The sequence below is a fragment of the Trachypithecus francoisi genome, unplaced genomic scaffold (genome assembly GCF_009764315.1).
Source record: "Trachypithecus francoisi isolate TF-2019V2 unplaced genomic scaffold, Tfra_2.0 Lachesis_group13, whole genome shotgun sequence".
In the NCBI taxonomy this organism is placed as follows: domain Eukaryota; kingdom Metazoa; phylum Chordata; class Mammalia; order Primates; family Cercopithecidae; genus Trachypithecus; species Trachypithecus francoisi.
In genome coordinates, this window is record NW_022681458.1 from 41827718 (window position 1) to 41971896 (window position 144179).

Consider the following 144179-nt stretch of genomic DNA (forward strand, 5'->3'; position numbering starts at 1 on the left):
GCTGGACATACTTGAGGAGATCAAGTTATTCTGTAGAATACAGTCTTCCAGGCCAGGCACTGTGGCTCACGCCTGTAATCCCAGCACTTTGGAAGACTGATGCGGGCGGATCATAAGGTCAAGAGATCGAGACCATCCTGACCAACATGGTGAAACTCCATCTCTAATAAAAATACAAAAATTTGCTGGGCGTGGTAGTGAGCACCTGTAGCCCAGCAACTCTGGAGGCTGAGGCAGGAGAAGCACTTGAACAAGGGAGGTGGAAGTTGCAGTGAGCCAAGATCACGCCACTGCACTCCAGCCTGGTGACAGAGTAAGACTCTGTCTCAAAAAAAAAAAAAAAAAAAGAATACCGTCTTCCAGTTGGTTTATTACTACGTCAATTGAGGTTGCACCCAGGATAAATTTTAAAAATATTTTTCCCTCCAACTTCTCTACTCTTGTACTTTTATCAATAAATTTTAGACAGTCTAATTAGATACAACTAGTTTAACAAGTTTTATAGTTTGAAAAATTTCTTCAAAAGTATTAGTGTTTTATAGAAATAAAACTGTGGAGAGTCCTTTGTGTCTTACATTAACAAATAAAGAAAACCTGATATGAAAAGTTGTGTGGATTTTATTTGAGTAAAATCAGTACTAATAAAATGAATATTTGATATAATTTGATTCTGATTTACAAAATGTATTTTCATTACATATTTTTGATTATATGCTTTTATATTTATAATTTAAATTTGGCTTTAAAATATGAGTGGCTGAAGCCACTGCTGCAGACAGTTCTGTAGTCATTCAGAACTTAAGGTCACAGAATAGATCAAACGGAGTAACATGAGATATAAGTTAAAAAAAAGAAGGATGAGGGTGCAGAGAACAAAAATGGGCCCCATATCTAAGTAAAATACAGAAAACCCAGAAATCTCCTATAAGGAACACATCCATCCTTTTGCTTAAAATAGAAAAATGAAAATACTGATGTTTAAACTCACAGAGGTATTGGGAAGGGCAGGGTTGTATTACAGTCTTCAGAACTGGTTAATGATACAGTAACTGAGCCACTTTCATTCTTGCATGTTGTTTGAACTGTAATTACCTGCCCTATTTGATTGCATCTTTTGGAATCCTCCTTCCTCCTTCCCCCAAATCTTGATCGTTATGGTTTCTATACCACATTTCTTCCAGTATTAATTCAAGTCTTTGATGGAACATTTCAGATTTGAATATTCATATTTATTTCCTCTGCAGAAATTAAGACCCATCCAATAATTTACAAAGTAATGTGGATTTTCCACAGCACTTGCTTTTTTTTTTTTTTTTTTTCAGACAGGGTCTCACTCCTGGGCTCAAACTACCCTCCCACCTCACCTCCTGAGTAGCTGGGGACTACAGGTGAGCACAATCATGCTTGGCTAATTTTTGGACTTTTTTTTTTTTTTTTTTTGAGAGACGGGGATCTCCATATGTTGCCCAGGCTGGTCTTGAACTCCTGCCTTGGCCTTCCAAAGTGCTGGGGTTACAGGCGTGAGTCACCGTGCCCAGCAGTGCTTGCATTTTGAGACCACATAGTAGATCTCTTTTCAAGAGAGAGGGTTAATTTTCAAAAGATAAGAACATTGTATGATGTTATAAAAAAGGGGTTCAAGCCCAAGAAAAGTGTTTGAACTAGTTTGTGGTTTTGAAGGGACCTTAGGTTTCAGGCACAGGCTGTGGAAGAAGCAGATAAGGGCAGATGGGGGGTGAAAAGTGCAGGACTGTGGGACACCCAGCTCTCCACCCCAACCCCCTGCTTCCATCAGCCACTCTGCTTTCACCTCTACTGTCTTATTTCAGGTGAGGTGTAATTTTTTTTGAGGCAGGGTCTCGCTCTCCCGGGCTGGAGTGCAGTGGTGTGATCACAGCTCACTGCAACCTCGACCCCCTGTCCTCAAGCCATCCTCCTGCCTCAGCCTCTCCAAAGCACTGAGGTTACAGATGTAAGGCACTGCACCAGGCAGAGGCAGAATTTGAACAAAGGGTTATGAGGAGACGCCAGGTGATCTCTCAGGTCCCTTCTGCCCTATAGGGGCAGGGAATTTTTGCTTTCAAATCTTTGACATGAGCATTGACCTTTAAGCTAAAAGTGTTGAATAATAACTGAGAGACACAGGATAGGATAAAGAAAACATGCAGGCTGGGCATGGTGGCTTATTCCTGTAATCACAGCACTTTGGGAAGTGCTGTGGCAGGCCGACTCCTTGAGTTCTGGAGTTCAAGTCTAGCCTGGGCATCATAGCAAAACCCCATGTCTACAAAAAAGACAAAAATTAGCAAGGTGTGGGAGCACGTGCCTGTAGCTGCAGCTATTAGCCAGGTGTGATGGCACCTGCCTGTAGCCCCAGCTACTAAGGAGAATCACCTGAGCCTGGGAAGTAGCGGCTGCAGAGACCCATGGTCAGCCACTGCATTCCGTCCTGGGCAAGAGCGAGAGTCTGTCTCAAAACAAAAATAAAAACAAAAAAACCATGGTTAAAAAAAAGGCATCAAAATAAAATTTTTTAAAAAAGAAAAAGCACCAACAAATTAATCTTTATCCCTTCTTCCTAAGAAATTAAATATTTTTTATTTAAATGTAATGAAATGGTACATTCAAAAAAGTTAAATTCCTTCCAACACTGAGTTATATAGTAAAAACCAAACAAACTAGCAGGAAAACCTGAGTGTGAATGTCCTGTAGAGACACTCAGACTCAGGGCTTGGAGATCTACCCAAGAGCAGGAGAACTGGTTCTCTCCACAAGGGGCTCCTTTTCAAAACAAGGGGTGCCTCTGAACACCCACCTGAATTAGGACGTGGCAAACATGACACGCAGGCTTTCGTTCTGGGTCTCTTGATTTCTGTGCATATAGGACCTTCCCTTCTTGGTGTCAGTAAGAGTTGCCATTCATTTGCATATACATAGGGACATTAAACAACAACAGCCCTACAAAAGTGTGGAGAGCATGACTGGCCACTGCTGGACTGACACAAGATGTTGGCAGTTACCATTCACAGGTTGGCATTTTTAAGTAAATATTTATAGACAAAACTTCATAAAACAACAAAAATTCACATTACTTAGGGGAAAATATGTCTAAGCATTCCCAGCATTGTTTGAATATAATGATACATTTTGTGAATTTTAGTAGCTTTAGAAATAATCTTAAGGCCATCCCAAAAGTTAAAACAAATTTTCAGCAGAAATTCAAAGTCTATTTTAGGAATTGTTTTTCATCTGCAATATAACTAATAGTTATGAAAAAACAGCGTTGGAGAGAGGCTCTTGCAAACACTTCATTCCATCTGCATTATGCCCAGGTCCCTTAATAAAGGAAAGCATAACTGAATGACCACATGGAAGGTATAAAAAAGCAAATAATGAATTAAGGGGGGGGTGGATCATAGGCTTTTAACTTTTGGCTAGTTACATGAGATATTCCAGCTGTGAATGCATAGCAAGTGATTCCATTTTAAGCTAATAACTATGCTTACATTTTAGCCTATTGGTCTTTCTTGAAAGAGACATTGGCAGACTAAGGAGAAAGAACCCAATCCATACTGTGTAAAGGGAAAGTGATTTCAAAAATATTAAGGTGAAAAATAAATTGTTAATTTTCAAAATTCTATGGTTCCCCGCACCCCTCCTTCCTCCAGACAAAAATGGCTAGTGATCATTTTATGTAATTAATACACAGGTGTGTGGGGAGTGGAGGTGTTTCTGTTAGTTGTTGTCACTTTTTTCTGGACATCAAGCTTCTTTTCTTCACTTAAATTAATAGCACAGCTTCTGTCGCTTCAAACTAATGATGGTAGCAGTGAAACCTATTTGCTATTTTAAAAGAATGACTAGTAGAACACATATTTCATAATAGCACATGATAAAACAATTTAAAATATACAAGTAATTAAAAACACTACTGTCCTACAGAGACAACTAAGGTCACTTTTAAAAATCTCTTATTTATCAGACTACATTTATATAAAAGAAGAAATAAAATTTTTTTGTGTTCCATGAGGGAAGAAAATAGAATGAAGTCTGACATAGTGCAAAAATGTGATTAAAGTGAAATTTTCAAAGAAAAAAATTGCAATAAGAATTAGACTTCTGTCTTTCTAAGGATAATTCTCTACTCATGGTTTCCTAAACACAAACAAATGCTACACCAAAAAAAGAAAAAAAAAAACCAACAGAATATAGATAGTATTAATTAGGAGGTCCTTTAAAAACATTTCAAAATTCCACAGCACAACAGGAAACCTAATTTTCATACTCTGAAATATATTAGGTAAGTAGAGTGGATTCTTTTCCTTGTTCGAATAAGGTTTTGCCACCTTCTTTTTTTCTTTCTTTCTTTTTTTTTTTTTTTTGAGACAGAGTCTTGCTCTGTCCCCCAGGCTGGAGTGCAGTGGCATGATGTTGGCTCACTGCAACCTCCGCCTCCCAGGTTCAAGTGATTCTCGTGCCTCAGCCTCCTGAGTAGCTGGAATCACACGCATGCACCACCACACCTGGCCAAGTTTTGTATTTTTAGTAGAGACAGGGTTTCACCATGGTGGCCAGGCTTGTCTCAAACTCCTGACCTCAACTGATTTGCCTGCCTCGGCCTCCTTAAAGTGCTGGGATTACAGATGTGAGCCACTGCGCCTGGTTTGCCTTCTTTTGAAATAAATTGGATGTCTTCTATCTATGGAAGTCTAGAAACTCTTGAACAGAGTATGAATTATATGTCTCCACTGGCCTGGAAATTTCTACCCTTGACATTGTTGGTTTTGTTGCCCATGTCGGGGGCCAGAAGAGAGGATGCAGGCAGGACAGAGTGGCACGGTTTCCTCTCAGGCCTACAATCAGAAACAGGTTGGCGCAAGGGAACAATCCCAGGGCCAGGATCAGGGTGAGGTCAGTGAGGCTGAGTCGAGAGGCAAGTGCAGGGTCGGATCCTGTCTTTACTTAAGATTTTGATACTTTGTTCACCACATTTCTTTTCTGCATTAATTTTTATTTTTAAAAATGTTGCATCCCTGAGTTTTTTGGCATCTACTTACATTTGTGCCCAAGGTGAATGCCTCATTGACCTCACCCTTGTCCTGGCCCTGCTCAACCAGTACCTGGGCTGTGGGCTCAGGTAGATCCGTGAGGCCACAGCAAGCACAGCCTCTCCCTTTTACCCTCTTCAGCTCAGATGGCTCAGGAAAGTCTTCTACAAGAGCTAAGTTCTCCCTGCTTGCAAAAATGAAAACAAAGGGTAAAGAAAAGTGTCCTCTTTGTCTAACAGGAAGCCAATGGAAGTGTTACAGAACAGCAGTTGTAGATAGAACTGACCGGTGGGAGTTTCATTTTGTCTCTATTCCAGCGTTTATATCTTTCTGGACAGGAACAAAAGAACTAATGCCCACAAGGTGAATTTAGCAGAAGAATCAAGGAGTCAGAATAATACATTTATTCAAAAAGTAGGAAGACTCCCTCCAAAGAATGCTAAGTTAAATAAAAATGAGAGACTTGAGATGCACACACAAATGTCACATAAAGCTCTTTTATGTAGCAAAATGGGCAGGATTACATGCAGTACACCTAAAGTAACTGATGGTAACTTTCCATTCTTGAAGAGAACAAAATAATACTTTCAATCGTATCCCTAAACTTCTCATGAGACAGGTTGGTATGTGTCTCCTTGTATTTTCCAAAAATACATACTTACCGTCCTCAGGCAGGCGCCAGATGCTGCCCCCCACAAAGAACACTGGGGCCCTGCCTTCTCTCCATTTGTGTTTGAAGCGAGTAGAGTGGAGAAAGGGATGCTTTCAGAAATGTTATCTTACTTAATGTCCCCATAGCCTGTAGCTCTGTAAGGAACAGTCTCACGGGGAGAGAGAGAGGATTAGGAGCCATGGAGGAAAAAGCTTTCCTTCTGGCAGTTTCTACAGCTAGAACCATGAAGCCCCTAGGTGTCATACTGTTTTCTCTGGAGGAATATAAGACTAGATGTAATATTATTACACCGTCTCATTTAGCAAGTAGTATCATCATCCGATTGTTTGGAAAGGTGAAATACAGGGGATTCTGGTTCTTTGCCCTACCATGGAAGGAACATTTGACACCACAGTACTTTTTTTGGAAAACGGAAGCTAAAGCTAGAGGCCAAAAAAGCTCTCAAAAGGGAAGATGAAGAAAGTTAGGAATACTGGTCTAGTTAAAAAGCTCTCAAAATTATCTAGTGAATGCTGACATTAGATAGGTCTTGGTCTTTAGGTAATAACACGGATATGTATCTACTTTATGCATTTTTATGCAGATTTAGTAGGAAAAAAACCTACATATATATTTAATTCCATAGGATCCCAGTGCATTTTGAGGATTTAAACAGATAAGCCAACCTCAAAGGGACTGATTCTTGCAACTAAAACACAGACACCTCTGGGGTGAAATGTGGCAACAGTTTGACAGGCATAGCAGTAGCTTAGGCCAGAAAGGATTTATCCAATTAAAATTATGGGATGAATTTTGGCTGGCAGAATGTAATTACCAGCCTTGGAATGGATCCAGGATCCTGAGGTTAACACCCCTCCTCTTGCCAACAACCCTCCTACCTGCCAACACTCCGAGATGGAGAAGGCTGGATCTGACATAATCGCACATAATACTGTTGTGACATCTAAGTACAATGATGATGATGTGAGAAGCATCATGAACCTGATTTTTTTTAACACTCATTATGTTACTTATTTTTATGCCACATTAGGCTAGAAACCAAATGTCCACATAAATGTTAATTTCCTCAAATCTGTGTTTAAAAATTATAATTAGAAAATAAAAAATAGATTTAAAAATTAATTTATTCCGTCAAAGTAGTTATTTAGTGATTATTTCACTACAGGAACAAAATTGGATCAAAATGGTGACATTTAATCCTTGCTACACGAAAAAAAAAAAAAAGCAGGTCCTGATTTTTTGGAAGCGAAATGTGTTTTCAAGGTTGAGTGGCCTAGAAAAAAAGGAAATGCGGAAGCCTGTTTCATATTCGTTGTAACTTTGACTAAATGGGTATGCACAAGGACTGCTTTTGTCCTGGGGTGGGTCCAGTTCACAGTCACGGAGGACACTAATCCTTCAGGAGGGGATTTACCGGAAGGGTGTATGTGAGTGCGTGTGTCCCTTGCAAGGAAACCAGAGAAGAGCCCCCTGCTGGTGCATGATCAATAGGCAAAGACCTGATCATTAGATTCCAATGCCCCTTTAAAGTCATTAATTGACTAGAGAATTGCAGAGGGTTTGGCGATACAGAAGAGCAGACGAAGAGGCAACACTGAGAAGAAACTGAAGCGTTCAGGGACGCCAGGCACGTGGTGCCAGGTCAGGGAGGGAGAGGCAGAGCCAGCCCGGGCGGTGTGCGGCTGGGGTGGGGCGCGCTCCGGGCGCCCGGGAGGCGGAGTCGGCGGCGGAGGCTGCGCGCGGGCCACGCGCGGCGGCGACTCGGGCTAGGCAGCCGCGTTGCCCCACTGCCCTTCGGTGCGCGCAGGTCCGCTCCCCTTCCAAAAACTGCGGAGCGGGAGGCGCGGCCGCTAGTTCGAGAGCTCCGCCGGGGCAGCGCAGCCGCCGGCCGCCCCTCGCTCCCGGGCGCCACAATCCCGCGCCCTCGCCGCTGCTGCGTCCCGCGAGACCTGTGTGGAGGCCGGGAGTCACTTCGGGTTCCCTTTCAGCGCACGTGGTCCTGGGACACTCCACCCAGGAACCCAGGCGGCACCGCGCAGGGATTCCCAGCAGCGGGGTTCTGGCCCCAGCACGCGTTGCAGCAGCCTGGCGAGCCTCCTTGCGGCCTCCAAGTGCCGGTGGGGTGCGTGCGCAGGGGGCAGGTGAACTGCTGCACTTTGCACTTGCTGGGCTAGGTTCTCTGGGGTTGGGGAGGCGCGGGGGCGGGGGACGGTCGCGTGTTTGATCTATCACCAGAGGTCATCCAATGGTAATTGAAGGGATGGGCTAGGAGGACTAGGATCTCCCTGTCCCAAACACAGTGTTTTGGGGGGCTTGCGTTTGGGTCACTTTCTGAGCCTGGTACTGCCGCTCATTTCAGCTTCGCTGTGAAGGTGAATTTTTCTAACACCATCTTTGTGTGCTTTAGCTGGCCACAGGGAATCAAAATGTGGTATGAGAGGATGAAACTAATCCTTTCTTTTGCACTGTTAGGGGTTGCCATAAACACCATTTGTTAAAAAGCATAATTATGTTGGGAAAGTGCCTGATGAGACAATTAAGCTGCATAAACACACTGAAAACAAATGAAAACCAGAAGACGCCCACACCCCTTGTGTAAAGCAATTTTTTGTTTACATAGAAACGAGAGGTCTGGGCTGATTTATTACAACAATGTTATTAATATCTAGAAAAACCTAATGACAGACTTTTTATGAATTTTCAGTGATGAGACGATGAACATGATATGAAAACCTGCCAGCAAACCTGAGCTAGCTACGAAGCCTGAGCTCTCTCTAAGTTAAGATGATTAGGCCAACGAATGATCCTGGCGAAGAAGCCAGCGGATTTATTCAGGGAGAGCACCATTATTTGCACCAGAGCACTTTTAGCTTAAACTCTAAAGTTTAAAGCGTGTCTCAGAGTTAGACAACTGTGGTTGATATCCCTCACGCAGGGAACATTACCTGTCAGAAAACGACCCTCATCAAACATTTGTTGAATGAATTCATGAGGGCCTCATCCATTTTTAGTTATGATATTTAAAAGAGACCAACGTTATGAGGTCCTGAACTTAAAGAGGGAAATTATTTTCTTATTATTTTAAGATGTTTTAATTCCTTTAGATCGTGAATATCATTTGAGGTATGGAAAAATGAGTCAAAAATGCTATTCTAGAGTACTAAAAAGAAAGCAACCTCCAAAACCTGTGTAATTAATTATTTTCAACAAAAATCACATTTTTTGATATTATTGAGTAATATATGTCAGAATATGTGTCATCTTTCAAGTTACAGAATTTTGTAAAAAGACTTTAAACTGATTTAGAAACTTTGGTGGAACAAGGAGGAACTTAGACAATTGTCATGTAAACCATCCAAATGGCTTCCTTATTTATTTGTATAATGTCCATGGCGTGGCCTGTAGATACTTTTTCATTCTTGCCACAAGAATTTCTTTTATAAGAATCCACATATTAAATAATCTTCCTCGTTTCCTTTTTCTGCATTTCCCCAGTAAGTCTCGTTTAACAACAACAAAAAAATCATACCTATTTGTAAAATAGTACAGACCTTGAAAACAGGGATAAGGCTAAGGAAAACTATGCTTAAAATGGGATAACATACTTTAATGAAAAACTTTCACATACATGATGGAATTCATACTGAGGACCCTGCCAGGTATTTTCCAGTGTCGTTACAAGGTTCATATGTATGTGACCGTGTACACATTGTTTCTTATTTTAGTCAATCTGGGGATTTTATGCTTTAGAATTTTTCTAGGAATGAAATAGTAAAGTGCTCATCTTATGACTGCTTCATTTCCAAAAAGTTATGATTTTTTTATAGTTAAAACATGAAAATATGAATCAACTCTAGAGACACATAAAAATTTTTCTTCTATTCCAGAAAAATCATGTCTTCTTCCAGAGTGGGGCTCCGTTTGGCTGCCTGTTTACTAAACATTTCAGAAGCCAGAAGAAAATACATTGTTGAGAACATAGCAAAAGCAGCTCTTCTTGACAAAAATGGTAGGAAAAGCAGACAATTGAAGCTGAATGTTGTAGCGTTTTGATAACATAGTAATTTTTGTACTGTGTACACTGTATCTACAGAACACTTTCCTTTCTTTCTTCTTGAATTTTCCTCCTTGTTCTTGAGCTGTTGCAGCTCTGCACAACTCCAGGATACTGAGATAGCTCAGTTACTCAGATGTGCACATACGCTCTTTTCTAAATGTCTGCATACGCTCAGCAGCGCAGCTCTTAACATTTGCGTGTGAGTCTCTGGGATGCGTGTTGTTCAGGATATTGACAGGCTCCTGGGGAGGATGTATTTACATAAAAGTATAATGTTTCCCTCATGGGTCGTTTATTTGATCATTAATAGAATGAGCATAATCGTACCTTATGCTTTTTATTGAGCAGGTTAAATGAAAAATAAACTTGCCAAATACCAACTACTTTTCAAAGCACTCCTGCCAGCAAAGCCCATGCAATCATTACAGTATTATTATTTCTACCCTCTTTTCTCTGTATAGAGACTGTTAGGCAAGTGCGTTTAAATGATGTGCGTAAGATCACTCAGCAATTTGGTGACAGAAGACTGGAACTCATGCCTCCTTATTCCCTTGGCCAGTATTACTATGAAAGATACTGCTCTTTTTGTACGCTTCTTAAAATGTTCCTGTAATGACACATGGTTAGATATTATTTGTCTTTACTTTCACACACACACTAACACACACAACAGTGTATACAGTCGTTTAAATAGAATGCTTATTATTAAATCAGTAACTTTTTGGCACAAGTTAAACCACTCCTAAAGCGTTTCAGACAGTAAATTTTAATTTCCGATTGTCATTTTTAATGTGGTTACTGCTTTTCATATGAAAGAAGTGTTTTCCCCCAACCCGTCTTAACTGTGAGCATATTTAAGTTACTGTCTTGCAACTTTGCAGGAGCCAGAAATGTCTATGAAAATTCCTGATAATTACTGATAGGAAAACTCCTTTGGAGTTGGTATGCAGCTGTGATTTTGCATGCTTTTTGTGGAAAGAGCCAGCTCGGGCTCTTCATTGTCAGAAACAGTACACCTAATGGGATTGGGTTGCCTGTCTCTGTGATTAAGTAAATGTGCAGAGACATTTGTGGAAGACACACACTGATGGATGCCTGGGTCTCAACTCACAGTTTTTATCAGCTTATTAGTGGCAGCAGCTCAAATGGAATTATAGCTATTATACTCCATTACAAATACCAAACAATTTACTTCTGCTGAGATTCACACTGACAGCTCCTCTTGCCAGCAGTAATTTTTTTTTCTATATGCATGCTTAAGAAATTGCAGGAGAGAGTAGTGTTTTATTCTTTCAGCATTTGATTCAATTGAATCATATGAAACTGAGAATAAAAGCTTTTCAGGAGAAGATTTAGGATGAAAAAAAATTGAATCATATCTCTTTTCTTCCAGGAGTTAGAGTATGTTGAAAAACTACATAAAATAGGAGGTTGCATGATCTTGTTCTTACTTCATCTTTTATAGTTTTCAAAATGCAAGGAAGGTAGCACTAGTTAAGAAAATGAACCTTTTTTTTTAACAAATATTTTAAAGGCATTTTTTTAAGTGAGTGGAATAAAACTATATAAACTGTATTTTTTTTTTTTTCTAATTAAGCAATGTGAGCACATTTAAATGGCCTAGAAAGGTCTTAGGTAAAGGAATCTGAGTTATAAATTTTAGACCTACACCAGGGCAGGACTCTATAGATGCTCATTTGGCCATGAGTGAGTGACATATGTTTATCTTCTCACATTATTAAAATTAATAGTGTAGGGCTGTTGTAAGCTCTGTAGTTCCTGGGTGTAACTTGTTTTTCCTTTCCTCTGAAAAGATTAATTGTTAAGCTGCCAGGGGACAGGGAGACAAGGTATAATAACATAACCAAAGGTTTAATTACCGCCTGAAAACTTTTGTCCTTCACTTTGAATTTGCTTTTGTAGGCATAAGGGGTACTTTTAAGGAGCCTGGACCATGCTTGTAAACTTCAAAAATAACTCTAGGGCTATGTATGGCTGCCACACAAGGGAATGGCAGCTTTCTCCTCCAGGTTACACATATTCAAGAGAGTCACAAACCACCAAAAGCTGGAAGTTGTTAACATCTGAAGGCTGTTGGTGGCCTCCGAAAAGGAGATGGTGGACTCAGAACAGTTTCTAATGGACAGGTGCATGCATCTCAAAAACCTCTGCTCTGGCCACTAATTGGTCTATTCTAGTTTCACCAGATGTTAGATCTTGACCCAAACAGTTTAGTTTCTGGATTTGGGAAGGAAATATCGACAAGGCCTAGGTGATGAGATTGATACAGAACAGGATTTACAGCGATATGATTTGGCTGTTGTAGAAAGGGGCTACCATCTTAGACTGAGTTAAGGGAATTTTGGCAAATTCAGTAGCAAGTCCAAAAGAGGGTCTATTATAGACATCAAAAGCTTGTGTCTGGGCTGAGCCATCTGGTTATACAATAAGATGCTGTAAGAAAAGTGGACATTGCCTCTCATGAATTTCATGTTTATTCAATGTCACTTCCAAAAGTCACATCCCAGAATTTTTCAACTAAGCTAAATTTAATTATACCAGAAGAAATAAACTATTAAGGTTTTATCACAGAAAAAAAAATTCTTGCACTCCTGTCTTGTTTTCTTTACAGGAAAGAAACATCCTCAAGTGTCAGTGCTCAATATATTTTCTGATCAAGACTACAATAGATCAGTCATTACAATAGCAGCTTCTGTTGATAAGTTGGGTAAGATTTCAGTTGCTTTCTTCACATATTTGTCTTTATTTTGGTGAAGGGTAGGCCTTCGGGTAGACCTGAACATTCTCTAATCATTGATTTCCTGTGTAAATCTGAATACTCCCCTCTGTTAAGTAAAGAGTCTACCACAAAACTACAGTTAGTCATTTTTCTGAACATGTAAATCTCAAACATCCTCCATTTCCTCTTTGTTATGGTGAACTTTGGGGTCCAAGATTTCATAACTTTTTTTTTTTCTTTTTGCTGAAGATGATCACATATCCTTTGTGGTTAAGAAAAGACATCTTCAGGTTTTAGCCCATGAAGTAATAGTGTTGAAGTCAGCTTTCATTTCACTGCTAAGCTGGCATGGAATGAAACATGCTAAGCAGTGCATTCTGGGTTGGGAGCTTGAGATCTGGAGTTGGGCCATGAGTTGCCATGTCTCACAGGGACATTGTAAGGTTTAGTAGAGAGCTTACTGATAACTTCAGCAAGCATAGGACAGATTATCTTTTTTCTTTTTCTTTTTTTCAAGACGAGAGTCTCACTCCATCACCCAGACTGGAGTGCAGTGGCCCGATTTTGACTCACTGCAACCTCTGCCTCCCAGGTTCAAGCAATTCTTGTGCTTCAGCCTCCTGTGTAGCTGGAATTACAGGCGCACACCACCATGCCTGGCTAACTTTTTGTATTGTTTTCAGTAGAGATGGGGATTTGCCATGTTGGCCAGGCTGGTCTCAAACTCCTGACCTCAAGTGATTTGCCTGCCTCAGCCTCCTAAAGTGCTGGAATTGTAGGAGTGAGCCACCGAGCCCGGCCTGGACACATTATGTTGAATGTTAATCTTAATACAGGATAAAAATCTGCTTTTTCCTCTATTGCAAAAATGGTCATACTGTATTACTAATAAAAACTCAGAATAATATCATAAAACTCTTAGGTGTCTATAATATGCATTTAGCTATAATAATTCAATGAAAATATAATTAGTGGATAAGAGCAAAACGAAAATAAGTATGCTTTAAAAAATGTATGAGAAAAAGAATTTATGTGGTTGGGCACAGTGGCTCGTGCCTATAGTTTCTGCACTTTGGGAGGCCAAGGTGAGAGGATTGCCTGATGCCAGGAATTTGAGACCAACCTGGGCAACATAGCAAGACTCAGTCTCTAAAAAATAAAAAATAAAAAAATTATGTTTGTGTATCTATTTTAATATAATTATAAAGAATTCTGAAAATACGGAATTTGATTAGATTAATTGCAGAAAATTGAAAAACTTTAAAGTAACTAATTATAAAAAAAATCAAATAGTATAAGACCAATAAATCTTGTATAATTCTCCCACTTTGGGGAGGAAAAAGCTGGAAGAAATATGAAGTTTTATGACTGTTGGGAGGTGGGGTGAGGGGAGAGGTTGGATTTTGTGTTTTTCGTTATTTTGGACAAAAAAGAAGTCTTCTATACAGATTACAAAAGAAAAGCAACTAGTGGAGCAACAAAATCATAGCTTTTTCTTTAGATGCAGTTGAAAGCTTAATGATTGTTTTCCACAATTTTGCATTTTTAGGCAGTTCTGTTCTGGCTGCCTGCCTAGAGGCCTTCCAGGCTATCGATATGGAAGTTCAAGAGGGAATCCACCCTTGCCTGGGAGCAGTGGACCTGATTCCGATTTACCCTCTCTCTGGAGTCACAGTGGAAGAGTGTGGAGTGGTGGCCAGAAGTAAGAGAAAGTTTGGGGTTATATGTTCTTTCTTATTGGAAACCATTTTTGCAAACTGAAATAGCTTCTGAGACTCGAATCACTCCTCAACCCCCTGGGAAAAGTTGATCTTGAAGAACTGTGTCCACAATACACTGTGTGTTTGTGACATACCCCTCCACTTCCTATGCCATGACATTATGGAACACTAAATGTTGTGGGATATGGCAAAACAACAACAACAACAACAACAGCAACAACAAAAAACCTAATAATTTTATCCCTTACAAATTCACAATGGATCATGAGGAAGCAATAGTGGTTTCTAATAAGTCCTTTAGGCTCTTCAGGGCAGAACGATAGTGTGTTTTGCCTATCTGTGTCCTATTTTCTTTTTTTTTTTTTTTTTTTGTTGAGACAGAGTCTCGCTCTGTCGCCCAGGCTGGAGTGCAGTGGCCGGATCTCAGCTCACTGCAAGCTCCGCCTCCCGGGTTTACGCCATTCTCTCGCCTCAGCCTCCCGAGTAGCTGGGACTACAGGCGCCCGCCATCTCGCCCGGCTAATTTTTTGTATTTTTTTAGTAGAGACGGGGTTTCACCGTGTTAGCCAGGATGGTCTCGATCTCCTGACCTCGTGATCCGCCCGTCTCGGCCTCCCAAAGTGCTGGGATTACAGGCTTGAGCCACCGCGCCCGGCCCTGTGTCCTATTTTCTTGAGCAGGGGTAATGATGAGGTTGAAAATCTACTTAAATGTTAACTCTTACCCCTTTTTCCTCTGCCTTTTTTTTTTTTTTCCTTTTTTCCCTGTGCACAACTCTCACTAAGATTTTCTTTAGAGCTGAACTGTCACTTGAATGATTTCAGCCCCAGGGGTAAGGTTAATTTGGAAAATTTGAGCTATGCCACTTGAGGTGTTTTTGAATTAGGCAAATTGGGAGAAAAGAAAGAACTTTTGCCTGGACTGTCTAACTGTACCACGGTTAATTACAAGATGCAGAGGCTTATAATCTTCGGGGAAAAATCTGCCTTAGGATAATTGCATTCTTTTCTGTATGACCTCAGAAATCCCTCTATGATGTTGTCTCATTTTTAATTAATGGTGAATTGTCTAACATTTGGGATGTAGATTTGGACTTTAGTTGAGCTACATCAAGCACCAGAAATAGGAAATGAGACTTGCTTCCAAAGGAGTACCTCACTACTTATGCTGCATTTTAATGTGACCTGACAGTTGAAGGGTTACTTCCGAGGGAAATCTTGGCCCCAGGCTTGCTTTACGTTTTATCCAAGAAAGAGTTAAAATTCAGCATGGGGGGGAAAATGTGTTCCACACAAAAATGAAGAGTTCAGAATTGTCCAGACCAGAATAATGATTTTAATTGTTTTCAAAACAATGATGGACAATTACATTAAATCTCAAATTAGCTAGTACATGAAGTTCTTCATTACATCGGGACTGGTCCACCCCAGATGTTCATCCTGTGTAGGAGACAGTTAAGACTCAGTGAGTCTGGACACAGGATTTCTCCCTTCCCTTGCCCTTTGCTTCATTGGCAGCTACTGTACCTCATGATTTAAACATGGACATTTCTAATTAAATGAGAGCTCAGCTGCATTCTTGAACTAATTTATAACATTTGATTTGAAATGTAATAGCTTCAATCTTCATCTGATTAAAAACAGTCCTATACTGTACATGGTTACTATTTTGATGCTCCAACATGCAGTTTTTATTTTTACATTCCCTTTTCTACATAGCTGTTCATTTAATATCATCCAAATTTTTTTAAGTGTTTTTTTTTTTTTTTTGTAACAGCATGCTCAGGCATTCTTATGAGGCAGAAGTATTCACATTCTAGGATCCGGCTGTTCTCAGAACAGTGAAAGGATGTTTTTCCCTAGAATAAGGCTTTCCCAGAGAAACCAGCTTTAACATAATCAGCTAACTTTCTCTGGACTAAGGGCAATAAATAGCATCCCAGTGATATAAAAGAGTTGATACTGATATGTGCAATTTATGTATACTTTGTATGCAAAAATGCTGAATAACATATTTCACAACTTTTTAATATCAGCTGTAAGTTTGCTTTTATCTTTAGGAAGAGATTCTTAAGGTGGGTCCAAAGTTGGTATTCAGAGGATTTATAAATAACTGTCAACAATTTTTGCAAGTTTTTATGCATTTGCATTGTGTATATATACATAGAGGCATACACTCACATATACTTTTGCATACCATTTTAGTTTGAGGACTTTTAGAATAAAAGGAACAGTGATGCAGAGGCCCAGAGGTGAGGGCAGCCTGAACTCGAGCACCTGCAAAGGACTTCAGTTTGGCTGCATGGAATGTAGAGGTGGGGTGGGATGGGAAAGACATTCCTGGGAATGTTATGAAATGAGACTCAAGAGGTAATCAGAGGCCAAATTATGAAGTTTTAATTTTTTTAATTTTTTGAGATGGAGTCTCACTCTGTCACCCAGGCTGGAGTGCAGTGGTGCAATCTCGGCTCACTGCAACCTCCGCCTCCTAGACTCAAGTGATTCTCGTGCCTCAGCCTCCTGAGTAGCTGGGACTACAGGTGTGCACTGCCATACCCAGCTAATTTTTTTTTTTTTTTTGTATTTTTAGTAGAAATGGGGTTTTTCCTTGTTGGCCAGGCTGGTCTCAAACTCCTGACCTCAGGCAGTCTGCTGGCCTCTGCCTCCCGAAGTGCTGGGATTACAGGCATGAGCCACTGCACTTGGCTAGATTATGAAGTTTTAGATGTCTGGTTGAAGGGTTCAAATCTTGTGCTAAGGCAGTGGTAACCACTGAAGTGTTTTAAGCAAGAAAATTATATGATTGGCTTTCAGTTCTTAGAAAGAGCACTCTGCCTGCATGATAGAGAATGGACAGGAAGCGGGCTGACCAGTTTAGAAGGATGATATTGGCCTAAGAGAATAGAGAATGGACAGATTCCATGGGATCTTGCTGGTGAGGGACAGAGCAGTGGTGTGATAGTGTTATAACTTAAAATGACAGAAGAAAGGAGGTTTGGGGGAAATGAATACATTTTTTACATGCTGTCATTTGACAGCATGTAAAAGGTTGGCAGAGGTAAAATAATAATAATGTTCTAAATGATTCATTGTGAACAATGTTTACATAGGTATAATAATGTAACCACTAACTATTCACCCAAATTTTGATACAAATATATTGAGAGGATGGTTGATTATACAGTTTAGAGCTCAGGTGAGATGTAGATGTAGTCTATATTTATTTAAAACTTATAGGTTTTCTTCCCAATATTTTGGACGTTGGTATGTATGTATGTATTTATTTATTTACTGAGATGGAGTCTCACTGTATCACCCAGGCTGGAATGCAGTACATGATCTTGGCTCACTGCAACCCCCGCCTCCTGTGTTCAAGCGATTCTCCTGTCTCAGCCTCCCCGGTAGCTGGGATTTTAGGTGTGAGCCACTGTGCCCGGCTGGTTTTCATTTTCTGTAAAAACTCACAATTGATCTATTAGGCTCTGTCTCGTTTTTATCACTATTAGGTCTCTAAATTTTTTTTTTTTTAAAGACAGGATCTCGTTGTGTTGGCCAGGCTGGAGTGTAGTGGCATGATCCCGGCTCATTGCAACCTCTGCCTCTCTGGTTCAAGCAGTCCTCCCACCTCAGCCTCCTGAGTAGCTGTGATCACAGGTGCATGCCACCACACCTGGCTCATTTTTGTATTTTTCATAGAAACAGGGTCTTGTCATGTTGCACAGGTGGGTCTTGAATTCCTGGGCTCAAGTGATCCTCCCACCTCAGCCTCTCAAAGTGCTGGGATTACAGGCATGAGCCACTGCCCCTAGCCAGTTCTCTAAAATTTTTTCCTTTCCTCCTTCTCTCTCTTTCTTTTTTCTTCCTTCCTTCCCTCTCTTTCTTTCTGTTTTTATCAAAATGATACAGGCATGTCGCTAAAAATCACATACTGCACAGGGTTTATTCAAAAAATTCTAAGTACCTATCTAACCCCTTTTACCTCCCACCATACACACCCTTCAATTTCCTTCTCCTCAGAGCCAGCCAAGTACTTTCCACTTTTTTACCTTGTTTTAACTCTAGATATCGAAGTATCACACTTACACTGGCATGTCTTGGTCTTTCAGTTTTAGGCATTATCTATTGACTTCTCACTGTGGAAGATGAAAATTTAGCTTCCTCTTACCCCACCTCTCATCTCTAACACACACACACACACACACACACACACACCCCACTCACACATCCCAAACTTCCAAACTCTCAATATATTTATATCAAAATTTGGGTCAATAGTTAGTGGTTACATTATTATAACTATGTAAACATACGTATAACTATGTAAACATTGTTCACAATGAATCATTTAGAACATTATTATTGTTTGACCTTTTCTGCATAACTTTGTATTTTTGCTGGAGTTGGTCATTATCTTTTTGATAATTTGTTTGCTTAGTGTTTTATATACTTACCACTGGCTTAGCTCCAAATTCACTGTCAATAGTTACATCTCTCCATCCATCCAGATAGAACACTTCGTGCATTCATTGAGGGTTCTATCAATTCGATCTTCTTAAAGAAGTATCTTCTAGACTTCTCCGACCTGTTCCAGTTAGGACTAGCTGCCCTCAGTGTGCTTAGGATAACTGTCTTCATAGGATCTCCCTCAGCCATCATCATGACTTTCATCTTTCTCCATGTTGGACGCCCTGGTCCTCAACCTGAATCCCATGTCTTCTCTTTCTCTTTTTTTTACTTTCTTAGTTTAAGGTGTCATTTTGGTGGAACACATCCTTTAGTAGCATTCTGGAAAAAAAAATGAAGTACATTGTTGACCCTTTGCATGTCAGAAAGTGCCATTATTCTACCTTCAAACTGAATTGTTAGTTTGTCTTGCTATAGAATTCCAGGTTAGAAATAACTTTAATTTAAAGATGTTGTGTCATTGAGTTCTTGTTTCCACATTGCTATTGAGACTTCTGAAACCATTATGACTCCTTATTTTTTGTATGTGACCTTTCATTTCTCTCTGGAGGCTTGTGAGGTCTTTGCTTGGTTCTCAGTGTTCTGAAATTACTCTCAAGTGCTTTTGTATGGGTTTGTTTCCATCCATTATGCTGGATACTTGGTGAGTCCTTTTATTCTTTGAAACTATTGTCCATCAGTGCTGGACAATTCTTTTAAATTATTCCATTGATGATTTCTTCCATTTTCTCAGTTCTTTCTAAAAGCCTCATTATTTGGAGATTAGAACTCTTTTACTGGTCCTCTACATTTACTTTCTTTCTTATTTTCCATCACTCTATTTTTATAACACTTTTTGGCAAATTTCCTCTACTTTCTATCCTAGCCTTCCATAAGTTTTTTATGGCTTCCATGTTAATTTCCAAGTGCTTTCATTTACTCTGTAAATGTTCCTTTTATTTTACTTTTCAAGAGAACATCCTGTTTTTTTTCATGAACGTATCATTAATGGATCATTGTGGTTTCTTCTTCCTACATAGTCTCCCCTCACCTTACCCCCTTCACCCTGTTGCTTTTTCTGTTTTTTTTTTTTTTTTTAATTTTGTTTTGTTTTGTTTTTTAAAGGCTTTCCTAAGATGTTTGATGATGCCTGGTTGGCTGTTTATTCTGAGTGGATACTAGAAGGCTGAATGGACATTCCGAATATGCACATGGGGTTTGTCAGCTGTAGGCTGACATGGCTGAGTCGTTTCTTTGGGGAACTCATACTTCGGTATTTTTTTTGTCTTTCCTCTTGAGCTGTTCATGTTCCCCAGAGAAGGATCTTCCAGTGTCCAGCCTGGAGCGGAGACACCACTGCCAGTGTTTTAGAAGCTAAGTTGCACAAAAGGGCTGAAAAAATCTCAACGTTTAGATTGTCAGTATAAATGTTCTTTTAATTCCTCTCTTTTTGTTACTCACCCTAGCCCTCAGCTGTGTCCATATTCCCCAGCCCAGAGACCTTGTGTTTTACCTCTTGCATATTCTGCCAGGGTGTGGCAGGGCAGGTGCCTGTGTGGATCAGGGATGGGCTTTGACCGCTGCTGAAGCTGACTTCCCACCCATCTTCCATTTTGAGCTTCCCCTTTGCCTTCCCTCCCAAAGTGGGGCTGCCAGTTCTGCCCACTATCAGGTGTCTGTGGGATGCATCAGGCGCTTCTCTCCTGCTCCACTTGCTGCCTTGGGTCTGCCGAATCACCTCCCCCTCACATGTTTTCTCTGCAGCTTCCACTGCAATTGCCTCCTCTTTATTTCTGTTTGTTTGAGTTGATGCTTGGGAAAAAAATTTCTTTACCGTTTTTTTCCTTGGGGTTTTTGGAAGAAATGAAAGTAAACATATGCATCCACATTTTCGTGTTTTCCTGGAAGTTCCTACTTCTCTTGGTGATTTTAAATCATCTTGGATCTTTCAGGAACAATGCATTCACCTCACTTGGAATCATTGGTAAATTTTCAGGAGCATTCTTCTTTTGTCTGACTTCTACTCAGTATTGAAGATATTTAGTCTGATTTTCTGGACTTCTATCAAGTTTCTATAGACAATTTCTCTGCAGGATACTGTGGGCCTTGATGCTTCTGATATGTGTTCTACGTCTTCCTCACTCCGTGTTTTCACACGCTGGGCCCAGTGTCTCTGTAACATGTAAAAGTTTCTGTTTACACACAAACTTCCATGAGAAGGATTGAGTGATGATAGAGGGGAAGGGTCAGCGCCGAAGGTTCTTAGGCAAATTCTCCCAATGCCTTGACAGTGAAAATAGGCTTACCTAACATGTAGGCTCATAATATTCAGCTTTAAGAGTCTAGACCCTAGTTAATGGATTTTATAAATGATATGGAAACTTGCTTTTTGTTTCATGTCATTGATCAAATGAATATTTGTACAATGCCATATCAACTAAGGTCATTATTTAGAGAACTGGAAAGATAAATGCTAGCCATGTAAGTTACATGAATAAAGAAATAGCTCGGGCATGATTGATTCTTATTTTTTTGATTTTTAAAAAATATATAAAACATTAAGGAATTTGATCAGAATGATCAGCCTTGTAGATTTTTTTTTCAATTATTCTTATGACTTGGAGGGTGTGTGCCATGACACATTCACACAGCGTCAACACTCGCATGGTAGTCTTGAGACCCTTTGATTACCTTATTACAGATTGTCAAAACATGGGCTGATCTGGCAAATCAGGAACAACTTTTCACTTTAAGAATTTCTACTCTGATTCTCCAGTTGCTATGGAGATTGTCTCATAAAACAGTGTTGGATTTGGTTGAGATCAGTCAGTTTAGATGCTGGGTTCTGATAAAGTTCTTACCACCATCAACACTACCCTCATTGCCATAACATAAAAACAATAGTCGATTTTACAAATGTGTGTCAACGTATTTAGGGCATAGCATTTAGTTGGAGAATTACAGGAATACTGCCACAATAGAAAAATCTGAGAAAACAAGGGATTGTGCATTGGGAAAGTACTTAAAATATGAAGATTGATTTCCAGTGACTTTAGTACCTTTTAACTATGAAGGAGAGTTACCGGGTTGCTCATAAATGCATATTGCCTCAGGCTGAATAAATGCAAGAGGAGTCTACCAACCACTGTAAAACAGAGGTACTAATGAAGAAGGAAAGGCCAAATGGGAGAACTGGGATAAACAAACTTAATCTTCCATGACCAGCAGTTGTGGATGAACCCAGCCATACTTGAAAAAGCTGCACTCTTTTCTCTTACTGTGGCGCTGCTACAACCTGCAGTGTGAGTGAGCAAGCAAGTTAACCCCATCAGGCAACACTTGATCTGTTGGGGACCAGAGCTGGCGGATAAATGCTTGCCTCTTTTGTCCTGAGATGGACAATTCTGAGGCCCATCTCAGCAGGATTGAGTCCCAGTTGCTCACAGCTTCATAACATACCCTGGTATTGACTTTTACTCCTTCCCTGTATCACTCCTCCTTTTTTTATTTTCTTTTTGAAAACAGGGTTTGCTCTGTTGCCCAGGCTGAGTGCAGTGGCACGACTGGGGCTCACTGTAGCCTTGACCTTCCAGACTCAAGTGATCCTGCCACATCAGCCTCCCAAATAGCTGGGACTACAGGCATGTACCACCATGCCTGGTTAGTTTTTGTATTTTTTGTAGGATGGGGTCTCCCTGTGTTGCCTAGGCTGGTTTCAAACTCCTGGGCTCAAGGGATCTGCCCACCACAGCTGGCCACCATCTCACTCTTGATATAAAAGCAATAGGGTTTATTGAAATATTGACACGTGGCTGGGCGTGGTGGCTCATGCCTGTAGTCCCAGCACTTTGGGAGGTCAAAGCAGGAGGATTGCTTGAGCCCAGGAGTTCAAGACCAGCGTGGGCAACATAGGGAGACCTCGTCTCTACAAAGAATAAAAATAAAAAACATTAGCTGGGTATGGTAGTGCGTGCTGTAGTCTTAGTTACTTGGGAAGCTGAGATGGAAGATCCCTTGAGCCCAGGAGGCTGAGGTTGCAGTAAGCCATGATGTACTACTTGTACTCCAGCCTGGGCAGCAGAGCGAGACCCTGTCTCAAACACAAAACAAACAAACAAACAGAAAAAGAAATATCAACAAGAATAAATGTCTTATAAGAATCTCCTAATTGGAACAAATAGGTGGGGTACATGAAATCCATGCTGCCTGACTATATACTTCTTGTAATTGTTTCCCAATCTAGAAGCCACAGGTGAGATTTACAGTTAAAAATTAGGAGCCCCCTCCCCAGCCAACCACTTCACCTAGGTAAAAGATCTCTTAGGACACTCAGTGTTAAACCAGGAGTCATTGTGGGAGACATCAAACATTCACCCCTTACTAACAAAGGGAGCCCTGGGGGGCCTCAAAGTGGAGAGGTTTTAGGTTTTCTGATTTTCAGTAGATATCTGTAACACTCAGATATTGGTATTTTATATGATTGCTGATGGTGTTTTAGAGATTGTGGATCTAGTAGGGGTTTATTACTGGTGACTGAATACTAGGCTCTGGTATTTTTAAGCCCAGGCCCCATTACTGTGGAGATGTTTTTCCTGAATCCCTTTTCCTTTTATCTTTCCTTCTTAGTTTTTATAGTGGCTTCCAGTGTCAAGGCCACTAGGATTAGAAAACTCTGAAGCAATGATATAATGATGTTAGTGACGTTGATGGGCTTGTACATTAAGGGCAAGTCTCTCCACGCCGTCATGCACCCACCAGCCCATCCACCTGTTCTCTATTGGTAGAGTAAGTGTGCTTCTCAGGAGACTCACAGCCTGCAATAATAATGACAACAATGTATGGCTGTGGTATTATGATATTACAATAATTATAGCATAATTAATTAATTATCGTTATGTGACTATTAAAATTACATAAGTTGAATAATTCATTCTCCAATTTTAATTACCTAAAAATATGTAGTAAGATAATATTTTGAGATATTAATTGTTGTGCTTTTCTTTTCCCCATAGCCTGTGTGGGATTGTCTGAGTTACCTACCTTGAGGGGATTATAGGATTGTTATAGTGACAGTGCAGAAGTAACAGTTTTCATGTTCTATTTATTTATTTATTTATTTTAGAGACAGGAACTTGCCTGTTGCCCAGGCTGGAGTGCAGTGGCGCAATCCTAGCTCACCGCAGCCTTGACCTCCTGGGCTCAAGCGATTCTCCTGCTTCAGACTCCTGAATAGCTAGGACTACAGGCATGTATCACCATGTCCAGCTAATCTTTACATTTTTTTTTGTAGAGACAGGGTCTTGCTATGTTGCCCAGGCTGGTCTGGAACTCCTGGCCTCAAGTGATCCTCCTGCCTTGGCTTCCTAAAGCTCTGGGATTATAGGCCTGAGCCACCACACAGCCAGAATGTTTGACAATCAAAACCAGAGGCTTTGGTTTATAGCATAGCAACGAAATTAGAAAGAGTAGAGAAAGAAAGTCACTTCACTCCCCCCTCCAGGGAAATAAGAGTATTGGGGTGGGTTTAAGAGGAGAGCATGACAAATAGTACACGTCTTCCTTTCCCACATTTGGAACCAGTCCCACAGAAGAGAAAGGCGGGTGAGAAATGGCAATGCTGCAGTAACTTTATTACTGATAAAACTAGTATTGGGAGCTGGGCCTGCCCCACTAGAGAATTAGACTAACCCAGCCAGTCACAGGCAGTACCGGGCAGCCAAGGCCTGAGGCTAGACAGCTTTGTGGTGAGGAGGAGTAGCCTGGAATGTGTGTTTCCTGCTGACCACCAGTTCCTAAGAAGGAAGAGGGAGGCAGGGTGGGTCTGTGCACATCCAGTTTCTCTCCCAAACTCCCCATCAGAGAATGAAAGTTAGGAGGGAGGGAGGCTGGTGTTTTAGTTTACTAGGGCTGCAGTAACAAAGTACCACAGTCTAGGTGGCTTAAACCATAGAGATTTCTTGTCTCACAATCCTGGAGGCTAGAAGTCCGCGATCAGGGTGGCAGCAGGGCTGGTTCCTTCTGAGGGATGTGAGGGAGAACCTGTCCCATCTTGGCTTGCACTTGACCTTCTTCATGGTCACGTGGCATTCTGTCTGTGTATTGTCTGTGTCCCAATTTCCCTTTTTTATGAGGCCCCCAGTCATGTTGGATTAGGGACCCAACTACCGTAGTATGACCTCATCTTAACTCATTACATCTGCAATGACCCCATTCCAGAATAAGGTCATATTCTGAGGTACTGGGAGCCAGGACTTCAACATATGTACTTTTAGAGAACACAATTCAGCAATTCAGGGGAACAGACAGCAAGATGAGCAGAGCTCTCTCCATGAGGAAGAAAACATCAGTAATGGGTGGGAAGCATTTTTCTCCAAAACATAGTTGAAAGAGGTTGAGAAGGGTGTGTGGAGAAGGTCGTTATCTGAAAGGTGGGGATATGAAAAGGGGGAGGGCAGGACTTGACTCCTTTGGGGGACAAATGGTGAGAGGTAGTCCCAGCTTTGAGACCACTGAGAGATTATTGTGCGTTGTCTGTGGCCAGCAGCCAAGAAGAGGCTTGAGAGCTGAACACACACAAGGAAGGCAAAGTAACTCGTGCAAAGCATTTGTTTGCCCTTTTGAGGAGCACCAAATAGGTGCAAGAGCCAAGTTAACTGTTTGTTGCTGTGGGGAGTAGGCTTAATGCTGAAGGCTATTTATACACTGCTGATACGTTATCCAACAGAAGGATTCCTGGCCATTCCAAAGGCTTTGCCATGACCCATCTGCACTACTCTTTGGGGAACCTTTAGCATCTCTGTAGCCTCTCTGAAAGATAGTGAAAGGTCCTTAACAAGCAGGGAGCAGTATATGGAAGTGAAAGGCCAATACCAATTCCCCCTACTCAGGATGTATATGTGTAGGTCTGCCTGTCAGTCTCTGATCAGCATGAACTAACCAATAACATCACATTCCACTGTTCTTAGACAGGGAAGCAAGATGGGAAGTGGGCAGGATAAGAGTTTGAAACTGGACACACTGGCTCACACCTGTAATCCCAGCACTTTGGGAGGTTGAGGCAGGTGGATTACTTGAGCTCAGGAGTTCCAGACCAGCTTGGGCAACACTGTGAGACTTCATTTTTACAAAAAATTAAAAAAAAAAAAATTAGCCGGGTGTGGTGGTGTGTACCTCTAATCTCAGCTACTTGGGAGGCTGAGGTGGGAGGATCACTTGAGCCTGGGAGGCAAGGCTGCAGTGAGCTGTAATGGTGCCACTGGACTCCAGCCTGGGAAACAGAGCAAGACCCTGTCTTTAAAAAAAAAAAAAAAAATTGGGGAGCTGAACAATCTGAGTTCAAATCCCACATCTGCTACTTGTTTGCCAACTGGCTTGAGAAATTTTTTAATCTCTTCTTTTTCAGTCTCTGAGAGTTTTTATATCTGTAAAATGGGAGAATAATACCATCGTATCAGGATGGTTATGATAATTGATGACTGTGTAAAGTACCAGGTTCTCTGCCTCCTACTGTCTGTCATTATTTTTAGTGTTTCTCCATTGCCTTGTGGAGGGGATATTGAGCAGTTGGAGCCCAGGAGAGTCCCTTTCACCATAAAGAGAGTGGATCCCCCTTTTCTGTTTTATGTATCAAGATTCCAAATAAGGTAGCTTCTAAGAAAAGGGATTGCACAGCAAGATGTTAGAAAATCACTTGAGCAAGAGATGTCTGAAGTGCTTTCAGCTCTGAAATTTAAGTTCTATAGCAAACAGCTTCTCCTTTATCAGTTCTTCATTTGCAAAATGATATTCAGTACCTATTTCAGAGAAATATTATGAAAATAAACGGAGAGGTGTTTGTGAACATCCAGACAGTCTTGGAGTGCCTGTTATGTTTCCATTTCCTATAGTAAATGCTATTGTGACTTTTAGAGAAGTATGACAAAGTACCTTTCCCCAACGAAACTGAGGCCATGAAATCTGTGCGTGAAGCCATGAGAGAGCACCACAGGACACAATAAAATGAGTTACAGAGTACAATGTAAGTTAAATATGTTAGGCCACTCAGGAAAGTATAATCCTTTAAGTGAGTAATATCACATCTGCACAAAGTGGTAAATATATCAGCATATGCCCTACAAAGGAATAATAAGCTTCTGTAAACATATCTCTATGAAACTATGTGTTATATGCAAGGAAATAATAACCTTCTTGGATTATTGGTTATGAAATATATATGTAAAATATGCCCCAAACTCCTGATATACTATATACTTTCATGAGTACTTATATCTGTATCTCCATGAAATTGTATGGTATTTTAAGAGTTTGAGGGCACCTCGTTTTTCTGTTTATAGGGAGGAGAGTAGATAGGTCCAGTTTTTTCATTCCATAGCTGGAAAGCAGACCTAGACACATTAAGAAACTCACTTGTAGTTTTTTCTATCAAGACAGTAATAGAACAAAGAATGCTCACAACCATTTATTTATTAGACCTTGCTGATTTTTTAAAATTAATTCTCTGTTTCAAAATTTTGAGTGTACAGTTAAGGTTAAAATTCACCTCTGATCACTACTCTCATTCCTGGTTCTCTGAATGCCCCGCTGCCAAATTATGGTAAGAGTATAGCATGCCCCAAATCCAGAATTTTCTACATGCTTTACTTACATACATGTATAAAGCAATACATCCAATATAGTATTGCTTGGATATGTTTGTATTAGAAATGCTCTCATACTATAATTTTTTCATTCAGCAAGATAGCTTAGAAATATATCCATGGTATTACATATAGTTCTATTTCATTCTACCTGCTTTATAATTAACATAGTATGAATATAACACATTTTGTCCATTCTCCTGTTTGTGGACATTCAGATTGTTTCTTGTTTTTCCTAAATCAAATAATGCAATGATGAACATTCTTGAATAGTCTCTGTTGTCACAAATGCAAGGCTTTTCCTAGAGCAAATATAAAGGAGTGGAATTGTTAGGTTAAAACATTAAAAAAATTTTTTTCCAGATTAATTTAACATGAAATTCAATTAAGTGCTTATCCTGACCTCATTTCCATAATAGGTAAGTTTTTTCCTTTGCATTTTATTTTTTACCATCATGCCAATAATAAACTGACAACTCAGAGATGCAAGTGAAATTACTTTTTCTTAGCAAGGCCTGTTCATTTGGAAGCGTAGATGTTGTTATCAGCCTATCGTGGCTTTTAAGTTTGTCCTTTTGAAGTGAAACATGATGGAGTAAACAGTAGCACCCAGTGATGTGCAGTAGAGTTTCGTTTCTTCCCCTAAATTGTTTTCTGCTACCTCAAGAAAAAACAGGCAACAGAACGTGTCAGTCGAAATGCAATTTAGGAATTGCACTTGATCTCATTTTTCAGCCTGATGTTTCTGCTCTTTCATCATAAAGATCAGCTGCATTTTATTTTTTTCAGTCCCTTAGAATAACATCCAGTTCTAGTCAGCATGTTTAATGTGCTTCTCAATGATGTTCTAGCACAATAAATTTTTGTATCTCGTGCATGTGTACATATGGTAAAAATTTCTTCAGGTTCTAGCCATGTGGGGGAGGAATACTGCGGTCGCTTTGTTAATGCAGTGTTTGTGTTGGAGCAGTTAGGGCCCCGCGCTTTAACTCTCAGCACTGGGCGTAATGAGACGGCTTTGATGGTGGTGTAAGAGTCTAGTGGGATGGTCACAGCTTCACACTTCAAAGCAGAGCATATGGGACGAATACTGGTTAGCTTTGTACTCTTTGGGGATGGTTGGGAGACAATTCTTAACAGCTCTGTTTAATGAAGACATTGGAAAAGAAATGTTCTATCTTTAAAATAATTTTGAATTGCAAAGAGAGAAATTTCCACCACCCCCCTTTCATAGACTAAACTAAGAATAATTTTTCCTAGTCTGCACTTAATTAGAGGCAGTGCAGCATCACACTGCTATACTGTATTTTCAAATGCCACTCTTTTTAAACATACTGTAGCGAGATTAATCGGCCAGTTTTAGTTTATGTACATGAGTTTAGGCAAAAACTTTTAGGGCTATCTGTTTTATCATCTGAAATTTTTGTGACTTTTGGTCAAGAATTTTACCTTCTTCTCATTAAAAAATATGTAAGTAAAAAATCAACTAAATAAAAAAAATCTTGGCTGTATTAACAGCTATACTAAAACTAGAGGATGTTTGTAAGCTTCTAAGTCTAGCACCCAGTTTAATTTTTAGATTTTGTGGGTTTTTTTTTTTTTTTTTTTGTACTTGATTTGAGTCTCAGGTGATATGGGTTGGAAAATGTTCTTTTTGGTTGGTTTGTGCTTAGGGAAAGGTTTGATACTTTTTTGAGTATCATTTGAATCCAGGTTTAAGAATAATAATGAACCATGCATTTATGCAGTAGGTCACAGAAAAGAGAATTTAACTTTTCCTAGAGGAAAGGGAACAAAAGACTCTTGAGGTCTTTTTTCTAAGTTCTGCATTTTGGCTGGCATCAGAAATATAAGAAAACGAATGAGTTATATTCCTTGAGCTGCTGAAATGCAGTTCTGTTTAACAATTCAATTTCAAGTCCATTTATATCAGTAGTCCTAAATTGCTCCTGAAAGAAAGAAAAACAGAAGGGAAAATAATGATATTAAATACCACTGTAGACAGATAGATTTAATTAAGCAGATTCTTAAGTCCTGAATTAATGTACTACTTTTACTGTTGTATATTCTTAATAAAATACTACATTTAGCCACAATTATATCTGTTATAAGCTTAGAAAAGACATTTGTGTTATGAACATGAAGCTTAAACTTCTCATTGCACTGAGAAACATCTAATTACATCGATTCTCCTGCAAAGAGGAATATAACCAAACTCACAGAAGTCTCTAAAGTTAAGCCTGAAAAAGTGCTAGATATTCGTGTATAGGAATGACTAAAAATTATTTTTTAGCTAATAAGGTCAGCCAAACATGAAGGTTAAAAAATATATATTGTTAAAAAGCATTTCGGTATTTCCTTAAATCAACCCTTTTAGAATATGACCAGAGAAATTGGAAAGGGCAGAACCACTAACAATAGTGGTGAGAAAAGCTTCTTAAAATGGGGGGGGGTACCTAAAAAATTGGTCTTTTAATAAAGAGTGATTTAGGAAGCTGCAGTTTTGTTTTGCCTGTTTCAAAACTATATGATGGCATGATATTCTTTCTGAACAGGTGGTTCAGATATCTGCCCTGTCTAACAAAGCTGATCAGCGCGGATATCCCGCAGGTACATGTGGTTTTGACTGCTGTGGATATGACCACTACTCTAAGGACAGAGCATAAAATGTTAACACGACTGTGGAAAATTGATCCCATGGTTTCTCACTAGAAATACAGTATGTTCTCGCTGGTGTTGAACTCTCTTCTCGTTTTGTTAGCAGAGTGACTCCTTTTTTTTTTTTTTTTTTTTTTTGAGACGGAGTCTCGCTCTGTCGCCCAGGCTGGAGTGCTGTGGCCGGATCTCGGCTCACTGCAAGCTCCGCCTCCCGGGTTCACGCCATTCTCCTGCCTCAGCCTCCCGAGCAGCTGGGACTACAGGCGCCCACCACCTCGCCCGGCTCGTTTTTTGTATTTTTTAGTAGAGACGGGGTTTCACCGTGTTAGCCAGGATGGTCTCGATCTCCTGACCTCGTGATCCACCCGACTCGGCCTCCCAAAGTGCTGGGATTACAGGCTTGAGCCACCGCGCCCGGCCAGCAGAGTGACTCCTTACTCCCATTTGTTAATTTAGAATGGACAGTGATATTCCAGGTTCGCAGCGCCAACATCAGCAACGTGCTTAGGAAGCAAAGTCAGTTCATTCAATTTGATAAACCTTTATTGAGTAACTAGAAGGCACTGCCTTCTGGGATTTTGAAACTCAGAATGGAAAACAAAAGCTCAAGATTAACTATTTAATACAAGTCTATTAGATTTGATGCTATCAATAAAAACAAACAAGCTGTAGAATATTCTAACACAAGAATGGGAGAAATGAATTCCAGGAGAGGGAGAGCACAAATACGAAGCAGGGGTTAATTCAGGAGTTTGGGTTTCCTGGGACTCTTTCACAAGGCTACAAGTTTGGTTCCACTGTAGAGGGAAGTGGAACAAACAGCTTAGAGAGCTACAGTGAGCAGTGGCTTTACAGCAAATCTGAACAAAACTGTTGCTTTAAACGATAATGCCACTTACTTGAAAACTGATGAGACAGTTTTCCACAGGCTTGAGCTTGAAGTATTCATAATTATTATCTTCTTTAAGAGGCCTGTATGATTCACTTGATGTGGACATTTGAAGTTACAGGGGATGATTTTTATGCAGATTAATTGAGAAAACCATAAAATCAAAATTAGCCCTTTTGAATATATAATTCATATAACAAATAAAATAGCTTGGTTGTAAGTAATTCTCTGACTAAATATGAGACTTTTTTTGAAACACAGGCTGTCTAAATTGTTTTCCAACAAAATTACAAATACCTACTTACCATAGGCCCTTGGGTTGCAGTCATTGGAAACACAAACGTTATTTCTTTGAGTATGAAGAGGGTATTGTACTGTCTTTATTGCTAAATATTATTTTGGCCTTGGTTGTCTCTTCATTGTAACAAGAATAATGTAATATTTCATTTTCTTGCTTCATTAGAGAACAAAAATCAAGCTTGATTTCTTCCATGATGAATTTATGTAGATGACATAATGGAAGAGGAATTGTTAAAATATAGGAGCATTTCTAGTAAGTAGGAACATGCCAGCCTAGAGGGTATCCAGAACTCAGAATTCAAAACAGTGGCTTAGGCTTGCAAAAAGGAAAGGGAGCTATTTATTGAGTTATTCTCTGTACCAGACATTGGGCTACATGGTTTTCTTAATTTATCCAATCTCTATCCATCTTATGGGGAAGTTTCTTTTTCTTTTTTTTCCTTTACTTTCTGTTATTTTTCTCTCTTGCATCTCCTTCATTTTCCTTTTGTTTTTAGTAAACAATTTTAAAGCAAATTCCAAAGATCATGTTATTTCACTCCTTCATAATTAATATACATCTCTAAGCAATTTAAATATTTTCTTATATAGTTGTAATGCCACCATCACAACCAACAAAATGATAATTTGATGATACCGTCTAACACCCAGTGTATAAACCAGGCAAATATCTCTTTATAGGGCCTGTTCGAATCTAGATCTAACATGGCTCACACATCATACTGATTGTTGTATCTCTGAGTCTGTTTGATCAAGACCAGTCTCCCTGTCCCCCTCAATCCTCAGTTTTTCCCTTGCCATTTACTTGTTGCAGAATCTGGGTCAGTTATCCTATAGAATTTCTACATTCTGGATCTGTTTGCTTCCTTATGGTGCCATTTAATTTGTGTCTTTATCCCTCACATTTCCTGTAAACTCTGTTAGCTCCAGAGGCCTGATGAGTTTGACGTTTAATTTTTTGGCAGGAATTCTTAAAGGTGGGCTGTGTGTTTCACACTACATCACACCAGGAGGCTGCAGTGCCTGAGTGCCTCACTTCTGGTGATACAAACATCAGCTGCCTTTGTCTGATATTGTGAAGTTCCTAATTGATTTTTCAGGAGGATTTCATTTATTCATAATCTTGCCTAAAACAATCATATTTTTAGGTGCTGCAAATTGTGATTTTCTAATTGTATCATCACTTCCACATTTATTAGCTGGATTTTTTTCTATTAAAAATTTTTTTTCTCATCAGTTTGGACTATCTAGCTACCCTAAAATATTGTTCATGCAGGAAGGACAGAATAAATTCTTATTATTATTTATTGTTTTTTGAGACAGAGTCTTGCTGTGTCACCCAGGCTGAAGTGCAATGGCACAATCTTGGCTCACTGCAACCTCCGCCTCCTGTGTTCAAGTGATTCTCCTGCCTCAGCCTCCAAGTAGCTGGGATTACAGGCGCCCGCCACCATACCCAGCTAATTTTTGTATTTTTAGTAGAAATGGGGTTTCACCATATTGGCCAGGCTGGTCTTGAACTCTCAACCTCAAGTGATCCACCTGCTTCAGCCTCCCAAAGTGTTGGGATTATGGGCGTAAGCCACCGTGCCCAACCCATTCTTTTTTTTTTGACTGAGAAATTTCTAGATAAGGAATTGGGGATTTAGAGAAAGTTGTTTTTTTTTTCTTTTTTCTTTTTTTTCCATTTTACAGATAGAGAAGTTAAGACTCAGAAATGTAAAGTAAATTGTTCAAGATCTCCCAAATAGCTATTAAGGAGCAGAAATGGTATTCAATCCTATACTTTCTGGACTTAAAAGTGTGTGTTGTTTCCACGAAACTAAAATGCACCCCTGTCCTTGAATCTCCAATTGCAGTCGGCTGGGGGTTGCTACCACAGATATCTCCCAATGCTTTGCCCTTTAGGAACCAGATTAAAGAATCTCCTTTATAGGCATTCTGCCTATATAAACAGGCAGTGCTTCAGAACTGTAGCTCCAAATGGAGGTGCTGGCCTGTGTAGGCAAAGAGCTGGGCAGGGCCAGGAAACATGTCATAACATTTGGTAGGACAGGCTTTTGGGTATCACAGTTTGTGATTTTAGGCTACTGCAGCAGCCCAAATGTGAGTTACACTAAGTTATGGGTGGAGCACATATATTTGACCAGAACAATTTGGAGAGTTGTCAGAATTTAGTTAACCTTTCCTAAATATTCTCCCATTTCTCATGCCGCCTCCTCAACCACTGTAAATTTGAAGGGAGAATTTAGCTCACTGCCTGTGTTAGTCCATTTGCATTGCTATGAATGAATACTCGAGACCTGGTAATCTACAACGAAAAGAGGTTTATTTGGCTCATGGTTCTGCAGGCTGTACAAGCATGACACCAGCATCTGCTGGTCTTCTTGTTAAGGCTTAGGAAGCTCTTAATCATAGCTGTAAGGCAAAGGGGGAACAGGTGTGTCACATGGTGAGCTAGGGAGCAAGAGAGATGCTGGCTCCTTAAACAACCAGCTCTTGTGTGAACTCATAAAGGAAGAACTCACTCATTGCCATGGGAAGGCACCAAGCCACTCATGGAGGATCTGCCACCATGACTTAAACTCCTCCCATTAGGCCCCACCTCCAACACTGGGGATCATATTTCAACATGAGATTCGGAGGGGACAAACATCCCAACTAAATCACTACCTAAACATTATGTTGCAATTCCTAAACTTTGGTTGACTGTATCCCTGGCATCTAGCCCCACCCCACTCCAGGAGCTGGGGCCCTTTGGTACTGGCTTACTTTGCTCATTATGACTTTAAGTATCGCTTTTTTTTTTTTTTTTTTTTTTTTACAAATTAAAGATTTGTAGCAACCCTGCATCAAGTGAGTCCATTGGTGCCATGTTTCCAACAGTGTGTGTTCACTTCATGTCTCTGTCATATTTTAGTAATTTTCGCAATAGTTCAAATCTTTTCATTACTATTATGTCTTTCTTTCTTTTTTTTCTTTCTTTCTTTTTTTTTTTTTTTTTTGAGACAGGGCCTTGCTCTGTCACCCAGGCTGGAATGCAGTGGTGTGATCATGGCTCACTGCAGCCTTGGTCTCCCAGACTGAAGCAGACTTCTGATCTCAGCCTCCTGAGTAGCTGGCACCACAGGTGTGTGCCAACAAGCCAGGTTAATTTTTGTAGTTCTTGTAAAGACGGAATTTCACCTTGATGCCAAGGCTGGTCTCTAACTCCTGAGCTCGGGCAATCTGCCTGCCTCAGCCTCCCAAAGTGCTGGGATTACAGGCATGAACCATCATGCCCAGCCACTATTGTATCTGTTATGGTGACCTACGATCACTGATCTTTGATGTTTGGGGTGCCATGAACCACAACCACATAAGACAGATAACTGAACTGATAAATGTGTGTTCCAGCTGCTTCATCAACTGGCTGTTCCCCCATCTCTCTTCCTTTCCTTGGGTTTCCCTATGTACTGAGACACAATAGTATTGAAATTAGGCCAATTGATAACCCAACAATGGCCTTTAAGTGTTCAAGTAAAAGAAAGAGTCTCACATCTTGTATTTTAAATAAAAAGCTAGAAATGATTAAATTTAAGGAAGAAGACATGTTGAAAGCTGAGACAGGTCAATAGCTAGGCCTCTTCTGCCAGTTGGCCAAGTTGTGAATGCAAAGGATAAGTTCTTGAAGGAAAATAAAAGTGCTACTACAGTGAACACATGAATGACATGAAAGCAACACAGCTTTATTGCTGATATGAAGAAAGTTTTAGTGGTCTGGATAGAATATCAAACCAGCCACAACATTTCCTTAAGCCAAAGGCTAAGCCAAAGAAAGGCTGTAACTCTTCCTCTATTCTGTGAAGGGTGAGAGAGCTGATGAGCTACAGAAGAAAAGTTGGAATCTAGCAGAGGTTGGTTCATGAGGGTGAAGGAAAGAAGCTCCCTCCATAACATAAAAGTTCAAGGTAAAGCAGCAAGTGCTGATGTAGAAGCTGCAGCAAGTTATCCAGGAGACTGGTATCTAGCTAAGATCAAGGATGAAGGTAGGCTGGCCATGGCGGTGGCTCATGCCTGTAATTCCAGCACTTTGGGAGACCGAGGTGGGAGGATTACTTGAACCCAGGAGTTGGAAACCAGCCTGGGCAATATAGTGAGACTCTGTCTCTACAAAATTTTAGAAAAAGGATGAAGGTGGCTACACTAAACAGATTTTCAGTATTGATGAAACAGCATTCTGTTGGAAGAAGAGGCCATCTAGGACTTTCACAGCTAGAGAGAAGTCCATGCCTGGCTTCAAGGAGCAGGCTGATGCTCTTGTTAGGGGCGAATGCAACTGATGACCTTAAGTTGAAGCCAATGCTTATTTACCATTAAGAAAATCCAACGGCCTTTAGGAATTATACTCAGTTTACTCTGTCTGTGCTCTATAAATGCAACAACAAAGCCTGGATGACAGCAAATTTATTTACAGCCTGGTTTACTGAATATCTGAAGCCCACTGTTGATACCTACTGGGCTCAGGAAAAAATATTCCTTTCAAAATATTCCCGCCTATTGACAATGCACCTTGTCACCCAAGAGCTCTGATGGAGATGTACAAGGAGGTTAATGTTGTTTTCATGCCTGCTAACACAACATCCATTCTGCAGCCCATGGATCAAGGAGTAATTTTGACTTTCACATCTTATTATTTAAGAAATACATTTTGTAAGGCTATAGCTGCCATAGATAATGATTCCTTTGAAGGATCTGGAAAAAGTAAATTGGAGACCTCCTGGAGAGGGTTTGCCATTCTAGATGCCTTTGAGAACATTCATGATTCTTGGCGGGAAGTCAAAGTATCAACATTAACAGGAGTTTGGAAGAAGTTGATTCCAACCCTCATGGGTGACGTTAAGACTTTAGTGGAGGAAGTCACTGCAGATGTGGTGGAAATAGCAAGAAAACTAAAATTAGAAGTGGAACCTGAAGATGTGACTGAATTGCTGAAATCTCGTGATAAAACTTGAATGGAGCCCAGCATGGTGGCTCACGCCTGTAATCCCAGCACTTTGGGAGGCTGCAGCTGGTGGATCACTTGAGGCCAGGAGTTCAAGACCAACTTGGCCAACATAGTGAAAGCCATCTCTGATAAAAATACAAAAACTAGCCAGGAGCAGAGGCACACACCTGTAATTCCAGCTACTTGGGAGGCTGAGGCATGAGAATCACTTGAACCCAGGAGGCAGGTGTTGCAGTGAGCCTACATCACGCCAGGGCACTCCAGCCTGGGTGACAGAGCAAGACGCTGTCTCCAAAACAAACAAACAAACAAACAAAAACCCCAACAACTAAAATGGATGAGGAGAGAAAGAAGTTTCTTGATATGGAATCTACTCCTGGTGATGATGCTGTGGACGTTGTTGAAATGACAACACAAGATTTAGAATATTACATAAACTGAATTGATAAAGCAGCATCAGGGTTTGAGAATATTGTTTCCAATATTGAAAGACGTCTTACTGCGGGTAAAATACCATCAAACAGCATCACATGCTACAGAGAAATTTTAGTGAAAGGAAAAGCCAATTGATGCAGTAAACTTCACTGTGGTCTTATTTTAACACGTTAACCACAGCCACTCCAGCCTTCAGCAGCCATCAGGCTGATCAGTCAGCAACCACCAAGATCAAGGCAAGAATGTCCACCAGCAAAAAGATGAGGACTTGCTGAAGCCTTAGCATTTTTTAGCAATAAAGTTTTTTTTTTTTTTTTTTTTTTTTTTTTTGAGACAGGATCTGGCTCTATCACCAAGGTTGGAGTACAGTGGCATGATCTCAGCTCACTGCAGCCTTGACCTTCCAGGCTCAAGTGATTGTCCCACGTCAGCCTCTTAAGTATCTGGGACTACAGGCATATGCTTGCCACATCCAGGTAGTTTTGTTTATTTTTTGTAGAGATGGTGTCTCACTCTGTTGCCCAGTCTGGTCTCAAACTCCTAATCTCAAGCAATCCTCCCTCCTCAGCCTTCCTAAGTGTTAGGATTACAGGCATGAGCCACTGCACCTGGCCAATAAAGTATTTTTAAATTAAGGTGTATATATTGGTTTCTGGAGACATAATGCTATTAAACACTTAAGAGATTACAGTATAATATAACCATAATTTTTATATGCACTGGGAAACCAAAAAATTTATGTGACTTGCTTTATTGTGATATTTGCCAGTGATATTTGCTTTATTGCTATGATCTGGAATCAAACCCACAATATCTCTGAAGTATGCCTGTACCTTAAAGTAGTGTTAATGAAGCAGAAATCACTTAGGGCTAAAATAAACTTAGGAGATTTTCTTGGCTTTATGGTATCTACAATACCAGGGACTCCTAATGCTGGAGTTGCTACCTGATTCAGAGAAAGAACATTTCCCAGGCTGAGCGTGGTGACTCACACCTCTAATCCTAGCAGTTTGGGAGGCTGAGGCAGGCAGATCACTTGAGGTCAGAAGTTCGAGACCAACCTGGCCAATATGGTGAAACTCTGTTTACTAAAAATACAAAAATTAACCAGGTGTGGTAGCAGTTTCCTATAATCCCAGCTACTCTGGAGGCTGAGGCAGGAGAATCCTTTGAACTCGGGAGGCTGAGGTTGCAGTGAGCCAAGATCATGCCACTGCACTGCAGCCTGGGCGACAGTATGCAACTCCATCTCAAAAAACAAACAAACAAACAAAAAACCAGGCTGGGCATGGTAGCTTATGCCTGTAATCCCAGCACTTTGGGAAGCTGAGGCAGGTGGATCACGAGGTCAGGAGTTCAAGACTAGCCTGGCCAGCATGGTGAAACCCTGTCTCTACTAAAAATACAAAAAAAAAAAAAAAAAAATTAGCCGGGCATGGTGGCACGTGCTTGTAATCCAAGCTACTTGGGGGGGCTGAGGCAAGAGAATTGCTTGAACCCAGGAAGCAGAGTTTGCGGTGAGTCAAGATTGCACCACTAAACTCCAGCCTGGGCGACAGAGCGAGACTCCATCTCAAAAAACAAACAAACAAACCACCAAAACCAAAACATTTCCCAAGACTTTTTTTTTTTTTTTTTTTGAGACGGAGTCTCGCTCTGTCGCCCAGGCTGGAGTGCAGCGGCCGATCTCAGCTCACTGCAAGCTCCGCCTCCCGGGTTCACGCCATTCTCCTGCCTCAGCCTCCCGAGTAGCTGGGGCTACAGGCGCCCGCCACCTCGCCCGGCTAGTTTTTTTTGTATTTTTTAGTAGAGACGGGGTTTCACCGTATTAGCCAGGATGGTCTCGATCTCCTGACCTCGTGATCCGCCCGTCTCGGCCTCCCAAAGTGCTGGGATTACAGGCTTGAGCCACCGCGCCCGGCCCCCAAGACTTTTTATACCCCAGTGGTACCAAATGTTTTTTCGGTGTCTTCCACATTTCACTTCTTCCATTAACATGGCAGCCTGCATTAGAATTAAACAAATAATAAACCCTGAAATTGCAGTTAGAATGGTCTCCTATGCTTGTTGTGGCCAGAAGTCTCATCTCAGCCCTTATTTTGATGATCCATGATATGTAACAAATAAAGAAGGCCTGCACTCCTGCTATCCCAGGCCAGCACCAGAATTCCCTTAGCACCTATATTCTGTATATCAGACAAAATGTATGCCATCTCTGTGCTTGCTTACAGGGGACTATAATTAGCTCCTAGAAAACAAGCAGAGGTCCTGTGAAGGAGTAATCTAGAAAAGCCCAGCAATTCTGTATTTTGCCTTGAGAAGATAAAATCATATCCAGAGAATCCAGATATGAAGAATGGCAGAGGAAGATAAAAAATGTTCTGTCATTTGGAGTAATCTTCAATTTTGTGTAAATATTAGGCTTCCTTATAGAGCATCTGGCTCAGAGCTGTCCAATAGAACTTTCTGTGGTGATGGAAATGTTCTTTATCTGTGCTGTCCAGTATGGAGACTACTAGCCATGTATGGTTGTTAAGTACTTGAAATGTGACAAGTGCAACTAAAAAACTTCATTTTTCATTTTTTTCTTTTCTTTTTTTAGTTTTTGTAGAGATAGGGGTCTAACTATGTTGTCCAGGCTGTTCTTGAACTCCTGGCTTCATGCTATCCTCCTGCATCAGCCTCCCAAAGTACTGGAATTATAGGCATGAGCCACTTCCCTGGCCCATTTTATTTAATTTTAATCGATTAAAACTTTAGTTCTAGAGATAAATCCTAACGAAAATTTTAATTGATTAGAATTAATTTTTAATAGCACACATAGCTAGGGGCTGCTATATTAGACAGTGTGGTTACTGGCCCTTGACCTCCTAACTTTTTATACCTTCTGACAATATTTACAAGTTGGGACTATTATAACATTGTTCAAAAGTTGAAGGCACTAATTTCATTAATCCTACATATACATTTCCACTGTGAAATTAGTTTTGCGACGGGTTAGAAATTCAAGTCTCCTTGTATCAAGGCAAGCTTTTATTGTGAGATTAACTTCAATGGAACATTTATTATGTTTAAGCTTTGATGTTTAAAATTTATATAAATCATGTGCTTTAGTGGTGATGCTTGCGCAACAGTGTGCAACTTCATGCCACTGGTCTGGACACTTAGAAATGACTAAAATGATGAGTTCTATGTTAAATATGTTTTACCACAGCAAAAAAACTATGTGCTTTGGTTTTTAAGATTTGGGTTGATTGTGATTTTCTTTGGTTAAAATTCCCTCTGCCACAGGCCTTGCTGAGGATCTGGTGCGGCATGTTCCTGGCTGTAGCGTGTTTCTCTTTGGCGAAGCTGACCTGCCTGAGAAGCGTAGTCTTGTCCAGAGAAGGAAGCAGCTGGGTTGGTTCACGAGGAGGGATTTCAGTGCTCTTCAGCCTGACCTGGGAGCTGCCCCTGCCCGAAGATGTGGTTTAACAGGTTCTGAGCATGGTTTTTGCTTTGCTCTGTATTTTTTTTTTTTTTAAACTTGAGATCCCCTTTCTGAGTCACACCCTCTTAATGCAGGAAGAGTTATAGGAGTGGCTACTTCTTAAATGGGTGAGGCTCTCCTTTCTGCTGTTACTCTCACTTGGGCCCTGTTAAGCTAACCTGTGAGCCTAGAAGCTCCTGTCAGGTATTTGATGAGGGCCCCCAGAAGTGATATTCAAGATATATCATTAGCCCTGCAATGTGATCACTGATGAAAAGAATGTTCATAGCTCCTGGCACTGGGGCAGGGTCCTGGAGGCCCCTATCTGTGAATGGTGTGGGGTGTGCCCTGGGGTGTGATGGAGACACCTGGGGAGGGAGGACTTAGGGAGAGATCACTTCTAGCTGGTAGGAAGGTCTTTCAATACTTAAATATCAGTGTAGCCAAGTTGGTGCTTACAGCTGGAAATCAGTTCTAGAGGAACCCTGGAAAAAATCTTTTCTAGATAACGGACTTCTAGAATACAGAGACCAAAGACTGGGAAAAGAAACTATTCCTTCCCCTGGCTCTCATCAACTTTTGTCTCTCTCTGCCACTCCTGCCCTCTCTCCCTGCCCCACCCCTAAGGGGTGTATCAGGAAAAGGTGGAACTCCTCCTTGTTGCCTGCATTTCCAGCATCCTAGTGTCACTTATTTGAGTCTCAATTGTTTCATTCTCAAACATCTGTTGGGGCCACAAATTAAACCATGTAAGGTCACATTCTGATGGTCAATCAATAACTTAAGCAGTTATCAAAATACTAGATATCCAAGGAGTGAGAGGTGGGTAAGCATAAGAAACACATTTCTCATGGCACAGCTCTGCCAAAGCCCTGCAGAATCATTTACACATAAGTCTTTGGTTACTAGCCCCTGGCACAGAATTCTGATCTTAAACAAATAATATCTATAATCAAGTAGAGCAATGCAATTAAAAAAAAAAAAAAAGCACAGGTTTTGGGGCTATGCTGAAATCCCAGCCTTGCTATTTGCTGGCTGCATGACCGTGGTTCCTTGGTCTCGTTATGCTTTGGTTCCCATATCTATAAAATGGACGTAATAATGTCTCCCTCTCATTACTGTGAAGTCGAAATGATGTCTGTAAAGGGCCTGACACAGTACTAAAGGGCCATTTTTTTCTTCCCTATGAAGAGGAGATTTAATAAAAGTGATATTATAAATGTATTTCATTCAACATTTTGTTATAGAAAAAAAGAAGAGACTGATTGCTCTCTGCCAATTTGAACCTCACATATTTTCCCATGATTTGTCTCACAAATGGAGAAGTGTAAAGTTTTATGACTAAATTTTCAGAAATCTATTTCCTGGTTTCTAATTTGAGCCTCCCTAAAGACTGAAGAGATTATACCACAGATGTAGTCGCTTCAGTGCCAGGTGGACTGGTATTGCAGTCAGGTGGACAGGAATTAGACATAGGTATACTGCTATCAGAGCATTAGGTTAAGCAAACACTTGAATAACTTAATTCTCATTTTTGCAATGCTGTTAGAATAAATGGGTTGATATATGGGAAAAACTTTAACCTGATATAAAAGGCATAAGACCGAATGCCAATATTATCGCTAATTATGTTTAGTTTCCTAAGAACAAACTCGATATGTAGTTGTTTAAACTAAAGGGAGGATTGCCTCCCAGTCTGATCTATCACCTGCCTGTGGTTGGATAATCTGTGCCTCTGCCTCATCATGATCTATTTTATATTGTTTGATTTGAAATGGTCAACACATTGGGATTTCTGATTTTTTCTTTTTCTTTTCTTTCTTTCTTTTTTTTTTTTTTTTTTTGAAACAGGGTCTCATGGCATTTGCCTAGGCTGGAGTGCAGTGGTGCAATCTCTGCTCACTGCAGCCACAAACTCCTGGGCTCAGGCAATTCATCCTTCCAAGTATATTTTGTAGAGACAGGGATTCACCATATTGCCCAGGCTGGTCTCAGAACTCCTGGACTCAGGCAATCTACCCACCTCGGCCTCCCAAAGTCCTGGGATTATAGGCGCGAGCCACTGTGCCTGGCCCATGATTTTACTCTCTGTTTTTACTCACATGGAGATCTGTAATTTACGTAAAAATTTTCATAAAAATCTGCAAATCCCAAGTTAAAACATTAAGATGCCAAAATTGGCACAACGAATGTTTAAAGATGATATTTTAAAGGTAATATTTAATACCGGGGAAGATGTAGTTAGAGACATTTACACTGTTCATGATAGTATAAATTGGCATAAACTTTTTAGAAGTGAGCTTGTGATACGTATGAAGAGCTCTAAAAATGTATATAACTGCCTTTCGGGAATTCTAGATCTAGAGATAAATCCTAAGGAAATAGTAAAAGGGACATGTACAAGGATGTTTATCAAAGCATTATTTATAATAGCAAATACTGAAAATAATGGAAATGTTTGCTATTTGGGAATGTTTATATAAACTATGGCATACTCAAGCATGATGTTTTAGAAGAACTTTCAGAGACATAGAAAATGCAGTTTAATGTAGAGAGAATTTGCAGTTAAATTAGTTAACAAAACAGATATTAAGTACCTACTGTGTGCTAAGCAGTATCACCAGCAGGCAAAATAGAATTTATGTTTCCTCAAAGAACTTACATTGTAGTTGGGGAGGGGCAAAGAGACAGACCATAAATAAAAACCTTAATAAACAAATGAATTATGTAGTACATTAGAAAATAACAAGTGCTACAGCCAAAATAAATATTGAACAGGACAAGGGCATTAAGAGTTCTAGAATGGGGCCGTATTGTGATTATAGGTGGAATAATCCAAATTAGGCCTCTTTGTAAAGGCAATATTAGAGCAAAGACTTGAAGGATTGAGACCACTAGCCACGTGGAGATGTGGAGGAGAGTTTTAGGCAGAGGGAATAGCCAGTGCAAGGGATACCAAGTAGTATAGGCAGCGTGATCTCAATATTGTAAAATATATATGTACATATTTTGTTTGTATTATATATAAGAAAAACATTTTCGAATTCTTAAAGCTTCCAACATTTTCACAATATCTCTAAATCAATCCTGTGATTATTTCCATCATCTTCCCTGCAGAGTAATTAGTAAGATTTATTAGTGGTAAATTTTATAAAAGCTAAGTTTCTGTGCCTGTATTTAGATTATATTTGATGGCATATTCATGATAAGAAGGGAAAAGGAGCACAGCTCTTCCCCATATGCCTTTTTTCACTGGTACCCATGACCAAGGGTAGAAACTTTAGCTTGTGGAAGAAACAAGAAAATTACAATTTGCCAAGTTTGGGCAGTCTGTTTGTCCATCATTTAGTAGGCTCAATGCAGATGCTAATAGCAGAAAAGTAAAGTATTTCAAGGAGGATCAGTGAATAAGGGATGTGAATAAACAATTAGTTTCTAATATTCCTCACACTAGATGGTAGAGTTTAAGACTTTCTACTAAAATATTAGGTTACCTTAATTGCACATATTCTTCCTTAAACAACAATCCAGAAAGAAGTAAATTGTTTTCTTTTTTTTTTTTTTTTTTTTTTTTGAGATGGAATCTCACTCTGTCACCCAGGCTGGAGTGCAGTGGTGCAATCTCAACTCACTGCAAGTTCTACCTCCCAGGTTCAAGAGATTCCTCTGCCTCAGCTTCCCGAGTAGCTGGGGCTACAGGCGCGCACCACCATTTTTTGTGTTTTAGTAGAGACGGGGTTTCACCATGTTGGCCAGGATGGTCTCGATCTCCTGACCTCGTGATCCGCCCACCTCGGCCTCCCAAAGTCCTGAGATTACAGGCATGAGCCACTGTGCCTGGCTGTAAATCGCTTTCATTTTTTGAAGTAATATCTACTGAAGTATAATTTATAACACCTCTTTCTTTAGGGTAGAAATGTTATTCATCTAATTTTTCAATGAATTTGGTTCCCAACAAGAGCGATTTTGCACTTGCTTAAATTTAATTGGCTTTATATATTTTTCTAACTTTTTTTTTGGTTGTGTCAGTGTTTCCCAACATATTTTTCCCTCCCACCAAAACAGAAAAACCTCAACACATTGTTGCTATGTTTATGTTTTTTCCTACAAAAATTAAATAGAAATGATTGGCGCTATCAACTGTACAGTATAGTCACAATCCAGGACAAATTAATTTACACAGTACCGCAGAGGAAGCAGAATCTATAAGGAAACAGGTTTCTGTTTTGAAGTTCCCAAAGAATATTATAAACAGAAGAGAAAAAGAAGTGAGCTCAGAAATGATTAACACCCGTAGTCAGTGCCAAACACACAAAATCTTTTAAGCCAAATTCCTTTTAAAAGTTTGTAGTTGGCCAGCTTGTGGGGAACATAAATAAGGGCAAAGCAGTAATAGTTGATACTTTTAGATCTATAAATAAATACTTCATACATATATATTTAAAACCCTAAACATTTATGGGGTAATTTAAACACTGCTGTCTGATATGTTGTATGAATGGCTTGCATGTATGCATCATTGTTTAAAAATGCGGGGAAAATTCTTTGAACTGTAGTTTCATATGATGCCCTAGGAGTCAGAGATGGAGGTAATTGGTACATCTTGGAATCAGGGGCTTCTGTTTAGTTATTTAAATGGGTTACTGAGCACTTTCCTGCTTACTTCTTTCTACTATAAATAAGAAATGCATCATCAGGCACTTTTCTTGACATTGAATTACTCCAATTTACTCCACGCCAAAACTTTATCTGGTATTTGAAAAATAATTTCCAGTTTTAGAATGAGTCTCATTTTAAGGAGCCTATTTTTAAAAATTATTTACTGATGCTGGGCTAGGAAGCCTAGTTGGGATGATGAAAAATGGAAGTCTCAATGTGTCACTAAGCATGTAACCTACAATTGGAACATGAAGGACTTAGACTTTGCCTGAACTCAGGGAGGGCACTGTTCTATTTTTGAAAAACCTGAGAGTAGCAAGTCACTTGAGTTTCCCTCTTATCTGGACTGGCTTCGTTATGGGAGGTTAATTTACACTTATGTTTGTAATCTCTTCTGAATTATTTCTACTCTGAAAGATTCAAAGGCAATAGAATGAGGTTCACAGTGCCTCACTGAGCAAGGAAACGTCATAGCCATTTTACAGAAAGACAGCTGAGCAGAGGCAATGTCCCGTTGAGGTGGAACTTGAATTTGGACCCACGGGAGTACTTCCTAGCCCTGTGGCACACAGTTCTCACTTAGCTTTCTTTTCTGTGAATTCAGCCACATGCACACAAGTCCTGCATTCTTCCCGCCATGGGAGCATTGGACTTAGCAATTATGTTTGAGTTTTATGGCTTTAGTCATCAAATGTCCTGTTTCAGCTGTGGTTTCTCTTTAGTGCATGGTCTAAAAAATTTAAAATACCAATATATAATGATAACTAATTGTTTTTGGTATAATAACTGTTTATATTTTTGAACCTGAGTTCTGAGTCTGGTGACCTTGCTCTGTTTGTTACTCTGAAGCAAAGTCCACATTTAGGCTAGGGTTTTACCTTATTTTAACCTTCTTCCTGTTTTTATACTCAGGAACCTGCATGGTTCCTGGCACTCACCAGGTTTTCAGTAACAAAGTTTTTTTTTTGTTTTTGAGACAGAGTCTCGCTCTGTCACCAGGCTGGAGTGCAGTGGCGCGATCTCGGCTCACTGCAACGTCCACCTCCTGGGTTCAAGTGATTCTTCTGCCTCAGCCTCCTGAGTAGCGGGGACTACAGGCGTGTGCCACCATGCCCAGCTAATTTTTGTATTTTTAGTAGAGACGGGGTTTCACGATATTGGCCAGGCTGGTCTCGATCTCCTTACCTTGTGATCCGCCCACCTCGACCTCCCAAAGTGCTGGGATTATAGGCATGAGCCACCGCGCCCAATCCAGTAACAAAGTATTTAATGAGGGAGTTGAATTGGTTGAAAAGAATCTATTTATTCAAACTGTAATGCAGTCCACAAATTTGAAGTTTTCTCTTTAGATATAAAAGTACCAAATATCCTAAAACACCATCCCAGCTCTCTCCTCATGCATGCTTTAACACTGGCCACCAAAGAGGAGTATAATATAATGAATGGAACTTCTGAAGACACCCCTAAACAACTTTGGACCTCCTAAAGTGAAACTCTTTTCTGTAGAGTTAAAATATGTAGAATCCTTTCACCTTTAATTGATTGAAAATGATGGTGCCTGGAACTATTTTTGAGAATAATTTTGATCTAAAGGGAAAAAAATACATGTGTTTCTTCTGAGTGCTGCTTTCCCATTTTCCTAATGGGCTCTTCACTATTGTTTTGTCTGAATGCAGTTTTTTATTTGTGTTATTCCAGACATGGTCCTACCACAAGCATCTTTAAACCAGACATTAATAGCATAGTTCACAGTCATTACTGCCAGTGCTCAAACACAAATATTGCATTTGTGTTTGCGAAAGCTACACATCAGATGTTAATTAAGTGCATTTGGTTTTTTTCTGCTTAAACAATCTGGCATAAAGAGTTTACATCCATATCAGTTCACCATAAGGTCTCAACAATATCTAAATCACCAGCCGTACAGTATATGATAAATACAGTGTTTCTACACAAGAAAATAACAGAATTGTCAGGAAAACATCAGGCCTGTTATATTTCTCTGTGAAATAATAGCAACTGAATCTCAGTTTCTTTTTCTTTTTGATAAAAAAGTATTTAACTAGGAGTAAACACCAATATTTAGAATGATAAATTTTTCATTAAAGCACACATGGAAAGCGAAATCATACCAAAGATTTTTTTCCTTGTTTTTAGCTTGCTTCAGGGCGTTGTGACAGTTGTGTTGGAAGAAAATTGGAATTTCAGCCTTGCAGTGAGGGGATTCGTGCTGCCGCCAGAGCAGCCGAGTGCCAATCTGCGGGAGGTGGGAGCGGAGCGAAACCGCAAACTGAGAAACAAACTTTCACATCAGGTTTCTAATTTTAGAGCAAAAAGTGGAATTACTTTAATTATATGACATTTAACTAGAAATACGATTTGCTGGGATTAATTATCTCTCTCATTTAAAATACCTTCTTAGTAAGTTTAAATTAACATAAAAAATCAAATTCAGCATTTAAATAAGGTCAATGGGACTGCTGGATTTAAACACAGAATTGGATTCAGTATAATTGGATCACCGTATTGGTTTTGACTTGGAAGGATTAAATGAAGGAAATTGGAAAAGCGTGAATTTGGGCAGAAAGAGAAATTTTCTCTTCTTTCTTTCTTTCTTCTTTCACCCTCTAAGGGAGAGAAGTTTCCCCACCTTGGAGAGGAAACTACTACCCTGATTAAGTCAGAAACATCTCAGATTCGTTAACTGTCTCTGTTTTTTCACTACTTGAATAAGAACTAGTAATAAAACAAAAATATTGTGTAACTAAAGCTTACTAGAAGAATTTAAAATACATATGACAAGGGCCTGTTTGAAAAATGATTATTCTGTATTAAGTGATTACCTCTTATTTTATCTAAAATCATATGAAAGTTATTTCTGATGTTTTATTTTGCTAGAAAAAAATGAACTTTATGCTTTTGAAGGAATTTTAAAAATAAGAGTTTCATTTTAATCAAGAAAGTCAGTGTTGGTTCACTGAACAGTGTGCATTTCTTTATTGAACTCTTGTCCTTAGGGCTTACATCTAAATTTACTTTATCTTTAATAATTTATGTTAGGCAATGAGTTCATTTATAGCAAGAATGATCAACTTTGGAATTTCTGCTAACAAGGGGAAGTTATTAGACATGTGATGGTAGAGGATGTCTTGGAATTTGCTGGGTGAGGGATTCAGCAAAAGTCCCAGGGCCACAGGGATGGAATGACCCATGTCATGGGGAAAGCCCCAGGTCCATGTGCAGGAACTTCCTTTGAAAGTGACTTGCTCCCCAAGGCTGATGAATTGCATATGAATATCTGAATGTGACTGGGCATCTCAAAGGTATGGGACAGCAAAGCGTAATGGTGAAGCACTACAGGCCTGGTAAGGATTTTGAATAGTTGTGCTGATGTAACCCTCAGTGTTATATACTCTTCAGCAAAACCTGAGTGTGATCCAACTATTTGTTGGAACGATGGTAAAGTTATTACCATTCCTTGAGTCAAAATAGGATATGTACACTAGATTTTAGGACATAAGACTATTTGTAACATTACTTGTTGGGGGGTAGATGAGAGAAAAATGTTTGGATGTTTTCTGTTAATGAGTGGCAACGTTAACATTGACAAAAATTCCAGTTATACTCTGTGCAATGTTAAAACTGATATAATTCTTAAAGATATTTAGGGTAAGTGATTGGGACATGAGATGATGAGAGAGAGATGTACTGACTGTTAGGAAATTTAATTTTTATGAAATCAGCATTATGGGGAAATACTGTAATCTGATTCATTCCTGCAGAATTCCCAGGAGGAAGAGGCCTAGCCTCGGGAGTTGAAATGTTTCATTATGTACATGTGTGGGAAAAAGACGAAATGTGGTTTCCGTGTGCTGATTTTCTGTAAAACATCTATTAGTATGAGAGTAGCCAGGCTAGGCAACAGAGCCCCCAAACCATCACAGTCTAGGGAAAAGTGAACCCAGAAGGCACTTCTCTGATGGATACTGACATCAGGAGCAATAAGTTTGAAAGTAGCAAGAAAAAGGAATGACAGTAAAATAATGTTGAAATAGTAGCTAAGAAATGATCACATGTTGAAGATGAGGTCAGCCCTTGATCCCTCATCAATCCCTGCTTAACTTTGCTTTTAGAAATGTAAGGTTCTCCAAAATGAGGAAACTGCAAATGTAAGCTTTTTATACCAATGCTAATTTAACCAAGTTGTCCATCTTATAGTGTAAACTATAATTAGAGCCACACTATTTATGTAACATGAGCCGCACCATCCCTGAGACAGGGAAAAGCGGGACATTTGCCCCTGAGCTCTAGAGTAACAGGGGTCTAGAGTGGCAATGGCCATCTCAGTCTCTTGTGAAGCTGGGGATGGAAGAAAGAGGTACCTCCAACAGGTTGTACAAAGAGAAAGGCACAAGGTTTATAAGTCTGTGTGAGGGGATTCTTGTGTTTTGTTTGGCTCCAAACCCTGCCAAACTCACATCATCACAAAACACGTGAGTCCCTTTGCTCTTCCCAGTTTCAAGGCTGTTTGTTAGTTTTTAGTGACCTCTTTCCCTAGTTAAGACTGGTTTTGAGATTCATTTTAATCTGATATTAACCTAATTCAATAATGACAAGTGTTTGTTTCAGGGAGAAGGAGTGGTGGGTACAGAGGTGTGATTTACTCCTGTCTCTGAGACTCGTAGGCCTGTCATTGAATTCCAAACCCCATGGAGATGGCCTTGGAAATGAATGAAGTTCCAAGGCCTGTTGCTGCTGATGGACTTAGCTCTTAACCGTGCTTTTCTTTCTCTGTTGGTATTTTGGAAAGTTTGAGCTCTTTTAGGAAAAAAAAAATCCTTCAGATACTTTTATAGTACATAAAGTTACCTGATTATATCCTAAATACTTTTGTTATGGAAAAAAATATTATCTTTAGAAAATTCTGGAGTTGACATGAGGAATATTTGTACTGTTTTTAAATAAAACCGAGTAAAGGAAACGCCTCTGATTAAAACTGGCTGACGAATAGAATCTTCAAAACGAGGCTGTTGTTCTGCCTGATTAACATGCTTTTCTAATGATTTAGGTGTTGGTGCCAGCCCGTATGTGATGAACTGCAACATTACCATAGATTCTCAAGACATGTCTGCAGGAAGAGAGATCGCTAGTGCCATTCGGGGCTCAAATGCAAATGGATTGAAGGGTGTCCAAGCGATGGCTTTTCCCCACGAGGGAAAAATTGAAATAGCCTGCAACGTGGAGAGTTTTGATGACCAAGAAGCTACAGAAATCTCAGAAGACTTCCAGTATGTGTCTTACAGTGTCCTTTGTGATCAGTTTTCTTACGTGTCTCCTCATTACATAGAAGCTCAAGTTAAAAAGTTGGCAAGTGATTGGGGAATTGGTACTAAAGGGAGAGCATTAGTTGGATTTACACCCCAAGAGTGCAAGAACTGTGCTGAATATGCTGTAAAGGAAAATATTGGGGAATTCTGGAAGATTCGGGGAGGTGTTTTCATGTGATCCAATCTAAGGCCTCACTGAAATTTTAAGGAAAAGTATTAGTCGTTACAAAATTTTCTTTTGGGCAGTGAAGATGTGGAGAAACTACAAAGAGCTTAGTTGCAACCATGTATTGGAAAATTGAAAGCATTCTTTGTTCAACAACAAGTGTTCATAGATTATTCTTAATTACCTTATATTTCTAGTCATTGTTACAATTTCGAGAGAATCTACTTTGTATCATGTGCTAGTAATTTGTGAGCATTAGAAGCTCTTCTGAATCAACTGAGTAAAATGGCCAAGGTTTCTGAACCATCTTTCATTATTATGAGAAAAAAAGATAAAATGGACTTGATTGGATTTTCGTGAATGAACTCTCAAGTTCCATATTCAGCTCTCATTTTTTGAGTAATTACTACTTTATTTATTTATTTTTTTGAGACAGGGTCTCATTCTGTCACCCAGGTTGGTGTACAGTAGTGTACTCATGGATCATTGCAGCCTCTCCCTCCTGGGCTTAGGCAGCCCTCCCACCTCAGCTTCCCTAGTAGAGGGGACTACAGGCACCAGCCACCACACCAAGCTCATTTTTGTATTTTTTGTAGAGACAGAATCTGATTGTGTTGCTCAAGCTAGTCTCAAACTCCTGGCTAATTATTCGTGTGGGCATTTAAAAAAGTCAAGACTGGGTACAGTGGTTCATGCCTGTAATCCCAACACTTTGGGAGGCCAAGGCGGGTGATTCACTTGAGCCTAGCAGTTTGAGACCAAACTCAAACTGGGCAACATGACAAAACCACATCTTTACAAAAACTACAAAAATTAGCCAGGCATGGCAGTGCACACCTGTAGTGGCTACTTGGAAGGCTAAGGTGGGAGGATGACCTGAGCACAGGAGGTCGAGGCAAGATCATGCAGTGAGCCATGATTGTGCTACTGCACTCCAGCCTAGGCAACAGAATGGGACCTTGTCTCAAAAAAAAAAAAAAAAAAATCAAGTACTAAATGACTAAAAAATGGGAGGGTAACAAAATATAATCTCCCTTTCAAAGCATGATAGTTCATTCTTGCCTTACTACTTTTAGGATGCTCTGCTGTTCATAAACCAGATATAGAATTTTGAAATGTTTATATAGGGAGATGGCATGATGGTGTTGGGCATGACTTCAAGGAAGTACTTACTCTTTTGGAATTTAGATGGAAAGTCTAAAGGTTTAGAGAACATATTGTTTTTGAGCAAAGAGAAGGGTATTGGCAGAAGAAATTTTTTTTTGAAAGAAATTAAAATTTGTAGGTTTTTTGTGATCTAAAAGAAGCTATTTGTCAATGATGGCAATTTTAATTAAATCCTTAGTATTTATATTGTTCTAGTACCAGATGCTTCCCGTAAAGCACAGAGAAATGAATTTTTCCACAAATTGAGTTTAGCAAGAAAGACTGTGATCTTCTTTAATAAAAGCACAAAGTGTGAATTTATTTTAAGGAATTAAAAATAAAGAGGTTGGCTAGGTGTGGTGGCTCATACCTATAATCCCAGCACTTTGGGAGGCCGAGGTAGGAGGATCACTTGAACCCAGGAGTTTGAGACCAGCTTGGTCAATGTAGTGAGACTATCTCTATTAGAAAAAAAAAGTTTAAAAAAAGGTTGAACTCAGTCTTTTTATAGGATCCAGTGATCTAATTTTTTTTTTTTTTTTTTACTTACATTTGATTCTTGAATCTGATTGCATTTATATCATTCTGGAATTCCAATTCTGTGTGTGTTTTCTCTGTCAATATGATTATAACGAAGATGGAAAAGATGATGGACTAGGTATGGTTTTTAGCGTGAGGAATTTTAGTTGCTCTGGTGAAGAGACAAAATGCTGTCTAGCTAGACCTGATAGGTCTGTCTCTTAGTCTCTGAGAGCTGAGAAGCAGCAGTGCCCAGATCTTGCCTTGCTTTGGCAGAGGCTGTGTGGCCCAATAGAAAGAACAGTAGACAGTGGATTGGAGGGCTTGAGTTCAGTCCTTGCTGTTATTTTTCATGTAGCCATAATTTCATTAGCTACAAAATAGGAAAAATAATTCCCATCCTGACTAGGGGAATAAATGTCTATAAGCTGTAATGTAAAAATGAAATGTATTATTAATGGTTTTTCTAGATCTATTCTAGAGCTTTGCTTTAGTTTTAAGCATCAGTATTAAACAGATAAGAGGAGATAAAAGCCCATGGTGTCGCTGATTCATATTAGGTTGTAGAAGGGGTTGATTCATTTGCCAGTTACCTGAATTAACCTTTCCAGGTTCCTGTCACAACATTAAAGGCTGCTGGCTTTGAGCAAGGCCTATTGAAAACAAAACATGCTTTTAAAGGTTACCGTGTGTCAGTTTGGGAAGATGAAAAATGTTCTGGAGATGGATGATGGTGCTTGGTTGCACAACAGTGTGAATGTACTTAATTCCACTGAATTATACACTTAAAAAAGACTACAGTGGTAAATTGTATGTTCTGCACATTGTGTTTTATAATTAAAAAAGAACAAAAAGTATGTATTTATCCCACAAAAGTTAAGAAAAAAATTTAAAAATCACCTCATATCTGAATAAGATAACTTTACTAAGTCTATTGTATTAGTCCATTCTCATATTGCTGTAAAGAAATACCTGAGACTGGGTAATTGATAAAGAAAAGAGAGGTAATTGACTCATGGTTCTGCAGGATGTACAGGAACAATGATGCTGACATCTGCTTGGCTTCTGGGGAGGCCTCAGAAAGCTTACAGTCATGGTGGAAGGGGAAAGGGGAGCAGTTAGGTCACATGGCCAGAGAAGGAGCAAGAGAGCTGGTGGGCAGGTGCTACATACTTTAAACGACCACATCTCATGAGAACTCACTCACTATCATGAGGAGAGTAGCAAGAGGATGGTACTAAACCATTCATGAGAAATGCACCCCCGATGATTCAATCACCTTTCACCAGGCCCACCTCCAACACTGGGTATTATGATTGAACATGAGATTTGGGTGGAGACATTGATCCAAACCAGATCATCCATATGTTCTAAATAAAATGTTGGCAAATTTCTAATATCTATTAATAGATACAACTATGCAGGACCTATTTTTCCCTTTTAAAATCTATTATGATGGACTCTAGTGCTCCAGATGAGGTTTAGTTAATGGTTTAAAATAAAGTTGATTAAATGTCGCCTTTGATCCAGCTATCCATTAAAAAACAAAAATTTACTATTTTTATTATAAATAAATAATTTTCTTTTTCTGAGATAGAACCTCATTCTGTCACCCAGGTTGGAATGCAGTGGCACAATCTTGGCTCACTTCAACCTCCACCTCCCAGGTTCAAGGGATTCTCCTGCCTCAGCCTCCTGAGTAGCTGGGATTACCGGTGGGCATCATCACACTCAGCTATTTTTTTTTTTTCAGTAGAAACAGGGTTTCACCATCTTGCCCAGGCTGGTCTTGAGCCCCTGAGCTCAGGTGATCTGCCGACCTCAGGCTCCCAAAGTGCTGGGATTACAGGTGCAAGCCACCACGCCTGGCCAATAATTTTTAAAACAAGCACAGACACACCTCTTACGTCTCATTCATATTTGAATTTGTCTTTTCTTTCTCTGTTTCCCTTCTGCCTTTTAGAAAATCTGAACCAGCTGTAAATTGCTGAAGGTGTTCTGGTGGATGGGTAGAGTATCACCAGCTCTTCCTCTGCAGGAACTGGCAGAAGTCACTGGGATGCATCTATGATAACTAAGAAGGGCGATCCCATTGGCTTGAGAAAACCTGACAAAATGAACTAACAAATACCTCGACTCATACGCAGCTTTTCTTGGGTCAGCCTCTTAGAAGCAGCCCCACAGTTTGTGCCAATGTTTCATCAGTATTTGTTTTTTAAATCTTACTACAAGGTAGACATTGTACGGAATATGTGCTTCATAGCTCATATTTGCCCTCCCTCCTTTTACCAACTGTGAAGAGGCCAACACTGATGTGAACAAATAGACTTTACTTTCTATCAACCCCTTTGTGTTTTTATTCTACCCAGCTTTAAACTTTAACTTTTAGCTTCTTAAAAGAGGGATAAGGAAAGCAACAAGCTAGGCTATGAGGTGATAAGGTTTTGTGTGTGGGGTGAGGGGGAGAGGGGGAGTTGTCGTTGGTTTCCAGCCTAAATTGGGACTTAACTCATGATAAATTAAAACTATTTAAACATTGGGAGAAGGGAGTAAGTAAAATATAACTGAAATAAAACAAAAGGGGGTAATATTTTCATTTCTTGACATAATGAAAAGCCTTGCTGTGTAATTGGTTTGTACTGTCTTGGAAGTGGCGTCCGTGGTCAACAAAGGACCACTCTGTGAGAGATCTGCAAGGAATTTATCATCCCCCCTGGCTGAGCCAAAGCAGGCTTGATATACAGTTTTGTTTCATATAAATATTCTCATGTTACTGTTTACTCTGTGGGAATATGAGGATCTCACTGACAGGGTACGTGCTCCACTGCCTTGCTTTTAAAGGCATTTCTTTGACTCTGTTGTTTGTACTTGCCCAGAAACTTCAGAGAATAGCCCAGGAACTTGTTTGATAAGCATCCAGACCATGCTCCCGGAGTATGTTGTGCTTGGGGGCTTAGGAAAGCTTATTGTTTTAAGTGAGCCTGCACATGGTCTCCAAGGAGCCCATTTTTCATAGATAAAACAGTTGGGACACCCTCAGCAATGTCTTAGAATGCTTCTCCAATGTGTAATAAAATGTCCTGGTGAGCAGGGCTCTGGTTGAACTCAGACTGCCTTTGGATAACTGCCACTTATTTTGTTCCTATTTGCAGTGTTGTGAGGCAAATTAGTGTATTGTGAATTAAGATGTGAGATACAGACCTAAACATGGGACTAATTTCTTTCTACGTTTTTAGTGTGGGTGTTAACCTATTATCTCTCAGCTCCGCATTCACCCTTCCATATACTTTTTTTTTTTTAAGACAAGGTCTTGCTTTGTTACTCAGGCTGGAGTGCAGTGGCATGATCATGGCTCTCCACAGCCTTGACGTCCCAGGCTGAAGTGATCCTCTCATCTCAGCCACCCAAGTAGCTGGGACTGCAGGTGCACACCACTACACCTGGCTTATTATTTTTTATTTTATTTTATTTTATTTTTTGAGATGGAGTCTCACTCTGTCACCCAGGATGGAGTGCAGCGGCATGATCTCAGCCTGCTGCAACCTTCGTCTCTTGGGTTCAAGTGATTCTCCTGCCTCAGCCTCTGGAGTAACTGGGATTACAGGTGCATGCCGCCATACCTGGCTAATTTTTTGTATTTTTAGTAGAGAGTGGGTTTCACCATGTTGGTCAGGAGTTCGAGACCAGCCTGATCTACCCGCCTCGGCCTCCCAAAGTGCTGGCATTACAGGTATGAGCCACTGTGCCCAGCCATTTTTTTTTTTTTTTTTTATGTTTAGTAGACACAGGGCCTTGCTATGTTGCCCAGGCTGGTCTTAAACTGAGCTCAAGCAGTCCTCCTGCCTTGGCCTCCCAAAGTTCTGGGATTACAGGCATCAGTCACTGCACCTGGCCCCATACTCTACTTTCTGATACTGGGACTCTGCAAACCACATTTCTTCTTTGCCAGCCAGTTCCCTATTAGGCTCTGCCAATATGGGATGCTGGACTGGGGATGCTGCAGGGGTGGAAGATGGTGAGGGATTGCTGCTTCCTTTTGACCTCCTGTTTCTAGAAGCCCACTTCAGCAGTGACTCTTCACCTTGACGGTGGCTCTTAGTTCCAGGCTCCAGCTGTTCTTTTCCCCCACCCCCCAACACTTTTCAGAGCTTGCTTCATTGCACTCAGAAGCCCCAGCATCAGCTGGGCAGTGCCACCTCCCCAGACACCCGAGCCCCAGCTCTGCAGGGCCTCTCCTTTCAGCTTCTAGGCTCTGAGGACCCCTGCCTTAGTGAGTGGTGCTGCCTGCAGTTACAGCTCTGTGATCCCATGTTCTCTGTTTTGCTTTTCAAGTTCAACAACTATTGACAATTTTTTTGTGTGATCTCTTTTGAAATACTTAGTGTGATTTCTATTTTCCTGATTGGGTTTGGACTGGATTCTGTCAGAAGCAAACCAATCAGCAGACCAAATGGGACTGGGAGAAATGGAGAGGGAAAGGAGAAGGCAGAAAATATTCATTGTGAACGTAGCTCCCATCACAAACAGCCCACGCATGGTTACTCTCCTTTTCTTCTCATTCGCACATTATTCTCTTATCTCACTGTCTTCCTATTGTCAAATTCACAGTTCCCTTTGGCATTCGTGCTATTTTTTCCACCAGTAGGGAGTCTGAGTGTTGACTTGAGGTGAAGATGGGAAATGCCATGGAAAGCCATTGGGCCAGGTTTTCCAAAGCATGTCTTTTGCATAGTAGTGTATTCCATCATTTAAAATGTAAACTAATGTAATTATATAATTTTAAAAAGTAAAGTCTTTTGAATCTTATAATAGTTACTTGTCTTTCCTTGTATAGCCATCTTTACCTGCCATGTAGATAATGCTTTTTATCTGGCGGTAGACCCCCAGCCAAACGCCTTTCCCAAACCTCTGGGTACCACGCTATCAACTTTTTCTCAGGAAGCCCCAACTGCAGCCAGTCAGATTCCTAACTTCTTAGGTACCTGTATCTCCATGAAGACCAACTGCTTTGAAAAAAGTAATAATATGGATGTAGTTTAGCTAGGACCCATTGTTACAAAACTATATTGTTTCTGATACGTATAAAGGATTTTTGGTAACTGATTAATATTAATCTGTGTGTATCCCAAAATTCTTTTTAGTAGTTCATCTTCATGATATCCACTCTGTTATTTCACAAAGATAAAAGGAAGGTAAAATAGCAAGATATAGGAAAAGAGTGAACCCTTTTGGCATCATTATTTGTAGCTATCTTTTACTGAGTACCAACTAAGTATTAGTTATTACATGATCTTCACAACAACCCTCTGGAGCAGGTGACTAAAGTAATAAAATTCCCTAAGTTCTCTTAGTCTATTGGGTCAACCAGGAACCTCCTCCTACCATATCCCATACCTGTAGGTTTGTACCACTGCCCTAACCCTAAACAATACCCCTTGATTTGGGCATGGTGGCTCATGCCTGTAATCCCAGCAATTCAGGAGGTCCAGGCGGGAAGATCACTTGAGCTCGGGAGTTCAAGACCAGCCTGGGCAACATAGTGAGCCTTGTCTCTACTAAAAATAAAAAAATTAGCCAGACGTGGTGATAATGCGCTTGTAGTCCCAGCTATTCCAGAGGCTGAGAAGTGACGATCGCTTAAGCCTGAGAGATCAAGGCTGCAGTGAGACATAATTTTGCCATTCTAGCCTCGGTGACAGAGTGAGACCCTGCCTCAACAAACAAACAAAACAAAACAACAATAACCTTGGACCCACATTCTCAGGTCTCCAGGCCTCTCTTCCTAGGCCTGATGGGCCTTCACCTCTAGTTAGTTGTGTTCCAGTTAGAAATTATACATCCAGTTAGTTGACTTACCCCTCTATGGCAGTTTTATAGGATAGTCCACTCAGTATCCTGAGACTTCTTCCAGATCTTAGGCCTCTCTCCAATACTTCTGTACTCTTTCCTCATTTAAAATTTCTTCCAGATCTTTTTTTTTTTTTTTTTGAGATGGTCTTCCTCCGTCACCCAGGCTGGAGTACAGTGGCGTGATCATAGCTCACTGCAGCCTCAATCTCCCAGACTCAAATGATCCTTGCACCTCAGCCTCCCAAGTAGCTGGGGTTACAGGTGCACACCACCACAGCTGGCTAATTTTTTATTTCTTTTTATTTTTAGTAGGGATGAATTCTCACTCTGTTGCCCAGGCTGGTCTTGAATTCCTGAGCTCAAGCGATCCTCCTACCTCAGCCTCCCAAACCCTGTCTTTTACTCTGTTATCATATTCTGAGTTCTTGCCCATTTATTCCTTTTTGTACCTGAAAGACCTATTAGCTTCTAGTTTTGTGACTTCCTCCCGTGGACTGTCAGCGCCTCCTCTGTAGTATTGTGCATTTTGTGCTGCTAGGCACAACTCTCTCTCATCAGGTGGGGAAGTGGAGGATGAACTGCACATCCCGATTTCTCCCGGATGAATTTCTCTGAGTTGGGCCACAAACTTGCTCCAACTCATTAGGAGATGCCTGAAATCACTCCCACTATCTTGAAGTAGCCAAGTCAGTCATAGGACCCAGACTAGTCTCCATCAGTATTTAAATCAGGGAGGAAAATTGCCGCCAGGTGAGGCCAACACTGCTGCTAGAACCAGGATGGATATAGATTGTGCAGCCAGTGATCCAGAACTCCTGGCTGGCTAGCCATGCAGAGTCATCTGGTCATTTATTTTACTTTTAATTCATATCCCTACATTTTAGGCAATTTTAATTTATGGACTTGACACATTGACTTGTTACAGAGTTTTACTGATGTTGTTTGTTTTGATGGCTAGACTGTAAAGTCCCTGAGGATGAAGCTTCATTCACAGAGATTTGTTGAGCTCCTACTGCATTTCAGCAGGAGCAGATTTATCATTATCCTAGTGATACATAAGATGTAGGTACCCTCACTTGTATGGAGCCCTAGTAAGCCCTGGGTAATATGTTCACAGGCCCTAGTAATATGCTTACATGGTTGTATGATTTTGAAAAATGTACACAAGTTAGATATTTTAGGCACAATCTGTTGAAAATGCTGTGTCTTCTCACCTCTATTTCTTTGTTATATGTCCTTTCATGATGAGTGGTAGCGGAGCAGCTACTATTGGCTTCATGAGCTTGCAACCTGTGCAATAGCACAGGGTCCTATGCTTGGTTCAATGTTCTGCTGTTACTGTCAGGAAATTCTGAATACTTTTTTTCTTATTCCTTTTTTTTTTGAAATGGAGGCTCGCTGTTTGGCACAGGTTGGAATGTAGTGGCACGATCTAGGCTCACTGCAAGCTCCACCTCCCGGGTTCACGCCATTCTCCTGCCTCAGCCTCCTGAGTAGCTGGGACTACAGGCACCCGCCACCACGCTTGGCTAATTTTTTATATTTTTAGTAGAGATGGGGTTTTATCATGGTCTCGATCTCTTGACCTTGTGATCTGCCTGCCTCAGCCTCCCAAAGTACTGGGATTACAGGCGTAAGCCACCGCGCCTGGCCTATTCCTTTTTTTTTTAAGAGACACATTCTCACTCTGTTATCCATGCTGGAGTGCAGTGGTGTGATCTTGGCTCACTGCAACCTCCTTTCCCAGGCTCAAGTGATCCTCCCACCTCAGCCTCCAGAGTAGCTGAGACCACAGGCGAGTATCACCACACGCCTGGCTTTTTTTGTGTGTGTGTGTGTTTTTGATAGAGATGGAGTCTCACCATGTTGCCCAGGCTGGTCTTGAACTCCTGAGCTCGAGAAATCTGCCCGCTTGGGTCTCCCAAAGTGACATTAGAGGCATGAGCCACTGAGCCCGGCAGGGACCCGTATTTTCATTTTGCACTGGGCCCCATGAGCTATATGGGTGGTTCTGGGAGTGGCTCTGGACATTTTTGGACCCAGATAAAGGGGAGGTTGAATTGGGAATATTTGTGTGATTCATAGTCACATCCGTGTGTAGTGAAGTCATTACCAGCTCTTCCAGTGTAGGAATGGTTCCCAGGAGTACTCCTCTTGTCCTCTGTGATGGCTCACTCAGTGCTGTGACTCACAAAGCAGGGCCAGGGGGACAACACAGATGAGTGTGTCCTCTGGTGCCCAGCATCAGAAGTATGTAAGAAGCGGAGGAGAAACGAGGGTCAAAAGCTATGGAGCCAGAAGCTAATCTGTGCAAAATCTTTCTAGTTATTGGCAGCACAAGGTTGTAAGCAAAGGATGTGGTTTTTAATAATGTCCATCCAATATAGAAGCTGTAGCTGCATTTATGTGTATGTTGGCGTAGTATATACAATTATAAGAACACCACATTATCTCATTTTTTATGATAATCATAGGAAACAATTGATCAGAATTTCTGTTTCTAGAGGAACAAATCTGTGGTATAACTATCAAGAACAAGTATGTTCCATGGGAATTTGCCTGTTGGGAAAGTTGTATCCCAAACATTAATGATTAAAAACACATTTCTAGGCCGGGCGCGGTGGCTCAAGCCTGTAATCCCAGCACTTTGGGAGGCCGAGACGGGCGGATCACGAGGTCGGGAGATCGAGACCATCCTGGCTAACACAGTGAAACCCCGTCTCTACTAAAAATACAAAAACTAGCCGGGCGAGGTGGCGGCGCCTGTAGTCCCAGCTACTTGGGAGGCTGAGGCAGGAGAATGGCGGGAACCCGGGAGGCGGAGCTTGCAGTGAGCTGAGATCCGGCCACTGCACTCCAGTCAGGGCGACAGAGCGAGACTCCGCCTCAAAAACAAAACAAAACAAAACAAAAAACACATTTCTATCAACCATTCTAAAAAAAAAAAGAATGAATTAGTTTTATATTCTGTTTATATAAAATGACAGGTTACTATCATTTGCATAGGTGACAAAGAGTGTCCATAAAAATGTGGAAAACATGTACAGCACTATACAGATAATAAGAGTATGTTATTTTTCTGGAATTTACAATAATTATAGTATTTCTCTGCTTTAAAAAATGTATAGTGTGTTGTAATTTATTTTCTCATTCTAAATTCACTTACAAACCTATTTTTGGGTTATTTTTTAATGATGGTACTCAAAATGGTGTAAGTTTCCAGCTTCACAGAACCTGGACCTGGCCATGTGCTGAATACATGCCGAGCACTTGGCACATCTGTTTATTTAATTCTCACAACATCCCTCTGAGAGCAATATTATTCCCACTCTACAGGTATAGAAACGGAGGCTCAGAGAAGTTAAGTAACTTCCTTGAGGTCATACATCTCGTAAGTTGCAGGACCAGGTTTCTGTATAGGTTTGTCCTTTCTGAAGTCTACTCTTTTACCCTTTGCTCTCCAGTTCCTAGAGTGACAGTGTCATTTCCTCAGAAAAGTCTCCTAAGATACCAGGGCAGGCTATATGTTCTGTTATGCCTGTCCTTTCTTTCCTAGCTCACGTCACAATTACCTAATTACTAAAGTGATTATACTGTGATTATTATATAATCACAGCATATTATTATACTGTGATTAGAAAGTGATTATCCTGTAACCTCCATGGAGGAAGCTGTCTGTTTTACCTACAGTGTGGAGACTCTGGGTATTCAGTGAATAATGCATTTAGATCTACTAATTTTCGGAGGCACCTTAGAGCAACTTCTTGCTTCAAGCACTTTCTTTCTCACCTTTTCTTCTACTCAGCAAAGGAAGGGTCTGGGAATGGCAAAACATTCAGGCTCAGAATTAACACCCAAGAGTATTAGGGTTGTGCAGCTGATAATGTAGAGATGTTATCATTTATACATTCACACCTTTATATGGATTGTCTGGTACCAATTTCAGGTACCAGATATCTATGGCGGCAGGATATTCGTGCCAAAAGGGTATCTGTTACATAGTTTTATATTTTTGTAAACTGAGTCATCTTAAAATGGGGAGCACCTGTATTCAATTTTCCCTGGAATGAGCTGCTAAATTCTCTTGTACTCTTCACTTCAGATGAGGTTTTCTGGATGACACCATCTGGGAAATGTCACTTTGATTAAAGTAAATATGCAGCATAGTTAACACTGGGAGCCTATTTGAATTTCTCTAAGTAGCCACATCTACAGAAGCAGAAGGCAGCCGGCTCTTTGGGCTGGGAGAACTTGAGAGAGATGCGTTCCATGGTTTGGTGTCAGTCGAGTGGCAGTGTGTGGCCAACTAAGCTCTGAAGGATTCTGTGTATTTTCCTTTTCTTACCATTGGGCTATTTTTTTTTTTCTTTTCCAGTTTATTTTGACACGAAGAAGAAAATATATAAAAATAAAAAACTCAGCTTTACGATTGCCAAGTTTTTCTTTCAAACTAAGAAAAGAAACCAGTTGTTGAAAAATATGATGAATGGCATCCTTTGTTTTATTTTCAGCGTAGCACATGAGGGCACTGCCATTGGAAAGGGGCCAAATTCCCCAGGCAGGAGGGAACCCTGGGCTGAAAGGCGGCCTAGTGATTTTGGAGACTGGTGTGTCAGGATTTCCTCTCAGCTGTTACAAATATCTCTCTTCTTTCCGCAAGATTTCCTCACAGACTCACCCCCCTCCCATCCTTCAGGCATTCCTTGTGTTTTCAACACTTGCTACTGATGAGGATGTCATCTATTTGTAAGAAAACGCCATTGGTACAATGTGGGACTTTCAGCATTTACATTGTGGTTTTCCCAACTTCCACAGCTACTGACTTCTTTGGCTGTGGGATCATGTATGGTTGAGGGCAACAGTCGGTAGTTGATGTGTAAGCAATCCGTAAGATTGTTAGCATGATGCCTCCTCATTGTTGTCTTGTCACCAAGTGGTTTGGGAGAACCAAGGGGAGAGACAGTCTAACTTTCTTGTTCTGAAAGTCAACCTCAGGGCAGTTCCCTTCTGATCTCTCTCTGCCGCTCATATGGTGGAATGAAGAGGAAGGGATGGATGAGAAGAAGGGTCGTGCTTCTCTTTCAAGGAAGTGAGGGAAATGTCTCAGATGCCTTGAGCTCATCCTCATGTGTCCCATGAAGTGAAATCTAAAATTGCTCTGAGGACATATGTGAACTGTACCCCCACAGAACCCGTAGCACTTTCCCAGTTTGGAAGCTCCTTCTGAAAACTTTATGTACTTTGGCTGGGGTATTTAACTCATTTATTATAAATTTTGTTTGCAAGGGTGTTTTTCTCACTAGACTGAAATCTTTGAGAACAGGGCTCTTTTATTCCACCTGGTAATTCCAATACCTGGTCTCAGAAAATCTTTGCTAAATAAATTAATGTACCAATAGCTGAATTCCAAGCCCTGGTGTTGAGTCAGAACTAGACAACTCTCTAGGTATAGATGGTTTAATCATTTATCAACTGACTTCAGGTTTTGTTGCATGAAGTTGAGTTACATTTGTAAGGGACAGTTAAAGGAAAGAGCTGTCCGGAACTTCTAGGGAACAGAAAGTCTGTCTCAACTTACGTGTGAGACTGGGGAAAGAGGGTAGAGACACCAGAATTCCTAATAAAGACAGACATAAAATGACTCGAGAATGCAAACACCTGACTTACTTCCTGCAGAAACGCCAGCGGGAAAGAGTGTGAGTTGGAGCTTCTCATGCCTCTTCCTGTTGTCTTTACTCTTAAATTTAGGCTGTCTTTTAAATGCCCCATGATCTACTTGTAAACTCTTTAAGCAAAAACGATGCCAGGTTCTGTTCTGTGGCTACCAGATTGGAGCTTTTCTCTCCCGGCTTCATTCAGTTAATTGAGCTGTGCTGGAAGGTTCAGTAATTTATTCTATGGAGTCTTTCTGTGCAAACAATTCCAGGCTGAGGGAAAGAGACTTAGCTGAATCTCTTAAACACTTGAAATGCAGAATTTATGTTTTGGAAAACACCAGTGAGTCAGTGTCCTCAAATGTAATCAATAAAAGACAGTCTCCATCATCAGCTTTTCATTAACTGAGCTTAGAGTCGCCTCCTTTTATTGCTTTTTACATGTTTACAGTATCTCATTCTTTCCTTGATTCTGGATTTTCACACCATATGGCCACATCTTTAAGTCATTTTTCAGCTGCTCTATTAAATAGTAAAATGAGATTCAGAACAGATTTCTTTGATTTTAAAATAGCATTTTGGGTGTGTGACTTTTTTGTAAATAAAAAAAGAATTAAGGCACTCAAAAGCATGAAATTTCAGGTATTTCTACCCAGACAGTGTAATATGTAGCTTTCTGCTTACTTAGAATAAATATATGTTTATCTCATGGAATTTCACCTGCTGTGTAAATGGATTCATTCATTCTGCATATTGAAATTCATTTCTACTTAAATAAGATTTAGCCTCCACTGTTGCTAATGAGCATAGATTGAAAATGAAATTGAAAGTATGTCTTTATAACTATTCAATATTATACTGTATTTCTCATTAGAAATGATTGCTATCGCTTATAAACATCCATACTGCATGTCAATAATGCTCTACTGCTGTAATTGTGGTGGTGATTCTATATTTGATCATATAAAAGGTGGGATTCTTTTATGTTTTACTTTTTTTCCTGGATTATTTAGTGGTCAGCTTGAGAAGCTGCAAAGGAGAGATTGTGACTGCCAACATTTGGATCTCACAGTTTAGAGTTGGTCAATGAGGGCTTAAGGCATATAGTCCTACAACTTAACACAGTTTACTTTGTAAAGGGTTACACATATTTCAAAGATGATTAAATATTTGCTACTTGTTTTCTGAGTCAGAAAGGACATTTTGGTGTAGATTGAATGGGAATTTTTTTTTTTTTTTTAAGGGATACTACTTAACAAAAGGAAACCATTGCATGAGCAAATTTTGTAATATGAGTACATTTGCCATTGATCCAGACTTTAGCAGTAGGGACTGTGTCAGTCACAATTAATCAGCTTATGAGTATGGGATTCAGAATGTTCAATTATCCTTTAAAATCTGGACATTGAGTTGAAGAAACGATTGGCCTACAGTTGGTTGTTTAACGTTAAAACCAAGTGCACTCAACATCCAAAAGGTCGATAGTCTCTTAATTGTAATTCAATAAAGTCCATTGAAAATTGTGTACAATTTGTGAGTGTTATAAATACAGTTCACATATTTTTTACTTCAGTGACGGTACTGTTTGCTAGAGAAATATGCTTCAGTTGAGGATAAGTCCATTGAATGTGTGTATTTTGATAACTATCAATATTTTAAAGTTCATTACTTAATATGTACATAGGAAGATAGCAATTTGGAGTAACTATTCTAAATAACTCAGGTAAAATTCTGCTTTTTCTTGAACTATTCTGGCATTATTCATTGTTTTATTATCACCATGATGAACTTGCACAAAATTTTTAAGCAATAGTAACAATAAAGCAAAACCTTGTTTTTAATTCTTTTTAAAATTTTAAAATCAGAGTCACTTCTGCATGTTCTATTGTATTTTTTCAATAACATATATCTCTAGAAGACACAGTTGATATCTCCCAATCTGTTGTATATCATTTCTAGAATGTAAAGATTGTCTCTGAGGCCAAAATTAAGAGTCTGCTATCCTTTCCACATAGCAAAAATCATCACCTGTCAGCATGTACTAAGTATCAAAACTTAGTGGTGGCAGAAAATGTTATAGACATGGTGCTTTTACCTAAGAGCTTGAAATTAAGAGAGATAATAGCACTTACTGAAACAAGAAAAGCAAATATGGATGACAATGAGATATAGACAGTACATTGACAGATGAGAAAGACAAACATTTCTCAAAATATCCATTGTCATTTTCAGCTTGGAGGTCAGCACAGAGGGTCCCCCTGCTTGTTGAATGAGATCCACTAGGAGTTTTGGAAGAAGTGCCAGCCTTCTGGTGTTTCCAGATCACTGCCTGGCAGGAAACAGTTTATTATTTTGAGAAAATTCTTTATTTAATAAATATTTGTTGATCTACTGTGTGCCAGTCAGGGTTATAAGAAACAGAGCTGTGAATAAGACAAAGTCCCTGTCCTTAGGGAGCTTGCTTTCTAGTGGCAGGAGACAGGCAGTTTACAAATAAAAAGAAATGAAAAAATGTTCATGTGATGTAAGTACCATGTCAAAATATAAAGAAGAATAAGGAGGACATTTTTGTAAGGTGTTGAGGAAAGCCCTCGTTAATAAGATGCCCTCTGAGCAGAAAGATAGAAAGAACCACATGTTTGTATTGGGAGGACAGTGAGGTATCGAGGCTCAGCTGAAGAAACCTGCGATAACTCCTCTCTCTAGCAACCCTGTATTCAACCAGCATGTCTGATCTAGCCTAACAAGTGAATAAAAGACAAATTACAAGATAACTCAGGTCAAAGAGTCTCTTATTCTCCAGTCAGTGCCATACTAGAAAAGTAATTTTATCAGCTACCACTTATTAAGTGCCTTGTACGTCAGGCATTGGGTTGGGCATTTTGCGGCAGTTCATGTCAAATTTTTATTATTTCCTTTTCTCTAATAGGGAAACTGATGCTTAACTGAAGTTAAATGACTTTCTCAGGCCCACATGGCTTTGAATGATGGAGCCAGAATCTGACCTTGGGTCAGTCTGACTCCAAAGTCAGACTGTCAACCTCTTTGAAGAGGTTGTCACCTCTTCAAGAGGGTAAGGTGTCTGGGAGGACAACAACATGAATGCACTGTTATTATTAGTAGTAGTAGTAGTATTTGAGACAAGGTCTCACTCTGTCACCCAGGCTGGAGTGTAGTGGCGTAATCTTGGGTCACTGCAACCTCTGCCTCACTGGCTCAAGCAATTCTCCCATCTCAGCCTCCCAAGTAGCTGGGACTATAGTAGCATGCCACCATGCCCAGCAAATTTTTTGTAGACACGAGGTTTCACTGTGTTGCCCAGGCTGGTCTCGAACTCCTGGACTCAAGTGATCCACTTGCCTTAGTCTCCCAAAGTGTTAGGATTACAGGCATGAGCCACTGCACCTGGCCATGAATGCATTATTATTAAAATATCCTCAGAAAGTGACAAATGTTAATGTTCTTAATTTAATGAGAATAGCTGAGTTGTTCTCCCGGAAAAGTCAAAATAACAAATGGCTACCAGCCTCTGATTGGATTCACTGAAAGCTGCAAGGTTTTGTACCATAGAGAAGTAGAAACGTGGTTATTATCTAGTACATTCGGAATCTTTGGGCCACTGATCTACATAATCCATCACTCCTTTATTCCTTCAAGTGAGAAATATTTGCTTTGGCCACAATGCTTTCTTATTTTTAAACTTTTGTGTAGGAATGCTGGTTCTTCTATGCAAATATTGCCAGCCCACTATTATGAATAAAAACCACCCAGTTCCTTTCAGGAGCATTGGAAATATATTAAAAATTTTCTGGCTCTTAAATTTTCCACCAGTCTGTACTCAGATAGTATTAATAAGATTAATATGCATTACTATTCATCCAGAATTATAAAATTTCAGGGTATCTGTATTTTCAGTGATGAAATTTAGAGTATTTCTATCCATCTAAGACACATCAGAGTCCACTAGGGTGCTGACTCATTTGAACATCAACATATGGAAAAGTGATCTTCAGCTGGGATAATTAGAAATGCAGCTTTTACTCTTTATGCCACCTCTTTCTACAACGTTTTGGTCCCACACTTTGAACTAACCTTGTGGAGAAAAAAATGATAATGAAGTGAAGTACACATATAATGAGTATCTGTTAAAATAATAGCTCTGGAAAGAAACTAAAGTTTAATGCAACACAGGAATTTTCCCTACTTTTTAGCGGATTCACATTACCTCTGGTCTTAGGTCGTGGCCTGGGTGGTTTTGAGTTCTTGATGTCAATGCCATATGTTTAAGGCGGAATATCAGTCCGATAGCCATTTTCTTTACTCATGTGTACTATGCATTTATTGTTACACTGGGACTCAGCTTTTTTAAAAAATGAAAATGTCTATATCAAAAAATAGTCTTAGACTTTTCATTGTCTTGATCAAATCACGGTTAGTGTTGAAGAATGGATGATTTTGTGGTGAAAATTCATAAGGGAAAAATGTTTATATAAATGGACTGCACCAAACTTCAAAATATTTTTATTCCTTTTTTGTTCTCCAGTTCGGTTTTGGTAGCCTTATTATGACACTTTATTGATGATGGGTAGTTATATATATTTTATGTTTCTTTTACTTGTTTCTTAAGTCTATTCTCAGGAAATATGAAACTAACTCTCAGAGGGTTTCTGTTGAGGACTAGACAAGAATTATGCCTTGGATTATTTATCCTTTATTCACATCTCACCTACTTTATTATTTTTCTGATCTCATGTATTATTTCCATTTCCACTCATCTCATTATGTTTCTAAGGGAACTTTGGGTATAAAGATACTTGCAGGCAGTTAGAGATGTTAATTCCATATGTATAAGAGCAGCAATTAGCATCAAGAGCTGTTTCTAGTAGGAGGAAGGAACTTGGGTCCTTGTGGGGAGATGAAGAGAGACTCATTTCACCACTTTCCCAGAAGTATTTTGAGGCCGTTGTTTTTGTGTATATGCTCCCTAATCTATCCATTAAATAGAAATCAGAAAATTATACATTTAATAACATATTTGACAATACAATGAGAATCTAGAGGGGAAAAAGATATGTTCCTTAATTTAACCAGTATTGATGGTTAAATTACTTATGTTTGGTACTAGCATATTTGGAAATTTAAAAAATTGCACCTATGGTTTCTGTTCAGGATCTTGCTTTGGATACAAAGGTTGCACATATGGAGTCATTAGAAAGCAATTGGAAGCAGTGCAGAGACACAAGGAGAGAAATCTCTATGCCGGGCATAAGTGGACTGTAGAGATAAGAAGTTATCAGAGGGAAATACAGTCAGTTTTGCAGGAAACACAGATTAGCGAGACGGGTGAGAATACTAAAGACTGAGGTAACATGGGCAAGGGCACAGAATGGGAAATGAGTGATGCGTGAAGGGGTAGTTGGTGGGCATGTATGTAGTCAGGCACGAAAGGTACAGAAATGACTGGACTTTGGTTTGGCCCTGTTTGCTCACAACCAAGCAGGGAGAAGAATATACAACCCCCTAAGTATAGTACCAATGGTAAGGACAGAAGGGAAGAGCAAACAGTCCTCTGCTGGACAGAGTCCGGGAAGGATCATCAAAGGAGGATGTAATATTTGCAGATGAGGCAGGGACTTTGGAAGGGTATAGCAGATTTGGTTGGATAGAAGTGAGATCTCTGGTGAGAAATTACCTTCAATGTACTTTAAAATCTAGTATCAATTATTTCTAAATTTACCAAAACACCTACTACTTTAGGAGACTTGATTGCATAATTGCTTTGGGGCTTCATATTTCAAATATTTGTGAAATTTGAATCATTCAGGGTGATAGAAAAATTATAATTTTTCCAAAATTTCATCTTTTTTTGCAAATAAAATTGAATGGGAAAGGCAAAATTGAGGAAAAGGCAAAATTCATAGTGGAAAATACTCCATATTATTTATTTACATATTATTTTCTTCTAAAGGGGGTAACATAGCTAATTATTTTAGTACTGTTGTGGAAATTAGCTCATATAAGTGATGTAATTTATGAAAGGTGATATTGTATATAAATGTAGTATATACTATAGTGGTAGTATATACAAATAGGTATATACACATATGCATACATATATTTGAATGGGGCACATTGTATTTGCTTGTAGTCTCTCTTATGACTTTGTACTGCACCATCAAAAATTTTTCTTTATACTATTAGTCCTTTGGAAACACGGTTATCAAAGTAAACAAAAATACATGGCCTTGACTGCATAACATTATATGGATTTAACATAAATTTTTTATTATGTACAATGACACTATTAAATGTGTTAATACAACACATAAAATGACCAATTCTCTTTAAATTTTAGTGTTTAGCATATTTGTTTTGATTGTCCGTGTGGGAGCTGTGAGAACAGCTCTGCAAAAATACTTTGCAAGTTACCATAGTGACTAAATTGTAGTGCTTTATGATGTTGCCTTTCCCCTGGGTCTTAATTCAGTTGCATGCTTTTTAAATCATAATCTAATAGTTGACGTTTAAATTTTTCTATTTTTAAAAAACTGTATACACAATATAGGTTTATAACTTTACTTAAATGTATACTTTGATTATATTACACATTCTTCAAGTAAAATATTACTTTTTCCTTTCTCTTTCTGCTGAGTTCCCATATCTCCTTTTTCTCCTTTTACTTCCCCCTCTCAGTGACCCATGTTGACAAATGGTATCTTTTATTTTTTCCTCTATTTTAATACAATTATATACAGACCTACATATGCATGTACAAAAATAAAGGAGGATTTTTGTAAGCAGGATTTCATGGAAATAGTTCTGAATTAATTGATATGTAATAGTTCCTATTTATTCCTTTTAATGGCTTCTTAATGTTTCATGTTGTAAATGGATCATAATTTATTTAATTACTTTGCTTCCATTTTTGTTCTATGAATAATGCTTTAATAAACATCATGATACCTATGTCCACACTTGCCAGTGGTGTTTTTATGTCTGTGGGATAGGTTTGAAAAAGTTGAAAAGGGTCAAAGAGTATATTATATATTTTAAATTTTTGTAGAAATTGAAATTACCTTTTGAAAGAGCTGTAACACATCAAATTTATACCTGTATTTGTATCTTTATCACATGTGTCTGCCAGCAGTAGGAATTAAATATGATTCTCTTTAATTTTTGCCACTCAATTAAGTGTAAAGTAAAATTTCATTGTTACTATAATTTGCAGTTTCCCAACTATTAGTGAATTTGTTGGTTAACAGTTTGGATATGTTTAAAGAATATGTTTGTTGAAAAAATGTATTTATTTAAGAATTGCCTATTCATATCCTTGTCCATTTATTTGATTTTTATCCTTTTCTTATCAAATTGTGAGATCTGTTTGTATATTACAAAGATACCTGTTTGTATATCAACTCTAACGCTTTTTTTTTTTTTTTTGAGATGGAGTCTTGCTCTGTTGCCCAAGCTGGAGTACAGTGGCGTGATCTTGGCTCACTGCAACCTCCGCCTCCCGGATTCAAGCAATTCTTCTGCCTCAGCCTCCCTGGTAGCTGGGACTACAGGCGCACGCCACTATGCCCAGCTAATTTTTGTATTTTCAGTAGACATGGGATTTCACCATGTTGGCCAGGCTGGTCTCGAACTCCCAACCTCAGGTGATCTGCCCACCTCGGCTTCCCAAAGTGCTGGGATTACAGGCGTGAGCCACTGCATCCAGCTGCATTTTTTTTTATAGCCACTGTGTCTCTTTTGCCTTTCAAGTGTCTTATGCTATACAGAAATTTTAATTTTTTACATAGTCTTTCAAAAGTGTTTTAGTATAAAATTATCTAATTCTTTCTTTTCCCACCCTCATAAAAGCAAAACCTTGTCAAAATTCTAATCAAAATGACATTACATTTATATAACTGTCATTTTTAAATAAAATTAAGTATTCCAACCAAGAACCTGGTATATCCTTCCTCTTGCCAGACCTTATTTTATGTCTTCAGTAGAGTTATGATCCTCTTTATGCAGGTCCTGTATCTTTCTTGGAAAATTTATTCCAAGTAAATATAATATTTTCCTGTTTTCCATCTCTAAGTACTTCTATGGAGAAAATATATTGATATTTAGATATTTATCTTATATCCAGCTACCTTGTCAATTTTATTTATTCTAAAGGTTTTTGTTTTTATTGTTTAAACTTGAATTTCTTGTGGGCTTCCTGGGCATGGATTCATGTTACCAATGAAAAGAGGTAATTTTATATCTTCATTTCCAATTCTTATGCAAGCTATTTAATTTTCTCCAAAAATCAGAGATAATATTAAATAATAATAAAGATACTGGGCTACTTGCTAAGTTCCTAATTTTAATTAAGGTGGTTGTGATGGTTTACCATTTAGGAAATATATGTGCTTGCTTTTTCATAAATATTCTGTGTTATAAGTTGTGTTCTTCTATTACTATTATTTTTAATGTTTTTAAAATAGAGATGACTACTGAGTTATATCAAATAACATCTTGGCACTTATTAACATTTTCAATAATTATTCTCCCTTAATGTTTTGATGTAAGGGATTATGTTGATGTATTTGTTACTATTAAACCATCTTGCATTCCTGAAATAAACTACTCTTGGTTATATCATATTACTCCTTTGGGATTTTGCTGATGTTTTGCTTTAGTATTTGTAGTATATTCACTGTAAGATTAATCTGTGGCTTGTTTTTTCGATTTTTGTGTTACCATCTTTCAAATGTTTTGGTGTAATTGTGGTAATATAAAGTAAATTCAAGAACTTTCACTTTTTTTCTAGAGTCTGGAATAATTTAAATAAGTTTACAACTATAACAGTTTGAAGATTGGATAAAATTACCCTAGTGACTTCTTTTATTTTGAAAATGATAGCTTTCTCCTGTGGTAATTTCTATTCAAGTTTTCATTTGGGTAATTTTGGTGACTTATATTCAGCTATGAAATTATCCATTTATTCTAGATTTTCAGATTTGTTTTCTGTAGAGTTACACATATAATTCTCATAATTTTTAATCTCTTCTGTATCTGCATCTGCTATACATCTTATTGCTCTTATTTTTAGGATCTCTCCTTTATCCTTAATCAGTTTTCTGAGTCTTTTATTTTTTAAACATAATTTTATAATCTTTTCAAAGAAGGAAATTTTTATAATTTATTTATTCTTTCAGATTTGAGAGTCTATTTTATTAATTTCACCTTTTATTATTATTAATTCTTACTTCCTAGTTTCTTTAAGTTTATTTTGTGTTTATTATCCTAATTTTAAAGAGGGGATATTTAATTCTTTAATTTTTAGCCCTTTTTCTGTAATAGCAAACAATAAATTTTTCTCTGCAAAGACCTTGCTATATCTTATAGGATTTATTATCCAAACAGTTCCTAATTTCTCCTTTTATTTTACCCTCAGGATTTACTTCAGGCTTATTTAAGAGAGTGCTTTTAAATTTCCAAGTTGTTAAGATCATTTTGGTGACTCTTTTATTATTTACTTTTAATTTTATTCTGCTGTGATCATAGAATATGCTGTGCTAAAATATCTACTTAAAAAAATATTTCCCTAGAATATTCTTCTTCTCTCTCTTTCAGCTAGAATGCAGATATGCCAGCCCCTGCTTCATGCCAAGGGCACAGATGCCTTTGGGGAGGGCAGAGGAACAAGATAGAAAGGACCTGGTCCCTGAATAGCCATATGGAAAAAATGGCATCTTTATCAGGACTGCTCACTTAAGCACTATTTTGTGAGAGAAAAATAAGCAACCTGGACTAAGTGACACCCCCTTTTAAGATTCTGAAGTCCCCATTGTATGTATAAACAGGGCTAAGTGACACCGCTTTCTAAAGTTCTGAAGTCCTATATATATGTATACACAGGGCTGGAGGTAGCCCAGACAGCGTTCATGCTTATGGTCACTACACGACTCCACAATCAGGGGTGAACCCAAAGTTGTTTAGGACGGGGGTCCTCAACTGCCAGGCCACAGACAGGTACTGGTCCACGGCCTGTTAGGAACAGGGCCGCACCGCAGGAGGTGAGCAGCAGGCGGGCAAGCCGAGCATTACTGCCTGAGCTCCACTTTCTGTCAGAGCGGCAGCAGCATTATATTCTAATAGGAGCACAAACTTTGTTGTGAACTGCACATGTAGGGGGTATAGGTTGTGTGCTCCTATGAGAATCTAGCTAATAGTTTCATCCTGAAACCATCCCCCCTGCCATCTGCCATCCATGGAAGACTTGTCTTCCACAAAACTGGTCCCTGGGGCCAAAAAGTTTGGGGACCACTGGTTTAGGACATCATCGTTCTGTTGGTGACTAAACAACATTAAATTCAATCAAGTGAAACAGGCATGGTGGTGCACACCTGTAGTCTCAGGGAGGACCTGTACTTGGGAGGCTGAGGTGAGAGGATCACTTGAGCTCTGGAGTTTAAGACTAACTTGGGCAACAGTGAGACCCTGTTTCTAAAAGACAAAAAAATTCAATCATGTGAATTGCTGCCAATAATAACTAAAACTTAATAAAAACGTATTTTGAAATAATATCTACACGTTACAAGTAAAAAGGACTACAACTTAAGAATTTGGAAGAGTTTAGAGACCTTGACAGAAAGAAAGGTGTGTGATGATATATGACATTTCATATCCCCCATGTATGAGATCATGAAAACACTCAAGAATATGTCCAACCAAACAGTGAATAGAACAGAACAGATAACTCAAGTTAGGGAAGATGAAAGAGCAAACAGCTGAGCAACAAACCTTGTCACTTCATTACATAGCTGGGAAATCCTAATTTTTAGTTTCAGGGGAATAGGATTAAATACTCTTACTGTTTTTGTAAATGAATCTCAAACTTCCCCAGCAATTTGAGTTAAGTGGGCATGTGTTCTGTGTGTTTTAAGTGTTCTCAGGCTACAACTCCCACTTTGATAGAGTCATGAATGCTGTGGGGTACCCTTAGGCCCCTTTTCTAGAAGACCCTGTTTCCCCAACTCTTGGAAGAGTTACTTGCTGATAACTCACAGATGAGTTTCTCCCCAGGAACTGTACCCAGTCAGAGAGCTGCCTTACCCAGGCCACACCTCCTTCCTGGGGAGAGCCCACATCAATGACTGGCTGATGTATGGTACAAAGTCCTGCCTGCAAGTCTGAGGGAGCGTCCCAGCTCCGACAGCTCCCAGTGAGACTGAGTGAGGCCTTCATAGCAAATACATGGCACTGAAACTTCTCCCTCTGCCCAATATTGCTTCCCTCACCCCTGACAGGTTTGTTTTTGAGAGTCCTCCCCAATAAACCTCTAGCACACAAATCTCAGAGCCTCAGAGTCTGTTTTCCAAGGAACACAGTCTACAACAGGGATTTTAAAGCTGAATCCCATGGCATAGGTTGGCAGCAAGGACGCCCATCATTGTTGTGAGATAGAGCACTGATAGCCCCTGGCATACAGTCTTAGCACAATTCCTAATCTTTACCTGGTGCTGAGGAGGGGTTACACGTAGGTAGACCAGAATGCCCTGCTGGAGGAGTATCTCAGGCATTTGAGAGTAGTAATTACAAGGACTTTGGAATCAGATTGCTGTTGCTTGGAGCCAGACAAGCTTGGGGATAATCACCAAGAAGTCCTACTTGGTAGCATATAAAGACTCTTTCATCTCCTGTAAATGGAGGGTAGAAAAAGCTGAGGTTCAGGTTCCAAACTTAATTGTAAGGGTAGTGAGCCATCGAGGAAGATTAAATTTTCAACCCTAAGTGGTTGGCTACCCTGAGGTTAGGGCCTCAATTCAGAATGGGAACCTGAGAATTGAAATAGGGACATGTGGAATGATGCACTTGTCATCCTGAATCTTGAATCCCCAAATTCTTCTGAACTCTCCAGGTTCACTCCTCCCCATCAAAAGCTGGCATTGTAGCATGGCTGAACATGATACAAAATCCTCCCTTTTTTCAGCACAGAAAGACCACACTCAGAAGGTACCACACCTGGCTGCATGGCTTTAGACCAGTAACTCACATGATGAACGATGTAAGGTGTCTAGAGAATTGCTGGGCCTGGTGAAGGAGGAGGAGAATTGTGTCCTGAAGGTGCTGCTAGACCCACCTAACATGGCTAGGCAGGAGCCAGGAGAGGCCGTATAGGACAGGAGCCTGAAAGTGCTGGTGTGATGACGGTGGAACATAAATCTGGATAAGGGAGAATTTATTGATACGAGCACTCTTCTGATATATAGGATTTAAAACCCTGACAGGGTCCCAGAAGATGGTGCTAATACCTAAGCTCTAGGAAGCTTGGAGATAATGATGGCTCATACCATGTAACATTGAAATATTAGAATTATGATGGCCAATGATTGAAGGGTGGATCAAAAGATCCAAAGATGTATATCAGAACTTATTAATATTGGTGTCATTAAAGTTGGTATACAACCCCCCACTGCTAAATTTGACTGACTTAAAAAAAAAAGAAAAGAAAAGACCCAGCGATGTAGTCATACTAAAGTAGATATTCTACATAGGGCCAGAAAACTCACCAGCCAACTATGTTATGTGGGCTTGGAGAATACTTGATTATTGTATAATGAGAAAAGTACTAGTAACAGAGGCCATGGCCTTGCAGTAAAGCTTAGTGGCATCTTCTATTGTCTAAGGCTGACAGTAGGCAATGCTGCTTCAGAACCAGGCTCCCTGATGGCCCTGTATGATAGAACGCAGAGCAGGCACAATTATCATCATGTGTAGCAAGTCAAAGTGATATCCAAGAGTGCGAAACCTACAGAAATCTGTAGAGATGGGCAGTCAGCAAGAGGGTTGCTTATTCTATACAATCAAAAGAACTCAAGAATGCATGACAGTATGTTAAGGATGACCACCCAAAAAAGTCATAGTCCTTTGTCTAATTTATAGAACCGAGTTTTTAGACATGGAAGCCACTGACTGAAGGAGAGGTTGGATCTGAAGGATGAAGGACCCTGCAAAATCATGAATGACTATAGTATACAGTTATGAAACAACGACGGAAGAGGAAGCCCCAGACATTTTGAGGACTATTGAATAGAAGTCATGGGCTGGAAACCGAGATAGAAACTTGCTGTCTTAATACGGCCCCCTCTTAGGAGGATATATGGAGACCAGGTGAGAAATGGAAGAGTTCTGGTTCAGGTCCACCAGTCCCACAAACCTCCAGTGAGCATCTCTCTAGTCCCTCAGTGTATTATTGGAGTGAACATAACTGCCAATTGGTAGAACCCCACATTGAATCTCAGGACTATAGTTTAAGGACCTTCACATAAGAGAAGCTACATGGAATCCTTTGAAACTTTCCCCTCAATCAAAATAGTAAATTGAAAAGAGTCACAAAAGAACATAGTGGGGTGATGGAAATGTTCTATATTTTGATTGCGGTGGTACTGATTACATTGATTCATACATTTGTCAAAAAGTCATCAAACTATGCACTCAAAATGAATGCATTTTATTGTATATAAATTATTCCTCAATAAAGTTTATTAAAAATATCATTTTGCCTGAGCGTGACAGACATTGAAGAAGTAAAGAAATCATATCTCTATTTAATTCAATAGTCAGCCTCCTGAAAAATCCAAATGGATCCTGGAGCATGAGAGTGAACTATCACAAATTCACAAATAGGGGTCCCAGTTGTAGCTCTTCTGCCAGTTGTGCTGTCTTTGACAGAGCAAGTTAACAATACCTCACAAAGGCCGGGCACGGTGGCTGATGCCTGTAATCCCAGCACTTTGGGAGGCCGAGGCGGCAGGATCACAATGTCAGGAGATCAAGAACATCCTGGCTAACACGGTGAAATCTCGTCTCTACTAAAAATACAAAAAAGAAATTAGCCGGGTGTGGTGGCGGCTGCCTGTAGTCTCAGCTACTCGGGAGACTGAGGCAGGAGAATGGCATGAACCCAGGAGGCGGAGCTTGCAGTGAACCGAGATGGCACCACTGCATGCCAGCTTGGGCGACAGAGCGAGACTCCATCTTAAAAAAAAAAAAAAGAAAAAGAAAAAAACTTTTTTTTTTAAATACCACAAACATGGTATGTGACCTTTTGTCTGATAAATATGTATTCTATCTCCTTCCACAGGAAAGAGAATCAGATATAGCTCACAAGTTTTGGCGTGAACAACAGAATGTATGGTTTTTCTCTAGGGCTATATTAACCTTCCCACCCTCTGCCATTCTGTAGTTCTGAAGAGATATGAACTGCCTAGATATTCTACAGAATATCTTACTAGTCTATTGTATCAATCTATTGTGACATTGTGCTAATTGGATTGGATGAAAGAGAAGCACCAAGTAGGTTCAAGGCTCCAGAAAGTGGAAATAATGCCTATAGATGATTCAGGAGCCTATTAAATTAGTAAGTTTTATAGGGCTTCTCTGGTTTGGGGGATGACCTCCAAGGTAAGGGAAATGTTATTACATCATATAGTTCTGTCAGTAGGAAGGAAGAACAGTGCCTGAGGAGCTGCTTCAGATTTTGGTGGTAGCATATTCCACACTTGAGAATATCGCTCTTAGAGAAGAATAAATATGTACATATAGGTAATGGTTTATATCCCAACTGTTTGGTCAAATGCCTGGAGGGAGAAATACTGGCTAACCAAAGACAAGGAGGTCTGAGCAAGAGATATGATGGACCCATGGGAGTGAACGTGAAGTAAGAGAACCTTGAATATCATGTGAATATCTATGTGGAAGGAGAAAGTCATCAGCCAGCCTCTGATACCAGTCACTCGGTGCTGGCACAATGGGCATGTGAATGGAGTATGCTGTGGCAAAGATTGTGTGCTTCCTGTCTCTATAATTCTAGACTTTATGGGGTAGACATCTTGGTTCCTTAGAGGAAGAGCACTTCCACGAAGGGACACAAGAGACCAGCAGGCCCAGAGAGAAGTGACTCTTCTGGCAGGGACATTTGATCCTGGTCACACCAGGAAAGGGCAGAGGAGCTGATACTTAATGGTGACAGTGGAGAATGTATTTGGTACCAAGGCAATTTGCTGTGGCATCTCTTGGTATTCCCCTGCCCACTTGTGATATCAAATAGACAAGTGCCTCAACCATGCCCTAAGCTAGGGCTCAGAACCTCCAAAAATGAGGGTGTGTGCTACTTTGCAAAGCTGTCTAGATCAGCAGAAGTGCTACCTAGGAACAAAGGGAACCTGGATTAGGCAATAGAGGAAGAGATGGGCTGGTTTTGAGACCAGATGCCGAGGCAGGAAGAGAAGCGTGGCAATAGTTTTCATCTTTACTTTTTTTTCAGGAAGAGATGAGTAAGAATCCTGGAGAGACTGATCCCAGAACTTGTTACATGAAGTCCATGGGGTGAATGGCCTAAGGGTGGACTGAGGTATGGGGCGCTGCCAGATTCCCATCAGCAGGAGGGACTCATTCCACAGTCCGCTAGGAGTGCTGGCAGAACACAGCTCTAAACAGAGTCCCTCCCTAGGATTTGCCCTTGGTCAATTTCTTCTGTGAGGCAGGCAGCATCTAATGGGGGACTCAGGGATATAAGGGCCCAGCAGTCCCTTGCCCCATCCTAGCGAGGTGGGCCATCCGGGTTCCAGAGGTCCCTGTAGAGTTGGATAAGGTCTTTGCTATTGGCTGCATCCTAGTTCAGTTTCTCTGTCCAGTCCTGCTTCCTTCACCCCACAGGCACTCCTGAGAGCACCTTCTGCACACCAATCTTAACCACAGTCTGTTCTCCAGGCAACTCCATGGATTGCTATTTTTCTTGCTTTTTATTTCATCAGGGCTAGCTGTTGGCACATGATAATAGGTGGTACTTTTGCAGGTAGTCTCACTTTTGCAGGCTGTGGTCCTCTGCTGAGGCCCCTGGAAGAAGCCCTCAGTTGTCTTGCCTGTTTGTTCTTTCAGAGTCAAGGAGGATACAGTCTGGCTGTTGAACTCCTCTTAGGAGTGAGGACAACCCAGTACACTTAGGACTGATGTCACCATCTCCATCTCAAGCACACTTGCTGGAGGCTGATGTCGCCCTTCTCACTACAGTTCCCTGCCCCTACCTGGGGTACACAAACCACACGGGGCCATGGGTTTTCAGGTTTGATTGTCCTTGTGCTCCAGAACCCCTGACATTGTTCTCCAAGATTGGTGCAATCCCTGGAGACACATTGCTTTTTTGCAAGGGTTCTCTCCTCTAAGAGTGCAAGGGAGCCCTTTGGTTCAAGAGAGGCAAATGGATTGAAATAATGAGTGCACATGTGGAAGGTGGAGGGGGAGCTGCGTTCAGGTTACGGTGTTCCCAGAATCCTCTCTTATTTTCAGTCTTCCATTTTGCTTTCTGTTTCCCCATTCGCTCTTGAGATGACTTGTTTGTGTGCTGATTAGTTTGTGTGCTGATCTTCTATATGAAATAATTGTCAGGTCTAGGTAACTGGCAAGGACACTTAAACAATTGGTCCAGTAAATTTGGGAAGTTTAGCTTCCTTGGTACGGTGAATAACTCTTCTAGAATATGTTTCGCTTCAACTTTATAGTTCTAGTTAAAATTTTATTTGAGCAAATATCAATAAAGTCTTTTGCCCAGCCAATAGAGCCAATTTATAAGACATATTGTCTATGTATAGTTTGAATATAGTAGTGGATATTTCATTTGGATTTTTCTTTACTTACATAATAAGGAAAACAGGACTTTTAAGTCTTTATTTTACCTCCAATTTTTGCATTTCAGAACTTGGAGAGGTATATTTTAAGACTGAGCAAATCTATCAATTATAATCTGATGGAAAAAGATATGACTGAGTGTTCCGCCTTAGCAAGAAAGTTCTTGTGATTACTTATTTGGTACTCATGTCCACTGAGAAAGCCTTTCCTGGGCTATTTATTACTCATGTGCTTTATAGAGCATTACAGTCAGTAAATATCCTTTGCCTGTCACAAGAATTTGCAATTATACTAGAATGTCATCATTTCAGGAAACTATAAAGCAATGAACATGTTTATTTTCAGCCACAAAGGGAAAAAATATCCTGAGAACCACATTCTCTTGGCAGTTTGAGGCATTTATTAGAAAATCTGTAATTTCTTTTTGTAATCCCACACTCAGTGGCCATATCCTTTAATGGAGGTATGTCAAGTCAGCAGAATTATATGGTACATTCTAAACTTGCTTTGCTGGGAAAATAGGACCCATGGCTTAATTTATAGTCTTGTTGAGCTCACCACCCTGCTGGCTCCCTAGAAGGAGGAGTTAAAGTCTCCTAGTGGCTTAAAGGGGCCGAAAGTGCTCTCAGGTGCCCTCAGACCCTTGGAATGGTGGGCACCGAATTTCGACATTTTCATTTTACCTTAAGGAATGTGTTCTCTGCAAAATTAGATGACTTCAGGGATTTCTGTGTAATTCCACTGAGTAGAGATTGTCACTATTTTTTCCGTGTTTCTACCATGTTCCCAGTTTTTTATTCCACAGTACCTAGAAATATTCTGGCTTTTAGGTGTTTGCTCCTTCAAATGTGCTTTCAGGATGGAGAGAACAAAAATCATCGAGGTGTTAGCGAGATAATTCCTAGTTCTGCTCTAGACCTAAATATGTATCAGCTGGCCACATTTTGCTTGCTGGCTGTGATCTCCTGAATTATTCTTCTTTGTGTATGGTGATAGCTTCAACTGGGACCAGACTTCCTGTTTTGGATTCCAGATTGAATGTTTTGGACCTCCTGTTTAAGTGGCAGGTGTCTGTGGTCAAACATGCTTTGGTGAATGTTTCTTCCTCTTGGTTCTCTACTTCTATCACTATATTTTTTAATTCATTAAATGGAGTGAAATCCACATTTTCTTTTGAAACAGAGCCTGATTGTATTTTTTGATATCCTTTAAGCTGCACCCCTTCTTCTTGCCCTTGTGCCCACATTTAGACGTGCAGGATAAGAAAGCCTGCATGCTCCCTCCTTTGGTGCTGGAGGGAGGTTCAGGCCACATGAACCTCTGCCATGAGTGGGAACGTTCCACCCCCTTGTCAGCCAAATATCCCTAAGCAGCCTCTTTCCCAAGCTCTCTCAAACCATTTTTGGGTGTGCTTTAGAGTCCCCCTTTTCCCCACAGAAAGCCTCATTATGTGAATGTGATGGTTAATTTTATGTGTCAGCTTGGCCATAATATCCAAATATTGGTCAAACATTCTTCTAGTTGTTTCTGTGAAGGTATTTTTATGATGAGATTAATATTTACACCAGCCAACTTTAAGTAAAGCAGATGACCCTCCATAGTTTGGGTGGGCCTCATCCAGTCAGTTGAAGACTTTAACAGAAAAAGACTGACTTCCCTTAGAGAAAAGAAAATCCTGCTAACAAACCACCTTCAGATGTGAGCTGCAGCATCGACTGTTCCCTGGGTCTCCAGCCTACTGGGTGACTCTGCAGAGTTTGGATTTTCTAGCTTCCACAATTCTCCTAGCGAATTTCTTTTCTTTTTTCTTTTCTTTTCTTTTCCTTTCTTTCATTCTTTCTTTCGAAATGGAGTCTTGCTCTGTCACCCAGGCTGGAGTGCAGCAACATGATCTCGGCTTGCTGCAACCTCCGCCTCCCGGGTTCAAAAGATTCTCCTGCCTCAGCCTCCCAAGTGACTGGGATTACAGGTGCATGCCACTGCACCTGGCTACTTTTTGTATTTTTAGTAGAGATGGGGTTTCACCATGTTGGCCAGGCTAGTCTCGAACTCCTGACCTCTGGTGATCCACCTGCCTCGACCTCCCAAAGTGCTGGGATTACAGGGGTGAGCCACTATACCTGGCCTCAATACACACACACACACACACACATATACACATCTGTGTGTGTATATATATACACACACACACATATATTACACATGTATATGTGTGTATGTATACATATGTGTATATATACACATATATGTGTGTGTATATATAGGGAATATGTAATCATAACACACATCTTATTCATTCTGTTTCTCTGGAGTATACTAATACAGTGATTAACAAACTTTTTGTACCTTTTTAGTGTTGTTTGTGGAATCATCAATCTTAATATCTGAACCCCAGTTTGGGTGGGGTCACAGAGTGTCTACCACACCTTCAGTTTTAGCATATTTTGCTTTCACCTGCCAACCATCCCTTGCACAGTTGACTTAGGGGTTGTGTGCAGTTTTGGTAATGTGAGATGCAGAGGAGGACCCAAGTTGTACCTTTGATGCCAAGATGTTTAGTTAAATCCCATACTTGTGCAGGCCACTTTCAGTGTTGGACTAGATATGTTATTGGATAAAACACAGCATCCCTGCCATTTGTCATGGGACATAGGCTGTTAGAATGATGAATTGGCAACACGAGTGCAGTAGAGTAGTGTGATTAAAACTGAGATGGATGTTGTGAGGTGTTTTTTGGGGGATGTATGTGAGCCTTAGCTGAATTGTTGGAGCTAGATGTCAGACATCTGTTCCCTTGTTCTCATTATATGACAGATATGGCCCTGAAACCTAAGATTCTTTGGGCAACATCAGTTTCTGGCTTTCCTATCTTAGGATTCCAAGAGGCCATGGCCACTTAAAAGGAGATTCTGGCCAAGGCAGGCAGATCATGAGGTCAGGAGTTCGAGACCAGCCTGGCCAATATCGTGAAACCCTGTCTCAACTAAAATTACAAAAATTAGCCAGGCGTGGTGGTGAGCACCTGTAGTCCCAGCTACTTGGGAGGTTGAGGCGGGAGAATGGTGTGAACCTGGGAAACACAACTTGCAGTGAGCCAAGATCGTGCCACTGCACTCCAGCCTGAGCAACAGAGTGAGACTCTGTCTCAGAACAAAAAGGAGATCCTGCTACTGTACCAGCCTGCTCTGAGCTCCGGTTTCTTTATAAACTGGAAATGATCCTTATTTCGTTTAGTGGTTGTGAGGGACAAATGAAGAAACATATGCAAGAGATTAGTACCGAGCCTGGTACCTATAAGGTCCTCAAGAGGTACTCATTTCATTCGCTTTCTTTTTCTTTTTTCCTTCTTAAGTTCCTTTCTTTATGTTCTAAACTAGGTTGCAGGAAGAGGGGGAACAGTGGAGAATGAGTAGATATTACTCGGTGCTACCATTATTAGCAGCAGCTGGGAACATGAGCATGGATATCTGGAGAAGAAAAAGGAAGAATGGAGTCACTGACTCAAATCTAAGCCAGCCACTGATTTCCCGAGCTGCAGGAATGTTGGTGACTGAAACTGTGCAGCTGAGTCCCCCACAGGAAATTGCTCCTGGCCTTAACTGAGTTGATTCCCTCAAGTTTTCATCAACTCCCAGGGAAATGACTGGTCAGTGTAAGGAAACAAAGGCCAGCCTCCTTGCCTCAATTTGGGCCAACTCTGATGGGCCCTTACATTTGAAGACCATCTCAAGAAGTCCGTGGGGGATTGGCTGAGTCTGCTACAATAACATTGTTTTCAACTTTTCCTTCTGCTTAATATGCCTGGCTTCACTCCCTCACACATATCACTCCTGAGCATTCTCGAATAAACGTTCTCCAAAACGGGGTTGCAGGCTCAGAATCTAATCGCCAAAACATTTGGTGTCAGGAGTGGTTGGAGAACGCAGACAATCAATGTGATTTTGGAGCCGCATTGCTTGCTGGCCAGCTGGCAATATGGAAACTATTGCTGGTGCCAGGTGAAACATGGAAGATCCCTAGCATTCTATAGCACTGAAACTATTATAACTTTATCAGTGGTGAACAGGGATGGGATAGCAGTAGAAGGAATGCACTGAAATATTTCAGGGTTTGTTAGATTCTGAAGGGACGGGTACTGATGAGGATGGCGGAATTGAATGGCTGTTGTGGACTGCAATCTCATGCCCTGGAGAAAGACAGTGAATGCCTTTGAGTCAGTAATCAGTAATTTAAGAGATACTGTGAATGTCAGAGGAACTCTTTAGGAACATATAAAGAGATTCTTTTTTTTTTTTTTTGAGACGGAGTCTCGCTCTGTAGCCCAGGCTGGAGTGCAGTGGCGCGATCTTGGCTCACTGCAAGCTCCGCCTCCCGGGTTCCCGCCATTCTCCTGCCTCAGCCTCCCGAGTAGCTGGGACTACAGGCGCCCGCCATCTCGACCGGCTAGTTTTTTGTATTTTTTAGTAGAGGCGGGGTTTCACCGTGTAGACCAGGATGGTAAGAGATTCTTATCTCTATGATCAAGGACAGAAAAACCCGAGGGTCAGTTCTAGGCCATAATTTTCAGGATGGCAAAGCTCCATAGAAGGTTGAAGTCTCAGCTCCAAAAAGTCTATCATGTCAAGGCCATGCCCTGGTTGGGAGTCTTAGAAAGGGGATACCTGAGTGGGTGCACTAAAAAAACCCTTAAAATCCCTTTTGCCTGGAACCCTCTGAGCAGGTAAATGTTCAAGGCTAGCATGCCCACCCCATAAGGCCTCCACCATTAAGATCTGTGGACGCGGATGCTTTTTAAGACAACATGTACCCCTCAGGAATTACCTCCACCACCCCTCCTGGCCTAGTATGAGACAGAGTCAATTCCAACATAATCTGTCCAGGAAAGAGGGAGCCTGCTAAGGGAGGAAAGGCACAATTTTATAAATGAGCTGTGAGACCTGGCCACATAATCCATATGGGACTGGAGCCTGAAGATGATGAATTTGTAGGGCAGAGCATGAGATTGGGTAAGGGAGAGCATATTGATAGTGGACCACTGTCCTAGTCTACAGTATTTAATGCCCTGACAAAAACGCTGGTTGCATTTGCACCTTCTAACGCATGGCTAGGATGGCTCTTGGATGACTGGAGAAGGTTATGAACCACGCTAAATAGAAAAGCCAAAACTTGTGTGTGGAAGATGGGAGAAAAGGACCAAAAGGCCCCAAGGATGAGTACATTCAAGAATGGATGTATTACAAAACATTGCAAATGCTCCCAGCTGACTACATTCCAGGGATAGGACAGAAGGCACTCTATTGACTAAAGTGATATGAAATTCATCACTCAGAGAGGGACCAGCATCACTGAGAACTTCAGTGGTGGCTTTCCTCTATAAGCCAGGGACCTGCTGCTAGAGAACTGGGCTCCCTCACTACAATGGGGATGATGGGATCCTGAAATCATAGAGGCCAGATGGTGGTGCTTAACATCAGAAGCGAGATGCAATGTAATTATCATAATGAGCGGCAATGTCATAATAGTACTTGGGGGGATGTGACCCACAAAGAGTCATGGAGATGGTTTATTGGACATAGCAAGATAGATGGACAGTCATCAAGGGAATCACTCAATCTATACAATTAAAAGAAGTCAAGGAGGCTAAGTGCAGGCATCCTTCTAAAGAATCACAGTCCGTTATCAGTGTCTGGACATGAGCCACTTCTCAGAGTGGATGCCATTGACTGAGGGAGAGGCCAGATCTCCAGAAGGAAGGACCTGCAAAATTATGGCAAATATATATAACAATGACTCCTACAGATTTTCCCCAGAGGGACCTATGGCCATTTATTCAGGTAACATTACAATGGGGAAAGAGTAGTACTCAGACACTCGTGAGTACTTCTGGATACTGATACCTAAGGAGCTAAAGGTTTATTGTGACCCTCTCAATAAGAGTAGGGGTAGATGGGGACTGGTAATAAAATGGAGTCCAAGCCCAGGCCTGACTCTTAGTGTATATTTGTGTATATGCATATATATGTATAGTTGGGATATATATGCCAATAGCTAGTGAAACTCTCAACATTGATCCTTTGGCTTGAGAGTAAAGAGTTATCATAATGGGAAGGCATTTGAAACTGTCCCCACCCCTATTACAACAAGATACTAAATAAAAGGCAATGTTTTGTTTAGGGGAAATGGCAGCAATTAATACCAGCCTTACAGGGGTAGTGAGCCTCATCATATCCCCATTAAATTAATAAGTTTCTGGCCGAACAAAAAAGACAAAAAAACCACAAACAAAACAGGTTAACAGTGGACTTCTGCCAACTCAAGCAGGTAGTAGCTCCACTTGCAATTACTGCACCAGAGGAGTATCTTACCCAGCCAATGAACACAGCTAATTATTAATACAAGGTGTGTGGCTACAGATCTGGCAAATGTGCTCTTTCCCATCTTTCTCAGAAAGGAGGAGCGGAAGTGGTTTACATTCACATAGAACAGACAACACAATACGTTTAATGTCTTATCTTGAGGCTATGTTAACTCTTCCTTTTCTGTGATAATATAATCTGAAGGGACCCGAATCATCTTAATGTCCTGAACATCATTACATTGATCCATTATATTGATGGCATTGTGTTCATTAGACTGGATGACCTAGAAGGGGCAGATGTACTGGAGGCCTTGGTAAGACACATGTGCTTCAGAGGGTGGGAGATAAACCCCCCGATGATTCAGAGTGTGGGGTCATGGGGAGGATTAGGGCTACTGTGTAGATATAGAGCATACTGACATTTACTTAACCCCTACTATATGTCATACCTTGGAAATGTGTCCCCTGCTTTTTGGGACCCTGACAGAGAAAAGAAGAGTTAAGTGCTCAGAAAGAGGAAGCCCAACGTGTCACAAGATGATTTCAATTAAGGCAGTTTTCTCCCTTATCTGCAGTTTTGTTTTCCAAAGTTTTGGTTACCGTTAGTCAATGGTGGTGCAAGAACATTAGATGGAAAGTTCCAGAGATAAACAATTTGTAAGTTTTAAGTTGCATGCTACTCTAAGTAGTGTGATAAAATCTCCTGCTATCCTGCTTTGTCCTGCTCCAGATGTGATTCATCCCTTTGTCCAGCACATCCACACTGTCTATGCCACACGCTCATTAGTCACTTAGAAGACACGTTGGTTATCAGATTGACTCTCACAGTATCACAGTGTTTGTGTTTAAAAACCCTTATTCTGCTTAATAATGGCCCCAAAGTGTAAGAGTAGTGATGCTGGCATATTGTTATAATTGTTCTGTTTTATTATTAGTTACTGCTGTTGGTCTCTCACTGTATCTAATTTATAAATTAAACTTTATCATGGGTATGTATATATAGGATAAAACATAGTGTATACAGAGCTTGGTACTATTAGAAGATTCAGGCATCCACTGGAGTCTTGGAACATATCTCCCATGGATAAGAGGGGAACTAGTATATTCTAATTCTACTGCTTTAATTGTAGGTAGTATTCTCTTAAAATCTAAATGACATACAGTGCCAGTTCTCTACAAGAAAATCAGAACGTTGCTTGCTGTCATTGGGTGGTATGGAAATGATCTTTTTCCTAGAGTTTATAAAGAATCTTTTACTTAATGAGCTAAATGACCATGCATAATACATTTAAATTATGACATACTTTTCCCATTTACCATTTGTTTTTGTTCTTTTATACTATAAGAAATTAATGAGGCTGAGAATCTTAAACTGTGTTTTATGTATTTAAAATAATTATGATTAAGGGTCTTATACACATGTGTATTTATCATGAATTCTTGTTCAAAGAACTATTTTTTATGGTTCAAGAAGCAAAATTAATTTAAATTGGCAGCTAATGCACAGTTCTCAATTCCATGAGTCAACTGGATACTGCTGACATTTTTGTATGGAGTCTTCTTTTTTTTTTTTTTTTTTTTTTTTTTTTTTTTTTTTTTTTTTGTTGAGACGGAGTCTTGCTCTGTCGCCCAGGCTGGAGTGCAGTGGCCGGATCTCAGCTCACTGCAAGCTCCGCCTCCCGGGTTTACGCCATTCTCCTGCCTCAGCCTCCCGAGTAGCTGGGACTACAGGCGCCCGCCACCTCGCCCGGCTAGTTTTTTGTATTTTTAGTAGAGACGGGGTTTCACTGTGTTCGCCAGGATGGTCTCGATCTCCTGACCTCGTGATCCGCCCGTCTCGGCCTCCCAAAGTGCTGGGATTACAGGCTTGAGCCACCGCGCCCGGCCTGGAGTCTTCTTTAATGTAATAAAAAGTACGCCACTGAATGGTGTCTGGTATGAGAAGAGGTAGAACACTCATTGCCTGAAACCCACATGGTGATGTTCTGGGTCATATCATGAGCCATAGGTAGCACTCCATTGGCTTCATGTTCTCTGTTGTCTTACAGTTGACTCATAGTGATAATGGAATGGTGTAATCAGTTGCTAATTTTTACATTCATATGTTGCAAAACTAAGGTGGCTAATCCATGAATGCACATGCTTGTCATTCTCTGTAAGAGTAGGAAATAAAATTCATTATTGCATGCTCAGAATCCCTAACATAAGCCAGTAAAAGCATTACAAGGAAGTTGCCTTCAGTGCCGTATACATGTACTGTGAGCTTGCATTTGGTCTGAGTATTCAGGACTGCAGGGCTCAGCATATAACAGGGCTGGATTCCTCAGCAGAGTAAGAGCTTACGGCTCTGTGCAGCTCTCTCTGTGCATCTGCTGGCAGCCAGGTGCTCCTTGTAGGACAGAGTATGTAATTATGAATATTTTAAATGTGGGTAGTTGATCCCTTTTCTATTCAGCATGTAGCTATGAGTGAAGTGGCAGACAATGACCAGAATACTCTTTGTGTTCGCCTGAATTTATCGGAGAATATTGAAGTAAAGAGCCAAAGGGCTCTATTCTCCCTTCCCAGATATACAGGGAAGAACAGAATTCAGTCTTTGTCTGGGTGGTTAATTTTTAAAATGATATGTGAAGGATAATGCATGAATGACTAATAGCCCTGGGGGGCTCAAGAAAATTGTATTTCACCAGGAGGAACAAATATATGCTGTTTTGAAGTGGAAGGGCTATACCAAGAATTCAGATATGAAGAAGTATATTTTTGATAAGAAGATACTGAGACACAAAAAACCTGTATCAGAGGCAGCAAGGAATGTAATAAAAATATTCTGGCTTTGAGCCCCAGATGTGCCACTCGCTGACTATGCGATGTTGGACTTTAAGTCATCTCTCCAAGCCTCATTTTTCTTATCACCACAATTGGGAGATTAGGCCAGATTATCTCCCTAATTCCTTCTTAGTTGACTTATCTGTGATCCTGTGACACACTCTCTTAAGGTAAATGTGCACTCACACCTCTTTTCAAGGTGTGATCACTAGGGATTGACTGCTCCAGCTTAAGAATGACTTTTGTTGAGTGCCTAATGCTGAGCCAACACAGGATCAAGCAATAAGGGTATAAGCAAAAAAAAATTATCAACTGTACTGGTGGTGCTGAGATGAAGAAAAGGCCTGAAACAGGGGACAAATTGGGAGTTGTGGAGTACGAACTTAGAGAACATTAGACAGGAGATGTCAATGTAGATGCACAAGCATGAGGGTGAGTTTGAACACAACTGTGAGCTGAGCTTTAGAGGATAGATAGGATTTGGGTAGGTTAAAAAAAAAAAAAAGACAGAATGGATCATTCCTGTTGGAGGGTGAATCAGTCAGGTTCCTTGTAGGAAACAGATGATTCAATCAAACTGGGTACTGAGAAGAGTTTAGTAAAGAGATCACTGAAACAGGTGTCGCCAGGGCTGAAGGAAACCAACGCAGATGGTGCTGTGCCCTGGGCTAGTGACAGTGGTGAGCCACGACCACCCTGAAATAGCAAGGGGTAGGCGTGGGGACCACAACCAGACCTGTCTGGAGGGAGGAGAAACCTTCAGTAGAAGGATTGATGGAGACCAACAGATTGCAAACTGGCAGCAGGAATCAGGGAAAAAATACCCAAATCTCTTTCTTCTCTCTCCTTGTATTAGTCTGTTCTCACATTGCTACTAAAGACACACCTGAGACCGAGTAATTTATCAAGGAAAGAGGTTTAACTGACTCACAGTTCTACATGGCTGGGGAGGCCTCACAATCATGGTGGAAGGCAAAGGAGGAGCAAAGTCATGTCTTACATGGTGGCAGGCAAGAGGACTTGTGCAGGGGAACTCCCGTTTATCAGACTATCATAGCTCATGAGACTGATTGACTAAAAGGAGTAAGGAGGAAACTGCCCCTATGATTCCGTTATCTCCACCTGGCCTCACCCATGACATGTGGGGATAATTACAATTCAAGGTGAGATTTGGGTGGGAACACAGCCAAACCACATCACTCCTTCAATTATTTTCTGGTAGATAGTGAAGGTCTTCACTTGTGGGAAAGGATGAAAAATGGATCTGAAGAAGCAAATGGAAGAACTCAGCAGAGCAGGAGATGTGAACACTCACAGAGATACAGCTAGAGACCAACATGAAAGGTGGAAGTCTCTTGGTAGAGTCTTGCAAGTTGGGAAGAGGAATCACACACAGTCCGCCACTGAGCAGGGTCCTCTTGATTGCAGGACCACATTAGATTGCTGCAGGAGTGTGGGTGTGTGTGAAAGAGCTTGCAGAACACCCCTTAACATTCCTGGCCATGGTGAGGGTGCCCACGATGCCCACCCATCCAAACTTTTCCTTTGTGGAGAGACAAACTTAAATAGCTCCTCTCTTCTCATTCTTAACTCCAATCTCAGCAGCCAAGTACGTGCTAAAGAGAGAGGGAATACTGGAGCCTAGGCAAATAATGATACAAGTAGAACTCTTGCTTTTCCCATGAGAACTCACCCTGGTAGTCTTCCAATGCTCCATGGCACACCTTGCTGTCATCCATCTAGACCTTGCCTTCTCTTGGCTTGTCCTGGCACACCAGGTACCTGCTATTACTCTTTAATTGGTCCGCCTTTCCTTCCTTATTCTTCTTTCTGATTTCCAAATTAAAAAAAAAAAAAACTAGGCCAGGCACGGTGGCTCACGCCTGTAATCCCTGCATTTTGGGAGGCCAAGGTGGATGGATCATGAGGTCAGGAGATCGAGACCATCCTGGCTGACACGGTGAAACCCTGTCTCTACTGAAAAGTACAAAAAATTAGCCAGGTGTGGTGGTGGACGCCTGTAGTCCCAGCTACCTGGGAGGCTGAGGCAGGAGAATGGCATGAACCCAGGAGGCGGAGCTTGCAGTGAGCCGAGACCATGCCACTGCACTCCAGCCCAGGTGACAGAGTGAGATTCCGTGTCAAAAAAAAAATTATAACAAAATAAAAATAAATAAATAAATAAATAAACTAATCTCAACTGTGGGAAAAGGGGAAATGTCAAATACAAAGTTTACCTTCTTCATGATTTTGCTCTGGACCATTAAAACTAAGTGGGGTTGTAGATCCTTTCTTCAGAAAGGCATTGATTGAGATGACTGTAAAATGGGTCATTTGTCTGGAAAGTAGTAAATGTAATAGTATATAAAAACACAAAATGATGTAGAAGACTTCTTTACTCCTCGTTGTCCGTTTAATCTAGTAATAACTCATGGTGGAATATGTGGTGTTCTTATGAATAGAAGAACCTCGTATTAAGCATAAGAACCTCGTATTAAGAATTTTTCTGCATGCAAATTTAAGAACCAAATAACAATGCAAATGCAATCTTTGACACAGGATTGATTTTTGTTTTTGTTAAGAATTTACAACTTCCACAATATATACTGCAATCAGTATAATTAATTCCCATGTCTTACATCTCTTTCCATATTTCTAAAAGTCTATACTTTCTTGACAATATGTATAATGAGGCACAATACTCTTCACTGTCTGTATCATAGCCTACTTATCAAGCCTAGAAAATGGGCTAAATGTTAAATATGTATGTTTCGGGTTATACAGAACTCAATAATGTCAGGTAATTGAGAAATTTCTTACTTTGTCCTTTTAATTCATTGAAATAAAACTTGTGCTGTGCTTATCTGGAGGTTTTAAAAGTTAGATTGTGCAAAACTCATTGTCTTAGTCTATTCCTGTTGCTATTGCAAAATACCTGAGACTGGGTGATAGATAAATAATAGAAACCTGCTTCTCAGTTTTTGAGGCTGGGAAGTCCAAGATTAAGGTGCTGGCAGGTTTGGTGTCTGGTGAGGGCTTGCTCTCTGCTTCCAAGATCATGTCTTGTTGCTGCTTCTTCTGGAGGAGACAGATGCTATGTTCTCATATGGTAGAAGAGAAAGAAGGGGTGCATGGACCCCTTCTTTTTTCTGCTTGCGTGGACCAAGCAGCTCTCTGAAGCCTGTTTTACAAGGATATTTATCCCATTCATGAATGCAGATCCCCTATGGCCTAATCACCTCCTGGAGTCCCTGCCTCTTAATACCATCACCTTGGGGTTTACATTCCAATATATGAACCTTGGGAGGGATGCATATATTTAAACCACAGCATTCATTAATGCAGTTCTTTAATTGTCCTAAAAGATTGAGTTAATACCAATAGATGAAAGTTAATTCAAACCAAGCTGTCTCAAATAAAGTAAGGTGATAACTGGAGGGATTCAAGTAGAAGCTGACTGTTCTTGGCTGTTGTGAAATGAGAGGATTCAGCTATTTAAGAAAAGAGTTGCCTTCAAGGGCTTCTAAGCCCTGAGTTCTCAGACTACCTGAAAACTGAAACTGATAAGCTCACTCACAAATACTCATGGGAAACATGGTACCTGGTATGGAAAAGAATCTGTTTTTTCAAGAATATTTTTGTTTTCTAAAAGATTATTTGGCACTTAGAAATTTTTATAGAAAATCATTTTGATTTTATAAACTTCTTACTTCTCACCCTGGCATTGTCATCTTGATCGAATGTAACTTTTTTATATTGGGATCTTTTTATTATTAAATCCTATTTGTATCAGAATGGCTTGATCTTGATATTTAGTACTAATCAAAAATATTGCTTTGTTTTTTCTTACTTCCCCTACCTCGATAACTAGAAATATTGTATATTTTTAAGGCCTTTTTGTATGTTGCTCCCCACACATTTCAGTAAATCATTATTGTCTAGACACCAAGAGGAAGTCAGAAAACATTGCTGGAAGTGAAAATTCTTTCGGGATTCTCATTCAATACTAGAGCAATTAAATAGGACCTATTATTGATCAATAGAGAGTACTTTCTTTACTATCTGCATACTTAGCAGTCACATCATTAACCGTCAAGCCAGCGTTTAAGTTCAAGGTCACATAAACCAAAAAAGCACTGTTTGGTACATGGTTACATGAGCTGTCTTTGGAAGATACTTAACACGTTACGGAGAAAATGAAATATTACATTCTATATTAAAGCCACAATTAATATAGTATGTTGTGATTATCTACATATTTCTGATTCCTAAATTATATGGCAGAAACAAAATTATCAAAGTATAACTACTCTGCTCATTTAATCAGAAGATATAGGCCTAAAAATGTGTTCCTTATGGAATTCAAATCTTCTATAGCTTAAAGCAAACCATGCGGAAGGACAGTGGATGTCTGTTCAAAGGCCAATATGGTAAGGCTATGATGATGTCTAAGTTCAGTTTACAATTTATGTATCCTGTCAGCTTTAAGTTAGATAATCTTTAAAAGTGTTTATTTGTGGAAGCTACACATTATTTCAAAATTTGTGCCTAATGGGAAGCTGTGTTAATGTTATTAAAATTGCACTGTTCTCAAACCACACAATTTAATACTGTGTGCAATTCAAATTTACATTTGCACTTATAATGCCACTTTATTGCATTGACAGCACTTCCAGCGATTTGACATTGTAAGGAGGGTTTCACACTGGCCTGCCCAGGTTGTCTGTACATTGTTGAGTTGATGGGGGTGAGGGGAATGAGGAAAGCAGCAAAGATAGTGAACCTCAACTGACTTATTTAAGAAAAGATGTATTGCCACTAGGAATGAGGTGTGCCTATGTGTGTGGACCTGTAGTTAGAACAAACAGGGACAGAGGGACAGAGAAGGAGAAAGAGACCCAGAGAGAAAGCAGGGTGTCAAGGCAGAAGAACCACAACCACAGCAGGTGGGCTGGAGTCAAAAAAGAATGAAGGCCAGATGCAGTGGCTCACACCTCTCACACCTGTAATCCCAGTGTTTTGGGAAAGTGAGGCAGGTTTATTGCCTGAGCTCAGGAGGTTGAGACCAGCCTGGGCAACGTGGTGAAACCCTGCCTCTACCAAAAATACAAAAAGTAAGCCAGCTATGGTGGTGTACACCTGTGGTCCCACCTATTTGGGAGGCTGAGGTGGGAGGATTGCTTGAACCTGGGACGTTGCTGTGAGCTGACAGCATGCCCCTGCACTCCAACCTAGGTGACAGAGTGGGACCTTGTCTCAAAAAAAAAAAAAAAAAAAAAGAAGACAAAAAAGAGATGCCACATGGTAGTGGTTTCAGGCTAGGATTTCCTTTTTGCCTCCTTTTACAAGGCTGAAGTAAAGGTCCATATTATTACTACTATTTTGTAACAGACTTTATTTTTTAGAGCAGTTGTAGGTTTGCAGCAAAATTGAGCACTAAGTACAGAGTTCCCATATACTTCTTGCTCCCCTCTCCCAGCCTACCCCACTGTCAACATTCCCCCCACCGAGTGGTACATTTGTTACAATTGATGGACCTACATTGACACATCATCATGTCAAGTTCATCGTTAACATTCGGGTTCACTCTTGGTGTTGTACAGTCCATGGGTTTTGACAAATGCATAATGGTATGCAGCCACCAATACAGTATCTTACATAATAGTTTCACTGACCTAAAAATCCTGTGTGCACTGCCTGTTCATCCCTCCTCATGTTATTTTTTACGTTGACTATTTCGGGACTGAATTCCCCCTTGCTGATCTTGAGACGGGAGAAAGAAGGCCCACATGCTCAGGTCCTAGGTGTGGGCTGTTTACCCATGAGTGACACTGATGTCTACTATGAGGCACTCAGACCACTAAGTCTGTAATTAGATGACTTGAGAAAGCTTCAGAATGGCTGTGTGCGAAGGTCAGGGAAGTCTTTGGGGCTGGGCCTAGGTAGGTCTGAATGCCTGGGTCAGGGGGAGTAGGGAAGCCGGTGCAGGACGAGAGCTGGGACGCATGACACAGGGTCTTGAAAGGTCCTATTTGTGCAGAGTAGTCACAACAGAAAGCTCATCTGGATTCCAGGTTTCACATGCCTAGGGGCACTGTGGACATTTTCTTTACAGAATTCTAGTAATTCTCTCCAGTAAATGGCCAGAGTCCTCCGATTTCGCTGGACTCGGGGAAGAGGCAGCTTTTAATACCTTTCCAGGCGCTTCACAGGAGAGTCCCGAGTCCTGCACTTAGTCAGAAAGTGACTTATAAGGTAGGAAGTAGAGAGAATCTGACCAAATAAACCACTGTACTTTATGAGTATTCATGTTCCAGTGTGACCAAAATGAAGGCTTTTGGGGAGCTGAATCACGAATGTTAGCACAGCATATGACTTTGGTGATAGTCTAAGTGGCAGCATGGTACAAAGACTAACAGATGGCCCCAGAGCCAGGCTTCCTGGGTCCAGACTCCAGCCCTGCTGCTTTGTCATCTGCATGATTTTGGGCAAGTTACTTCACTTTTCTGTGCCTCAATTTTTTTCATCGGCAGAATGGGGATAATAATAGTGCTTGCCTTGTGAGTATTAAACAAAGTAATGTTTTAGTAATTTGGTAGTGTTTTAGTAACTTAGCCATGTTTTAGCAATGTGTATCCCTTTGGAGAGTGTCTAGTGCACAGTACGTGCCACGACAATATTTGTTAAATAAATATTCCAGGCCGGGTGCGGTGGCTCACGCCTGTAATCCCAATACTTTGGGAGGCCGAAGCAGGTGGATCACTTGAGGTCAGGAGTTCGAGAGCAGCCTGGACAACATGGTGAAACGCCGTATCTACTAAAAATATAAAAATTAGCCAGGCGTTGTGGCAGGTGTCTGTGATCCCAGCTACTTAGCAGGCTGAAGCAGGAGAATTGATAGAATCTGGGAGGCGGAAGTTGCAGTGAGCCAAGATCGTGCCACTTCACTCCAGCCTGGGGGACAGAGTGAGACTCCATCTCAAATAAATAAATAAATAAATAAATAAATAAATAAATAAAATATTCCAACATTGTCATTTGACAGATGAGGAAACTTCTCTTAGACATAATTTACTTCAAAATTTCACAGGGATTTCACCAGTCTGACTGTAAATCCTTACAGTTTATAAAGCCGCTGCTGCCAGAAATTTTGAGATTTTTCTTCTTGGCATTGAATAGAGGCAGAGGTTCTTTCCTATGAAACGGTCTCTGCATTCAAATCCCCAAGTTATCTCATCCCTGGACAAGGCTAGCAGAAACAAGTGAGAACTCCGGCAGATCCAGGCAGGAAACACAGGTGGGTAAGTGGGAGCTTGGGGAAAGGTGAGTAGGGAGCCGGGAGGAGGCTGAGAAAGGCTTCATTATTTCTTCGATGAAGATCCCCAGTGAACCTCCAGATGGTGGGGGCTACATAAAAATATTTCAGACAGGGAGCCCCCTGTCACCTCCCACCCTTGTAATACTATATCAGATGTGTTTTGGGAGAATGCAAATCACCCACATTGTAAGATGCTCTGCAAAACTTGGTGCACACTGCAAGTAACGCTGCGGGAGAGGACAGGGTGAATGCTCAGAGGTCCTGGAGCCTCCAGCAGGGAGCCTGGTTTTCCTGCATGGTCTGTGGAATCTACCTCATTAGTAAGGGTGAAACCCTGAAAATCACTGGAGCATTGTCATCTCTGCATGACGTCTCTGTAATTGTAGTGACTTAGAACTGGATGGGCCCTGAGCACTGCTTTTCGGTCAGAAGACAGTAAAGCGTTGTTACTTAGAACTAGATGTATTGAGAAATGTCTCTTTCACTCCTTCACTTTTTTATAATTCCCTGTTTAATTGACTGCATTGAACATGCATCTCATGACAATTATGTGATTTCTCTAAGTGATATTACAAAGCAAAAATGTTAAGATTGACCCTAAATGTGTACTTTTATGTTAACACTGAAACTTGCATTTTACAGGAATGATGTTGTCCTTGCAGTTTTCAGGATAGTATTACCTTATCTTATCTGATTGTTATAGATAACCTATAAGGCAAAATATGCTATTATACATAAATGTGCAATTATATGATAGATATAACTGTATATGTGATATAATATATATGACACAGGCAGATTAGTTTCTTATTGCCATTGTACAGATGAGGCACCCGAAAGAGTGTATACTGTCACACAATGAAGGGTAACATTGCAAAAACTCATTCATTTATTTACTTATTCATTTACTTGTTAAATATCCATTTATGCTGTTTTACTGGGCCAACACCATCTAAGTTCTGGAGAGATAGCAGAGAATAAGACAGAAGAGAACCCAGTTTTCCTGGAACTTATTTTTCAGCAGGGGAAAGATAAGCATTAAAGTGAGTTTGTCCAGCCCGTGGCCTGTGGGATACACGCGGCCCAGAATTGCTTCGAATGCAGCCCAATATAAATTTGTAAACTTTCTTTCTTTTTTTTTTTTTTTGAGATGGAGTTTTACTCTTGTTGCCCAGGCTGGAGTGCAATGGCAAGGTCTCGGCTCACTGCAACCTCCACCTCCCAGGTTCAAGTGATTCTCCTGCCTCAGCCTCCCGAGTAGCTAGGACTACAGGCACCCACCACAATGCTTGGCTAATTTTTGTATTTTAAGTAGAGATGGGGTTTCAAGATATTGGCCATGCTGGTCTCAAACTCCTGACCTCGTTATCTACCCACCTCGGCCTCCCAAAGTGCAGGGATTATAGTCATGAGCCACCCCGTCTGGCCACAAATTTGTAAACTTTCTGAAAACGTTACAAGTTTTTTTTTTTTTTTTCTCATTGGCTATCATTAGTGTTAATGTATTTTATGTGTGCCCCAAGACAATTCTTCTTCTTTCAATGTGGCCCAGGGAAGCCAAAAGATTGGACACCCCTGCATTAAACAAACAACTGAAAGATAATGTGAGATAGTAAACAATGTTAAGAAGAAAATAAAATAGAACAACTTTTGATCAGGTGGTGAGGGTGGCTTCTGAGGAGGTAATTGACCTGAGACTTGAGAAAAGTCAGAACAGACATGTGAAGACTTGGGACAGAGCATCCCACATGAAAGTCACAGAAAGTGCAAAATCCTGAAGACAGGACCCAGGACAGGAAGCCAGCATGGCTGGGGTGTAGTGGATGAAGATGTTGGGGTATGAGATTTTACCCTATTTACAGGCTCATAAATTAGCCTGTTACTATTTCATGGATACCAGAAGATGACATGAGCCTCCTGGGTTAGGCTCTTAGCGCAGCCAGCAATATTTAGCATCAGGTTTTCCTCAGTTTCCTTTGTCTCCAAAGTCCCAGGAGGGCAACACAGACAGGCCAGGTGGGTGGCATGTACTCAGTGAGATGTGTCCACCTGAGAAACATCGAGATCAGGAACCCACTGCTCTATTTATGGCAAGTGGTAAGCAAGACTGCTCTTTTTGTCCTGGAGAGAGACGTAATCTCATCCAACCAGCCTGGGTCAAGGGCGGCCGGAGTCTTGCATTTTCAACGTACACAGTGAGAAGAGGCAGCACGCTCAGGTCCATGGTAGATTGCCTCTGCCAACAGGGGCAGAGCATGCAGAAAGGCAGACCTGGGTTGTGTAGGACCTGATGTGGCCCTGGCTGGGATTTATTCAGGGGTGGCATGAGCCTTCATTTACTAGTTGCTGTCATTACACCAGTATATTCATGGATACCTGCAGGCTTCTTACTCTGTGCAGGGAGCAGTCAGGGTCCTGGCAAGAAACTACTGGAATATTCAAAGGATTAACTGAAAAACAGAGTAGTGAAGGGACTACTTACAGAGGCGTGGGCTGGGTCAAAGGCATCAATAAGTGAGAGCGCGTGACTTAGGGACCACTGTCACCAGAAGCCAGAGAACCTGAAGCCTTAGAAGAGAGCTGCCAGGTACCTACTGTCAGCCAGACAGTGAAGCAGGGAGAGGAATGGGGGTTGAGTGGAGAGGGGTAATGCCTCAGCAACTCTTTCTCTTCCAAACACTAATCTCTCCTTCCCTTATTCCCAGTGGACAAATGCAACCAAGCCTAAAGGCAAGTGCTATTGCGAGGTCAACATCCAGGAACCAGAGCAGGGCAGAGCAATCCACAGAATGGATCTGGGGTGACTCATGGAGGAAAACCAACACACAGTATCATTTAATTCTTTTAAAAAAGATAGAAAATTATACCATACCCAGAATTACTAAATTCTAAATAGAGGGTATATTGCATTTGCATTTTTAAAAGAATGTTTCCCCATATATCTTTTAAAAATTCATTTTAAAGATATACAATAAAAAGTGTTTAACTCTGTTTTTCAAACTAATTTGTTTATAAAATTGGACTGACTCACCCACTTATATACAAGGTGTTAAAGGCATTTGTGTTTGTTTGTTTTACACTCTGGAAGGAGCCCTGGCCTAAGGGACAGGAAAAGTAGATTCCAGTCCCAAATTTATCATTAACTGGTTGTAAATGACAGGGTTGCCAATAGTCTCTGAACCTCTTTCCAATTAACTGCTATGTTTGAATACTGCATATGATCAAGAAAGCAGAACTTTCTCTCTGTTATGGGAAACAGTTGGGTTGCCTGAACTTTGTAATTAGCTTTGCCTTACTGTTTGTTTTTTAGTAGAGTTTTTTTTTTCTCTTTAGTTCTGATTTAATCAAGGTTCTTTCTTATGACTCCCCCACTCCACCCCCAGAATTCTGGTTTATTCAGATTTCTCTATATCTTGGTCAAAACAAATCCAGATTCATACATGAAACAAGTTACTAATCCTTTTCAGTTTTCAAAGGTGATATGTAATATTGAAGATAAACAGAGTGATCAACATAAATCCCTACTTTTCCTGTTAGAATCAAAGCATGATGCTGTCATTAGAGCTCTTTGGCCTGACACCATCTATATGCCCAACACAATGACAAGCTGTCCGCATGCATGACTATTGTCTGGACTCGTGCATTCGGCTAGGATGGGGTGGCCATGTTGTTTATGTTCACATACTGATGCTACTGAAACTAGGGACCTAAAGATTCATTTAAATTCAAATCCCTAGAAAACTTTGAGAAACAATTCCTTTTATCAGATTTCTAAATGTTTACTTTAAAAATAAAGAGCTTCTCTTAGCCACAGCAATATTTAAAGGCAGGGTATCTCATGCAAGTCATTTGTCCTATGGTGACATGTGGAAGTATTATCATTGTTAACTATTTCTTCAAAGGACTGATACAGATGTAGATTTAGATATACACGTACATGTTTCTGTTTATTGCTTTGGTTAGGTTTGTTAAGTGATCTGATTTTCACACCAAGACTCTTGGAAGAATCATAGCATGATACAGCTGAATAAAAGGACTTTGGGGTTAACTGGCCTAATTCCTCTGTTTGGCAGGTTAGGAATCTGAAGCCATGGAGGCTGGGACTCCCCAGGTAACACAGCTGGGTGGTCTAGAATCCAAATCTCCTAACTCACAAGGAGTGCTCTTTCTTAAAATAAAAAAAAAAGGAAGACAAATGTTTTCACAAATAATACCCATATGAATTTTTTACTAAAAATCAAATGATAAGGAAAAAGCCATAGTTTTCCTTGACCACCATCCTAATCCCAGCATTTTCACCAGGATTAAGCACATTTATCAACTGGTATATCTACTCTGGACTTTTTGATGAATGCTGCACACACACATACGTGTGTGTGTATATATATTACACACACATACACAGATTTACATGTAGAAATGTGGGTTTAGAAAGGTGTGGCTTTGTTTTGTAGTTTTTTTAAAAAAACAAATATTATACTGTAGATTTTGTTCTTCAGTGTTTTTCTGGATCCACACATATCTACCCCATTCTTTTAAACTCTTGGTTAATTTTTTGTAATATGGTAAGCAGTGGTAGATGATGGACAGTTAGCTTGTTTTCATTTTCCCTCCAGTACGAACAGTGTTTTGACACAATGTTTCTCAAAGTTTTGTGAGCATCAGAATCCCCTAAGGGGCTTTTTAAAATAGATTTTTGGGACTCATCTCCACATACTCTGATTAATTCATTCTGAAGTGAAACCCCCACTCCATTTCCTACAAGCTTTCAGGGGATGTATATTCTAGAACAAGAACCTTACTTTGAGTTGTACAGCTGTTATGGATGTGAATACATAGACTTCTTGTATACTTGTGAATGGTTTTGCATGGGTAGTCAGTGGGCGGGAAGGATTTACTGGGTCATGGGGTGTGTGCATTTTAAATTTACGGACACTAAGAAATTATCCTCCGAAGTGGCTATACTGATTACAATCACCCTAGCAGTATATGAAGTATGAACATCCTTGTTTCCCCAATTCTTTTTTTTTTTTGGTGGGAATGGCCTCTTGCTTTTCCCTGACTACTAATGAGTTTTATCATCATTTCCAACTATACAGAACATCTGAATCTCCAATTCTGTGAATTGCATATTCATACCCTGAGTGTGTTTTTAAAATAAGTTATTTGTTTTTCTCATTTATTTATAGCATTTTAAAATAAATATTTCATATATTAAACCCTTGCCTGTTTTATATGTCTGAAAATGTTTGTTTTTTCCAGTTCTCTTTCCTCAACAACATAATTATTACTTCCCTCCTAATTTTATAATGTTACCTGAATGGTACAGGTCCCTCTGAGGATCATAAAAATTCCAGAATAAAACATTATTTTCCTTTTGGACCCTCAGCTCACACCCTGTGCCTGTATTGCTGAATGTTGGCTAGTGATCAACAAATTGTGGAGAACCCAAGAAAGGGAATAGGTTGGAGACTTCCCCAACCCCCTTTAGCCAAGGATATTCCACTGTGGGGGAGCACCCCAAATTAACTAAGGAATAAGACTCACATATGGAATTGAAATAAAGCAACCTCCATTTTGTCAAAAAGGAATTTCTGTAAGCTCCTGAGTAAAAGTTCTTCTAAGCCACTTTGACATAGGATTATTCTCTTTTGACATATTATAAACATTAAAGAAAATTTAATGCCCATCTGGACAGTTAGTTTTTGCCAATTGCTACCACCACCAGCTGCAAAACTACACTGACTACAAGCCATCCAGCTGCCATGCATACTCCGTGCCAAGAGAGAGCAAGCTGCCAACACTGCTTCAAGTGGCTGGGCTGGTTTGCGGCCAGGATTTGAGGGAGGATGTGCAGCGAAACACAGTAGTCAGGACTCGGATTTTCAACGAGTGTTATTTGTGTTTGCTTTTTTTCTGGTCATCTACTGTGGGAGGCTGCTGCGGACACCATCCCTTTCCTGGAAATGGCAGCAAAACATGTTGATCCTTCTTCCTCTGCCTTTTAGGTACTTTCTGGCATCCTTTGCATTCACATTCTGCTTACACGCCATCATTAGCTGGAACGGCCTGGAGCTGCAGAAAATGGTGTCATCTCTCCAAGACTGGGTTTCCCCAAGCTCCTAACTCTCTCCCCATCTCTAGCAGCACCCCTCTCCTTGGATTTTTTTTTTTCCTATTTGTTTGGCATTTCTCACAAAATAGCAAAGAGAAACTGCTTCCCCAGCTCATGTTTTCCTAGAAGGGTTCTTATATTTGTGTACTTGGGTCCAAGCACTCCTGTGTTATGGACTTTTCCCCTCAACAAAGAGGAGGTTCTTCTTCCTTCTTTTTAGGCACAATTCATTTTCCAGTTTAGGAGATAAATTCTCCATTGACCTCTGTAGTAGACTGCATTAATGTTTGCCAATTATTCTATTTTCTCTCCTTGTCATGTTCTTCGTGGGAGGTTAGATTATTCATGCCCTGCTTGTTGAAGTCAGGAGAAACCATGTGATTCACTTTGGCCAATATAATGTGGGCAGAAGTGGTGTGTGTGACTTTCATGCAGTAGTTTCGAGAGACAGCTTCTGGTTTGAAATTCCTCTTTCCCTCTGCCAGAAGAATAGCCATGTCCAGATGGAGACTGCTCCATCAGTCTGGGCTTTGGAATGACGAGGACATGGAACAGGGCCACAGCTGACCCTGGATGCATGTGCAACATGGGTAAAAATAAAACTGAGTTGTTGAAAGTCATGGAGATATTTGGAATTATTTGTTACTGCAGCATAACCTAACCCATTGTGACAGATACAGCCTCCTTTCCTTTGCAGATCTACAATAAAATATTCTAATCAACATATTGAGGCTACATAGTAGAACATGAAATGGGAGATTTAGGAAAGTTATCCTTAAAACTAGGCAGTGCTGCTTGCCTGCTAATGTGTATTTGGCCAGGTTAACATAGAACTTTAGAGAGTGAAAAATTGTAGGGCTCTTAGAGCTCTTCTAATTAAGTCACTGTGTTTTGCAGTTGAGGAAATTGAGGCTCAAAATGTAAAGTGAAACTCTTCAGTCATCCCTCTGGCTGGTGGAAGAACATGGCCCAGAGAGGAGGATGCCAGGCTCCCATCCCCACGCCCTTTCACCCACACCTTCTCCTGAAGTGTTAGCTTAGTTAGCATTGAAGAAAATATTTGTAAATAAGTTGAGAAGATTCTTAAATAAAATTGTTCTATCATTTTATTTAAAGTATGTCTGACAAGCTTAATCACATTTTCACCTATCCCCTTTAAATCCAGATTGTCTCCCATTACCTGTACTACTGTTCATGTTGAGGACGCCTCATATGACCACAATGAAATGCATATTTAGAGAAGTAAATTTATTATAAAAGACAAGTATAAGACTTTTCTTTTAGTCACTTTTCCCATATACCCATATTCACAATCCTCTTCGTTTTACTATACAGTTGAGAGTTGACTCTGTGTAATTATTTTTCCAAATCAGTTAAGCCAAATTTTTTTTAGAACATGTAAAGTGGTCAGCTCACTTCCCAGAGAGCCCTCTTATTCTGTATATTATTACTGCTTCATAATAACAGAAGCTAATATTTATATCATACTTACCATTAGCAAAGTGCTGTTCAAATGCTTTACATCTCTTTAAATGCTTAATCCTCACAGTAAACATGTATTATCATCCCTTATTTACAGATGAGGAAATGGTGGCACAGAAAAGTTCAGTAATTTACCCAAGTTCACACCATTAGGGAGTGGCAAAGCTGGGATTTGAACCTGGGCAGCATAGTTATGCTGTTCCTGGAATGACTGTAACGATGATAATGATAAAAGTAACAATAACAGCAGCAACCACCTTGCAAGTATTAAGATACTGCCATGTGTAGGGACTATGTACCGTTTTGTGTTCATCATTTGTAATCCCTAAACTGTGTGTTTTATTAATTTAGAAAATTGAGGCTTAAAGACATGAAGTGACTTGCCCAAGATAACATAAATGGCTAGATGCACCTGCCCTGCAAATCTGACCTTCCCTTACCTTGCCATTCTGCCTTTCATGTCTTCTCCACAAGATGCAGTGAGACAGACTGAAGGAGCTGCTTTTAACTGAGAAAATTTGTATTGCTTTATGTGTCAAGTACACTGGGTAGCTTAATAGTGAGGTCCCTGTCAATGAAAATGTAGACTCTAGACAGAACAGATAGAAATCTACTTATCAAGCCAGTGATGAATGGGGATACAGGCATCAGATGGGCGTATGAACCGAGTACCCAGTAATGTTCACTCTTGCCTTAAGCTTCCATGAGGCTAGAATCCTTACTGCCTTTCTCTGGAAGAGTTGTAACCATTTCTCCTCTTTTGGAGATGTGAAATTGAGGTTCAGGGCAGCAGAGCGCTTCAGGCTGCTTAACTCACAAGTTACTTGTGGGGCTGGTAGTAAAACTTGGGTCCTTTAACTCAGAGATTACACTCTACATGATGGATTTCACAGTTTTGACCATCTGGTAAAGTCGTTTGCAGAGATTTCCAAAGCTTGACTGGAATTTTCTACCGCTAAAAGTGTTTAAACTGTTATTCAAAAGAAATGTTAGAAACATATATATAGTTTAAAATTATGTGTGTGTTTTACTATTTAATTAACGGCAACTAAGGAAGCAGCTACAGAAGGATAAGGACTCACTTTGTAAATCACTGCGTAACTGAACTGCAAGGCGCGGTCGGTCATGAGGCTCCAAAGTCCCCAATCTGTGAACAAGGTTCACAGGGTTCACTCTTGTGGGAAGAGTCTGCCCTTGTTTTGACCCCCACACCTCTAGGATGGGAGTGGGCAGAAAAAGTTTAAAGCCCTGGAGACTCTCTAGGAAACAACTTGTATCAGTTAAGATACAGCTTAAAATAACAACTTAAATAAGATGGAAGTTCTCCCTTTCTTGCATGCTAGTCCAGGCATCAGTGTTCCTGGTCTGGTGTGGTGGCCTCCTAGTGTTAAAGACAAGACTCCTCCCATCTACAGGGCCACCAGCCCTGATATGCTGCCTCTAACCCATCCTCCAAAGTTCTTACCATCACTTTCACAGTTCAGCCTCTGGACATGGAAAAAGGTGCTAGGAGGGGGCGTGCCACTTCCCTCTGGGGCATGATCTGGAAGCTTCACACTTTCCTTCCGTTCCTCCCATGACCCACAACTTGGCCCCATGGCCACACTCAACTCCAAAAGAGGCTGGAAAATAGAGGTCGTGTTCTGGGTGTCCGAGTGCCCAGCTACAAACTGTATTATTTACAGAGGAAGGGAAGGATGAATTGTGGGGGACAATTTTCAGGCTGTGCCACACTTCTGCTGTCTCTGATGCTTTCTCTCTCCATGTCCATGAGAAGACCCCGAGGCCCTGCTCTATCATAGCCTGGCCAAGTCACTGGCATGCCTGCCTGTAGGACTGCTTTTACATCCTCTAGATAAAGGCCCAGGGAGTCTTGGAGGGGCAATATCTCCAGGGAAACACAATATTCATTAACAAATAACTCATTAATGTAGTTTTATTGATAACTATAGAAAGATTCCATCATAATCCACAATAAGAGTGTTAAATTCACTTTTCCCTTCTCCCCGGTTTTCTATCCTCAGATCCTTGGAGGAGCTTCTCATCAGCTATTCCTCTCCCCACAAATAATCTCTGAATATTCATCCTCAAATGGACTTCTCTCTGACCTACCTCTTCATTTTTTAGTTCTGTATTTTAACTTAAGCTATCTCCCTGTAAGGAAGCACCTCTCCTTTTGAGGGGCAACAAACCGAAGGGGAGAGGGTAAATACAGGCGTCCCTTTTCCAGCTGGGGATGGGAGTAGAAGTGAAAGCTGCCAGGAATTCCCGGTGACAGTGACCACGCTTGTTCCATCACACTGGGCTCCCCGTGTGTATTCTCCAGTCATGTCCCACATGGAGGTAGCCAACATAATTAAAAAAATATATAAATCAGGATAATGTCATTCCTCAGCTTCAAGTACTTTGGTGGGCTTCTCACTGTACCTGAGGGAAATGCACCATCCTCGACAGGCCAGCCAGGCTCCTGTGCGGTGTGGCCCTGTCCCACACCTGCCTGCCGTCCCCTGCTGCATCTCCTCTCGATCTTCCTGCCTCCAGCCTCACACCTGCTGCCACCTCATCTGAAATGCTCTCCTGCAGCTTGGGAAACTCCTATTTGTTTTTCAGTTTCTCTAAAATGTTGGCTTTTTGGAGATGCCTTTCCTGATCTCATATACCACAATAAAACAGGGTTATTTCCCCTAATGGGACACAGCAGTTATTACCACATACCTTTATATATGTGTCTTTATTTAATGGTTGAATCTGTCACTAGAGTGTAAGCTTCAAGAAGGCAAGGCCCCATTTCACTCCCCACCATGTGCCCATGGCTTAAGCACTGCTGGAGGATGAAAGTCTCCCTATAAGCTTCTTATTTACTTATGGCACTCTTCAATGAGACAGACCAATTAGATACACTGCTGTGTCAGATGAGAAAACCTAAGCTCACCCCTTCTTAAGGCTTGCTAAGCCCCAATCACTTTCATATCTCATATACTTCTCTCTCTCTCATTCTCCCTCTCTCTCTATCTATATATCTCCAATTTAGTTGAAGACCTGAATACACACACACACACACACACACACACACACACACACAGAGAGATAATATATATGTATATACTGAGAGCAAGAGAGAGACACAGAGACAGACATTAAATTTAAGGAATTGGCTCACATGATTGTGGGGGCTGGCAAGTCCAAATTCTGCAGGCTGGGGAAGAGCTGATGCTTCAGTTCAAGTCCGAGGGCATCTCCTGGCCAAATTCCCTCCTGCTCTGAGGAGGACAGTCTATTGTTCTATTCAGGCCTTTGACTGATTGGCCGAGGCTCACCTACATTATGGATGCAATCTCCTTTACTCAAAGTCCACTGACTTAAATATAAATCCCATCCAAAAACACCCTCATAGAAACATCCCAACTAATGTTTGACCACATATCTGGGCTCTGCAGCCAAGCCAAGTGAACTCATAAAATTGACCATCACAGGGTGTAAATTTGTTCCACTCAGGGAAGAAAAAGTTTCAATGTTCTTTTGAAAACAAGGATGGTCCCCAAACAAAGAACCTAAGTAGTAACTGGAAATGCTGTGGGGTGGGGAAGGAGAGGGGAGGCAGCCTCAGCTCCAGGGAGGGTTGGCTGCGCCCAAAAGTCGAGGCATCATTGAAGAAGGCAGAAGGAGACAGGTGAGAAGGAATCACAGGGGAGGAGCCTGGGGGGAAATAAGAAGGAGAGAGAGAAGAAGCTCTCTGGGTTTCCATACTGCCTTTGGGCGCATCACTCTCTGACTGTCTGTGGACAGTCAGCCTGCCCCCTCCCTTCCTCCATATTTAGTGATCCACCCGTGGCTCCCTGCCACGGTTTATTTGGAAGCAATAGATAAATGTCAGTACTTAGAAGCTATGAAACATCCTAACTGGCCCCCCAAGACTAATAAACATAAAAAAAAATCCTGATTCAGGCAGCCTGATGGGCTCATTGGTGAGAGGGAGATAAAGTTTCCCTTCAGGACATTTATAATTTACATAATAAAAAGCTTTTCACCTTCTAGTCAAGGAGCAAAATTAATTACCATGGCCCTGTTACCTTGCGGAACAATTTTTGCTTAAACTGGCAGGAACAGTTTGTGAACTCTCAAATGAGGGGTGGGGGTGGGGGGATGTTAGCGTAAGTCGGAGAGAGAGAAGGGGAGAGAGGCACCCTACAACTCACTTTACAATGTTCTGGAATGGGCTTGTGGGGAGTGGGGGTGCTCTGCCTTTAACAAAGACGGCTGTGCCTGACCTGTCCTTCTAATCCATTCCTCACCAAATAATGCACTAATGATAATAGACTCAGGCAATCTGAGGCTCTGTAATCACCTCCCCTTGGACAGATGTTGAATGGACAGTCACCAGAAGGGTGGGCTCGATCAGAGCCTTCAGTCATGTCTTGTCCTCTTGTCTTTTGGGCATCGTTTCAAATAACAAATAGAAAAGCTGGTGTTCCCGTGCCCCTGGTTCTGAAGATATATGGACAACCTCAAAGTCCTTTGATTAGGGAGCCATATTTGATATCCATACAAGGTCTCTCGTTCCAAATTCATTGAGCTCTTCAGAGAGCTGACAGCATTAACCTAATATCATTAATTATCACCACACTCCTGTGAGGGAAGCAGGTGGCCCACATTATTTCGCTATTTTGCAGATGGAGAGACAGAGGCGAAGGGAGGTTAAGTGTTGCATCCACTTTCCATTGATGAGCTGGGAATATAATCCAGTCTCAGGTCCACAAGGTTATAAGGTCTCTCGATAGATGGGGGAGGTCCAACTGAGGGTCTTTGGAAAGCAGGTAGGAGCTGTGAAGGTGACGATGGCAAGTCAAAGCCCCCGCTCTTATGAAAAGGGAACAATTATTGCTTTAACATTCCTTCTTAGCTATAGCAATTATAATATGACACAGTATTATAAAAGGAAACAGGAAAGGATGGCGTGGCAAAATTATATTTTTCATCTCCTTTAAGCCTGGCTTCCTAGTTTAGATAAAAAGAATATCAACAGACAGGTAAGGTAGCTGCTTTTATTCAAAAGTTCAGAATTTTGTGGGGAGAGCAGGATGTGTGGACAGACTCCACCGTCCTCAGGGCCCCTACCTGGCTCCGATTCACTTTGGCTTCTATGCTCCCTCCCCAGATTTGCATTTTCTTGGTGTTTTCTAGAACCTGGTGTCCTCAAAGCTGCAGAGCATCCATATTTCTTTCTCTTCAGGTAATGATTAAGTTAAGGTCCTCTTAGAACCAGTTAGGTTGGGGAAGGGGGCAAAAATAAGTTCAGTCAAGTTGGAAACAACCTTTTCCCACCTGACTTTTGGTAAGTTGTATTATGAACAAACTGACCAATGGGAATGACATGATCGAGCTATAGAGGAACTGAAATTTGCAATGTCATTTTATATTTATTTATTTATTTAAGACAAGGTTTCTTTCTGTCACCCAGGCTGGAGTGCGGTGGTGAGATAATAGTTCATTGCAGCCTCCACCTCCCAGGCTCTAGCAATCCTCCCACCTCAGCCTCCTGAGTAGCTGGGGCTACAGGCACATACCACCAAGCTTGGCTAATTTTTGTATTTTTTATAAAGAGGAGATCTCACCATGTTGCCCAGGCTGGTCTCGAATTCCTGGGCTCAAGAGATCTACCTGCCTCGGCCTCCCAAAATGTTGGGATCACAGGTGTGAGCCACTGCACTCAGCCTATTTTTTAATTTTTAAGTTTTGGGGGTACATACTAGGTGTGTATGTGGGTTACCTGAAATATTTTGATACAGGCCTGCAATGTGTAATAATCACATCAGGGTAAATGGGGTGTCCATCACTGTAATGTCTTTTTGATGTGAGTATAAGATGGAAGCTGTAGATAACTGAATTATGGATCTACACTGGAAAATATCATGTACTGTTTCTGGTGGAAACCACACAATGCTCATTCGTGTCTTCAGAGACAGTAGAACCTAGTGAGGGAGAACTTGGGCTGCGTGGCTACATCGTGAGCCCAGCTCAGCCGTACCTGCTGGGTGCCCGTAGGCAGCTCTCTCATCTGTAAAGCGAGTACTACAAAAAATGTGCCTTCTAGAGTTTTTGTGAGGACTCAGTGCATCAGTCCATGCAAAATGAGTAAGATAGTGCCTAGTACATAGTAAACACTCAAATAAATGTTAATACTTTCCATTCATAATAGCTTGCATATACTCTTTTTTTTTTTTTAGGGGGAGAGGGAGAATTTCATATGTGATTTAATCAACAAGTGACTAGTCTCATTTGCAAAGATGATCAGAACAGTGAGTTCAGTTGTGTCATAATCTGGTTATTGGCTGGTAGGTTAGTAGTCCAACTGAGTTGATTGTATAGTAAAAAGATATTGCTACCAACTTTTTGCAAAACAGTCAATTTAGTCAGTTCATAGAGACCTCACTACCATGATTTCCTTTACCATGTATTTATTCCTGCACATCTATTCATTCAAAAACCATTAAGCATCTGCTATGGGAGAGAAAGATACATGCAACCTGTCTCTTCCCCCTCAGGAAGTCTTAGGCTGGGGAAGAGACAGGCAGGTCACACATGTGGAGTGATTGTGAGAAGGGCCAGGTGTGTGCGCCAGGTGATGAAGAGGCCCCTTCCATTAGGAGACAATGTCTAGTGGGCTTGATAGAGAAGTGGGAGTTAGCCAGGAAAGAAAGAGCACTTCAGCCGGGGGAAAAGCAGGCTGCTCCCAATACAGAACAGGTGAGTCTGGATTGGCAGGTGCTTGGGTGGAGGGGCTGAGAGAGGCCAGTTTCTGCAAGGCCTCCTGTGCCCTGGGGAGTTTGGACTGCACCTTGTGGGCCAGAGGGTTTGGGAGGCAGCAGGGGGCAGGAGAGGTGAGCAGGAAGGGGGCAGAGGAACTCCTCAGAATGAACCAGAGACCTTTCTAGCTCGCCTCTCTCACATTGTGTCAGAATCCAGAGGGATGAAGGGCAGTTCCTGTAGAATTGGTGCAAAGTATGAAACTTCCCGGGAGAGATTCTGGTAAATTCCCTTCCCTCCACTCCTCGACCCTTTTGACTACCTACCTTGGTAATGGAAGTCATGGAAGGATTTAGGTAGGGCAGGACACACTCAGAGGTGCATGTTAGAACTATCGCTGGTAGTGTAGGTAACGGACTGTCTTGCAGATCAGGGACTGATTAGGATAGGATTGATAGTGCAAACTCAGGCAGAGGGGCTCGGCGCTAACTAAGGAGAAACCATTTAGAAAGTGATCTCTCTTTGTGGCGGCCTGGACACAGGGATAAGGGAAGAGGAGGCTTCATCTGGTATCACCCACTAAGGCAGGAACACAGGAGAGGAAGCAGTTTACTTTTTATCTGAGGGGCTGGTAAGACTTCCCCATGGACATACTTTGGTAACATAGTTTTCAAAAAAAAAAAAAAGCTGTGTAGTTTAGGAGAGAGTTCTGTCTTAAAATCAGTAGCTTTGTTTTGTAGTCCTAGCTGATCTATCTGAATATGGAAGATGACTTCATCAGAATTTTTTTCTCGAACTCTTTCCGTAGTATGTATAAGGATGATCATGTGCAGGACAGGATGAATGAGTTTCCTTTTCTTATGTGGAGTATATTCTATATACTTTCATACTTTCATTGAATTATTATATTTTTTCAACTATTACACTGCTGTCTTTGACCCTACTTTTTCTTCTTTAAAATTCTTGTTTACATTTCAAAAGTTGACTTTGTTCTGTTTAGCAGGTTAAAGATTGAGGGATAAAGAGGACTGAGGAAAATAAGGACTTTGTAAAAGTAAGTAACAGGATTAAATAGGGAGGGAAAAGAGAACAATCTAATAATTAGCCATCCAACATTAAATGAAACCTACAACAGAGGTTCCCAGGCCAAGAAGGGTCTTGGGAAAGGGGAAGAGAAGAGACTGAGTGTACTCGTGTTGATGTTCTTTTCTTGTATAAATTTTAAATCAAATTTGGCTTAGGGTTTCTGGCAATGCAGACTGTGCAGAATGAGCTGGAAAATGGAGACTTCTTGCTTGCTACTTTTAGCTCTCACCATTCTGCTGGTTCAGACGACTTCTCACTGGGTTCAGTGTACGGCAATGAAATGCAAATCATAAACGATGCGAGCTGGCCTCCGGGGAAAAGGGGTCCTGGATGTGATCCAAGGTCTGTAACACAGAGAAAAGACATATTTCTTTGTCACACACGGTAGATTCTCCCCGAGGGTTTTAGTGATGGGAATAAAATGATTGGGAGGGGGGTGGGTAAGTGGTAGTGGAAATCATTACGACGTTCTTCTCTCATATGAAAAACCAAACAGAAACAAACCCTCTGTGAGTGTGAACACAGACAGGCTCGAGGCCTCGCAGCCCTTCTTCACAGCACACTCCATAGACCATAGTTATTACTCCAGGCCGCAAAAATGTGTGCGCCCCTATGACCATGCGATAGCCGTATATCCATGTATTTATCATGCGATCTGACCTGGGGTGGGGAAGCTGTCAAGAAAGTTTGAGATGATTTCTCGAACATTTTGAGTTCAGGAAAATCCAGAATATATTTCCTAAGCACTTTCTCTCTGAATATTTAAACCCAAGCGTATTTTGAGGGAAATTTAATCCACATGTTCCTGATTCATTTACACTTAATTCATCAAATTGTTTTGTAAGAGTCATTTGATGTCCAAGGAGCTTTCTGAGGGATTTTGTTGTGTGTGTGTGTGTGTGTGTGTGTGTTTTAAATAAACCCTCTTCTCTGAAACAGGATATTGCTTATGTCAACACTGGCTGAACAAAATTCACCAGAACCTCACTCTGAATCTGAACTCGCAACCCAAGACATTTAAGGTAGTGGGAGGGGTGAGGGAGGGAAGAGGAGTTCAGAAGGACCTTTGTTTCTCAGAACACAAGGAACATTCTCTCATCTTTAATTATAATGCTGGGGATGGAGGCTTTTCCTTTAATTTTTCGAAGAAAAATAAATGCAAAGGACACCCTGACCGTGAGCGGTCTTAGCCATCTGCTTGTGATTCTCGGTGGCAGTTGTTTTCCATTGTCTCATTCATGAGGGTTCAGGGCCTCTTGCTAGTCTTCAATAGGACCTGAGCCCAGAGCAGAAAGATTACCATCGGTTTTCAAAACCAGTTTGACATTTGGTGGCCAAACATCAGTGATTTTTAACAAAGCCTATTGCTTTTAATGCTTCTCAGTCTGACTCCATCTAAATTCCAGATGCTGACCTCCTCATAGGGCTCAAGGGCAAGGGCTTTGACCTCTCTGTATAGTTGGCACCGTGGCATAGACATTAAGCTTTGCCTTAATGATCAGATTGGTTTGATTCTATACAACAAGTCTAAGAGTGGATTGTAACTTGTCACTCTATGACAGAAGGCTAAGTCGATGCAACTTCTCTAACATAAGTTTCTTGGAATTAAACCCTATTCTATTTTGACCCAAACACATTTGACCCATCCCCCACTAGCCCTGCTGCCACTGTTATAGCTTTGGAGAGGGTGATCTCTGGTATGACACAACAGTCAGAGGAATTAAGAAAGAATGCAAGATGCAAAGGGATGATTAACCACAGGCTTGAGAAATTCTCCTGCTTTAACATAAAACCTTGGGACACTGATGATTACTGATTTTGGTATAGGAAAAAAATAAATTATCTTCAAACCCATTTATGAATATGATAAAGGTCATTTCTGGGTTGGTTGACCTTGAAGAAGCAATTTTAATGTCATGTAAAATCTGATCCATGTTGTGGAATCATTTATATTTAATATGTACATTTTACACTTAAGTATAAGTTGGCTTTTAGATGTTTTCAAAAAGCAATGCTTTGAACCCAGGATAGCAATTTGATTGAGACTTGCTATAGTCAAAAATAAAATAATTACAGGGTAAACTCAGTGTTACTTGGATAGGAGTTCATGCTTGTAACTCCTACCCAAGGTCTCTGATCTGCATGCAATGTGTATTTCACTGTCGCGACCCTGGTTGCTTTTGTCTGAATCAGGGCAATGGAGTCATAAGAAATCAGCCAAGAAGGGTCCTTGTGGAGAAGTTATGGGGAATTTTGTTTGTATTTTTACTGCCAGCACAGAGCTTAAGTGGAAAGTAAGAATGTGAAGCACTTGTGCTTTGCTTTCTGATGGTTAATCTGTACTTCAGACTTTAGAAATCCTAGTTCCTCTCCCTGGCATTGAGATGATGTGTATGAGTGCTATGGGAAAAGACAGACTCAATTATCTTTTGTCCTTCAACATCTGTACTGGTAAAATGGACTAATGATAATGTTACTCACTTTCTAAGAAATGGGAAAGCAGATACAAAATGGTTAAAAACAGAAACCTGTCATAGAGTAGGAAAAGGCATCTTGTGAAAAATAAAGAGCCGTGTTAGAATAACATAAAATAAAATAGAATCTTACTTGATTAAAGGTTTTTTAATTAGGGCTTACAATAAAATGTGAGCTCCATGAAGACAGGGATTTTTGCTTATTTTGTTCACTGCAATATCCTAAGTCCCTGGAACAGAGTCCAGCTTGTAATAGGCACTAGTAACCATTTGTTGAATGTAAGGGTGAATCGATAAATACTAGTAAAACTAGGCACCGCAGTGAAGTGGCAATCTGCATTTGTCTTTCCTCCTCAGGCAAAGCCATAGACCGACATGTGGGGAAAATGGCAGGTAGGCGGGTGGACACCCACAGGACAGTACAGAGTTCTGGGGCCTGGTTCGCCGGTGGACACAGGATGATGCGTCTGGGAGGGCTGCCAGCTGAGAGGCATGCACAAAGTCACCAGGAGCTCTCTTAGGAAAAACGGAGAGGCCTTTGCGAGGAATGAGCGTTTTCCTGTCTCTTGCCTGTGGCCAAGTTCCAGAGGCTGGGAGAGCAGGCCTAGCTCTAGCAAATCAGCCTTTTACTCCTACCAAGGTTGGGAGATAAAGAAATGAGCTAACATGAGGAGAAATTAGAAATCCTGCTTCAATTCTTAAACTCCGACGTAAGGAAAACAAGTAGTCATGATTAAGTCACTGGAAAAATATGAAGTTACTTTGGGGATATCACAATGTCAGCCCTAGGGAATGTGTTAGCCGGCTCTGGCTGCCATAACAGAATACCACAGACTGGGTGGCTTACACGACAGAAATTTATTTTCTGACGGTTCTGGAGGCTGGAAGCCTGAGATCGAGGTGTTGGCAGGTTTCGTTTCTCCTGAGGCCTCTCTTCCTGACTTGCAGACAGCTACCTTCTCGCTGTATCCTCACATGGCCTTTTCTCTCTCTGTGTGTATGTGTAGGGAGAGAGAGAGAGAGAAACAGAGAGAGCGTGCACGAGAGCACATGTCTCCTCCTCTTCTTATAACAACACTAGTCCTATCAGATTAGTGCCCCAGTCTTCTGACTTTATTTAATCTTAATTACCTGCCTAAAGGCCCTATCTTTAAATATAGTCACATTGAGGGTTCAGGTTTCAACACGTAACTTTTAATAGAGACACAATTCAGTCCACAGCAGGGGCTTAAAGAGTCCATCTCAGGTTGGAGGTGTCAGCATGGAGGGGGCATCTCTGAGGCCCTGCCAGCACTTTTCCTAAAGCAGTCATAGTCATTAAAAACGAAAGACTTTCTCGAATATTAAGGGGTGGCATGCTCTGTGATCTCTGGCTCCTATTTAGAGCATCATTATTACTATTGGATTGTGACATTAATCATGACACAAGATACATATAAAGCCTAAGGCCTTCTTTATGGTTGAGAAGCCTAGGCAACAGGCATGTTCAGTAGGAAGAGAGCCAGCCTATTTTTTTATTCATTTATTTTTAAAAGCAAGCTATATACTGGAAATATAATACTTAGGTTTTCAGATTCTTACCCAAACCACTGAAAATGCAAATTGTTTACCAGTCATGTTGGCATTCCTGGGAGAAATTTCTATTCCCTTCAATTCTGAAAATATCACTCTAAAAATGTAGAGTTAGAAGAACCCTCAGAGAAACCTATATCCTCATTTTATTAACGATGGCCTGCAGACCCCGATACATTAAGAGTCTTAATTACCATCTTGCAGCCAGTCAGAGGCAGAGGTAAGGGGCGAGCATAGGTTCCACACAGCCTGTAGCCTTGGGAAAAATGCCCAGAGCTTCTGACGGGCTGACTGCCTGCAAGTCAGGCAGAGCCTCCACCACTCCAACTACACCTTTGCTTTTGGTCCTCATTTAATCAGTGCAAAGATGTTCAATGAATATGTACTCTCCACTCAACAGTGATAGACAAAAGCATAACATTCTGTCTCAAGAGGTAAACAGTCTGGTTTTGGATGTTCAGGCTAACATTCAAGAAAAGAATACAAGAGAATATACAATTTCACATAAGCAGCTAAAATCCTAGCGGGCTTCCAAAAACTGCTTGGTTTCCTGAGAGTCTTTCAAGGGGCTTTGAAGTCAGATCTGGATTTGAGCTCAACTTTGTTATTAACTGGGTGACCTTAAGCAGTCACTGGGCCCACTGAGCCTCAGTTTCCCCATCTCTAGAGAGGAGACTACAGGGCTGGGGACAGATCTACATGGGCTGTTGAGGTGGTCATGGTGGTTATGGTAACCACACCACTGTAGTCCCAGCTGCTGTTAAAACAGCTGCCACTGATATTCCCATTGCCGTAGGGATAAAACAGCAGGAGCTTAGTTGGAGATTAGCCTCCAGCTGGCCCTCCAGGTAACCCCTGACGGCTGCTTCATTCTTACAAATAAATAACATTTCCAGTCTTCTTTATAATGCTCGCTTATTTTCCCAAGAACCTAACAGGTGGGTTTTTGCGAGACCCATTTGTAGTTCCTTTGTGGTCTTCCTACACTGCACCATAAATATCCAAGCATAATTCTTCCTCCTCCTTGGTGAATTGGAGGAAAACTCATACCTTATTTTTCTACTTCTATTGTAGTGAACTTTCTCCTTATTTGAATAGAATCTGAGAGACTCTTCGGGTATGAATCCCAGCTCTGCCTCCACCCGTTGTGTAACCTTGAGCAAATGATTTCATTTCTGTGCGCCTGATTTCCTTATCTGCAAAATGGAGATAATCATATATTCATATCATATGGTGTGTGAGATCATTAAACAAGGTATTCCATAAAAATTACTTAGTATGGAGCCTGGCACATAGTACACACTCAATAACTGTGAGCTATTAGTAGTAGTAGTAGTAGTATCACCAAGACTTTTAAGAAGAGATAAAATTGCTTTATGTAGGACTACTTTGAATAAAGAAGAAATTAAAATAAGGAAGAGAATCTCAGAGCAAAATCCTCCAGGCATTAATCCACGAATGTTCTAGGCATTATGACAAACCCTAAGAAACAGAGTTACTTTGGAGCCTTTGAGCAGTTAATGGGGAAACAGAGGAAACTCCCGCCCACCACACTGGTATAGTAAATGGAGGGAGGTACCTCCTGGGCCAGGGGAAAGAAGGAGTAGGATGTAAGTCTTCGTGGAATGCGTTAGGGAAGTGTTGGGGGGTAGTGGGGGAGTCTTCACATAGAAGGAAGACTTGACTTGAATTTGAAAAAATGGTTAGGAGGGGATCAGATGAACATAGAAGCCCCGGGATGCTCTAGCCAGAAGGACTAGTGTATTTAAAAAAAAAAAATTGAGGCAGAGAGAACAAGATACATTTTGGAAACAGCAAATAGTTGAATCTGCTGTAGGGCACATGGGGGCGGAGGGTGGAAATGAAACTGGAGATGGTAGGCAAGTATTGGTTTATGAAAAGCCCATGTGCCATGCTCAAGAGTCTAGATTTTATCAAGGCAGCCAATATTCCATAAACCATATTCCCCAGATTCCTTGATATGTTAATAGCTGTTCCATTAATTAAAAAACATTCTGTGGTCTAATATATTTGAGAAATGTTTGGTACAAAAAAGTTAATTTTTTTTTTTTACTGTAGGATTTTCGGAGCATTAATATGTCAAGAGGAAGATATAAAATGAAGCTTTCTTAAAACGTTTGATGTGATTTTGAAATACTTCTTATAGTGCATTTGTTAACATCTAGTTTCAGAGGACAATAAAGAATTTTGAGGAGTTAAGTAACGTATGAAAATATTTTATTTAGGATTACAAAGACAATTCTGGAAGCAAAGTGGAGATGTACTAGATAATGTTAATGAGGGGGAGGTGTTTTTGAAGGAATATATTATTTGTTCCATAAGTATAATAATTATTCTGAAATGAGTAATATAAATATGTCACCTAATCGAAAGGGACTACTAATTAAAAAATAAAATATTGAATTAGTTCTTCTTTAAAAAGCATGGTGGTGCTTTGCTGGCCAGTGCTACTTCCTATAAGGAGTTCATCAATTAACCAGGTACATATTTAATAGACTTCTTTGGTTATCCAGTTTTGCATTTGTATTTTCATAGGTTGATACGGAGACTTCGAGTTTTGTTTTTTCTTTTGTTTTGTTTTATTTGAAAGACCGTGTCTCACTCTATCGCCCAGGCTAGCATGCAGTGGCGCCATCATAGCTCATGTCAGCCTCGAACTCCTGGCCTCAAGGGATCCTCCTGCTTATGCCGACTCTAAAATGTCTAAGGCAGGATGAACATAGGCTCTCTTCCCCCTATTAACTGCACGAACATGGGCAAGTTATTTAATCTTTCTAACCGCAAATTTTCTAACATATAGGGGGGAGGTCATAATTCCTGCCTTAGGGAGTTGTGTCCATAGGCTGGCATGACCGTTCTTTGTGATCTATAAAGGACTACCTGAATGAAGACTTGTGAGACCCTGCAGGAAGCTGGCACACAGTGGACCCTCCATAACGTTTGCCGAACCATTTCATGAAAGTAGATCCTGGCCCTGTCTCCTAACAGCATGAAAAGGGGCACGTGCTCAATTTGTGTAATTCAGATTTTCAAATAGAGAGTTGTTACCTGTTAGCTCTCCCCAGGGCTGCCACCTCCCTGTCGCATGAATGTGAGCTGTGTTTCCAGACTCCCCTCAACAACCGCCCTCCAAACTTTCCTAACTCAAAGAGGCTTCAGGAGATTCAATGCCAGTTGCCTTTGAGGTTGCAGGAGCAGGCAACTCTTTGGTTCTAATGAATCCATTGGACGGGCTTTTCTTCTCTGCAGCCTTGGTCTTGGAGATCACCTTGATCTCAGCTCACCCCCACGAAGCTGGAGAAGGGAGAGCACCTATGGCATGTCCTTGTGGTGTTCTAACACGTCCTTAGAATGGGGCTTCAGCCCTGTGATGCTCAGATTAGGGGACAAAAGGGAATGGGGCAGAAAATAAGGCGATTCAGAGGCTCTGGAGAGGTCTCAGAACTACAGTTCGGCTTCAGTTCTCACTCTACCTTTTGGTGGTGCGACTGGCTACGTCAAACTCTAAACTATCAACACCTGCAGAGTTTTCTCTTCTCCAGGCCCTGCTCCATCTCAAAAGTTTCCGTCACCACCGTGGCTGCCTTTGTCTCTCTTGTCCTTTCATTTAGGTGGCTCTTTGCCAGCGATGGTAGCTCATAAAAATGACTAACAGTCATAAAATAAGCCAAGTTGTTTTCCCATGCAATAGTGATTCTTTGCAGTTATAATTCTTCTGACAGGACAGCTAAGAACTGAAAAAAGGTGCAGTAATTGAAGTTAATTTCCCCATTATACAGTGATTGTTTTCCAGCGGCAATGCGTACTCTCGCCAGCAGGGGGCAGTGTTCATCTTTAAATGACGTGAGCCTGGCAGGCCCGGCTCCCAGAGCTCGCAAAGCCCGGTATCCCAGGATCCCAGGCCCTCCAGAGCCCATACTGATGTTCTTCCTACACGCACATCTCCTGAATGCAAATCTTATGGACTGGTAAGTCTAGATTTGCTCTGAGTTCTGACATTAAACAAAAGCACTTCTATAAAACGGAATGACGGGGACTTTATGGCAGCATGCAGCGTTATTTTCATTGTGAATAACGTGTTAAGCATTTCGGGGTGTTGGGATGGTCACAGAGTAATTGAAAATCACTCTAGAATTATCATAGCTGCTAAACTGGGTTTTTTGTTTTGGTTTGGTTTTGATTGTTGTAGTCATCCTGAGGCTGTTCGAATAAGCAAGGGAGGAATGAAACAACTTTCTCCCAATTAGCCAAACCCCTGTACGGAGGCCTCTGTTCTTTTGCATAAGCATACTCTAGCTTCCGAGAACAGAAGTGAGTTGTCTACAGTGTGGTGACTTGGATTTTGAATGAAAAAACTAGAATCACACTATGTTGGAAGTCAACTTTTAACCAACGAATAGATAAGCCCAATATAATCTAAGTCTTACCCATAAAGCCCCTTCTGAAAGTAAAAAATTCGCAGCACACATTTGCGCGCATCCTTGTAGTTTTAGCCCCCTGTTGATAAGAGCACCCCGATTCCGAAGTGGTAGAGGGTAGGGAAAGAGGAAGGGCTATCTCCTCTCCAGTGGCCTTGAGGCAGGAACCAGCATTCAAGAATGTGGGTGAAGCCAAATGATTAAAATAGCCACACTGCTTCAAACTTTGAAATCTTACTGAAAACACAGTCTACGTTTTATTTCAGTGAGAGGCACACACTTTAAGGAAACATTTAACATGATTTTTCCAGGTTCTTGAAGAATTTTGCATTTCTTCCTTCCTCCTGAGACATGGTTTCTAGTAATTTTCCCATACAATCTGGGCTTCCTGTGACTGAAAGTTTATTGCAACGCCTGACACATTTTATGGCGCTATTACGAAATTTAACTGAAATACATGAGAATGGTGTGTTTACAAAGGTTGTGCAATCCTCTGAGTTAATAGAAACAAAGTTCCTTTGGAAGAGTTAAGTGGGTCTTAAGCTATAGTACTGAGAGAGGGGGAGAGGGATAGGGAGAGAGAGGAGGAAATTTAGCCCTTACAGTCTTCACCTTTGCTTCACTCCATCGTTATTTGCTTTTCTCTTTGCCATCATTGATAGTTGAATTCAGTGTTCACACCAAAGCGGCTGTGTATGGAAACGGGCTTTCTTAAGAGTTAAGGAATTTACAGCACTGAGATTTTGGACTTTGGGAAACACAAAGTGAATCATTTGACCTTGAATTGTGTATCACAATCCCCTGTTTCCGCATAAAGACTGCATATGTACATGTTTAATGAAAAAGACCCTTAAGGTTTGTAAGGGAAAAAAAAGCAACACCCTAGATTTATATATTCCACTAAACATGATCTTCACAGGCTAATTAGTTAGTAATTTCACCCTTGCTTGTAATATAAACCATTTTATGATCAATAATAATAAAATCTATGTAAACCAGGCTCTTTATTAATAAACATGACGTGCTTCTGGCTTTCAAATAAAATAATGGTTTACGTGCTTTCCTCTCTATCATGCCTAGACTAATCACACAATAAAAATCAAACAACTAAAACAGTAGTTTTTATCTCATGCTGTAGAAAAACAATACAGAGACCACATCAAGAGCTTCTGAATGAGCCATGAACTACAGAAGGCTGGGATGGGGGAGAGAAACCCAAATCTTTCTTTCAGTGTATGGTATCGAGAAACTTTTAGACTCTTAAAATGATTCAAAATACGTTTTTGAATAATGAGCAGACATCTGTGGAATTGCAGGTGAGGGAAATGACTGAGAATCCCGTTTTTACCAACTCCCCCAACCTGTGAGAACCCAGTGAAGCAGTTAATGGAGAGGCTCCATGAACCTGTGCTGTGAGGCAGCTGTGGTCATTGAGGCAGCTTCCCCAACAGACAGGAAGAAACAGGAAACCTTACGTCTCAGCTCTAAGTATCATACACATGTCTTCCAACTGAAACGCTCCTAATTGTGGAATTTACATTACTCTAGCTACCACCAATAATAGGTCACACCCAGGCAGGACCAACTACATGACATACAGGGACCACTGCAAAATGAAATGCGGAGTTCTTTAATCACGTTATTCAGCATTTCAAAATGATGACAGCAGAGCATTAAACCAAGTGTGGGGCCTTCTAAGTGTGGGCCCTATGAGCCTATGAAGCCAGCTCTGTGCCCAGGAGACACAGTGGCCCCAGGCCTGACACACAAAATTAATTTTCTCTACACATTTCATCTCTCTAAAAGATTGTTTTAGTTAACACAAGAAGAGTTCTGGTCATTTTAGCACCACTATGAAAGTTTTCAAAAGGATAATTCCAGGTAACCTTTCTGTTGATATATCTAGTATACCTATGAGTATTTGGAGAACTCTGGAAAAATAAAATATTTATTGACATATGAAAAATGTCTTTGCTAGGAAATATATTATTTCAAATTTAAAAGTATCCAAGGCAATCTGGGAAATTCTATTCATACTATGAAGGCTCCTATCTGAAATTTCCTTTTGTTAGATAATAATAAAAATAATGGCTAACGTTCATTGTTTATTAAGTGCTTTATATGTATTAACCTATTGATCCACCAAACAACTCAGTCCTTTAAGATGGATAGTATTATGCCCAAATTATAGACTGGAGGCAGAGAGTGATTAGTTAAGTCACTCAAAGTCACAAAGATGCTAAGTGACAGACATGAGATTTGGTCCAAGGTCATTGTTTCCAGAGTTCTTGCTCTTAACCACATCCCAGCTCTCAGCCAAGGTGGCGTTCACAGAGAGTAAGGTTGCTGTTTTGGAAATTTGTTCCACGATACTTCAGGCACTGCGGCTCAGCAGTCTGGCAGTCAATGGCTTTCTGCCAGTCTCTCCTGTTTCCCTGTGTCCACTGTGGTCCACATTCATTCCACGATGGGACAGTTTGGGCAACAGGGGGTCCCCAAGATGACTGCTTTGAACTGAAATAATCAGTTCAATCAAACAACCCTTCAGCCCAGTCAAATAACCAGTTCAACCATGTATTGGTTTGACTGGGTTGGTGGGTGCCTGAACTCAGTGTATGAGTAGCTGAGTCTTTTGAGGCTATGTAGACACTCACAGTTGTAGACTGAAGTGATACCACTACTGTGATGCCGAATGACACGAATCAAGTTCTTCCTGTAAAAATCAACATCACCAGGCTTGACTCTGTGGGAAGGGGATTTGCTTCTTCTCTAATTGAATCTAAGCATGTTAAAATATTGTTTTTCCTCGGTGAAGGCAGTTTAATGGATCGAATAATGGACTGAATTAGCAATACAGAGGTAAAGACAAAATATGAGACAGAAGGCATACTGTTATTTCTACCTTTAAGGGAGAATGCTGCAGGTAGCGTTTGAGAAGATTTTCTTCTATCTAGAAAGTCAAGGTTAGCATCCACATTGTGAGTTCTGACAAGCCAGTCAGGCATCCCCCATAACTCTGAAAGTACCGGCTGGAGGCCAGAGTGCAAACTGGTATTTGTTTAAGGTTGACTAAGGCAGGTAAATGATCCAAGGAAGCTCATGGAGGCATTGAAGGGCAGACAATTGAAAACCTGAGGCATGTTTTTAAGAGTCAGGTTGATAGCCTCTTTGCTCTGTAAAGATCTGAAGATGTGTCCACTTAACCTGCACCCATCTCTTTATCACTGTTAAATATTTACAGATAAATGTTTAAGTGCCTAGAAGCTTGGAGAGCTTTGCTTATCAGAAAGCCAGTTTTAAAAGGCACTTAATGCTGGAGTTGGTGGGCTGATGAAAATGCCCTCTGTCCCATTTACTTCCCAATAGTCACAAAGCTAATTGGGGTTGGCATAGGCTATTCTGACTTTGCTGGGAAGAAAATCTTGAAACATTTTCAAAGAATTCATAGCTGTAAAAGGAAAGGCTATTAGAGGGTAGTGTACATAGACAAATGATAGATTTGTACGCTGTCGTATGTGAGTCTTTGATTGAGGGAAAAGTAGATGCTAGTTATTCTGGCTCTGCTGTATTCATTCACAAATATGCAACAGATATTTACCAAGTGCCCTCTTTTTGCCTGGTGTCATGCTAGAAATTATGATAGAGCTGTGAATATAGCAGACAAGAGCACTGCCTTCACAAAGACACAGTCTTAGTGTGAGAAGAACACAGCTATGGCGTCTGTATACCATGTGCTCGCTCACCATGAAACATGAAAAGACAAGTACGAACTCTTCCACTTGGGCATTTTCTGATTTCTTTGCCCATTTCTATAAAAGAAGCTTTTTACCTGATGACAGATGGAAATGCTTCTTGCCCACCACTAAAGATATGTCTAGGAAAAAACCAAGGAAGCATGGAATAGGACCCCATACTAATTTAAGCTGTAAACTTTAATTTGTTATACACATGTAAAAAAAAGCAGGGTAATATTTACTATTGTATAAATCAAACCAATCGTTTACCCTGTAAAATATTTTTATGCACAATGGATCTCATAAAGCAGAACACAAAGTCTGTTTCACTAACGTTGCTGTGCTTGTACCAAAGCACAGCATAAATGATGTGGCATGGAAAGAGTTTCTTCTTCCCTCTCCAACATTTGGGAAATTGAATGATCAAAGTCAGGACCATGTTCTTCAACCCTAGAGCCGATTGACTTTTACAAATTGAGCCTTTCATAGAATTCTGTGTTGGTAGCCACTAGGATAATCTCATATTTAGGACTGATTTCCCTGAGAAATAATTTTTGTTTTGTTTTGTTTTTTTCTTCTAAAGGTAGTGGCTTTGTTTGTTTGACTCTCAAGGGGGCTTAAGAACATTCTAGTCTTCTGAAGCCTTGATATGCGTTTTAAGACACCTTTGTGGTTAGTACCTGGAAGAATAAATGACCAAACAGAGTTTTAGTCTTGGCCTCTTTTCTCCAACTCTGTCAGACGTGGGGTTTGGCAAATCCCTTTAGCACATTTTGCCAGGCACTTTCCCCGTAATTTTTTAAACCCATGTATATTTCAAGAGAAATTTAATCTACATGTCTCTGATTCATTTACACTTAGCTCATCAGAATGTTATTTTGCTGGAATTCTTTCATTGTCTGGGAGATCAGTGAATCCCCTCAGCAAACTCTACCCTTTTTCTTTCACAATTTCTGAGAATAAACAAAATCTGAACTTTATAATTCTGTATTCTCAGGAACCATTCTGGGCGCTCTTTGAAATACCAGCATGTTCACTGCCTTTGGTGATCGTGTGTCATTTAAATTTGTTGGGTCCAGAGTAATAATAATTTACAAATTTGATTTAAACATAACTTTTGAGACTTACTGATTTAAAGATATTTAAAGATAACTTAGTGACTCTAAAGGACAAGTTTCTGAAAAACGGGATATTTAGATAATTTTGATAATCTCCAAATATCCTGCCTACTATAAAATCATTAGTAATTGATTCAAAATATTGTTTGAATCCACTTGAAATTGATTCACTCGAAATCCTAGAGTTAAAGAAAGTAAAAAAGTTGGAAGCCTTTTTTCTCTGTCTAATGGTACCTTAAATTTGCTTCTAAGAATCACTGCAGTACACATTGTATGTTGTATAAAGCAAAATGGTTAATCTGTCTCTTAAAAAGCAATTTCAGCATCCACCCGCAATGCTGTATGAGCTGCTAGAGACTCTTTGGCTCAGAGTCAGAAACCCAGCTTTCCAGACCTGCCTTCCACTGCCTACGTTTTTGTGTGACTGGAAGATAATTTGTAAACACCCTCTAGATCTTACCTCATGTAAAATTCAGGAAACCAGGCTTGCCCTACTTATTTGAAGGTATTTTTCAGGATAAAATGAAATAATAAATTAACAGAACTTTATAATCCTTATGTTTGAAGCATACTTCCCAATGGCACCTCTCAAACTATTTTTGGTGGAAGACAGTTTTTTTCCCCCTTCAATCCATTGTGGGCTGAAATCTTTATAAAATGCAATAAAAATGAACTGCCAAAAAAAGAAATTAAAAAGACAAAAATATAAGTGAAATGAAAAAAAATTAGACCCAATAAACATAAAATGTTAAATTGATATAAAGGTTTCTAAATGCTTTGCTTAAATTTAATTTCCATCTTGTCACGTATGTGTAACATACAGCTTGTGGACTGGCACAGATCTGCGGACCACACTTTGAGTAGCTGTGCTTCTGCATACGGGGCAGGGAGAACTTGCCTATTGTTATTGTCCTAAGGATATTCTTCTTTCGGTACCTGACACTGATGGTTTCTAATTCCATGTCATATGGTTTGAACTGCCACCTCTCTTCCAGCTTTCCTAGATACAGTAGCTCCACTGATGAGACATTGTTCTGAATATTTCACATTTAGATTTCCAGTGATGCTCTTTTGGGCCTTATGCCTTGGCAATATTTGATTCTGCTAGCTCTCTTACCTAATACCTATAACTTAACTTCTCAGGCATCTGTCTTCTCTCTATTCTTGTTTCTACCCTTCTGGGCAGGTCTTAGTGCTTGGACCATTACCAGCCTCTGTCCAATCTATGGTACTCTTCACACTGTGGTTGAATTGACATTCTTCAGCTACATCCCTAAATATATCAATCCTTTGCTCACAAATCTTCTAAGGTGGAGCAAATGAGCACTGCCTAGCTTATGTTTTCCTGCTGATTGGTCTCTTCTCGTGCTCTCCTCCCAGTTTAAACTATCCCCAGCCTCAGTATCCCGTCATTTGCATCCTCCCCATCATTCTGTGCTTATGCCAAACACCACCTTCTCCACGAAGCCTCTTTGGGGGATATGTTCTGTCCTTCTCTGTAATAGTCTGTACCTCTCAGCCGACACAGATGTTCTTCTGTCCAGCTCTATGGTGCTTTGTAGGTTAGAATTAATAATTTCCCTCTCTTCTTCTCCACCCCTGCCCCAACTCAATTGTGAACAAATTGAAGTTAGGAGTTATGCTAGACTTTTAAATAAAAAGGGATTATTATTAGTTATGGAATAGAACATACATTCTCTTTGCCATAAAAAGATTGTTCAAGTAATATGGAGAGAGTTAATTGTCCCTAGGTCACTTATCCTACTCTCAATCTCTTGGGTAACCATGATCATGGGTTCAGTGGGTTAGAGTGCATTATTTGACACCTTTTCCTTTTTTATATATTTTCACGTATAACTACTGAAATATCTTTATTTTGTGTGTACATGTCAGGAGATCTATGTGTTGGCTTTTAGTACTTTTGTTCTGCAACTTTTCTTTTTTCATTCAGTGATATCTTCTGGAGATCTTTTTATGTCAATACCCATAGATCTACCTCATTTTATGACTACCCCATGGCATTCCAGGAAGAAATTTACCTGGGTTCATTTTGCCTATTGATGGATATCAGAATCATTTCTACTTTTTTGTTATTATAATATCAGAATTATTTCTAATTTTTTATGCCAATGTCTGTCTTTTCCAGAATTTAGTACAATGCCTCTCCCACATGAATGCTTGATAAATACTTGTGGAATTGAACAAACCGGAGTTCCCAAGACATGTTAACTTTCGTAGTTCCTTGAGGTGATCTATAGAAATTTCCCGAAGGACAACTCATATTTGGACTTCACAGTTAAAGTGAAATGTGAAGAACATGAAAGAGAGTTTCAAGGAGGTGAATGAAGATCAGAGAAGTAGAAAAGAAGGCCTAGGAAAAAAGGTCAAAAGGAGGCTGAGAGTGAACTTGATAATATTCTTTCCATATGAAGATCAATGTTCTCTCTCGACAGAGACAAGCAGTAGAGAACTGTGAACATGTTAAATTGGATTTGGTGTGAGGATTATTAGACCTAGGATAACTGTGGATTTCCCTCCTGGAGACTTTGAAAAAACAAAAATTGTTTCTCCTCTTTAAGAAACAGTGTAACAGTAGTCTTATCTGATAGCACAGAGCTAGAATAGATGACTTCTCCTGGGGATTTTTCCTGGTAGAGAATTTATTAGCTCTGAATTCTCTCTTTAAACCCTTACCTATTGTAATCTGTTCAGCAAACTCAAAGTTCCTGGGGGACACAACTGTTATGTTAATGATGAGTGAAATGTGAGGGTGCAAGTCATCTGTCTAATTACATTGTTCCTAACTTCAATTTCTTCACCTGTTAACCGTCTTTCCTTAAAAGTAAATTCTCTCAATTAGGTTGGTCATTGAAGTATGCCATTAAAAATTTTGTTTTTTAATTTTACTTTAAGTTCTGGGATACATGTGCAGAATGTGCAGGTTTGTTACACAGGTATACATGTGCCATGGTGGTTTGCTGCACCTATCAACCCATCATCTAGGTTTTAAGCCCCATGTGTATTAGGTGTTTGTCCTAATTCTCTTTCTCCCCTTTGCTCCAACCCCCCGACAGGCCCTGGTATGTGATGTTCCCATCCCTGTGTCCACGTGATCTCATTGTTCAACTCCCACTTATGAGTGAGAACATGTGGTGTTTGCTTTTCTGTTCTTGTGTTAGTTTGCTGAGAATGACGGTTTCCAGCTTCATCCATGTCCCTGCAAAGGGCATGAACTCATTCCTTGTTATGACTGCATAGTATTCTATGGTATATATGTGCCACATTTTCTTTATCCAGTCTATTATTGATGGGCATTTGGGTTAGTTCCAAGTCTTTGCTATTATAAATGGTGCTGCAATAAACATACGTGTGCACGCATCTCTATAGTAGAATGATTTATAATTTTTTGGGTATATACCCAATAATGGGATTACTTGGTCAAATGGCATTCCTGGTTCTAGATCCTTGAGGAATTGCCACACTGTCTTCCACAATGGTTGAACCAATTTACACACCCACCAACAGTGTAAAAGTGTTCTTATTCTCCACATGCTTGCCGGCATCTGTTGTTTCCTGACTTTTTAATGATCGTCATTATAACTGGCATGAGATGGTGTCTCATTGTGGTTTTGATTTGCATTTCTCTAATGACCAGTGATGATGAGCTTTTTTGTCATATGTTTTTTGGCCGCATAAATGTCTTCTTTTGAGAAGTGTCTGTTCATATCCTTTGCCCACTTTTTGATGGGGTTGTTTTTTTTTCTTGTAAATTTGTTTAAGTTCCTTGTAGATTCTGGGTATTACAGCTTTGTCAGGTGGATAGATTGCAAAAATTTTCTCCTATTCTATAGATTGCCTATTCACCCTGATTATAGTTTCTTTTGCTGTGCAGAAGCTCTATAGTTTAATTAGATCTCATTTGTCACTTTTTGCTTTTGTTGCAATTGCTTTTGGCATTTTCTTCTTCTTTTTTTTTTTTTTTGAGACGGAGTCTCGCTCTGTCGCCCAGGCTGGAGTGCAGTGGCCGGATCTCAGCTCACTGCAAGCTCCGCCTCCCGGGTTTACGCCATTCTCTCGCCTCAGCCTCCCGAGTAGCTGGGACTACAGGCGCCCGCCATCTCGCCCGGCTAATTTTTTGTATTTTTTTTTTTAGTAGAGACGGGGTTTCACAGTGTTAGCCAGGGTGGTCTCGATCTCCTAACCTCGTGATCCGCCCGTCTCGGCCTCCCAAAGTGCTGGGATTACAGGCTTGAGCCACCGCGCCCGGCCGCTTTTGGCATTTTCTTCATGAAATCTTTGCCCATGCCTATGTCCTGAATGGTATTTGCCTAGGTTTTCTTCTAGGGTTTTTATGGTTTTGGGTTTTATATTTAAGTCTTTAGTGCATTTTAAGTTAGTTTTCATATAAGATATAAGGAAGGGGTTCAGTTTCACTTTTCTGCATATGAATAGCCAGTTTTCCCAGCACCATTTATTAAATAGGGAATCCTTTCCCTATTGGTTGTTCTTGTCAGGTTTGTTGAAGATCAGATGGTTGTAGATGTGTGGTATTATTTCTGAGGCCTCTGTTCTATTCCATTGGTCTATATAACTGTTTTGGTACCAGTACCATGCTGCGTTGGTTACTGTAGCCTTGTAGTATAGTTTGAAGTTGGGTAGTGTGATGCCTCTAGCTTTGTTCTTTTTGCTTAGGATTGTCTTCGCTATATGGGCTCTCTTTTGGTTCCATATGAAATTTAAAGTAGTTTTTTCTAATTCTGTGAAGAAAGTCAATGGTAGCTTGATGGGACTAGCATTGAATTTATAAATTACTTTGGGCAGTATGGCCATTTTCGCTCTTGATTCTTCCTATCCATGAGCATGGAATTTTTTTCTGTTTGTTTGTATCCTATAATATTTCCTTGAACAGTGATTTGTAGATCTCCTTGAAGAGGTCCTTCACATCCCTTGTAAGTTGTATTCCTAGGTATTTTATTCTCTCTGTAGCAACTGTGAATGGGAGGTCACTCACGATTTGGCTCTCTGTTTGTCTCTTATTGGTGCATAGAAATGCTTGTGATTTTTGCACATTGATTTTGAATCCTGAGACTTTGCTAAAGTTGCTTATCAGCTTAAGGAGTTTTTGGGCTGAGATGCCGGGGTTTTCTAAATATACAATGATGTCATCTGCAGAGACTATTTGGCTTCCTCTCTTCCTATTTGAATACCCTTTATTTCTTTCTCTTGCCTTATTGCCCTCACCAGAACTTCCAATACTATGTTGAATAGGAGTGGTGAGAGAGGGCATCCTTGTTGGAAGTCTGCCATTTATTCTTCCATCTTTATTTAAGTTACAATGCCATCAGCATCAGTGGCTTGAGTAAGGAAGGGACTTTAGAGATACATACTCACATGTTAAACCCATGTCTTTTAAAAGATTATGTATGTTATGTTCTCTATTTATTCAACTTTTTGTCTCTCAAATGTCATGTATTCCATCATCTCATCGCAGAGTAGCTGACTAGGAGGAAGTGAAGCTCATTCCCTCAGTGGCCCTGGCTCTTTACCTCAGTCCTTAGTATTGTGTAGTAGACCCATATTTTTGACAACAGCTGCTGCTTCATGCTTTTTCATCTTAGTCCTTCCCTGATTATCTGGCAGGACAAACTGCATCCTGGGGTTTGCACTTTTAGCCCTTTGGGCCTAAAGCTGTTGGAAACCTGGGAAATAGCACATATTAATCAATCATGTCCTGATATTCATTTATTGTCATTCTGAGTATTGCAGCTCATAGGCTTTGATTTAGGCACAAATGTCCTTTTTTTTTTTTTTTTTCTGAGATGCAGTCTCGCTCTGTCACTCAGGCTGGGGTGCAGTGGCGCCATCTCGGCTCACTGTAAGCTCTGCCTCCCGCGTTCACGCCATTCTCCTGCCTCAGCCTCCTGAGTAACTGGGACTACAGGCGCCTGCCACCACGCCTGGCTAATTTTTTGTATTTTTTTTTTTTTTTTTTAGCAGAGACGGGGTTTCACCCTGTTAGCCAGGACGGTCTCGATCTCCTGACCTCGTGATCCACCCACCTCTCCCACCAAAGTGCTGGGATTACAGGTGCGAGCCACCGCGCCTGACCCCACATGTTCTTTTAAGGAAGCAAATGATTTGCAGCTCCAAGGAGGAATCAGTACATGCTCAATGTGATCAAATGATAGCTCAAGTTCCACTGGGTTCATGGTAGCAGCTCCTCCTATCTATAATACCCACTCTTCCTTGTGCTCATTTCCCTCTCTCCTGCTTTGCATTGTCTGAAGAACAACCCTGATATAAATTTTTTAAAGTAAAAGTGCTAAATTTCATTCTGAGTTTTCCCTTAGAATGTTACCAGGCCGGGCACAGTGGCTCACGCCTGTAATCTCAGAGTTTTGGGAGGCTGAGGCGGGTGGATCACAAGGTCAGGAGATTGAGACCATCCTGGCTAACACGGTGAAACCCCATCTCTACTAAAAATACAAAAAAAAAAAAAAAAATTAGCTGGGCATGGTGGCGGGAGCCTGTAGTCCCAGCTACTCAGGAGGCTGAGGCAGGAGAGTGGTGTGAACCGGGAATGGAGGTTGTGGTGAGCCGAGATCATGCCACTGCATTCCAGCCTCGGGGACAGAGCAAGATCCTGTATCAAAAAAAAAAAAAAAATGGTTACATGGAAGTTTTGATTTGTAGTTGATGCACAACTTTAAAAAATTACCTAAAATCTCTTTCTAATAGATTGTAAGTGATTTATAGTAGAGCATGGGGGAAGGCAGAATTAGAATCTTGATAGCTGATACTAGAATTCTTCTTCAACTGAGAACTGTCCCTAAAAGGAAATCAGTTTAAATCAGTTAATAAGATCCCAGGATAAAAAGTGAGCCCCTGAGGGCAGGGCTTGCTGAAGGAGGAAAGAAAATAGAGAATGAACTTGGTCTTCCAAGAAATAAATAGGAATGGGAGTGTGGCAGTTAAAGGGAAATGAGAGAGATGCCAGCCAAGTCACATGGGTATGTGGGTGAAGAATTTAAGAACAGGAATTTCTTATATTTGATTTAAATGGGTTGCCTTTATATGTTCAACCCCTTCATTATTAATAATTCAATAAAATCTATTATTTATGTAAAAGCCCTTTGAGAGTGATTTTTTTTATATCTCATTTTAAGATTTATTTTTAATTGACAAATAATAATAATGTATATTTATAGGGTACACTGTGATGTCGTGATCTATCTACACATCATAGAAAGAATTAATCCAGCTAATTAACATCCGTCACTTCACCAATGTATCTTTTTTTGTGGTTAGAATATTAGAAATCTATTCTTTCAGCAATTTTAAAATGCACAATACATTATTATTAACTGTGGTCAAGATGTAGTGCAATAGATCAGGAAAAGGTATTCTTCCAGTCTGATTGAAACCTTGTACTTTTGAACAACATCTGTTCTTTCCCATCCCTTCCCTCCAGACTCTGGTAAGAGAGTGATTATTTTTAATTGAGGAACTAGGCCAAATTCTGTTTCTGGATTGATAAGGCAAGGGATGGGGAGGATCCGAGATGGCTGATTAGAAGCAGCTCCAGTCTGTGGCTCCCACTGAGAACAAAAACTGCAAGTGAATCCTACACCTTCAGCTGAGGTATCCAGGTTCTCTCACTGGGACTGACAAGGCAGTTAGCACAACCCACAGAGAGTGAGGAAAAGTAGGGTGAGCAACTACCCAGCTGGGAGCCTTATAGGGTAAGGGGAACTCCCATCCCCAGCCAAGGGAGGTGGTGGGTGACTGTGCTACCCTGTTAGGGAAACCACACTTTTGCCACAGATCTGTGCAACCCATGGATCAGGAGATCCCCTTGTGAGTCCACACCACCAGGGCCTTGGGTCCCAAGCACAGAGCTGTGCAGACTCTTGGTGGCCCCTCACGCATGCTGGAGACTGCCTAAAACGACCAAGTTCCCCGGGGAAGGGGAGGCTGCCATCGTTGCAACTCCAGTGGACTGTTTTCACCTGCTAGTGCCGGGGGGACTGGTCAGTTTGGACCAGAAGGAATTCCCCACAGTGCAGCACAGCGGTTGTGGCAGATTGTGACCAGACTGCTTCTTTAGGTAGGACCTGGATCCATTCCTCCTCACCAATGGGGCCTCCCTTTGGGAATTTCAGCCACTCCAGCCAGGGGTTTACAGACAAAACTCTGATTTCCCTTGGACAGAGCCCCTGTGGGGAGGGGTGGCCATGGTTTCTGGTTCAGGGGACTTAGTGTTTTCCTCTGCTGGCTCTGAGGAATCCAGGCAGTCTGGACAACTGGGATTCCCCCAGCACAGCACATCCCCTCTGTCAAGGGGCAGCCAGAATGCTTCATTAAGTGGGTTCTGGATCCCATGCCTCCCTACTGGGTGAGAGGTTGCCAAACACCTTATACAGGAGTGTTCCCAAATCAGCTTGGTTCCTCTCTGGGACAGAGATCCCAGAGGAAGGATTAGGAAGCCATCTTTGCTGTTCTGAAGCCTCCATTGGTGATACCTCCAGGTACAGGAGGGGCCCAGGTGAATAGGGTCTGCAGTGGAGCCCCAGCAAATCACAGCAGCCCTCTGGAAGAGGAGCTTGACTTTTAAAAGAGAAACAAACAAACAGAAAGCAACAACCACAACAACATCAACAAAAAAGAACCGTCAAAAGAACAAAAATCCCGTCAAAATGTCAGCAGCCTCAAAGATCAAAGGTAGATAAATCTATGAAGATGAGAAAAAATCAGTGCAAAAACACGGACAAATCAAAAAGTCAGAGTGCCTCTTCTCCTCCAAATGATTGCAACACTTCTCCGGCAAGGACACAGAACTGGGCTGAGGCTGAGATGGATTAATTGACAGAAGTAGACTTCACAAGGTAGGTAATAGTGAACTTCACTGAGCTAAAGGGGTATGTTCTAACCCAATGCAAAGAAGCTGAGAATCATGATAAAACATTACAGGAGCTGTTAGCCAGAATAACCATTTTAGAGAGGAACATGAATGACCTGATGGAGCTGAAAAGCGCAACACGAGAACATCACAATGCAACCACAAGTATCAATAGCTGAATAGACCAAGCAGAGGAGAGAATCTCAGAGCTTGAAGACCATCTAGCTGAAATAAGACAAGCAGACAAAATTAGAGAACAATGAATAAAAAGGAACAAACAAAACCTCCAAGAATTATGGGATTATATAAAAAGACCTCACCTATGAATGATTGGGGTACCTAAAAGAGATTGGGAGAATGGAAGCAAATTGGAAAATATACTTCAGGATATCATCCAGGAACACTTCCCCAGCCTAGCAAGACAGGCCAACATTCAAATTCAGGAAATCCAGAGAACCCCAGTAAGATACTGTATGAGAAGATCAACTTAAAGACACATAATCATCAGATTTTCCAAGGTCAAAATGAAGGAAAAAATGTCAAGGGCAGCCAGAGAGAAAGGCCAGGTCACCTACAAAGGGTATTCCATCAAACTAACAGTGAACCTCTCAGCAGAAACCCTACAAGCCAGAAGAGATTGGAGGACAATATTCAACATTCTTAAAGAAAAGAATTTCCAACCCAGAATTTCATATCTGGGCAAACTAAGCTTCATAAGCAAAAGATGAACAAAGTCATTTTCAGACAAGCAAATATTGAGGGAATTCATCACCACCAGGCCTGCCTTGCAAGAGCTCCTGAAGGAAGCATTGAATATGGAAAGAAAAAAACTGTTACCAGCCTCTAAAAAACACACTGAAGTACACAGACCAATGACCCTATGAAACAACTACATTAACAAGTCTGCAAAATAACTAGCCAGCATCATGATGACAGTATCAAATTCACACATAACAATATTAACTTTCAATGTAAATGGGCTAAATGTCCCAATTAAAAGACACAGAATAGCAAGCTGGATAAAGAGTCAAGACCCATTGGTGTACTGTATTCAAGAGACCCATCTCACTTGCAAAGACACAGATAGGCTCAAAAGAAAAGGATGAAGGAAAATTTATCAAGCAAATGAAAAGCAGAAAAAAACAGGGGTTGCAATCCTAGTTTCTGACAAAACAGACTTTAAACCAACAAAGATCAAAAGAGACAAAGAAGGGCGTTACATAGTGGTAAAGGGTTCAATTCAACAAGAAGAGCTAACTATCCTATATATATATGCATCCAATACAGGAGCACCCAGATTCATTAAAACAAGTTCTTAGAGACCTACAAAGAGACTTAGACTCCCACACAATAATAGTAAAACACTTTAACACCTTGCTGTCAATATTAGATCATCAAGAATTTTTTTTTTTTTTTTTTTTTTTTGAGATGGAGTCTCACTCTGTCGCCAGGGCTGGAGTGCAGTGGCCGGATCTCAGCTCACGCAAGCTCCGCCTCCCGAGTTCACGCCATTCTCCTGCCTCAGCCTCCCGAGTAGCTGGGACTACAGGCGCCCGCCACCTCACCCGGCTAGTTTTTTGTATTTTTTAGTAGAAACGGGGTTTCACAGTGTTAGCCAGGATGGTCTCGATCTCCTGACCTCGTGATCCGCCCGTCTCGGCCTCCCAAAGTGCTGGGATTACAGGCTTGAGCCACCGCGCCCAGCCAAAAAAATTTTTAAAAGATATTCAGGACTTGAACTCAGCTGTGGATCAAGTGGACCTGATGGAAATCTACAGGACTCTCCACCCCAAAACAACAGAATATATACAATCTTCTTGGTGCTACATGGCACTTACTCTAAAATTGATCACATAATTGGAAGTAAAACACTCCTCAGCAAAAGCAAAAGAACTGAAATCATAACAAACTGTCAGACAACAGAGCAACTAAATTAGAACTCAAGATTAAGAAGCTCACACAAAACCACACAACTACATGGAAACTGAACAAACTGCTCCTGAATGACCCCTGGGTAAATAATGAAATTAAGGCATAAAACAAGAAGTTCTTTTAAACTAGTGAGAACAAGGAGACAACATACCAGAATCTCTGGGACGTAGCTAAAGCAGTGTTAAGAGGGAAATTTATAGCGCTAAATGACCATATCAAAAAACTAGAAAGATCTCAAATCAACATCCTAACATCACAACTAAAAGAACTAGAGAACCAAGAGCAAACAAACCCCAAAGCTAGCAGAGAACAAGAAATAACTAAGATCAGAGTGAAACTGAAGGAGACAGACATGAAAAACCCTTAAAAAATGAACGAATCCAGGAGCTGGGTTTTTTGAAAACATTAATAAAATACATAGATCATTAACTAGATTAACAAGAAAAGAGAGAAGAATCAAATAGACACAATAAAAAATGATAAAGGGGATATAACCACTGAACCCACAGAAATACATACAACCATCAGAGAATACTATAAACACCTCTATGCAAATACATTAGAAAATCTAAAAGAAATGGATATATTCCTGGACACATACACCCTCCCTAGACTGAATCAGGAAGAAGTTGAATCCCTGAATAGACCAATAACAAGTTCTGAAATTGAGGTAATAATAAATAGCCTACCAACCAAAAAAGCCCAGGACCAGAGGGACTCACAGCTAAATTCTTCCAGAGGTATAGAGGAGCTGGTACCATTTCTTCTGAAACTATTCCAAACAATTGAAAAGGAGGGACTCCTCCCTAACTCATTTTATGGGGCCAGCATCATCATGATACCAAAACCTGGCAGAGATACAACAAAAAAAGAAAACTTCAGGCTGATATCCCTGACGAACATCAGTGCAAAAATCCTCAGTAAAATACTGGCAAACTGAATCCAGCAGCACATCAAAAAGGTTATCCACCACAATCAAGTTGGCTTTATCCCTGGGATGCAAGGCTGGTTCAACATATACAAATTAACAAACGTAATTCATCATATAAATAGAACTGAAGACAAAAATCACATGATTATCTCAATAGATGCAGAAAAGGCCTTTGATAAAAATGAACATCCCCTCATGTTAAAAACTCTCAATAAACTACATATTGAAGGAATATATTTCAAAACAATAAGCACCATTTATGACAAACCTACAGCCAATATCATACTGAATGGGCAAAAGCTGGAAGCATTCCTTTTGAAAATTAGCATAAGGCAAGGATGCCCTCTCTCACCACTCCTATTCAACATAGTATTGGAAGTTCTGGCCAGGGCAATCAGGCAAGGGAAAGAAAGAAAGAGTATTCAAATAGGAAAAAAGGAAGTAAAATTATCTTTGTTTGCAGATGACTTGATCCTATATCTAGAAAACCCTATCATCTCAGCCCAAAAGCTTCTTAACTGGTTAAGCAACTTTAGTAAAGTCTCAGGACACAAAATCAATGTGCAAAAATCACAAGCATTATATTCTCACTCATAAGTGGGAGCTGAACAATGAGAACACATGGACACAGAGAAGGGATTGACAAACATTGGGGCCTGTTGGTGGGGGCGAGGGGAGGGAGAGTATCAGAAAAAATAGCTAATGCATGCTTGGCTTGATATTTAGGTGATAGGTTGATAGGTGCAGCAAATCACCATGACACACATTTACCTATGTAACAAACCTGCACATTCTGCACATGCACCCCAGAACTAAAATTGAAAAAAAAAGGTATTCCTATACACCAATAATAGACAAGCAGAGAGCCAAATCATGAATGAACTCCCATTCACAATTGCTACAAAGAGAATAAAATACCCAGGAATACAACTAACAAGAGAAGTGAAGGACCTCTGCAAGGAGAACTACAAAACACTGCTTGAGGAAATCAGAGAGGACACAAACAAATGGAAAAACATTCCATGCTCATGGATAGGAAGATTCAATATTCTGAAAATGGCCATACTCCCCAAAGTAATTCATAGATTCAATGCTAGTCCCATCAAACTACCATTGACATTCTTCTCAGAATTAGAAAAAGCTATTTTAAAATTCATGTAGAACCAAAAAAGAGCCCCTATAACCAAGACAATCCTAAGCAAAAAGAGCAAAGCTGGAGGCATCATGCTACCCAACTTCAAACTATACTACAAGGCTACAGTAAACAAAACAGGATGGTACTGGTACAAAGACAGATAGACCAATGGAACATAATAGAGAACTCAGAAATTAGACCACACATCTACAACCATCTGATCTTTGACAAACCTGACAAAAACAAGCAATGGGGAAAGGATTCCCTATTTACTAAATGGTGCTGGGAGAACTGGGTAGTCATATGCAGAAAACTGACACTGGACCCCTTCCTTACACCTTATACAAAAATTAACTCAAGATGCACTAAAGACTTAAATGTAAAACACAAAACTATAAAACCCCTAGAGGAAAATCTAAGCAATACCATTCAGGACATAGGCACGGGCAAAGAGTTCATGATGAAAACACCAAAAGCAATTGCAACAAAAGCAAAAATTGACAAATAAGATCTAATTAAACTAAACAGCTTCTGCACAGCAAAAGAAACTATCATCAGAGTGAACAGACAACCTACAGAATGGGGGAAAATTCTTGCAGTCTATCCACCTGACAAAGGTCTAATATCCAGAATCTACAAGGAACTTAAACAAATTTACGAGAAAAAGACAAATGACTCCATTAAAAAGTAGGCAAAGGACATGAACAGACATTTCTCAAAAGAAGACATTTATTCAACCAAGGAACATATATGAGAAAGCTCAATATCACTGATCACTAGAGAAATGCAAATCAAACCGCAATGAGATACTATCTCATGCCAATCAGAATGACGATTATTAAAAAGTCAAGAAACAACAGATGCTGGTGAGGCTGCAGAGGGATAGGAATGCTTTGACACTGTTGGTGGGAATGTAAATTAGTTCAACTATTGGGGAGACAGTGTGGTGATTCCTTAAAGAGCTAGAACCGGAAATACCATTTGACCCAGCAATCCCATTACTGGGTATATACCCACAGGAATATAAATCATTCTATTATAAAAATACATGCTGCATATATTCATTGTAGCACTATTCACAATAGCAAAGACATGGAATCAACCCAAATGCCCATTAGTGATAGACTGGAATGTGGCACATATACTGTGTACCATGGAATACTATTCAGCCATAAAAAGGAATGAGATTATGTCCTTTGAAGGGACATGGATTGAGCTGGAAGCCATTATCCTCAACAAACTAACACAGGAAAAGAAACCAAACACTGCATGTTCTCAACCATAAGTAGGAGCTGAACAATGAGAATACATGGACACAGGGAGGGAACAACACATTCTGGAGCCTGTTAGGAGTAGGGGGAAGGGAGAGCATCAGGAGAAATAGCTAATACATGCTAGGCTTAATACTTAGGTAATGGGTTGATAGGTGCAGCAAACCACGATGGCACATGTTTACCTGTGTAACAAAGCTGCACATCCTGCACATGTACCCTGGAACTTAAAATAAAATTAAAAACATAAGACAAAAGAAAGAGACAAGCAGCAGATAATTTATGAACTGTATTTATTCAGTAGAGTTTGTTCTCCTTTTCTCTTGCCCCACCCTAAAATTTGCAGAAACTCTAGAGATAGATTAGACTTTTCCAGGCATAGAATCAAGATTCTAGAAAATCACATCTGTATCTTAAAGAGAAGGAAGACCTCAACTGACATCCAGGTTACGGCTGTTATACTGTGTAATACAAAGCTTTCTGAAATGGATGCAATCTAATTCGAGAAATTACATAATGTAGTGGATTGAATGGTTCTTACCTCCATTCCTCCTTGGGAAAAAAAAGATATGTCTGCTTGAAACCTGTGAATGTGACCTTACTCGAAAAAAGCATCTTTGCCGATGTAATCAAGTTAGGCATCTTGAGATCATCCTGGATTATGTTGGGCCCTAAATCCAATGGCAAATGTCCTTATATAAAAAGAGAAGGGTAGAGTACATAGAGAAAAAGACCATGTGCAGATAAAAGCAGTGATTGGAGTTATGCTGTCACAGGCCAGGATTACCTGGAGCCACAGAAGCTGGCAGAGGCAAGGAAGGATGATCTCTTATTGCTTTAGAGGGATCGTGGCCTTGCCAACACCTTGATTTCAAGGTCTCCGGAACAACAAGAACATACATTTCTGCTGTTTTAAGCGGCCTAGTTTGTGGTAATTTGCTATGGCAGCCCTAGGAAACTAATACAGATAGTAACCCACCAGACAAATTCAAGTTAATATTATGCTATGGTGCTCTCTCTTTATCAATCTTGCTTAATTTTTACTGTAGGGAGTCAAGAACTACAGAACAGCTTCAATAGGGTCATACAATTCAAAATTCGTTGAGGAAAGTCCTCACCAGAGCAACCAGGCAAGAGAAAAACACAAGAGGCATCCAAATTGGAAAAGAGGAAATCACATTATCCTTGTTTGTTGACGATATGATCTTATGCCTAGAAAACCCTAAAGATTTCAGCAAAAACCTCTTAGATTTATACAGAAATCAACAGCATTTCTATACACCAATAACAGTCTAGCTGAGGATCAAATCAAGAAGGCAATTCCATTTATAATAGCTACCAGAAAATGAAATACATAAAAATAAGTTTAACCTAGGAGGTGAAAGATCTCTACAAGGAGAACCACAAAATACTGATGAAAGAAATCATAGATGACGCAAACAAATAGAAAAACATTTCATGCTCATGGATTGGAAGAATCAATGTTATTAAAATAAACGTACTCCAGCCTGGACAAGATGGCAACTCCCCATCAACAAAAAATACAAAAAAATTAGCCAGGTGTGGTGGTGACACCGATAGTTCCAGCTACTCAGGAGGTTAAGGTGGGAGAATCGCTTCAGCCGAGGAGGCAGAGGTTGCAGTGAGCTGAGATCATGCTACTGCACTCTAGCCTGGTTAACAGAGTGCCACCCTGTCTAAAAAAAAAAACAAAAAAACAAAAAATACAAACATACTGCCTGAAATAATCTACAGACTTGATGCAGCCCCTATCAAATTACCATCATTTTTCACAGAATTAGAAAAACAACCCTAAAATTCATATAGAATAACAAATAGTCTGAATAGCCAAAGCAATTCTCAGCGAAAAGAACAAAGTTTAAGGTATCGCATTTACCTGACTTCAAATTATACTACAATGCTATAGTAACCAAAACAGCATGGTACTGGTATAAAAATAGATGGATACATGGGAACCCAGAAATAAAGCCGCATACCTACAACTAACTGATCTTTGACAAAGTCAACAAAAAAAATACACTGGGGAAAGAACACTTTATTCAATAAGTGGTGCTGGGAAAATTGGATTGCCATATGCAGAAGAATGAAACTGGATCCGTACCTCTTACCATGTACAATAATGCACTCAAGATGAAGTAAAGACTTAAACATAAGACCTGAAACAGGGGGGAGGAGCAAGATGGCCGAATAGGAACAGCTCCAGTCTCCAACTCCCAGCGCGAGCGACACAGAAGACCGGTGATTTCTGCATTTTCAACTGAGGTACTGGGGTCATCTCTCTAGGGAGTGCCGGACAATCGGTGCGGGTCAGCTGCTGCAGCCTGACCAGTGAGCTGAAGCAGGGCGAGGCATCGCCTCACCTGGAAGCGCAAGGGGGAAGGAATCCCTTTTCCTAGCCAGGGGAACTGAGACACACAACCCTGGAAAATCGGGTAACTCCCACCCCAATACTGCGCTTTAAGGAAACAGGCACACCAGGAGAATATATCCACACCTGGCCGGAGGGTCCCACGCCCACGGAGCCTCCCTCACTGCTAACACAGCCATCTGCGGTGATCTATCCGCAAGGCAGCAGCGAGGCTGGGGGAGGGGCGCCCGCCATTGCTGAGGCTTAAGTAGGTAAACAAAGCCGCTGGAAGCTCGAACTGGGTGGAGCTCACAGCAGCTCAAGGAAGCCTGCCTGTCTCTGTAGACTCTACCTCTGCGGACAGCGCACAGCTGCAGTCCATTAGGGGAAGAGCGGGGCCGCTGCAGACCCGAACGACTCTGTCTGACAGCTTTGGGGAGAGCCGTGATCTCCCAACGCGGAGGTTGAGATCTGAGAACGGACAGACTGCCTGCTCAGGTGGGTCCCTGACCCCTGAGTAGCCTAGCTGGGAGACATCCCCCACTAGGGGCAGTCTGACACCCCACACCTCACAGGGTGGCGTACCCCCTGAGAGGAAACTTCCAGAAAGAATCAGACAGGTACACTCGCTGTTCAGCAATATTCTATCTTGCAACCTCTGCTGCTGATACCCAGGCAAACAGGTCTGGAGTGGACCTCAAGCAATCTCCAACAGACCAACAGACAGTCCTTCTGACTGTCAGACGAAAACTATCAAACAGGAAGGACACCTATACCAAAACCCCATCAGTACGTCACCATCATCAAAGACCAGAGACAGATAAAACCACAAAGATGGGGAAGAAGCAGGGCAGAAAAGCTGGAAATTCAAAAAATAAGAGCGCATCTCCCCCTGCAAAGGAGCGCAGCCATCGCCAGCAACGGATCAAAGCTGGTCAGAGAATGACTTTGACGAGATGAGAGAAGAAGGCTTCAGTCCATCAAACCTCTCAGAGCTAAAGGAGGAATTACGTACCCAGCGCAAAGAAACTAAAAATCTTGAAAAAAAAGTGGAAGAATTGACAGCTAGACTAATTAATGCAGAGAAGATCATAAACGAAATGACAGAGATGAAAACCATGACACGAGAAATACGTGACAAATGCACAAGCTTCAGTAACCGACTCGATCAACTGGAAGAAAGAGTATCAGCGATTGAGGATCAAATGAATGAAATGAAGCGAGAAGAGAAACCAAAAGAAAAAGAAGAAAAAGAAATGAACAAAGCCTGCAAGAAGTATGGGATTATGTAAAAAGACCAAATCTACGTCTGATTGGGGTGCCTGAAAGTGAGGGGGAAAATGGAACCAAGTTGGAAAACACTCTTCAGGATATCATCCAGGACTTCCCCAACCTAGTAGGGCAGGCCAACATTCAAATTCAGGAAATACAGAGAACGCCACAAAGATACTCCTCCAGAAGAGCAACTCCAAGACACATAATTGCCAGATTCACCAAAGTTGAAATGAAGAAAAAATCTTAAGGGCAGCCAGAGAGAAAGGTCGGGTTACCCACAAAGGAAGCCCATCAATAACAGCAGATCTCTCGGCAGAAACTCTCCAAGCCAGAAGAGAGTGGGGGCCAATATTCAACGTTCTTAAAGAAAAGAATTTTCAACCCAGAATTTCATATCCAGCCAAACTAAGTTTCATCAGTGAAGGAGAAATAAAATCCTTTACAGATAAGCAAATGCTTAGAGATTTTGTCACCACCAGGCCTGCCTTACAAGAGACCCTGAAGGAAGCCCTAAACATGGAAAGAACAACCGGTACCAGCCATTGCAAAAACATGCCAAAATGTAAAGACCATCGAGGCTAGGAAGAAACTGCATCAACTAACGAGCAAAATAACCAGTTAATATCATAATGACAGGATCAAGTTCACACATAACAATATTAACCTTAAATGTCAATGGACTAAATGCTCCAATTAAAAGACACAGACTGGCAAACTGGATAAAGAGTCAAGACCCATCAGTCTGCTGTATTCAGGAGACCCATCTCACATGCAGAGACATACATAGGCTCAAAATAAGGGATGGAGGAAGATCTACCAAGCAAATGGAGAACAAAAAAAAGCAGGGGTTGCAATCCTAGTCTCTGATAAAACAGACTTTAAACCATCAAAGATCAAAAGAGACAAAGAAGGCCATTACATAATGGTAAAGGGATCAATTCAACAGAAGAGCTAACTCTCCTAAATATATATGCACCCAATACAGGAGCACCCAGATTCATAAAGCAAGTCCTTAGAGACCTACAAAGAGACTTAGACTCCCATACAATAATAATGGGAGA

The 144179-nt window shown here is 40.6% G+C and overlaps 1 protein-coding gene across 6 annotated transcripts; it reads left to right on the top strand.

The window, feature by feature from the left end:
• Positions 1-7424: 7424 nt before the first annotated feature.
• FTCDNL1 (formiminotransferase cyclodeaminase N-terminal like) lies at positions 7425-99543 on the top strand. Of its 6 annotated transcripts, XM_033230734.1 has the most exons (7): positions 7425-7862; positions 9609-9730; positions 12411-12506; positions 14068-14220; positions 39878-40063; positions 49783-50002; positions 53836-55188. In XM_033230734.1, exons 2-7 carry the CDS (start codon positions 9616-9618, stop codon positions 53861-53863), a joined length of 798 nt encoding a protein of 265 aa, XP_033086625.1. In that variant the 5' UTR covers positions 7425-7862; positions 9609-9615; the 3' UTR covers positions 53864-55188. The 6 variants fall into 6 exon arrangements, with proteins under 6 accessions (XP_033086625.1, XP_033086621.1, XP_033086624.1 ...); XM_033230730.1 differs by lacking the exon at positions 53836-55188 and having other exon boundaries at positions 49783-50787; XM_033230732.1 differs by lacking the exon at positions 53836-55188 and having other exon boundaries at positions 7442-7843; positions 49783-50787.
• Positions 99544-144179: the final 44636 nt, after the last annotated feature.

What these genes read in the sequence shown, in the direction of transcription:
- FTCDNL1 (XM_033230730.1), top strand. Translation starts at nt 9,616, where the DNA reads ATGTCTTCTTCCAGAGTGGGGCTCCGTTTGGCTGCCTGTTTACTAAAC. An exon ending in GTGTGGAGTGGTGGCCAGAA is followed by an intron (nt 14,221 to 39,877) that starts GTAAGAGAAAGT and finishes CCTCTGCCACAG; the next exon opens with GCCTTGCTGAGGATCTGGTG. An exon ending in CCGAAGATGTGGTTTAACAG is followed by an intron (nt 40,064 to 49,782) that starts GTTCTGAGCATG and finishes CTAATGATTTAG; the next exon opens with GTGTTGGTGCCAGCCCGTAT.